Raw genomic sequence first — 137160 nt, forward strand, 5'->3', positions numbered from 1 at the left:
AAGAAATCTTTTAACAGGATAAAACGAATTGGGTGGCAATTTCAAGAACATGCAGATTAGCCTATATTTCAATTCAAAAGTACGACCTTGTTCTTATTGTAAATATCTCAACATTACAATACAAATTTAGTGTGTCTAACTTTCATTTTAAAGTGTCTGAGGACAGTCAGGACACAATGTTCTGTAACAAGCTTGGTGCCCAAATCACAGAATTAGAAGCACTTCCAGCAAAAATGTGTCCCGGTATTACAACAAAGCCGGTCATTGGCACTAATTGCATAGTAGGATACAATGTATTACAATGTTGACTGATTTTCAATAAATATTTTTTAAAAGTCAACTTGAAGTTAATCAAAAGAATTGTAAAACAAAATATCATCCTGAGATTATCCGATTTGCTCTCAGCCTGCAGTTAAAAAGTTCCTCTGCATATGATCAACTCGGATCAACTTCGTGGAGTTTTGCGCTTGCCATCAAAACGTACTTTATTTGATTATCGTCATGTGCATCAAAACCAAACCGGGACATTCAGCAATCATATTCTGGATGCATTAAAAAATCGAAGTGATTCATGCAAAGATTTTGAGAAATACCTTTATATAACGTTTGATGAAATGAAAGTAGCCTACGATCTAATTTAGTATTCAAATCGGAAACCGAAAAAAACATATTATTCAACTACTGATGCCAGACTTGAACAATTGCAAGGTGTATATTTGCCGTATCTTAATAATTGGCATGAACAGATAAATGCAGACACTCAAGTTTCCAGGGAAATTAGAAAAAAGAAATTCATATCTGACCAAACCTTTAAATGATTGAAATTATCAGTTAATGTCATGATTGGAATTATCGAATGCCTTTTCTTTTGTCAAACAACATGCCATTTGTTTGTACAAAACGTGTGAGCCAAGATTGATTGATTGATTGATTGAATCTTTATCCTCGGACTGGGAAAGCTTCTTGCAGAGCTTAATCCTGGCAGTTTCGCATACTTGTAGAGGCTTTGAATCACTGACGCAGGCCCGGTCACCGAGATTGACGGAGTGAAGTTTCCGATTGTTGAAGTCTTGTTGCCGGGGAATTATTCCATCCATTAGACGCCGCTGAATGGAGAGCAGTCCTTAACGTGCGTTGCTCAAGCGCACACCCCGAGAGTCGAACCAGCGCCGCTTGATCTTGAAGCTTCTTCGTTCCAGAAGTGACGCGCTAACCAATTGAGCTATCGGGGCGGACTTATTGGAACATATAAGACATATAACATATAACATATGACATATGACATAAGACATATGACATATAACATATAACATATAAGACGTATTGGAACATATAAAACTTCCATTTTCCTATAGCCTAAAATATATCGTATGCTTTTATAACCTTCGTTTTCAAAACGTGAACTAAGTGAACTCCGAAATCGAAAATACTGTACTGAATGCCTCGTAGCCTTTCCCTTATCGCTGTTGATCCATATCCACGCACCGTGACGGTGACGTCATCATTTTTCAACATCGATTTACGAATTGGCCACTTTGCCTATCTCTGTATTTATATCTCTGGTGGAAGTGATTCAGAACAAATTTATTAGAGCGTGTTTGTTTGGTGACAGGAAAACTACGACGACCTACATGTACAGCAAATTTCAGGTATTAAAAGTGAGTGACCTTGCAAAGCTGGCATATGCACAGTTCATGTTCAAGTACGAAAATAATTTTTTGCCAGCATGTTTCTCTGGCTACTTTGTTAAATTAGACGACATACATCAACATGATACAAGACATAAGGCTAAAACCAGATTTTTTCTTCCCAGGTTTGAAACAAACTTTGGCAAAAAAACACTCCATTTCTTGTGTGTGCAAGTGTGGAGTGAAATTTCACACGATATAAAAGATTTACCGTTCCATTGCTTTAAAAAAAATCTCAAAAACCAACTGTTACATGAATATACATGCGTACCTTAAGTCAGTGGCGTAGCCAAGGGGGGGGTTTTGGGGGTTACAACCCCCCCCTTTGGCACGCGTGTGACGTCACGATATTGAGAATGATGCTTTCAGTCTAAAAAAAAATTGCCTAGTTTTAAACAAAATTGCATTAAAAGAGCGAGTTTTGCCAATACCAAACATTCAAACATCTCAGCCAGGAATTAGCAACAAGAAAACACAGAGACTTAGCTTTATTTTCGAAAAATGCCGAAGAAAACATAATCTTATCCTTTTGCTATGCTACCAGACAGCACCATTTTACAGGAATATTCGTACCCACATTTTTGTTGAAAATGCTCTCAGAATGCACCAAATTCAAAGTAATTTTTCATAATTTTTTGGGGGAGGCCCCCCAGACCCCCCGCCGCTGGGTGGTCAAAACCCCCCCCTTTCAAAATTCCTGGCTACGCTACTGCCTTAAGTGCTCAATACAAAGGATAACTTACCTTTACAGTAGGCCTATATCATCATATCGTACTTATTAATATTTGTTCTCTACAGTTATTAGTATCAAATTGCCCTGTTTTTGTATGCTTCACATAAAAATTGTTGCAATTCGGTGGTGGTATCCACGTTTTTCCTCGTTATTTCAGGAAAACTTTCGCAAGTGCTGTAGCCTATTATAGCACACAATCACTAATTATTGGTGGTTGGTCAATTCTTGGTCGTTGGTTTGAATCTTCATCCTCAGCTTACTCAGTCTGAGAATGCAGATTCAAACCAACAGTAGTTGTTTTTCAATCTCAGTGGCGAACCCTTTTTATTCAATGAAGTAGTGTGCCTGCCTCTGCACACTAGTGTGTATGAATGTGTAGTTAGATTTACTGTGATGGGGTGGTGGCTGACTAGATGACTGCTTATGGTCTTTCGCTACCATCCTGATTGCGCCATAATCTAACCAACAGTTGTACAATGCATTGTTTTGACAATTACATTTTACTCTGATTATATGTTAATATATGGCGCTGTTAAAACAAAATAAATTGACTTGACTTGACTTGACTTGACTCTGTGTTTTCTTGTTGCTAATTCCTGGCTGAGACGTTTGAATGTTTGGTATTGGCAAAACTCGCTCTTTTAATGCAATTTTGTTTAAAACTAGGCAATTTTTTATTAGACTGAAAGCATCATTCTCAATATCGTGACGTCACACGCGTGCCAAAGGGGAGGTTGTAACCCCCAAAACCCCCCCTTGGCTACGCCACTGGCAGGGGGGCATCCGCCCCCCTACCCCCCGCTTCCGGCACCCCGGGGCATTTGCACAACAATCTATAACCTCTTAGCGTATTCAGGAATCGATTTCACTATAGGCCTAGGCTTAATAATGGCATGTTCAGCTAGCACACGTAAAAAAGAAAAAATGAAAAATATGTAGCCAAAGCTAAAACTAAGAAAATCTTTTGTAATGCTTAATCTTGTAACTTCACAATGTAGACGACCTGTTTTAGCCTAATGCTGCGAGTTCGCTGCGGTAATAGCGGTTTTCATCCTGAAAGTTTTGCATAGCCTACTTGTTCAGAGACTTTTAACTGCTGACATAAACACAGGCCCGGTCACCGAGATTCAGTGATGTAGGCTACGCGTATACAAAAAATATTGACGCCGTCAGCGTAATCGCAAACGTTCGAAAAACCATACGCCGTGCGCGGGAAGTGGCCGTGCGTCAATGTAACTTCAAAAAAAAAGTTGGCGGCGTCAGCGTCAGCGCATACACTAGCGTAAACTCATTTTATTTACTAGGTGCCAAACATTCACACGTTATAAAAACCACTCGAAACAAACAAGTCTTATTTTGAATTTCCACGAAGAAATACAAGTATCTGAAAGCGTTCATCTGACATTTTGCTGCGTTTTGGTTTCAATATGTCTTTGCCCATTGAAAACATTCTTTCAACTTATCCAAAATTTGGAAAGTTTGATAAAAAAAATGCAAACAACAGCTAAGACATTAAAAAGTATACGTTGACGCTATATGCTGAAAAACCGCAAAAACTTTACGGCGTAGCTTCAAGCGACAACTATCCAAAAAAATGTGGCCGTAAGCGTTAGCGTAAACAAAAAGTCTACGCCGCAAGTCTACGGCGTAGAATTTGCGGCGTAGGCTATACGTAGCCTACATCTCTGCCGAGATTGACAGAGTGAAGTATCCGTGTGTTGAAGATTTGTGGTCTGGAAATCATTTAATTCACTATAGGTGCCGCAGAATGGAGAGCAAGTTCTCAAAATGCGTTGCTAAAGGTTAAGCGATGCTTGCCCGAAAGGTGAACCAGCGCTGCTGCTGGACCTTGGGATAATTTAATTTGGTTTTGAATCTTTACTTTCGGAGTGAAAAAGCCTTGATAAGTTATTCCTGCTAGTTTCTCATCTACGGTACCGTAGCCTACTTAACTTAATTGTAGAGTCTTTTGACGCAGGGCCGGTTACCGAAATTGGCAGAGTAGGCTAAAGTTTACAGACAACAACAACGTACCGTAGACTAGCCTACCCTTCAAAATGAGGAAGCTTTATTCGGCCAATTGCGTCTGCGTCAGTGGTTCACTTTGAAGCCTTTGTCCGCCCGATAGCTCAGTTGGTTAGCGAACGACTTCGTGAACGAAGAAGCTTCAAGATTAAGCGGCGCTGGCTCGACTCTCGGGGTGTGCGCTTGAGCAACGCATTCTAAGGACTGCTCTCCATTCAGCGGCACCTAATGGATTGAATAATTTCCAGGCAACAACACTTCAACAATCGGAAATTTCACTCTGTCAATCTCGGTAACCGTCCCTGCGTCAAAAGCCTCTAAGTTACAAATATGCGAAACTACCAGGAATAATTAGCTTAGCCTACCTATCAAGGCTTTGTCAGTCCGAGGATAAAGATTCAAAATCAACCAACCAACCTTTACAAATAGCTTATTATGCGACACTGCTAGGATTTAAGTATGGTATCCAAAAACAGGGATGGAGGAACCACGTGGGCCTCGTGGGCCTGGGCCCACCTACTTTATTTTCTGGGTGGGCCTGGCCCACCCACTTTTGAAAACCAAATTTCTTTGAAAAGGTAGCGAAAACGGCAAATCAGAGAGGGAGTTCCAAAAAAAGGTCTTCACTCATTTTATACACACTATAGTTTGATTATCTTTTATAGCTCAATGATGAAATCCAATCTTCAAACTTTTCTGTTGAGTCCATAATTGATGTGCAGCACGTGCTGTGGGTGTGGTTGCGTGTAACTGGTGTTTTTTTGTTTGTTTGTTTATCTTTATCCTGCATTGCGGGAAAGCGGACTTGAGCGCTATGCATCGGTGTACGCCTTCCGACATACACCTGACCCACGCTGCAGCCGACGGCAATGTCTGTTTCCGGTTGTCTACTCTACTTATGACTTAAATTTGGTACTACCCATTACTCGAAATCGATCACTGAGTAGAGGCAATTATCGTAAAGTTTCTTGCCCAGAGAAACAACAGCAAGTGCGGGTGGCTGGAGTCGAACATGCAGGCTCTCGACTGCGAGCCCAACGCGCTAACCACTCGGCCACGGCTGCCGACACTCGGCCACGGCTGCCGAATAGCAATCTATCAATCAATATAATTATTCTCTATGCTCTCTATGGTTAGAACAGTGATATCATTACATACGCACGTACTGTATAATGCTGCATATTATTACTTCCAGGTGATATTATAGCTGTGTGTGTATTGTTACCTTTTTATTTGTGTGTTCATCGCCACATTTTGTATAGCCTACAGCGCTATAGAGCAATTCAACAATTTTGTAAATTTTTTGACCAAATCCGGCCCAAAAATGGAACATTTTGCCTGTTGGCACGAAAGGCAATTATGAAAACGCAATGTGTAAACCAGGGGTCGGCGACCTTTTTCTAACAGCGGGCCAAAGCCAAACTTTACATGGTCTTGGCGGGCCGTAGCCTATTAATACCAGTTTTGATAGATTCAGAGCATGATTCAGAGGCATGATTTCAAGGCGTTGACGTAGCCTAATGCCTTCAGAATATCGGCTAGTAATATCCTTGACGGGAATCAGCTGAACAAATTCTGAAACATCAAAATCTTGGTTTACTGCACGCACAAATACTGCCAGCTCAGCTGTAGGTTTATCTGTCGTGTTTGTGCTCTCATCTATTGCCATTGCGAAGAACTGTAGATATACAATAACTTCTTGCTAGATGTTACGTTCTCCGATATCACTTCTTTTCGTCGAGTTACGGTTCTTGTTGAAAGACTTAGGCCTATATCTGAAAAGTAGTTTTTTTTCTTTTCTGGACATATGTTTTCAATAACATCCACCTTACACCTTTTCCCAAATTCTCCATCACCAGGCCCGGATTAAGGTCAAATGGGGCCCCTGTGCTAATGAATTTTATGGGGGCCCTTACCATCTTACGTGGAGCGTAATGGAAGTAAGCTGGTTTCGCTTGCAGCGGAAACCGAGCCTTGCTTAGGTAAGTTAGATAACTTTGAAATAGCACGTGATCGATGATTAAATAAGCATGTGCAAATTAAGTCAACAATGTTTACGTTATAATTGATGCAAAATCACACATTAAATCAAGGAAACTGTGCAAGGGAAAACATTGTAGCAAGGGACCACTGTTAGTAGGCTACTGCACACTACACTGCAAATTGCAATGAAAGGCTATTCTGAATTTCTATTCTAAACTGCTCTTTCATTCACTACTAACTACCAATAGGATTTAGAAAACTAACATGAAATTCAGTCGAACGACTTTTTTCTGGCTTTCTTTGCTGCAAAGTCTGTAAGGATAGCATCAAAATTGAGAAGTCGCAGTTTATCACACTCTATGCTGAGAAGGCTCAGATTAGCCGGTGGCGGTATCTCTGCCCTCGTCCCTCACCTCTCTCTCTCTACCTCTGCGGCTCTATCTTATTCTTGTTCTCTGTGTAGGCTATCTAGCATTGACTTCCCACTACCTTGTCTACCCGAAAAGCTGTCACTCTCAAGCCCAAGTACATTATGCCGAATTGTGACGCAATAAGACATAATGCTACAAAACACTGGTACGCCTCTGTGTCTCATTCAGGGTTAAACTTCAGATTCAGCATTGCAATTATTTGCTGCGGTGTTGCCAAAGAAAAAATATATACAAGAACCATACTTTTTTTTCACGTGATCGGGGAGATATATTGATAAATGTGTAACTTTTTTTAGACAGATGGGCCCCACTTTTCTTAATTTTTTTTTCTTGAAAACTTTTTTCTGGAAAAATTTGTTATTATATTTATTTAATTTTTAGGAAAAGTGGGGCCCTCTGTCTGCGGGGCCCCTGTGCTTTAGCACACCCTAGCACAATGGTTAATCCAGGCCTGTCCATCACTATACGATTTCTTGTCTTTTGCTATTGATTGTGCTACCTTATAGGTAGCAAAAGCATTTTCCGATTCATTGGTTTTCCTTTCCTTTGTAACAGATAAATTTGCTGTCTTAAAGCTATTTTTGAGTAGATTAACTTTGCCGTTCCTTGTTTGACCCATTAACTTGGAAAAAACATTGTGTTTTGTATCATAATGACGCTTTATGTTGAGTTCTTTGTTTATACAAACAGAAACGCTGCAAATCAAAGACGTGGGCCTACGAAAATGATTAGTGAAAAGTAGCCTACCTGTTCTTCCATTCAATTATAGGCCTACTGTAATAAACTACTGGCCTGGCAATTTGTAAAGGAGCGGCGGGCCGGATGATTCTTCTTGGCGGGCCGTAGTTTGCCGACTCCTGGTGTAAACGATATAAATTCAACAATGTTATAGGGGGTCTGGGGGGCTTCGCCCCCCAGAAGTTGATTTGACTTTGACTGCTGCGCCTCTGGGCCCACCTACTTTTAAAATAGTTCCTCCATCCTTGTCCAAAAAGGCTTTCGCTACCCGAGAATAAAGCGAAAAACTTCAAAAAATAAGCAAAGATATCAACTGAACAATATATTTTTGTTGGAGATAGTTGCAAAATCATTTAGTGTTGATACGCTTGGTCACAGCGGTAAACCATAATCTCTTTGTGGGAAAATTGTAACATAAGATTCCCGAATCCGTTCGTCTGAATGTAATGACCGAACAAGAAACACTCCTTTGAAACGTCTATTCAAACTTGTATTTCTGTAAAATTAGCCCGCGGCTATCGAAATCGAGATGCAACGCCGTACACCTTTAAAAAACTGTCACTACAGAACAAACTACTTAGTTAAAAGACGGAAAATTTGTCCAGCTAGCAAGCACCAAGCAAACAGTTAAACTTGCGACTGAATTCCAACAAACAATTTATGAATGACTAGAATAATTTGCGATATCTCAAATGCACGTACACAGTAACTGTGACGCAATAATGCAAGACATTGTCACGCAATTCAAACCCGTGTTCAAAGCGGCTGATGCAATATTTCATCAGGTCTTACGACCGATGGTGCAATATTTGGACATTTTCTAGCAATTTCCATGACGTAAGATGCCAGCTAGGTTAAGTAGACCATAACGGTTTTTATATGACGTTTGATTTGGTGAAAATTGTCGGGAACATAGCGGCCCCTAGTTATGACAGTCTGACATGGCATAACTAAAAAAGAATTGACGACAATTGTGAGCCAATGAATAAAAACACACGATACACAAATTGTTTGAATCACTCACGTTTATGTTAACACGTAAATACAAAGGGCATGCAAAGAATGAACAACAATACGAATAATACACGACGATACATGAAATTGGTACCATAGGTACACGCTAAACTGACGTTATATACAATGGTTGCGATAATAACTGACTGTTCTGGGCTCAGACAAGTGTCGGCCACCGCAGACAAACCAGGCTCAAACCCTAACACTTAGGTGTTCTTTACGGGGGCGAGGCACGAAATATCCCTCAACACGTAGTCTACTTTCACTTTCCGCGTACTCTCATCATAGTTGCAGACGGCAACTTTGGCTCTACGAACCACAGGCTTCCCTTTCCTAATTTGTGGAACTACCTCATGCACCCTCCCAAGTTGATACTTCCCACGTTTACCAATGTCTTGGAGAGAACCTACCACTACAAGTTGACCAGGCTCCAAATTCTCGGCCATTTTTAACCATTGTTTCCGGCCCTGAAGCCCTGGCAAGTAAAAACCGATCCATTTACTCCAAAACTGCTGAGAAAGTGACAAATTGAACCGATAATCCCTTCTTAGTTGGTCACGATCATGTGGTTGCCCAACAACACAGTATGGGTCTAAGAATGGGGTCAAAAGTGAGGCAGGGGTGATGACAGTAAAATCCCTAGGGTCGTCACTCAAAGGTACCAAAGGGCGTTCGTTCACGATCCGAACGGCACTGCCTGTGTACGTAAGCAGTTCAATAAAATTGGGCTTACGAATTGAAGAGTCCAAAATGTGAAAAAAGTACTTGGTCATATCGGCCACGAAACCAAATCTACTCAGCCGAAATCTAGCCAAGAGATCTGCCAGAGGGTTCAAGTCAGGACCCGAAAACATTACATCATTAACGCAAGTTCCTCGAAATTCAGACTTGCCATCGTAAACAATGCGCTTTTTTAATTGTGACGTCACAAAGTATCGTAAATACCATTCAAATCCCTTGACATTTTCTGCTTCACCAGCACGCTCAATATAGCCATTAGCTTTAAGATCTTTCATGGTGTCAGTAAGGAAATCACGAAGTTCAGGTTGTTTTAAAGCCTTCTTTCTTAAAGCAGCAGCTCTATCTGACGCCAACACAAAATTGTTAGGTAGATCAATATCTTCCTTCAACGGTACAGGTATCTCAAATCGACCATCTTTCAACTCAATATTCGGTTCAACAAGTTCTCTAGCCAAATTATCATTGCGAGACAATTCACAGGTTTCATTTTGCAAGGTCAAATCCTGAATGACTTTATTCAGGTCTGCTATTTCCATATCACGAGACTCAATTTTACGCTGAAAGCCAGAGATGACATCCGACTCTGAAGACGTCTGCACTCTGCACACATTAGCAACGCTTTCATCTAAGGGTGACTTACCACCACAAGCCAACCAACCGAGAGGAGTGAGCAAAGCATGCGGTTCACTACGATTTTCACCAACACGCTCCTCTTTGGCCCACATCAAATAAGCGTTGTCGTTGCCAATCAGTACATCTACAGTACTACAATCATTCAAATGAAACATATTCACGTCATGAAAATGACGGAAACCATTTAAATCTTGTTTATGCGGTAAAGTTTTAACATCGTCAGCCCAAGCTGGGTTAACCACCGAAGTTATATCACAAAACAGTTCATCTGTCTAACGACTGGATGTTGAGTTTTACAAGGTTAGCACAAGTAGGTTTCTGACCAGCCAGAGTATCCATTTTAAACGACGCTTTATCGTACGGTTTAAGATCAAGTTCACACACCAAATCACTCGAAACAAACGTCAACTGCGAACCAGGATCATGCTGACAATACACCAACTTCGATTTGCCAGTCATTGGATTCAAAACACGAGCAGCAGTAACGTGGTTAAAAGCTGCTTTAACATTTCCAATCTTAACATTACGCACAGGAACTCTGGCACGAGCATCATCTTTCCCAACCGAATCCAGAGAATCACGTGACGTCACATAAAAATCATGCAGAAGAAAATAGTGTTTCCTATCGTTGTTAGGCCCACACTTACGACAGTTATTTGCATGAACGCAATCCCTAACCATATGCTGGCGCAAACAATTCAAGCATTTGCCAGCTTTCACAATGACATCTCTCCAATCTTTAGGTGTCAAGCGCAAAAATTCTTTACAATTAGACAAAAAATGATATTCAACTTGACCACGTGACGAACAATAAAAACATGCCGGTATGTCACTACGTCTAGCCACACCACCGCGCGGTGCGCCAACAGCAGTCAAGTACTACGAACTCCCTGAAATCACATTATGATGGGGTTTTACCGACGTCTGCCTAACCGGACATGAAGGCAATTTTCCTTTGCCAAACTTTTTAAAATGCTGCGACTCACCAGAATCGCCCATTAGCATAATGCTAAAATCAGTCGACTTGCGCGTTTCCTCCCGTACTACAAATTCAAACAAACTCTGAAAAGTAGGCTCATCAGTACCACCATACTGATCACCTAAAAAGTCAAGATAACGCTGCTTAGCGTCAAACGGGAGTCGCTTAGCCAAATCCAAAACAAAACGTCCTTCCAATTTGTCGCGCTGACCATAAGCTTGCGCGTAAAGTAAACACTGCGACAATTCATCTTTAAACTCTTTCAAATCACTGGAAGAGATTGAATTCAATTTGCTACCATAGCGATACTTTCTAATTTCCGGTTCGGCGAAAAGACCTCCACGAACCCCAAAGCGCTGGGACAAGCGAGCTAACGACATTTCTATCCTGTCTTCCTCTGACAAGCCAGGGGTGTCAGAAACCAAATTAGCAATCGTTTGCGCAGCTGTTCTAACACAAGCTGCTTGCAACAAAGTCAAACGAGTTCCTTTAAAGGGAGAAGCTGCCATCAAGGCCGTAACACGATTTTTAAAGAAGACAAATGGCATATTATTACCATCGTAACCAATCAAGGCCGCCTTATCGAAGAACGTCCTACTATTTTGGTATTCAAAAAAGCAATCCTGCTGTTGAGAACTCGATTTAGCGGGAGAAGACAAGCTATATCCCTTAATGGGCTGAGTGGGCTCAGTCACATGCACAGCCCGATCACGATCCTCACACACGTTAAAATCAGGAGACACGATACGCCTCTCACAACCACCCAAATTACGTGTAGCTGGGCGATTAAAAACTAGCGGCGCAGAAAACTGTTAAGGGGGCAAAGCATTACTGCTAATGGCGGCCCCGTGACCTGTACGCTCTGGGGGAGGAGTTCGGTTGTAATTTGCAGACCTTGGCTCTACAGCCTTCGGAAGACCCTTAGCCGCGGCCCCGAGACCTCCTGAAACAGCTGGAAAACATGTGGATTGTACAGGTCCACTTACAGATTGAACAGGCGTCTGGAAAAGGTTAGGTAAATTAAACTGCGATTGATGTTCACTTCTGGAATGCCTAGAAGAGCCCTTCCTAGAGCTACGCCGGGAGCCCAACTCAGAACGATATTCAGCTAAAACTACCTCTTTACGTTGTTCGGCCCTCAACTGAGCGTCTTTGAGTGCGAACTCAGCAGCTCTAGCTTCAGCTTTCGCGGCGGCCTCAGCAGCTCTCGCTTCGGCCTCGGCTTGGATCTGGAGCTCCTCTCGTCTTAGCTGTAGATTAATTTGTGCAATTATTCGAGACGAAGTCTTAGATATCCTAGTGCTTACATTTGAGGCACTATCCTCAGGATGTATGTCAGCATCCAACATATCTGAGAACTCATTTACTTTTTGTTCGAAGTTATTTTTTAACGAGTTAAATTCGGGATCTACCCTATCACGAAGTTCTGCCAAGATTGCAGAGTTAAAAATTTTAGTCAAAAGAGCATGGAAATGCCGTAATTCCTCTTCCAAAGTAGAGAACTTAGATCTAAAAATTAACAGTTCCTGCTTATCACTCAAAGAACCTAGGGCTACAGAAAGTTTCCCAATTTGAGTCAAAATATCCCGTCTAAGATGCCGGGCCTCTCGAACTGACTTAGCCTCATCGTTACTGGGTCCCTCCCCAGAATGGCCTGCCCGACCGCAAAGAACATCATCAGGCTTAAACTCAGTCGAGTCGACGGCGGTCGAGTCCCTGTCGCCACCGAGTGTAGACATATTAAATGTTGGGGCTCAATTTAACAATTAAAAAAATTAAGTTACACAAACACACAAAATTAAGTCATAAAAAACTTAACTTTAAAGACCGTAAAAATACAAAAAAGAATTTAAATGCACGATACCGTAGCTGTACGAGTATATGAAGTCCAAAAGTCCACAAAACTTGCTTGGATTCTTCGACTTGAATCTTCAAGCACAGATCGATTGTCTTTAATCTTCTTTCTTGCCAATGAATGTCAAAGTTATTTTTCGTCAGTACCAAACTGAGAAGAAATGTCTTTAATTTTCTTTTGCTTCTGTAGACTACCAACCAACAAGATCTTCTTTTATTATTTCTTTGCTTCTGTAGCCTACCAACCAACAACTTCGTCTTTTATTTTTTTATGTGCTTCTAGTGCTTCTTGGCCTACCAGCTAACAAGTCACGTCCTTTATTTTTTATGGTCACAGCGGTAAATCATAATCTCTTTGTGGGAAAATTGTAACATAAGATTCCCGAATCCGTTCGTCTGAATGTAATGACCGAACAAGAAACACTCCTTTGAAACGTCTATTCAAACTTGTATTTCTGTAAAATTAGCCCGCGGCTATCGAAATCGAGATGCAACGCCGTACACCTCTAAAAAACTGTCACTACAGAACAAACTACTTAGTTAAAAGACGGAAAATTTGTCCAGCTAGCAAGCACCAAGCAAACAGTTAAACTTGCGACTGACTTCCAACAAACAATTTTACGAATGACTAGAATAATTTGCGATATCTCAAATGCACGTACACAGTAACTGTGACGCAATAATGCAAGACATTGTCACGCAATTCAAACCCGTGTTCAAAGCGGCTGATGCAATATTTCATCAGGTCTTACGACCGATGGTGCAATATTTGGACATTTTCTAGCAATTTCCATGACGTACCCAGCTAGGTTAAGTAGACCATAACGGTTTTTATATGACGTTTGATTTGGTGAAAATTGTCGGGAACAACGCTAAATCACTGTTAACTATTTTTGTCAAATCAATTAAATGTAGGTTTCATAAACAATTTTGAAAATGGCCGTTGAATGGATGATTTAGGCCCGGGCCCATCAAACAATAAAAGTGTTGCGAGTTGCGACCGTGCCATATTTTAAACTGACTGTCCTGTTTTAGTGTCAAGCACGTGATGACGTTTGCGTTGTGTCGCTTCTACCTTTTTGGTTGGTTGGTTTTGAATCTTTATTCTCGGACCATAGCCGCAGGAGAGTAAAATCTTTTGGTGGGGCAAACAAAATTTGCTCAAATTTTTCAAAATTTGCCCAAATTTTGTCTTTGCAAAAATGCTTTCAGAAAAGTAACATTACTCAATTGCTGAGGTAGTGTAGTCTAATAGCCTAACTCCACAGGCATCAACTTGGCAATCTCATAAATTATAACAATTATGCAAAGTTCTTAAACTTGTAAAATGTCGAAATATGAAACGATTGATTTGCCCAAATAACTGGACATTTTTTGCCCAAATTAGCGATGTTTTTTTTTCAGCGGGGGGGGGGGTGGCGATCCCTTGCTCCCCCATCTCCTACGGCTATGCCTCGGACTGACAAAGCTTTGATACTGATAGGTTTATTCCTGGTAGTTTCGCATACTTGTAGAGCCAGTAGAGGCTCTTGACGCAGGGTCGGTTGCCGAGATTGGCAGAGTGAAGTTTTCCGATTGTTGAAGCTTAGCTTATTGTTGCCGGGGAATTATTTCATTCACTAGGTGCCGCTGAATGAAGAGCAGTCCTGAAAGTGCGTTGCTCACACGCGCACACCCCGAGAGTCGAACCATCTTGAGCCGGGCGCGTAACCACTGAGCTAACGGCGGCGGACAACGGTTGTAGACCTCTGCTATGTGTGGCATATATTGTTTTTCGTTGGGATGGTAAGAAATAAAAACAAACTTAACTAAATCAAACACTTCAAAGAAAAAACTATTCAAAGAATAGCTTACGCGGTGTTTCTTTTGTGGCCACCCCCCTGGAAAGATTTTCGGCGCCCAAAATGAATTCCCTTGAAACTTGAACCCTCCTGCCAATGCTACTGCTTGTCAATATAAAAATATGTCTTTTTTAGGCCAGCACTCTGCACGAGGTAGAAAGAGTGCCACCATAACTTTGAAAATTTGCCAACAATTGTTGAGTAAATTCACAATTGCGGGTTTGAATCTGTTACCTTGTTTAGCTGAGCATTCATTGACATGAAAACATTCATTTCTGATGATTGAAAAACAGCATCAGAAGAAATTCGCTCATAGTTGTTGAGTGTTCCTCAAAGCATGATTCAAGCATTCATTTGCGAATGTTTTTGTTGAAAGCATTTCTTCAAAAAGATTTGACACGTCATTCATACGTAATGTTGCGAAACGACTTCATGGCGAAAATTGAATGTTCTTTTTGCTCTGCGCACTGACCCGCTCTTTGTATCTTCAAACACATGCGCTCGATCCGATCAGCTATGACATCATCACGTGATCTAGTGAACACAATCGTCTGTGTTAGTGACGTCAGTCTTCAACAGTGAGCTCACGAGCCAGCAGGGCAAGCGTACGTTCTGAGACATTGAGTTTTAAGTTAGTCGTCAGAAACCAGCAAAAGTTCTGATGATATCCGGTAAGTATAGCTTGCTAGAGTGGTATTTGAGTAGTAACAACTAATTGCAATAAGTGATATTTTTTAACGCAAATCAAGCTTGTGATATCACTCTATGGTGGCCTAGCCATCGCGCAACCATTATGGTCGTCACAGTAAGGTTCTTTTTTACATTTAGTTTTCTGAGGAACTGTTTGAGAGAATGACGTCAGAGCTGTATCGTTGTTATGCGACGTCGGCAAGCGCGTATCAGCGCGTGTTTGCTAAGTTTAATAAAGGCGTGCTATCCACGAACCCGTGACGTGTTCTCTCGATGAGCCTGGAGGCGCTTTGTTTCTTGTATTTGGGCTCTTGAGTGTCTGACTTAAACAAAATTTCATCAATCGGCAATGGGTTACGCAAGCCTTCCATGGCGTAAGCTACAATTTTGGTACTTTTGGTTAACACGAAACCTTGTTAGCCTTAACGTTTGTAAATTAAGTCCAAACCTGCCTTCCTTGATAAAATCCTTCACACAATAATTTCATTTCTTATGAAAAACAGTGTGTGCAAGTGTGCAACCTTTGTGCAAAATATAAAACAAGCCAATGTTCACCTACACTTTTATGTATGCAAGACAACAGATCTTGAATTTTTGACAGCTATGATCTTAAATCCAGTCTATCCTTCATGCTGCAATATAATATAATACGTACAATATCCAAAATAACTTCTTGCTTTCAAGTATAAATAAGCCGCATTTTCATATGGTGGTATGATATAAATCCCTGACCGACTGTTTTATACCATGTTTTATCACTTTTCATGCAAATGTTATGTCATCTTTTTAACTTGTGTTTTTATAATTTGTCTTACATTTAGTGCTAATCACAATTCATTTCATTTATTGTACTGTATTCAACATTCTGTTACAGTAATGAATTTGCATGGGAATGAGATGGGTGCTCAGAAGCAGTCTAGCCACTACATGGCAAACATGCTATTGCCTGAAACGGTCAAAGCTACTAGAGAAAGTCCACTTGGACCAGACTGTATCATTTCCAATACTGAAATCACAGATCAAGCAATCTTGTAAGAAAATCCACATTGTCTCTATCCTAGTTTAAAGAATAAGCTGGTTGTTTTGATGTGCACATCGCTATATGCCATTTTACCTGCATCTGTAATATTTAAAAAAATATTTCAATACTACTCAGTATTTTAGACAATAAGTGAACATGATTGTGCCGGCACAGTGTACAACTGTATATACATGATTCGTTTTAGTTTTAAAAAATAATTGTTTTGTCAATATGCTACCAATGGTTAAACAATTACTAAAGTGCAAAGTCTCCCTAATGTTGTGGTATAGACACCAAGAGTATGGTACTTGACCCAGGGATTCATCAAGTATCTATGTATATTATTGCTGTCCAGTTTTTATAATTTATAATGTTTAACTATTTGAATAACCATAATTTTAACTAGTAATATAGCATGACTAAAGCTTGCTAACATGTTATTTTCATAAGTTAACCACTCAAAGGTCTTCATGACGTGTGTACTGGTTTTGTATTGGTTTTAAACAGGTTACCAGCTAGTCATTCCGGATAACCTCATGACTATGCCTCAACCAGATATCAAAAATTCGTAACACCATGACAAATAGACATGATCAAATTTTTTCCTTTTCATTAGCTGCATTTAACTTTTATCACTAAACTTCCCCCTTAATTAGAGGCTACCTTGTGTACCAAAAAGCTTGTTTAGTTTCTTTCAACTATATAGTTATTCTGACAAATTCTGTAAAAGAAAATATATTTAATATATGCAATGAGCATTTCCCTTACGAGGACTGGGTCCCCACTTTTACATGCAGTTTATGACACAGTTGTTTGTTTCATTTCAGAAAGACTATGCAATATTATTGGTACATTTCAAGAGAAAAGGGTTGTGTGGAATGTGTAGTGAAAAAAATCCGCTCACAAGAAATAGGTAAATTTTTCTCCACGATTCAATATTCTCATAGAATTGTGACAAGTAAAAAATTGATTAACGAAATCACTGATAGAAGTACAGTATATAATATTGATTAGGTTTTTGTACGTAAGTAAATGATGATGTTTGTTCATACTGCTATAAATGCCATGTCTGATACAGAGTTTTTGCAGCAAAGCAAACTAACATATCAAAGCATATGGTGCCTATTTTATTTGCCTTCCAAAACTTAATGTTTTATTTTCTTTGGTCAGCTATATTTAGAGAAAGAAGTAGAATGTTATTCTAATCTGGTATTGAAAATTCATACATGCATAAACAACTTCAAAAGTTACAGTTACTGAAGTATATGACTTTTTGCCTTTTTGTTTTAGTAAGCAGCATAACTGTTTTATGGAACAAGAAGGTTTTATTTTTTATGGTTTTGCAGCAACTACATGTGATCCAAAATGTGTAATCACAATAAAGCATCGTCGCTTTGAAGCATATTGTTGTATGCTATGTCGCTCCAACTTTGTCACTATTGTGCAGGCGTTGCTGCACCTGAAAGCCATTCATAGGTAAGAATGAAATATATAGTTTACTCTTACTTACAAAGTCTACCAGAGTCAGTCATTCATTGGGTCTTTGCATGCTGATTTTATTTAAAAAAAAAATTGAGTCAAAAGAGATGTAACAAAAAGCCTGCCGAGAAAAGGTATTGCCTGACTGCTTGTATCCTATCGAGCAAATGCTATTTACAGTCAATCATTTTTAGATGCACAACAATTTCATGTGTTTCTTACAAACAGATCTCAGTAATTTAAGTTTTGAAAGTTGTAAACGTTCAAAACTTAAGTAATAAGCATTGAAGAAGACAAAATCTTTAGCCTATTCTGCTGGTTTTACACTCAAGTTTGTACAGTATAATCAAGTGAGGAATGTTGCTGGCCACAAGTTGGGTTGACAACTAAGTTATGTGAAAACCATCATTAGCAGATGTTTGAGCATCAAATACTATTTTTCAGTTTGCGATAAGCTGACAACACGTGTGTTCTAATAGCAATGGTTTGAAAGCCTTGATAGAGCATTGCATAAGCACAAAACTACAAATATGTACTGGCTTGCAAGCGCGTTTTCTTGTACAATATTTTAGCCAAAAACGTATTTTTTTACATCAATTTAACTAGGATGCAAGCATGCTTAACGTATTCACTGTGCTACGTGTTTACATCGCAGGCCTAAAAGCCGGATACTTATTCACGACAAAGACATCTTCCAAAATCTTGACAAAGCCATGGAAGTCCCCCCTGTTCCCCTGCCTTGGCACATTGCAAAGAAAGTGGATGAAAGTCCATCAGCAACGCCAGTGCGTCATTGACCGTAAAGTTCACTGATGACGCGTTTATGACAAAAGCGTAGTTGGGTTTCCTCATTGAGATTTCAAATCTTACGTCATACAAATGATTTGTTTTTTTCGAAATAATGTATGTGCTCGGACGTACAGACAATTATGATGTAATTGATTACGAAACTATTGCCTCATACATTTTTTTCAGATTAAGTTTCAGTGCAACGTATAAATATCGGTCAGTATCACAATAACGGAAGGTTGCATTGTACTGTACCGTATTTCTGAAGTCCTTCTTTAAATCTATTCAGTATAATTTTTATTAAAACATAAGCTGCATTATACATAACGTCATGTGTGGTAAACGCAAAAAGTATTGTGAGAGTAATGCTGCTTATTTTATAATTCTTCTGGCTTTTTTCCCGCTTCAAATCAGGTCGCCGTTGCAGTCCTCCACTTCACTCTGTCAGCAGCATATTCCTCCTTCACTTCCACTAACCATACAGGAAATCAAGTGTGTTTTACATTAATTCAGCGTCGGCAGACGTTGAATTGATGCTAAAATCGCTTGCTTTTGCTGTTTGGGTATTTCCATTCGTTCTGCCACACAGTTATAATATTTTAATAAGTTCTCTATATCGAAAACATTTTCAATAAATGTTTGTTCTCTTTTACAGGATGACATGGGAAGCACTCCGACATATGTCATCCCGCCGGGATCATTTTTATCCACGCCGTTTGTGGTTCCTCCTAAATCCTCAAAGTCTTCTATTTCAAGCACCATCCCGCGCTCCTCTTCAGACGAAGAGACCTCTATTTCGACGTCAATTAAAAATCACTTTAGTCGTAAGTTATTTCACGTGTAAACCTTAGCTTAGATTGCACCTCCAACCACTTTCATAATAAATACTACAGAATTTAAATTTTAAACCAAACTTATTTCTATATGTTTTTATAAAGTCTTCAGCTAAGCTCATTCAAATAGATTGTGTTCGAAAATAAATCACAATATTCAACGTTCTCTGAGCAGATCTTTTGGTTGGAATAATAAAAGAACAATACGCTTAATTTACGTTTGATGATTAATTAGAGACTTTATAAAAACATATAGAAATAAGTTTGGTTTAAAATTTAGCTGAAGGCTGAAGCTGAATTAGCTGAAGACAACCTCATAGCTTAGTTGAAATCACTTTCTAACCGAATAGAACTTCAATCGACTTGAATGGGAATAATGCATCGTAGCGCAAATCCTGTAGCAGTGTTGTTCACATTGAGTATTGTTGTTGGTTGGACATCTGTCTGAAAATGGTGCTCTTTCTTAGCAGGAGAGACTGCAACCATTTTCTCGTCCGAGAGGATTGAATAATTAGAATTCGCATAAGGATCTGGTCTCGCCGACTGGAGTAGGGGTGGCACACGGAAGGACGAATATCTCTAACTTGATTTTATTTTTTAACAGTTCCAGTGCCCATCCAGAGAAAGTCTCCCTCTCCCAACCGAATAGGAGAGAAACTCGCCTCAAAAGAATCTACTGTCACTAAAGGTATTTAACTGCTTGATTTAAATCCAACATTACGCAGTGAATGTGTGCAAAGAATCCTAATTACATTAGTGACTAAAATGCTGCTCATTTCCGTACATTAGTAGTGGATTGCTGCATCAATTGTATATACTGCATAATGCACATAGTTATCATACTTTTTACGGCATTATTTTTATGGTTAAATTTTACCAGTTTTTGCTATTAAGTTGACATTGTTATTTTGATTTTGTTTTAAAAACATGAAAGACTATCTGCGATTTTTGCACTCTCACTTAACTTGTACAAATATGGACCACAAAACCTAATATTTCATCTGCGAAAATGGCCCTGCATTTAGAATACAGTGCAATAAGTTGAGACCAAAGTTTAATTTTTAAGGATTGGACTATTTACTAGTTTATTCATGTATGTTTGACTCATATCACGCAGCAAGAGTAAAAACATGTTTACGAATATTAATTTTTTGTTTATACTTTGTAGATTCAAATGAAGAAGCCGGCAATGACGTCATGGTGGGTATCATCAAAGCGATGACGTCTGAGTTCCAAAAACAAATCAAACACTTGGCTTTCAATGAAAATTGCTCTGAAGTCAACGCCACCTTCGTAGACGGTTCTCACGTCATTGCAAAGACCCCAGACCTTTCACAGTCGACGAGAGATAGCTGCAGTGATTCGATGACCGGTTAGTAGCGATGGTTTTGCGTTGTTTATTTGTTGTAAATTTGTGTTTTTTTTTGGTTCGGTTGTAATCAAGGTTACGTCTTCTATGTTTATCATTATCTGCTTGTCTCATCTTTCCAATGTAAGACGCAGCAATCAAGTCATAAAACTCTCCATCAATCGTTTTCATTTTTTAATATTGAAATTCAGAAAGCAGTCAGCCAATAACTACTTAATTTTTACATCTTACTTTTGTACCAACAGTTAAAAAAATGATCTGTATTTAATTCTTGTCGGCAGATACTGACATAAATGCTCCAATAAAGTTCTTCTCTGATCCCACGGACCCTCTCGGTAACACCAACAGCGATGATGAAACCCAATATATCACTCTCCGCACAAATCGTCCTGCGTTGGCTAGGAAATTATTTGCAAGCAACATAAATGTCGGTGAGTAAGACTCTACTATGTGTCGACATTTCCAGTAAGTAAATCAGTTTATATACATTGATTCAACATTTGCAGGCGTTGAATCCATGTAAAAAAAAGATTTGATTTGCTAACTAGACTATGTTTCTCTTAGACATTTTTTTAAATTAATTTTTTCCAATCACTCATCGTATTTTCCATGATGTTGCTTTTTATCAATATCCAACGCTTTTTGAGTGATCCGCATCTTGCTTTTCAAGGCTCCATACCTAGCAACGGGAGCAAGACGTCTTCTCATCAAGTCACGGAATCGGGAAGCGAGTCCGATGGTGGCAACAAGCATCCACAGGATGAGAAGCGCACCACAGGTGGGAACATGCTCGATGGCAGTATTGTTGGTTTGATTTTTAAGCGATTTCAAAATGTAAATACTCAAATGCAACATACTTTACTTTTAATTGACGCGGCGTCTCCTGCTACATCTATCTGGTAAGGGCTAATTAAAATAATAAATTAATTAAGCTAGTTAGAGTGTTAAACAAGTGTGGACGGTTCCCCATGTGTTTATATCATGTTAAAGCTGCAACCTAGACAGCAAATCAGTCGTTTTTTACATTACTTGTGTCTGATTCAACGTGTGCAGACGTTGAATCAATGTAAAAAGCGACTGATTTGCTGTCCGGGAAGATGTAAACACAATAGATTCCGTTACAATTTTTCACTTTTGATAATCAACTGTGCAACGTTAGATTATGACGTAACATCTGTGCGATCTCAATCTTGTCTCTTCCACAGGAGGTGATGTGGATGCGGATCTTAAACCTCCAACTAATCGTCCGATCAAGTCCGTACGCTTCATGCTGGGAGCTCCCGATTCCAGTGATGATGAAAGGCCAGAAACTCCTGAAAGATCCGGTGCGTGATCACTGATCATGTATTATATCAGGGTTTCCCAAACTGTGGTCCGCGGACCATTGGTGGTCCGCGACGACTGCACAGGTGGTCCGTGGCGATATGACAAGAAATTGAAAAGTCACACATATAGGCTACGTTGTAGGCTACAGTACGTACCCTGTCAAAGATAATTGCCACAAACAAACAAAATAACAGCATTCATAAAGAAACTCAACATATGGAAAACAAGGATAAATGATAATGTTGTGCATGTTATGTTTCCTGTTCTGTGTGACTACATTACCCTCATCATTCATCATTTTCAGCCTGTGAGAGCCCACTGCAGAGCGTAAGCCTTTCCCTTTTCATGCCAATTTACGTGATTATGTGCTGGTTGGTACCAATTGGTTGTATTGCATTGTTTGTCAATGTCGTCCCTCCATCTCACTTTTGGTTTTCCTTTCTTTCTTTTGGTTTCTCGTGGTGTCCATGTTGTTAATTTTTTAGTCCATCTATTGTCCTGATATCTTGCTATATGACCTGTCCAGGACCATTTTAGTTTCTTGATTGTGCTTAATATATCTCGTAATTTCGTTTGATTTCTGATCCATTCGGCAGTCTTTTTATCTCGCCATGTTAAACTCATCATGATTCGTTCATCTGCTCTCTGCATATTTCTTAGTTTAAATGTTAATTTCTTTGTAAGGTTCCAAGTTTCTGCACAGAGTTGATTTTCTCTGACCTTAAACAACATTTGGAATTGCTTTCTGCACATTTCAAGAAGTACTTTTTAAAAGAGACATATGAAAATTTTGACTGGATTTTAAACCCTTTTGTTGTTACAAAGACTGATCTGTCAGGACGCGAAGAAGAATTAGCCGAATTATCATCTGATCGAACTTTAATGCTTAGTTTCAATCAAACAGCTATTACATCTTTCTGGTTGAGTGTTGTGGAGGAATACACATTGCTATCGCAAAAGGCAACTAAAAGCTTCTTGCCTTTTGCTACGACCTACTTGTGTGAGACAGCATTTTCGATCAGCTCTTACCAACATGAAGACGAAATACAGGTCCAGACCTTCCGTGGACCCTGACTTACGAGTTTGCCTTTCACAAATAACTCCGAGAATTGATGACTTATGCAATAAGAAGCAATCCCATCCGTCCCATTGATGTTGTCAGTTTTTTAAATAAACAAAATTCGGTTTCATTCATTTTTACCTTTGTATTGGGGGTCCGCGAATAAACAGATTTACAAATAGTGGTCCGTGGCCCAAAAAAGTTTGGGAAACCCTGTATTATATAAACCATTTCTGTTGGGCTGTACTTCGATCTTTTAAATAGCGCAAAGTTACGCGTTCTGGAAACAATGTTAGTTAATGATTAAGCAATGAATGTTTCCACACTCTTCAATATTTGCTGTTGCTTCGTTTTTGAACTTGCTTAAAGTGAATAGAAACAATTGACAAATTGTTTTCGGCTTCCAGAACATCACGCTAAGAAGGCTGATAGAAGACTGAAGTCATTCAGCTCAACTGGAAAAGGTGCGTTCAAATTAATTCCTCTGTGTGACTTTCAATTTTTCTTCTGTCACAACCCATCACGTGTCTTAAACCACGACATCGAAGATTTTTGAGAATAAAAAGTTTTCGAACTAGCAAAGGAAGATGCAAAAATGTTAGTTTAGATCGTTATGATCATTTGACCAATTCAGAAAATATAAATTTCTTCTGTCGTCGTAAACGTTTTGCTTAAAATATTACGATTTTTAAACCTTTTTTTTGTATCTTCAGCAGACGGCTCTACTGGGCCACCAAATGAGGATCACCCAAACAAAGAGGCTTGTTCATTTGATGGTAAGGCTTACTAGTGTACAAAGCGATCATACATCAACCATCTCGCTCCTTTTGCAGTGATTAGTGTTCAGTGTACTATACTTCCATTGCACAACAGACTCTAAAAAAAATTCTCCGTTTTCTTAAGTTTCAACTTTTGAGTGAGTTTAATACCCTCGTATGCTTGCTGCTCAACAGACCAGCTAACAGAAGCCGTTTTTTGAAAAATCAATTCAATGTTTACCGGCGTTGAATCGATGCAAAATAAGCAACGTAGGAGGATATCTATCCCACAAAAAGCAACATTGCTATAGAATGAGGAGGTTGGCTGATGACAACTCGCTGGGTGCTTTGCTCGTAGCAGAAGATACAGGAACAAACACGACATAGATACATTTCTTGCTGAAACATAAAACGTATTTTGGTGTGGTGACAAAATGCTGGACCACTCTGCTATTCTGAAATAGATTTTCATTGCTTTTTGGCCGTTTCATCAACAAAATATGGCTGACGTCCGTTAAGGGCCAACTATCTCTAGTTGGATAGGTAGTTTTTTCAAGGTGGGATCACGCGCCTTATCGGTCACTTCATTGTTGGATTTTCATTTAAAAGACGTCGATAAAACACAATCGCCTCTCTTTTTCATTGGAACAAACTGCTGACCTATAAAATCGTCTTTCAACATGACGTCATGTGCCGTCATACTGAACGAAAGTTGTTATAAATAGAACAAGCAGACGCAAAGCTTTTCACTGAATGCGGAAGTAACTTAATAGCAGAGGCAAGCCATGCCCATCAGTGTATTGTTTCTATGCTGGCCGTTGTTATTTGCTTATTCCACGCGGTATTTCTCAGTCGCTAACTACACATCTATGCTGCTGGTAGTCTTGCACAAGTTCAACAACTACAGTATTCAGCGTTGCCATGTTGTGTGGGGTTCTTAGGAGAAGCAATTTTTTATCAGCTTTTAGCGTCTTTTCAACGTTCTAGCATCATTGTGTGAACGTTTTTCGAACACGATTTCAAGACGAACGGTGAAAATAAGATTTTAGTTTTCTTATTCCCAGACAGCAAATTAACCGTTTTTAGAAAGCGGTTGATTTTCTGGCTGGATTCTTATTGAGCAATTGCCTAATCGGCAAACCAGTCCTGTTTCACATTGATCCCAGATATGGCTGGGTGTCTTCATTTGGCTGGGTTCACCGCCTGCACCGTAATGCAACAAGGACTGATTTACTGGCTGGGTTGTTCCTTACCACCAACATTGTAGTGTTCTCATTTGTGCTTCCCATTGCTTTAGGTCTGAAAAACGTGGTTGAAGATTTGATGAGCACCGCATCGAAAGGAAGGTACGTGTTTTTTCAAAGTTTTGCAACATTTCTAGGCTAGGCCAAGTGTACATACGTCCTACAAGGCTACATGCCAAAGATTAATTTTAAGGGGGTAATGTGCCTTAATTTTGACATATTTTAATGGCATAATTTTGAGACTATAAGAAAATGGACATTCGTTTGCTATGCATATTATTATAACACAAGGTAAGTACATTTGAAAAATATTGTTCATAATCATTTGGTTGCCATGGTAACCAACGGGGGGGCCTTAGTAACAAAAAATAATAACAAGCTTAACTCAAAAACCAATTAAGCTACAGGCACCAAACTTGCAGAATATGTTCTAATGTTAATTGCGCACAAAACTATGTTTTTGTATTTATTTTTGGTTGCCATGGCAACTTAGCAACAGCCAATCAAATTATATTTTTAACAATATCTCCATTTTGCCTCAATAATATAAAAAACGCTCTCATGATTGTGTAGATATAGTTGTTCTTAATATATATTCCAAATTTCACACCAATGTTATGTTTGGTCATGGAGTTATGCTTGTTCCCGTGGGGCCACATGCACCAAAACACTAATTGGAGATAATGCCTTCCAAAGTTTACGATTCAAAATAACCAAAAGGTTAACACTTTTGAGAAACTATGTAAAGTATATACGACTGGAAATACATAACAAGTGAACATGCACAGTCAGCTTTTCTGTATAAACACATTCAGTGCATTATGGGAAATTTTATTAAACTTTATTCTTTTTGAAAGGGGACAAATAACGATAAAACAACATGCAAAGTTAGCAATAAAATGCTAACCAAACGCAATAAATCGGTTGTCAAAAATAAGAGTGGCCTTCGCAAAAATTGAATTTCAATGTCTTATAGGCCACATATTCCAAGTTTTATGGGTTTATTTTATAGAAGAAGACTTAAACTATCTAAAACCAACAAAAACACAAAATGGAAAAAAACATATTTTTTTTTAAATATTTGAGCACATTACCCCCTTAAATTAATTCCCATTCTTTGGGAATGAATGCAACATTTTGAAGTTGGGTATCTATTTTTATGATTATTGCAACAAAAATGAGCGTGGTCCATCTTTAGAATCTTATCCGTTTCCCCAACATCCATCACCACAACTTCCTCATTGAGACCTTTCATCCCATCATCCTCACTTCCCCTGGTCGGGTCCTCCCCCGCCCTCTCAGACATGGTCAGTTCATCCTCCAGACTGAAGACAAATGCTCTGACCCGAGTGCAGGTAGGCGCCCAACCAGCAAATCAGTTCTTTTTTACATTGATTTAACGTTTACAGACGTTGAATCATTGTAAAAAAGACAGATTTGCTGACTGGACGATAACATTGTTTAGTCTGACGACATTTTAGATCGTCACAGGAGTGGGTGCAAGGCGATCGTTTTGCTGTTACGAATTGATTATTTTCGATTTGTTGGCGTTCGTATACAATCCAGCCATCAAACGTTTTCCTTTTTTGCATCGCTGGACATTAAAACGATGTAAAGTTTGTAAACAGTCAACTTTGTTGTTTGCTTTTTCAAGTCTTAAATAACGTAATTACGCTTACAGTAGTTCTTTGTATAGTTTCAGTGCGTGATTATAATATGAGCATGAATATGAGCTATGAACAACAATACACAAAGTCTTGTTTGTTTGTTTCAAATCCCTTCCTCCCAATCAGCAAATTAGTTTTTAACATTGATTAAATGTCTGCTGACGCAACGTGAAGTCTCAATGTTAAGAAGGGCTGGGATGCGGCTAAAGTCCACATGTTGTGCATGAAAACAAATTGTGTTTACAGTCGTGGAGCCCCGCGGGAGGTGGGACGTCATTCTCGGTAGCATCCATGCGTCGTCCGTACACAGCCCGAGGCTTCACCTACGCTGAGAAGATTGAGCTGATGAAGCAACAGAATGATTACGACGCTGAGCTGATATCGAGGCATATTCGACCGAACGGTAAGCGGCCTTGCCATCAAATCAATCCCTTTTTACATTGATTCAACGTCTGCAGACGCAGATTTGCTGCAGATTTGATGGTTTGAGAAGCAAGAAACGTCTTGGCTCACTGGAATTGAAAGTTTTCGAAAACTGGCAACACTGTTTGCCTTAACATTGCGTTGGTCGTACTAAATGTTAGCCTACAGATGAATAAATATTCTTCACCCAAAGAGATAACTTTGAAGCTAGGAGTTCTAATTTCCGGTAATCTTTTACCCATACCAGCACAAGTTGATTAATTTACTTCTCCGGTAAATGTGAAGCATGTTATATTTTTTTACTGGCAACACCTTGATTATCAGCCAATCGCCTAACGACAACATTCATTCAATGCTCAGCGAATGCGTCAAAAGCGAGAGACAAACAACAAGAGGAACCGGGTTCAGATGGTGATGCCACAATGCTAACATCCCAAGAGAGTAAGAACACAGTGATATCATAGCCCAGACAGCAAATCTGTCGTTTTTCACATTGATTCAACGTTCGTAGTTTTTGAATCAATGTAAAAAAACGGTTGATTTGCTGTCTGGGAGCTTTAGTGGAGAGCCACAAACATTGTGAGCCACAAACATGCAAAACTAGTATCTGGCTCAACATATTTGTTTATATTTAAATGTGTTTCATGGATATCAATGATCAACATCATGAATTTTTCACTGAAATTAAATCGTTTTTTAAAATATTTTTCACAACTTGTTCTCTTTCCCCCAGCATCATCTTGTTAAACTTTCTAGATCGAAACAGCTGAAAGAGACAATTAAGTTTCGTTAAAGTTTGTCAATTATATCCACCTGATGTTTAAAGGCAGCTGTATGACCTCCGTCCACAGAACAAACCAAATTTATCGGTGACTTGGCTGAGTGGTGATTGTGTCTGCCCGACGTTCGGAAGGTCCTCGGTTCGACACCCATTGCAAGCACCCTCCTGTGTCATTGCAGGTCATAATGCTTGAAAGGCACACGAAGACTCGCTTCGTTGCCTTTTTGTGCATTGGATCTATCGAAACCGATCTATCGAATCCGAAACCGCAAGGCAAACGATCATTAGCCTGAACTAGGTGAAAAGAAATTCCACCCAACCAGTAAATCTGTACGGTACTTTTACATTGACTTTGTTGATTGCTTATAAACTATAGACTGGCTGGGTATTTCCAAGAACAAATCATAGAACCATAATACGGCCAGCTGATTGATGACGTGCTTTGTTTTTTTCACACGTCACAGAATACAACACCAAAGAGCAGGAAGAAAAGAAAGGCTTCAATAACAGCGACCGTGAAAGCAGTGACTCGGATGACTCGACCCCCTCCATGCTGAACAGTGTCAACGCTATGGTGAGTTGAACAGCGCGTCCATTCAACATTATGAAGTGACTCATAAGCGTATCAACCACACAACAAACTAAGTGATTGCACTGTATTTTCTGTGAGATAGGCCCCCAGCACATTCTGCCATCTGTAGCTGCCGTTTGACTTGTGAGAAAATTCTTCACCAAGCTCATTACTCTAAGTAAAGTCAAAGGTTGTACTTACCTTCGCTCAAACGCTCACCCCTACGACTTGTGGTAAAGGTAATTTCCATAATTAAATCCAAGCATTGGGGATATATAAAACAAGGTTCTAATTATACTAAGCCTTCGGCACTAACGAAAGTAGGGTGGCTAGTTCGTTTCTCTCAGCCGCCTTTCCTTCAGCAACTACGCTTTCTCAACTTGTTACATTCTGGGCAGAGAGGTGAGCGGTGTTTTTCAACAATTAGCTTCGGGAGACGAACCAGGGTTGCATGATTTTAAAGCTAGTGCCATATCCGTTGTACCATTCCACCTCCACGAGCTATGGTGGACAGATATTCACCATTAGTACATAAGTTTTATAGTTTTTACGTCTGTTACTTTATGGTCAATGTTGGATTGGCCAGCTGAAGGTGGTGCTGCGAGAAATTGCTCCTTCTGATGATAAAGCATCAGTTGTGAAAGTGGACATCTCAGGGCATAATGTTCGATATTGGTCATTTCAGCAAGCTGCTGCTTATACCAACTTGCTGATGAATTCTGGAATATTCCCTTCGGAGTATTACGGCTCGGGCGAATGGGCCGCTGCAGCCATGGAAGCTCTCAAGACTCTGCAATCGACTGTGCAATGTCAAGAGGTTGGCTACAAGTTTCAAACTCTTGCTTTAAGTGTAAAAATGTTTAGATACTTCTTGAAAGTTTCTGCTCTCTGAAGTTGTTTTTGCAATTGTAAAAATTGAGTTTTTTATGTAAATTTTTGTTCTATATTGATGGAAACTGATTATTTACACGTAGTTGTGGAAAGGTTTTTCGGTGTTGTGCGTCGAGATCACCTCGTATTTAATCAGCTGTTAAAAAAAACTGACAAGAGAAAAAATTCTTTCAAGCAATGATTGATTTTAAGATACTTGCAAAGTTAAAAAGAAAACATGGAAGTTTATGACGACAGAGCTTTGCATGATCGAAAGAACCAATGAAAGTAAATGTTGCTTTCAATAATCCTAAAATATTAATCACCCAAAATTCATAGCTAAATCTACTCTTCCAGGACTTCGATCGTCCACTTCCTTCGTCCATCTCCTCCGAAGCACCTTCTCGAGATATGATGGTGAAGACGGAAAATGTTCAGAATTCGGTTTTTGATGGCGGCCAAGATCCGTACATACCAAGACTACACGAGTCTTACAGTGATGGTGAGTCCAGATGTTCATATCAATCCATGTTTGTGGTATGCTTCAGTTTTTAAAACACTTTTGAAGAAATGTTTCGTTTAGAAATATTTTAATGATCCAATTTCGTTTCATAATTTTATCAAGTGCGGTTTGCAGAGATGGCTCATGAGTTTGACCGCAAAGCACATAACGCTGCATTCTCTCTATGACAACTTATCTATTTTGTCAAAAGTTTCATGCATAACGCGGTTGGTTCGGAAAGGCTTGACGAAGTTGTTGAAACCCCAGTGTCGTCCACTCAAGCCTAGCTAGCCGATTCGTTTTCTTCTGTATCAGTTCAATGTTTGCAGACGTTAAATCAATGTAAAAAGGCAATGAATGGATTAAAAATTTGCTGAAAGCAGCTAATTTTCTAGAAAGCATTGGAGAAAAACTACTGTATATTAACGTATGTGTTATGACTTTATCGGGGCATTAAATCAATAGACGATCTTAGGTTTATCTTGATACTGGCTGGATACATTTGTTGCTTTGTGGTTGTTGGTAGAATTTAGATCTGTCATTGTTTTGCAGACAATACGACCTCGGACTCAGCCAAGGACAAGCGGTTTAAAGTTAAAATGACAAGCTCAAGGAAGCGATGCAAATCCAACACTGAAGCGGCTTCTGAAGAGCCGAAAAGTCCTCCGAAAAGAAGAAAATATAAAAAGTATCTTTCAGAAATGGATCCAGCGTCTTTGCACTCCAAGCCTTTTGTCTCATCCCCTTTTGTCGAGAAAATGCCAAAACCTGAAACCTCAGAACCCACAAAGTTGAAGCCGGTAGATGGCGCAAACGCGCTACATGCTTCAAAACCAAAGCACGACAAGATTGTCAGCCACTCCTCCAAAGTGCCCTTGTCTCCGCTCCTTAATGACGAGGAGAAGAGTTTTATTCTTCATCACCAAACTTCACATAGATCAGCTACGAAAGACTCAGCTCCTCACAGTCATGAAGAGGAGCTAAAGGACCCTCCTTCCAATCCCATTGTCTCCCGGTTTACCTCGAAGAACATGGGAATGAAGTGTCCGTCTGACCCAGCGTTAAGTACAAGGTAAGAAGATCTATTTTCATTTATATTGCATGCATGGCGCTTTTGTGTTACCTTCACTTGCTGAAATACCTTTACCTGCTGAAATACCTTCACCTGCTGAAATACCTTCACCTGCTGAAATACATTCACCTGCTGAAATACATTCACTTGCTGAAATACCTTCACCATCACAATTCCGCTATTGTAAAGCGTAAATGTCTGCTTTGGAATGGTTAACCTTATTGATGTCAGCATGCTCTATTCTAACATTGTTAATATACTCTTGCACATGCGGATGTACTCACACAATAGACTTAATATTCTATCCACACCGACACGAGCATGGTCAGTGGTCACCGAGACCGACAGAGTGAAGTTTTCGCTTGTTGTTGTCGGAATCATTCCACTCATCAGGTTCCGCTGAATGGAGGGTTGTCCTTGATGTGCGTTGCTTGATATTACCATTTCTTCTTTTGCAAAGCCGCCGGCGTTCATCCAACTGAGCTGTATTTGTTAATTCACACACAACGGTGTTCTCATTCCAGCTAGCAAAACTTTTGCATTGTTTCAACGTCTGACTACGTTGAGGAACAGTGTAAAAATGACTCATTTCGCTACCTGAAAAGACAAAGCACAAGTTTAAAAATGCCTATCTAATATCTATGGTTGATTGCGATATTTCAGCACTGAACTCGTAATTTAATTCAGTGATCGTTACCTAATTCACTTCTTGAAATCACTTCTAATAATTTGCATGTTTTAGTCCCGCTACTGACAAGTGTGCCTCTCACCTCACTGCTCTGTCACCTGTGCACAGCTCAAGGTTAGCAGCTTGCTGAGTTTGAGAAACCTAAATCTGAGTCTGACTTGCTTAAACACTGTGAAATAGAAAAAAATGTGTTTTTAATTCGTGAACAGTAGGCTATTCAGACAGCTGAATCCGTCATTTATGTTGAATCAATGTGAAAATAACAGATTTTTGCTGTCGGGGTACCGCTACGTTAACGTTTGAGTTGCATGTTCGAGAAGTTGAATTGCTTCTACGCTGTTCAAATCACGAGACCATCTAGCAAATCAATCCAATTTTACATTTATTCAATGTGAAAATGATTTTCTGATTGGAAAAGCGACATTTGTTGCGTCGTTTTATGTTGAAGTAACGTTTTGGAAGTCAATTTCAAGAATCGTAATGGCGATTTGTAGTTGCCTCCTCATTGGCTACACCTGTAATCGTGCAGTTCGTCGTCAAGAACTTCCAAACGGCGTGAAACGAATCTAGATAAAGGACTTTTACAAAGTTTTCGAAATACAGTATTTTTGCTTTGAACACTAGTAACCCTGAAGCAAATTCTTCACTAAGAAACTGAGTCCTGTACGGAGATTCAAAATAAAAAACGAGGAATCATGTGTGGCTGCGTTGAAGCGACGTATTTCGAAATACTGTAGTTTACTTTGAATAGCTGTATCATATTGACACTTTGTGAATGGTGAATTCAAGTTCACTTTTTGTTGTTATTTCCCGCTATAGTGTCACACCAATGGTTGTCTTTTCAGATTTGTGGCATTGTTGATATCGTTCCATTGATTTTGCAGAGTCACCCGCATCAATTCCGAAGTCAGCGCAAAACCAGTGCGTTCTGCTGACCAAGATGACTCAGCGGTTTTGAAGGCGGGCGATTCTCTTCAATTTTCCAAAGACGTTTCATTGGCGGATTTTAACAGCAAAGAAATTATCACCACTAAGTTGATATCGTCTGGAAAAAGCGACTTGCCCACTCAAAGTGCCAAAATAGTAAGCTTTAAAATTTAACTCTATCCTAGCTGACTGGTTCAATTTTAATCCATTGCCTTGGCTAGTTATGGAGACTGTTTAAATATTGTATGACGCCTTCATAAAGAAGGGGTGTCAGAATCATTATGTTCCATTTTTAAACGTTACACATTGCCTACAGACAGGTGGACAAAGCTACGTAACTAATCTTCGAATATATACTCGGTTGCAGATGAACATGCCCGAGATGTTTCGTAACTGCATTGATACTTGCGTCAAGATCCAGTGCGTGCAGAAAATTCACGTTTGTAAGGTTTGTGGTTTCTCTGTTGACTCGACGAATGAAGGAAGGGACGGCGAGGGCAAGGCGCAGGTCGACATAGCAATCCAGGCACACGTTATGGAACATTCCTTGAAAGAACTGTATGCCACTGGTTACGAAATGCCAAATTGGTAGCAATGTCGTGTCGTTTTATCCAGTTCCAAGTCAACTATTAGTTCTTGTTGATTTCGCCTTTCTCACTCAGAAAAAGTTGCCTTTTTTACATCGTTTCAACGCTTTTCAAACGCAACTTTTTCTTAATTTAAGTTGATCTTCCACGTATTTTTGTCGTCAAAATCCCCACAGTTCCACGCTGGATTTTAACTCCACCATTTTTTAAATCCTTTTTCTCGACATATTTAGTCGGTCGGTTTTAACTAAAGGAGCAAAAATATTTATTTTAATTGCATTGTTTGAGTTTTCCTTTGTGCCCATGTATATTGAAATCCGTTCCAAAGTTTGGTTCACCTTATTACCGTCAGTAATCGGTGAGATTTAGTTATTTTGGTGCTTTATGTGTTTTTGCTCCGGTTATAAGTTATTTGCTTTGTGCAAAAACGTGAATTACGTCGAAGTCATTGTCTGTTTTGGTTTCAGTGTTAGGCTATTTAGAAAAGGAATTTTAAGGCGATCAAGGTATTGAAGATGGAGAAAATGAGCGACGTAAGCAATGACGTGCACTTCAAACTTAGTTATGAAGTCTGGCATCCCTGTATAAAGTTGAAAGGAAAGTCAGTAAAAAAGTATGATTCCGACTGCAATGAAAAAACGATGTCGGATAACGATAAAGCAATAAAAATTTTATCCCGTTTGTCTCAGTTCTACAAAAAACAAAACGAAGTAAATCGATGGGTTTAACATATTTTATCACAGAAAGAAAATAATATACAGTAACAAATCTTCTGGCTTTAGTTTTTGAATCTTTATCCTCGGACTAACAAAGCCTTGATAGGTTATATTCCTGGTAGTTTCGCATATTTGTAGAGGCTCTTGACGCAGGGCCGGTTACCGAGATTAGCAGAGTGAAGTTTTCCGATTGTTGAGATCATGGGCGCCGATCACTCTGTAAAATTGGTGGGGTCATTTACTAGGAAAGGTAGGAAGGGGCGACGAGCGAAGCGTGCTAGAAAGATTGGGGGTCTGTTCTGACAAACAAATACAGTAGGTACGGTACAAGTCTAATGCGATGTAGCCTATACTGTATTCAGGGGTGGCCAACTTCTCGTCGAATGGGATCGACTAAAAAATTTCTTATTTACTAGCGATCGACCGGTCGGTGATGGTCACTGAGCAATTTTGGTGACACCATAAGATGTGTGGGAAGAAAGTGTGTTGTATAAGTGTGTATGAGTATGACTGACAGGTATTCTGTTTTCATACTTAAAAAAAAACCTGATCGAATTTTGTCTAAGTTGATCGACAATATTTCTCACTTTGATTGAAAAATGTGCTTTTTAGGAATCTTGTAACTTCAACACAAAACCCGACGCGATCGACCAATTGAGACTTGGCGATCGACCGGTCGATCGCGATCGACGTATTGGCCACACCTGCTGTATTTGGTTGGTTGGTTTTGAATCTTTATCCTCGAACTGACAAAGCCTTGATTGGTTATTCCTGGTAGTTTCGCATACTTGTAGAGGCTCTTGACACAGGGCCAGTTGCCGAGATTGGCAAAGTGAAGTTTTCCGATTGCTGAAGTGTTGTTGCCGAGGAATTATTCCATTCAGTAGGTGCCGCGGAAACAAATGGAGAGCAGTCATGAAAATGCGTTGCTCAAGAGCACACCCCGGTAGTCGAACTTGAGCGGGCGCGTAACAACTGAGCTCGTCAGCCGGACAAATATATTTTAACTGTCAGTGTCAGCAGACGTCCAAACACTCGGCAACGAGTCTCCGACGAATTAAAAACGAAGTCCTCGAAGAGACCATGGATGTTGATCGAATTGAAAACTGTGTTGTGCACATGGCAGACCATTGCATGATTTAGCCGTTTCTGTGTGATGGTAGATCGTAACCAAGTTTTGACACGTTGCAAAGTTGAAAATGACCGTTCAGTTGAACACGAGCTGGCCGGTGAAATGAGCAAAAGTCGCGCAAAAAGTTCCACTTGCGGAAACATTTGTCGAACGGCGGATAAAAGAACTCAGGATAATCGTTTACCACATGTGATCGTAGCTTTCCACTAAAGGGAGATTTTTGTAGAATTCAGAAATATTGTACCGGTAGTGCTCAAGATTGGTTGACTTAAAATAGTCAGTAAGATTTTGCTGCGCGCTGTGAATGACTGCAAAATACTCTGACCGATATTTCGTCTCAGGTGTTTGAAGTTGAAGAGGTTGACCATGGGCATGCTGGAGACGATTTGGGATCTTTTTGGGACGTGACAGGTTCAATAACTCAAGCCTTTCAGCATTTACAAAGACACGATGAAATTCTTCTTCACTGCGTAGATGGCGGAATTTAGCACTACAAAGTTCAGCACCTTTAAGCATGCCAGCCACAATCATCGTGCAACCTTGCAAGGATTTTGTTAAAACGATCCAGACACTAAATGCAGACACTGCCGCTAATAACCTAATCACACTCGACCCACGAGAAAAATATTTCAAAAGCCAACTAGTAGCTGTTGCTACACATAAATGAAATTGACTCACGGCTACTTCCAATACTGACTTATAATTATCAAGCACTGCTTTTACAGCAGCTGCACGTGTGAGCCATCTTGTTGGGACTAATTGGTTTCAGTTTTGATGCCGCCTGAGGCAAAGACTCTTCAGAATAAAGATTCAGGTAGGCTACAGATGCTTGAATTTCAAAGAAACCATTACGTTATAAAAAATAATTTAAAAAGATGGTGAGGACATGTAAAAAGATGGTGGGGACATGTCCCCACTGTCCTATAGGGATCGGCGCCCATGGTTGAGATGTTGTTGCCGGAGATTTATTTTATTCACTTGATGCCGCTGAATGGAGAGCAGTCCTGAAGTGCGTTGCTCAAGCGCACACGCCGAGAGCCGAACCAGCGCAGCGTGATTTTGAGCCGGGCGTGTAACCACTGAGCCAATGGGGTGGCTTCATTCCCACCACAAGTGGGGTCGCCGTTGCAGATTGTCCTCTACAACACTATTGTCAAGTACATCTTCCTTCACTGCCACTATTTCCATATCTTCTGCCATCTTTTTGATTAATAGCCTAATACAACATAAGTAAAATAAACTTTCAAACGTTTCCGACACGTCCTCGTCAGGAATTACTTGTTAAAATGTGTGATAAAAACAAAAAAAGATTTGTTTTGTATGTCTGTGGTACAACAAAGCGAACTTTACCAAAGCTTTAGTAACAGATTAAAGTAAAAATGTGCAAACTAAGTTCTGCACATCGGATCGTCATGACTTTCGTTTAAAGCGTTTATTTACATACAAGCGAAGTCGATGCGGTAAATAGTGCAGCAAAGGTGTGACAAATCTCGGATATGGTGCGGCCCGTCTGCAAGATTTGATGCAGTTTGGGGAGTACTAGTTGCAAGGAATGGGGGGGATGATTTGGCAGCTTTTGAAAAGAATTTTTAACCCTAAAAAGGGGTTTGTACATGATGCGAAATGCTAAAAACAGATTTGAAAAACCTAAAAATCGCTGGCAGAAAATTAAAAAAAAACATAATTTATGGCCTTATAAATACACACATTCATGTACATACCTAAGGTGCAAATGGCTTACGAAATAAAATGGTCACATAAAAAGTACGAAACTCGATTAGCCAAGTAAAATTTCGCTTTTTTTTTAACCAAACTAAACATATCCAGGGTATCTGTTACGGCATGGTTACGGTAATACGAAAAACCGCCACATCACAAATGACATCACAGTGAAAACAGCATTTTGTTCACCTCGGTCAACAAAGTAAAAAAAAATCAATGCTTGGAATAGCGAGCTACGAATGAGGGAACTGAGATGCAAACAAAATACTTTTTGGAGAAACCACAGTGAAGTTTCACACAAATTCAACGTCCCGTAACGTTGTATCAACGAACAGAAGCGCTTGATATTCTCACTGAGATGCCAACTGTAAAGAGTTTCAGACAAAAAACGGCCAACATCAATTCCGTCAGCACGAACCCGCACAATGCACATACCATCGCTGCCCACCTTCACAACCCAACAAGCAAAAACTGTCTTTTTGCATTGATTCAGTGCAAAAAAGACGTTTTTTTACTCGCTTAGAATGACAATCTAGCCAGCAAAAGTTGACTTTTCACATTGTTTCAACGTTGAAATAACTTGTTGAAAACGCTGAAAGTCAACTTTTGTTGGCTAGGAAGTGAGTACAGAAAAGACAATACCCAGGCAGCAATTCAGTCGTTTTTTTTTACAATTCAATCAATGTAAAAAACAGCGGATTTACTGCCTTGGTAATAAACATCATCAGCGGCAACAAAATCGACCTTATTCATAAGATCTGTAAACATCTGTAGGTTGAAACGATGTAAAAAATATTCGCTGGCTGGGTAGAGATATCTAAATGCGTCCACTCCACCATGGCCAATTACAGACTTCGATACCTTGCGGGCATATCCGCAGTACAAGGGGTGAGAAGGTAAAATCATTTCTTGACGCAAAGTTGTTTCTCCGTTGTAAACCTCTATAGCAGGGGTTCCCGACCTGAGGGCCATGGCCCCTAGTGGGTCATGACCCTTTTTCAAAGGGGCAATAAAAAATTTGAAAAATAATAATTTTTTTAATTTATCATCTCTAAGTCCACTCCAACACTATATAACAAAATAAATAAATTAAAGTTGACAGTAATAAAAATACTAGTACATTTTGCCCAAATCTTCATGAAATGGTCTTTAATTCCCGGTTGTTATGACGTTTCTTAATTTTTTCAAAAGGTTGAAATAGGGGGGCCATTGATTTTTCAAAATTTTTGAAGGAGGCCACGGAGTAAAAAAAGGTTGGGAACCCCTGCTCTATAGCCTATGCTATCCAACTACGTTTTAATGTTTGACCTCAACCAGGTCACATGTTAAACCCTTCAAGCAACACTTAAAATAGCTGTCAACCACCTGATCATTTTTGGCATGAAAACAATTTTTAGTTACAACCGAGCTACGGTAGCACATGGCCACCTAAAGATACGGCCTGATTTGTCACATTTTGCAGAAATTTCCCAGTTTTTCTAACTTTGGGCAAACGTTTAAATAATATTTTCTAAAAATTAGATTTGTACGCTTTCTTTATTCTTTTCCCCAGATGACACAATAGGTTTTAACATCCTCACATGTTGAAAAACAAAGAAAATTTGATTTCGAAGATTTTAGTCAGACTGTTAATTTTCAATAACAGTCTGATTTTGCGTTTTTCAATTTACTTTTTCTCATTTGCTATTGCTTCCCCAAGGCAACAAAAAAGTTTTATGTCATTAGGAAACCGCAAAAAGTAAAAACATCTCAAAAAATGTCAGTCAAGCACTAGCAGTAGCTGTAATCAAAATCTGCAAAATGTGACAAATCAGGCCGGATCTCCAGGTGGCCATGGGTAGCAGAATAAGAAACTTTTCAAATTCCATCCACGCATTCTGACGTAGCTTGTTACGTCAGCAGATTCTGACAAACTGATGAAATAGGCGACTTTTTTCTACCATTGTTCCGCAAAGCGGAGGGCGCATCACGCAAGTTTTACAACTCAAGCATCTTTTGGTTAACAGGATTATCAAAATAAAAAATCGATGCATTTCAACAACAAAAAAAGTCATGGCACTGTTCACTAGGCTCATAATAAAGAGTCGTCACTGGGCGTTTAAAAGGAACTATTGTGACGCTAAAACAATTTAGAACAAACTAAAACGAGCAACAGCAGCTAACAATAAGTTTTGCCTTTTTCACTACAATTTGACAACAGTTGGATGACACAAAAGCGTACAACAGTTGAGGTAAAAGCAAATGGTCAAATATACAATTAATGTCAAATCGCTATTTACTGCATTAATATTTTGATATCGGAATCCTTACAAAACATATTCGAAAAAAGTATCACCATATCAAACAATCGTACGTGTGCTCTTGATTAGTAAAATCTGCCCAGAAGATTCCGTTCAAGACAATGTCGGAAACGTGTGAATGTGATGGTTTAGTTTTGGTGCGATGGAACCTCTCACACTGAGTGCTGACATCGCTTATCAACACATTTAAAGCTGCCAGAACAAGTATCTGGAGACAAAAGATAAGTATCTTATACAGTATCTTTAAAGAGGTAATAATCTCTGCAATCCTAGACAGAAAATCAGTCGTGTTTTACATTGATTCAACGTCTGTAGACGTTCAATCAATGTAAAACACAACTGATTTGCTGTATGGGATCAGATTTCAGAAGCTCATGGACTCGAAACGCGTTTGGCAAGTTGACTTAAAGTGTTGCCAATGTAAAAACGAGCTTTATGTGTTTCAGTTTTGAATCTCTCCTGATGATGAGACTACCATGGGAGTGTCTTTCACCTCTGCTAAACAGGATCCAGTAGCCCCGGAGTCCATGAGATGTCTTTGCATGGATTCTTTTTCGTTGCTATGACGAGGTAATGCGTCATTGAACAAGGTAGCGTCCTTGTACGATGTCTTGTCCGTTTGCGCATCTTCAGGGATATTGTTATTGCTATCAAAATTGACGGCTTCTTGGCATAAAGGTTTTAGTCCACTACATTCGTCATTAATAGATTTTAGCGTCGCTATTGGCGAAGCACATTTTGTGACTACAGTCGCTTCTTCCGTTTGCTGACATATTCGGTTTTCTAACGTTTCATTCTGGTCGCATTCACCCAACGATTGTTCTTCTGTGCTACTTTTGTTCTTCACGAGTACATCGCTTCCTTGCGGTTGGCGTACTCCTCCTGAATCTTGAATGTTGAATGCTTCTTCTTGCATCTCCTCTTGACTTAACTCTAGAGAAAATATATTGATCGAGAAACAATAGCGAGAGTTGAATTACTTTTTACGCTCCCTGTGTGTACGAGAGGACCTGAGATCAAGTGTTGCCAAAGGTAATTCTGATAAACAAAACACATCACTTCTGATTTCCAAGAGATCAAAAGATGTCGTTTTTATATCATTTTAACCACTGGCAATGTTGACAGTCGTTGAGATGGCGTAAAACTGACAACTTTCACTATCTGGGGATGTATGATAAAATAAACAAAAAATGGATGATGAGTCGAAGGCAAAAAGCTATACTGGCTCGCAGCCTGGCAACACTTGAACTAAGGTAAAGTTTAGGTTAAAGGAAAATACGTCACGTAAAATGTTGCGTCTGGTGACCATTTGTGTATTGTAATCTGTAGATCGCTGCAGCAAAAGGGATGTTTTGACTGGTAGACACTTTAAAATAGGACAATTTTCCCTATGAACCAGCTGGCTGCAGTCATTGTGACTTTTCCAGCACTCAGCCAAAGAGTTGATTCTTTCTTTGAACCCTGTTTGGTAGTTATAGAAGAAAAAAAATGATGGCAGGGGTGGGAACCTACGCCATCAAAATGATGACTTCCCTAAACCTCAATCGCTAGGCCACGCTGCCGACGGTGAAACGTTTACTTAATATACTTTCTAACGTGCTTGAGTCACATGACTGCTATCAGCTGATTTAAAATTTGCCTTTTGATTGGTTAATAAACCTCTTCTGCTGCAGCGACCTGCAGATTATAAATACGCGAACCATTCACAGCAACGTCATATGGCCACAGAAAGGTAACTGTGCAAGTGTGCATATGGTGAGCGTTGAAATGTGGTAATTCCTATAATCTATTTTGACTAGTATCGGGTCAAGCCAGTGCAGAAACAGACCCTTAGCCACTGGTGCAATGAAGTATGAATGTGAATAAAAAAGCAACTATACTTTAGAACAAAAACAAAATGACGTTGATGGTGATATTTGGGCAAACTGGCGTCGGGATGATCTCATTTTACGTCGTCAAAATTCGATTTACTTTTGCTCTTAGGACGCTGTACCTTGCTCTTCCATCAGAGCGTTGTCTTCTGCAGGTATATCCTCCCTTGGTGAATTGGACGCAAGAGAAATCCCTTGTAGACTTCCTGAGTCACTTTCGTCGCTATTTTTACATTCTTCTTCATAAGAAACTTCCTCCATCTCGTTATCTTCATACTCCTGCCGAAAGTTCTCCGCATCTCCGGAGTGATCCGGGAACCTAAAGTACATCACAAGCCTTATTTTCAACGTCTCCCAAACAGCAAATCAACCGCTTTTTTACATTGATTCAACGTCTGCAGACGTTGAATCAATGTAAAAGGTTGATTAGCTGTCTGGGTAGAACCATAGCCAAACCAGACAGAAATGAAAATTCACAGTCACTTCCAAGCGCACTGCGAACAGTTGGCAATATTCATAAGACAACACGTACCCAGCATTCTCGTTGTCACTGGTTGGAGCTTCGTACTCGCAATCGCTTGCTTGGTATATCTCACCGCCGTCCTGCTGAGCCATTGCATCTTCTCCATATCGCAAGCACACGTTTTCTCGCACCAGCCTGGCACATACAAAGTTTTAATTACTGTTTAGCTGACAAAAGCTGTTGTTATAACATCGCCAGATCTAAAAGCAACGTTTCCAGAATGAAATCCCTCGAGGAAACGACAGGACGGCTCAATGACTTAAGCTTAACCGTATCATGGAAGATTTATTACCACGGCCAATGACAAGATATTAAAATGAGACTTGTTTTATTAGCTTGATGGTATGAAAGTTTTAACCGGATTGCAATTTGGAGTTTCAATAACCCTTTAAATATAAGGTGTTTTAAGGTTTTTCAAGCAAAATTTTATCCGCAGTCGAAACAAAACTACAGAGCAATACATCCTTCCCGCCAGCTATGCATGTTAATTCGCGCATTGCACAAATCAATTCACACAATTTCAAGAAAGGCACAGCTAAGTTCATGACAGCATGGCAAGTCTTGGATGAAAACGACGCTATGAGACATGACGAGTTCAAGTTCTGACTGCCAGTCTGCAGTCGTCACCGTTCTGAAATTTCTAACTGGTTCTAAAACGGTATTGTGGAATGGAGACTAAAAGAAAACGTTAATTAAAACATAAACTCAAGATCAAAATTGTTTTAAAAGCTACCAAAGTAAAAAGATATTACATCGATTAGTTCAGCTGGCTACAGGATCTATTGACATGGAATAAGTCGAGTATTTTTTCTATTGTTTTGACCAAACTGAAGAATAAGTGCAATACTGTAGCGGTTGTTGCACAAAAATTAATAGTCTGCGCAAAACCGCAAACATTTTTTTATCACAAAGACGAGCAGCAAAAAATCTGACTTTCGATTTTCCCTTCTCAAGTTTTCCAACTCCTCTTCAAAACTTTCAACTCGCAGACTATAGGAGTTGTTGATGCTTTTCTCCCGAGCCAATTTATCCTGCAAAAGAAATTTGAGATCGATTAACCAAATTCAGAGCAAACGTTTTTTACAATCAAGAACTATGGTCTGAATCACGAATGGAAATATTGAACAAAAATCGACCATATGGCGGAGATATTATCGACGATCCAACGCTACTTCTCCCAGGTTTCTCGACATGAAACAGAAAGGAATGGATCAGTTATAATAAAATTTTATCCAGTCATGCCCGAACTGCTACCACTCTTCTTCGATGGGGTTATCAAAACACACCAATTTGTCCAAATTGCGAAAAAAGCAGGCAAATATGTTGATCATTTCATACTGTCCAAGTGTCCATGGACTGCACTACCCGGTGGTTACAACACAATTCACCAATGCGGAAATATATTTAAAAACTGGCTCGAAGACAACGAGCTTCACGTGTGAAAATGCCAAACGAAACTACTATTACTAGTTGCACATTGTGGTGCCGCATCAGACCATTCGTGAAGCCAACACGTACTCAGGGTTGCCAGGTTCCATTGTCATTATGTTCAGAAAAACTATAAAAAGTTACTTTTTTGATAATTTTGTTAAAAAAATTTCTACAATTTTGATCGTTTTCGGTTAAACTCAATAAATTTAACAGTAATACGATGGCAACCCTGCTCATAACCTCATTTGATTAGGTAGCCACGTTAACATACCAACTTTTGTAAGAGCTTGTCAGGCATGAACCAATCAGACGCTAAGTTTAAGTGACTACCGTCCAGAAAGTTGATCAGTGCTTTGAATGTTGTTTGGTAATTACAGAAGAAAAAAGAGTTATGACGGGGGTGGGAGTCGAACCCACGCCATCTAACTGTATTCCTTAGCCTTAACCTATTAGGACACGATGCCTACGAGGAAACATTTGCTTGATTGACTTTTTATCAGAACTGTTTACGTTTTTTCTTTGTTCTACCTATAACTTTCATTTACGCAATGGCGTCACAGACAATGCAGCTTCTGATTGGTTCATGCTTTACACGCGCTTACAAAAGTTGTTCTGTAAAAGTGGCTGCCATTAGAATCGAATATGTCCCTAGCCACAACAAGTTTAATAATTTGCAATGTATCCGGAAAGAACCAATACATAAACCATACAAATTTCCAAAGTGTAATCACTGAATCTCAAACTACTGGAAAAATGACAAATCATTCCTTGTTACCAGTGTTGCCGGATACTCTTCGGATTTTGTTTGCTTTGCGGATTTCCAGCAAAAGAGTCAAAATCAAATTCATTATTTGTGTAGTAACAATAGCAAAAAAGTAACTCGAAATCACACACAAAGACTATATTTATCAACTACTACTACTACTCAGAATACCAACCTAAACTAAGGATTCCGAGTGCTATTAAGTGTAGGAAATTGGCCTGCTCTCCAATCATATTTGTACGTTGGCATGGCCCACGCATGATATAAGTTTCCATGGTACGAATCATCAGTAAATCAGTTAAACACGCACCGTCGCTGAGTGTGCTGATGGGTTTCGTATCGAATGATTACTTAGCACCATCAAAATCATATAATGATAGAAAACACACTATTTACAGTAGGCCTCACTTGCAAATAACTGAGCGTCCTTTCAAGCGAGATATGTTCTTGGACGAGATCGTTTCTAGACATGGTTGACAGGCTTTCCTCTTGCACTCGTTCATAAGCCTCGCTGAAATCCTGAGCGAAAGATTAACACGTCACATAATGACAACCGGTCCTAACTAAGTAAACCAATTTGAACTGCAGTTGCACATTAAGGGTAGGCTACATTTAGCTTACTGGTGTATGGCAGTTAAGAGAACACAGCTGTCATTGTTTGAGCCTTTAGAGCAGATGGACTATCTTTATACCATGTCAAATTGCCCATGTTTCCTAAAACTACATCGAAAAGCTACTGGATTACACAGATGTGCAGACAGGAGACCGGTCACTTAAAATCTCAGTCTCAAACAGCCAGTGGAGGGGCGGAATGGCCCGTTTCGGTAAGTCCAATCCCTATTCGGTGATTTTTTCAATTTTTTTTTTAATTATCGGGTACCGTAGCCTAATTATCATTGCCGTTTTAGGGTTTGGGGTTAGGCGTTCGGGTTAGGGGTTAAAGGTTAGGAACTCACCGAATCGGACTCACCAAATCGGACTCACCGAATAGTAGCAGACCCGTGGAGGGGATTGCATAGAAATTACTTTATAAAATTGTACATTTTTAAACACTGAAGATGAAAACGTAGTTTTCGAAATCTTGTTTAGTTTTCCCAGTTCAACCAAACATACCAACAAGTAGGCCTACAGATCGTTGTTCTTCGAAATTTAACCGTAATCAAAACTCATTTCGGCACCTGCGATATGAACTCTGGGGCCATGTGCGGAGAGTCGTTGTATTCCGCTTCAATGACGTCATCTAAATTGCTCGGGGAATCACCGGTTGGCAAGGCAGCAGAGTAGGCTCCCGATGTGGAGGATTTGTTGCTCTCAGCTGAAAGGCAAGGTAATAAATATGTGATGGGTAGCTAAGACTACAAGTAAAAAACAGTGGAGCCGCAAAAATAGCATCATAAAGGTTGCTGGTGTTTTTAGGGACTTGTGGTGGAAATTAATTCTGCAGGTAACCTTTGTTGAGCACCGCAACGCCAGTCGTTCCAGTGGCATTTGTTAAATCATCACTGACAGAAAACAACAAATAATTTTCGTTTAAGTAGTGAGAAAAAATCCGCAATGTAGTGTTCAGGTTACGATAAATGGTCAACGTATAAACAATGCAACGGAGCTACAACAAACAAAGAACATGCAGTTCAACAAAATTACCCAAAAGAAACCCCAGCACTTGTGTAACAATGAAGTTACAAACATATGCTGTACGTTTACAGAAACACTGACGGGTGCCTACCATCATTCGATGCTTTCTCATTGGGCTTCCCGTGGGTCGTGTTGGAAGCTGGAAAATTGACAAAGCAAAAAAGTTAAAGAAATCCAATAATAACATGGTTTCGGAAGGAGGGTACAATGCAAAATAACTGTACATCGCGTGAGAGAATTGAAGACACAGAGCGTTTACTACTTTTAAAATCGGAATAAACGGTCTAAACAAGTAACGATTCGACATTTTGTGTATAATGTTGAAGTCAATCATAACAGACGTATGTTACAAAAACACCTCTCCTACCACAGTCATCTCAAGCACACAACCGTGATGTGTATATAATATATGTGGCTGAAAAACAACGTGATATGATTAGGACAATTTCATTTTCTGGCAACCCTTGATTGAGGATGTTTTGCACCGTGTTATTGCCAAAGTAACGCACAGATGATTTACGAACCTGCTTCCAAAACGGAATCCTCTTCGTAAGGGTCATGCTCGGCCATTATGAACTGTGTTGTATTGTAAGGAGCCACAGGACGGCCTATAAAAAGCATACACTGTTACATAGGGCAATTTGTCTTCTATTAAAAGCATGCATATACAAATTGTACGACGTTACAGATTTACGGATGCACAAGACGCCTGAAATTGCACAGATTTCGAAAACACGCGTTTTCAACCTGGTTGCTCCAATTGCAGCATGTCAAACAACACAAGCATTCCTACAAGTATATAACATTCTTAATTTTTAACGCACATCTTCCAGATGACAAAGCTATCGACAAAGCGTCTTTTCTCTGTTTAACGTTGAATGTCTGTCGTGTGTTAGTGATCTATGACTCCATGTCAATGGTGCATGACGTAGATATGCAAATCTATGCGTATTGCTCAATTTAAACTGGTGGACAAGCTAACAGAGATGATCACAAACCTCTGTCCATCATCTCTCCTCTGATACGGTGAGCTCTGATTTTTTCTCTTTCTTCAACTTCCTTTTTCTCCTAAAAGCAGAAAGTAGTCAATGAAACTTGGACAAAATTCTGCACCGTGTAATGGACAAAATATATAAATCTACTGCGGTATGTTTGAACTGGGCTATTAGCTTATCCAAAATCTGTTTGAACACAAATGCATTCACAGGTCATTCATCTTTTAACTTTTCACTAAATTAGTAAAAAGACAATCTGATACCTCAAAAGTACACTTCCGCCAATTAGGCAAGACTGAGAATACAGTTGAAATATCTTGCTATTACCCAGTCCAGCACGCAAAATTATTGTTCCTTACACAAAGAAGTATTTACTGCACTAACAAAAGAATGCAAGCTATTACTTGCTAATAATGAACTAACTCGAATTATTTCATTACAATCGGTGATGAACATTTGAAAAATGAAAAGGACTTCATGATTGGACTAAATTATCTATATACATATATATATAATAAAGAATGTTTGTGAATAAATAATATAGTTCAGGAACGTAATGATGTGCAAGACCAGAAATTAGTTTTCACAATGACATGACATCGGTTTTCCCAAAATTAAATTTATTTGAGTGATTTATGAGCACACTGTGTTGTTTTCGCATGTAATATTAAAGGATCTCAATACAAATGCAGATCTTAAGTGTCTCAAATGATGACGAATTGTAATTGGCCATAAAGGAGCGACGTCAGCAGAAGTTTGCGCTTAGGGCGGTATTGGCCACAAATGAAAGCATTCCGAGACAGCAAAACCTGTCATTTTTACATTGATTCAACGTCGCAGACGTAAAAATGACGAGTTTTGCTGTCTGGATTGGTTCTACAAAGCATGAGAAAAACACCATGGCAGGAAAATTTCTACAACATGTTATAAACAAAACGTGACATTTATTTTACAATATTGCGACCTACTCTTAATCAGAAATGAGCTAATTGCATGATTTTATTTGTAGTTAGAATTGACCAAGACAAATGCATACAGTATTATATCGATACAATTTTTTCAAATTGACTATGAGTTCTTTTTCATCATTTGACATGCAAAATAGTTGCCTGGGAAAGAGTAAATAAGTTACTAACAACTTCTCCGATTTTTTTAAAAAGAAGTGTAAACTTTTTATTGACAACATCAGCAGAAAACTATTGCACCATACAAGTCTGAAATCGCCTTTTCAATAACAAAATCCTTTAATGTTTTTGATCAAACAACAACAAATCATTATCAGCAAAGTCGACATCAGGAGATTTCGGTAAAACAAAACATAAGTAATAGGATTGCAACACAACAAGTCAGCAAAATTTTTGAAAATGCATCTATATAATAATGAATAGGCTACAGCCTATAAAAACTAGGAACATTCTATTCAGAACTTGAACATTTAAAACTACAGGTTTGAATATAGCAAATTTTGCAGTTGTCACCACAATTTTATGATAGTTTTGTATTTATATACTATATGAACTATGAAGTGTCGTCTTTTCAACCCGTTGTCACAATACAAACATAATTATAGCGCCGTATCCATCGCAGAATGCGTTGCTCCTCAGCGCTTTACAAAGCAGACATGGTCAATGCAGCCGTATAGAGGCGCAACTGAGTACATTATTACCTGAATCCATCGTTCAGTGCCAAGTAGGAATTAGGTTCTGTATAGTATATACCAGTTTTAAAAAGTCTTTGGTGTGACCCGACAGGGTATCGAACCTATGCCTATCGATTCAGAGGCAAACGCACTAACCACAAGCCGGTTAATGCGGTAAATCTAACACCATGCTGATGCTGTAGGCTACAAGTACATTGTGGTTAATATTCCATTAAAACAGAACAAAGCATTTAAAATGTAAAACAAAAACTATGTTGAAGTTTTGAGTAGTAAGATAAGATTATTCAACTTTCCAAACCTAGAAGTAGAACTGGTATATATAATTATATGAATAAAATTCTATTTCAATTTTAGAAAATTCAATGTTCTGAGTCTTGAAAACCAAAACAGTGTTAAGTTGTCAGTAGACTGAGTGTAGTGTTCTAGTACAGGACAGGGGTCCACAAATAGTGGGTCACAACCCAAATTTATGTGGGTCGCGAGACCATTCACTGTGGGTCTCAAAACGGTTTAAACTTGCGGTTTAAAATTGTTGCATTTTGTTTAAAACTATTCATTAAAAAATAAAAATGAATGCACTCGATAGCTCAGTTGGTTGAACTTTAATGAACAAAGAAACAACAAGCCCATGTGTGTTGCTGGTTCAACTCTTAGGATGTACCTTTGAGCAATGCATTTCAAGGACAGCTTTTCAAGAACAGCAACAACATTTTAACAAGGTGAAACTTCACTTTGTCAATCTAGTTGAGCGGCCTGAGTCAGAAGTTTAAGACCGTCTACAAATACCGTATGCAAAACTGTCATGAATATGCTTGCAAGGATGCCTTCTCAGTCTAAAAATAAAGAAAAAATAATCCCACAATCAATCAAGACAATTTATTCAAATATTTATATACGAAATATATTGAATGACGAGCAGAAATTTACAAATCTGAGAGCATTACGATAATTAAAAATTGTGTTCGAAAGAGACTACAAGGCTTAAAGCAGCCGGCGGCCATCACGGCCATGGCCGCTAAGTAGTGCTTGAATGAACGCCAGTGTTACCTTTTCAGCCGGCCAAGTTTGGCCGCCGGTTTCTTCCAGCCAATTATTTAATTTTGCAACAGAATAAGCGTGGATGAACTGTCGAAAAATTGTAGTAGTAAAGAGTGACGCAGAATTAGGTCAGCGCGTTACAATCACCACTGTTGTATTGTGCAGGAACATTTGCTATATATCCAGCTGCGATCACCAGCTGTAGCCTACTCGCAAATGCATGAGCGCATTCGGCCAACGCGCATTCATCCATTGTGCGCGAGTAATAGCGTTAATTACCGTGACACGAAACCTCAAGTCCCAGGTTTGCGATTTTTTGAATGATTATAGAGCAGTACCAGACGAACATAACTGAACAAAAACAAGACGAATTTTCCGCTTATTATATGATCTAGAATAAAGTTTTTAAAAAACCTTTGCGCATTTGCCTGTTTGACTAAGTCATGTTTGTAATTCCCGACGTTTATTTTAACAAAGTGTTAATCCGAAATGCTAATTTACAGCGGCTGGCAATATTGTCGTTTTTATGTCGAAGCAATGTTGTCGGACATTGAATTGTTGTTAAAAAGAAGAACTAGGTTAGTTGACATCCGAGGTTATGTGACTTATGGGTTAGTGACTTCACACCCTCAATGGTGACATCATAACGATATAAATGGTCAGATTTTATGAAAGGCGGTATTCGGTAATGCAGTTGAAACAATTTACTGAGCAGCTGAAACAATTTAGTGTCGTTAGATGGTCCCGCAATGCCGGATTACAATCCCGATAAAGCAGTTATTGCGTGGTATAACGATTCTATTGCAGGACGTCGCCCAGACTTCTACAACACTAAGTGATCATTTTAGCATTGTTGCAAGTTTAATTCTGTTTAGTTTACTTGTGCTATCGTTATTTGTATTTTGGCCTCCAAGCGTGCAGATTTGGCTGCTGAGAAGGAGCTCTCGGTAGGCCACGATGGCTGCCGGAAAAAAAATACGAGTTTTAAGGCCTGGACTAATTTTCTTCAAGCACTTATTAGGTATTGGTATGATTTCATAAAAATAAAGTGGCAGTATTGCACACCTTTTCACTATAAGTGTTGCCAGATAAGGAAGTCAATCCTAATTTGAAAAAACTTCAAAGTAGTTGAAGACAAAACCTTGTAATTTGGGTAATTTACGAGCCCTGAGCAAACCTAATGTGAGAGTTTTTCCAAATTTGAAAAATCTGGAAACACTGCCACAAATCCAAGCTCTTTGATTGAATACCATGGCAATGGGCGTCAAAAAATAGCCACTTCCTAATAACAATCTATTCTTAAACTTACCTCCCAAGTCATTTTGGAATAAGGTTTCCATTTTCGCTTCTTTTTTGATGGCTTACGACGATGATGTTGATGATTTTCCCGCTTTTTGCTACCATGGCCATCTGGATTTTTATTTTCTTGACTATTTTCTGCACAGTCTCTTAATTTTTCCGATTCATTGAAATCTCCTTCACTAGGCCTACTCAACAAATCTTTACATGCCACTTCACCATCCATTGTCTTTTGCACAGTATATATATATATTACTTCTTTAATCAAATTATGCTTCACTTCTAAAGTTAAAGTGGTACGGTATGGCCTGGTTTTTTTTTTTCGCTGAGACTTTTCGGTCATTTGTTCGAAATAACTGGAAAAAATTCGGTCATTTTGTATTTATTTCAGTCATTTTTAGTCATTTTTGGTCATATATAGTCAATTGACTAAAACAATGAAAACTATTAATACTACAAAAAGTGCTCAATGCCAAGCAAAAAGGCAAAGCAGAGCGAATTAAATCAAATGTAGTTATTACTATCTGAAGCCTATACAAATTGTTTCACCTAACGGATCATCAGAAGGTCTGCAAAAAACATGTAAACAGTAAAGAATCGATAATTCTGAAAAGATATTAAATATTACAACTGTAAATTAATCTGCCAAAAAAAATCTCTAAACCTGTACTTCCTGAGAAGATATTAAATATTACAGCTGTAATTTAATCTGCAAAAAAAACCTCTAAACCTGCATTCCTGAAAAGATATTAAATATTATAACCGTAATCCAATCTGCAGAAAAAAAACTCCAGAATTACTAAGGACAGCCTCCATCCGCCACGATAAAGTATCAATCAATTTGTCCCAATGGAAACCAAGCAACAATGATGGCAACATCTATGACATCACAAAGAAGCAAAATGCTTGTTATGATCGGCTCAACCTGTAGTAATCTGCACAGAATGAATAAAAATTGTTTTTAAACCTGTAAAAATTAAATGAGATTTATAACCTGTAAAAATCAAATGAAATTTAATTTTTTTCAAAATTATAACCTGTAAAAATCCCAAGGAATTGTGATGATGTAACCTGTAGTGTCCTGAACAAATGAAATAAAATCCGTTTATAAATCTGTAAAAATTAAATGCATTGACGTTTAGATGGAATAGCCAGACTCTGTGTTGTCCTGGTTTAAGGCTATTCCATCTAAACGTCAATGCACCTTTATGAAATTTGACATTGTTGATTTTTATCCATCCATTACGGAGGAACTTTTGTGTAAAGCAATTGAGTTTGCCAAACCATTTATGGATTTGGATGATTGTATCATACAAACAATTTTCCATGCTAGGAAATCGTTGCTTTTTGATGGTGGTGATACTTGGGCTAAGAAAGATGGTTTGTTTGACGTTACAATGGGCTCATTTGATGGTGCTGAGATTTGTGAGTTGGTCGGCTTGTTTCTTTTGAACGAACTTTCTGCTATTGTTGACAGAGACATGCTTGGCTTATATCGTGATGATGGTCTGGCTATTTTGCGTAATTTATCCGGCCCTAAGATTGATCGTTTGAGAAAGAATGTCATTCAATTATTTAAACAACATGGCTTAAATATTACTGTGGATACTGGTCTAATTGAAACTGATTTTCTTGACGTCACTTTGAATTTGCTATCTGGTAGATTCTGGCCTTATAGAAAACCCAATAATGATCCAATTTACATTCATGCCCAGTCCAATCACCCACCCAACATTAAGAGACAAATCCCGACTATGATTTCAAAGCGATTGTCCGCCACATCATTTGGCCAAAATGAATTTGATAAGACCGCATCTGTTTATAACGATGCCCTTTTGAAAAGTGGTTTTGCGGAGAGAGTTTGCTACAACCCTGCTAATAACTTACGAACATCTAGGAAAAGGAGCCGGAAAATTTTATGGTTTAACCCTCCTTTCAGCTTGCAGGTTGATAGCAATATTGGTAAGGAATTTTTCAAACTTGTTTCCACACACTTTCCACCCCATCATAGATTGCACAAAATATTCAACCGTAATACTATTAAGCTGAGCTACAGTTGTACTCCGAATGTTGCAAGCGTCATATCCTCCCACAATAAAGCAATATTGCAGGCTGATAATATACCATCGCAGCCTGGTTGCAATTGTAGGGTGAGGCCAGATTGTCCTTTGAATGGGCAATGCTTGCAGAAGGCCATTGTTTACAAAGCTACCATTGATAACAGCCCGAAGGTTCTTAATTACATTGGTTGTTGCGAAACTACTTTTAAAAAACGTTTTTCCAACCATAAATGTACTTTCATGGATAGGTCTAAACGAAACAGCACCGAGCTATCCAAGGCAGTTTGGGACCTTAAGGACAAGGGTGTTGACCCTAAAATAACTTGGTCCATCCACAGCTGTGCTCGGCCTTATAGTGGTGGTGGTCGTAACAATTGTGGCCTATGTTTGGCTGAAAAGCTGGCCATTCTGAAGGCTGATGGTGGCCACCTTTTGAACAAGCGTTCGGAACTGGTCGGCAAATGTCGTCATAGAAACAAATTTAAACTCAAGTATTTCAAAATAAAATAAATTCCTTTTGATTTTCACAGGTTTTTAAAATTTCATTTGATTTTTACAGGCTATAAATCTCATTTAATTTTTACAGATTTATAAACGGATTTTATTTCATTTGTTCAGGACACTACAGGTTACATCATCACAATTCCTTGGGATTTTTACAGGTTATAATTTTGAAAAAAATTAAATTTCATTTGATTTTTACAGGTTATAAATCTCATTTAATTTTTACAGGTTTAAAAACAATTTTTATTCATTCTGTGCAGATTACTACAGGTTGAGCCGATCATAACAAGCATTTTGCTTCTTTGTGATGTCATAGATGTTGCCATCATTGTTGCTTGGTTTCCATTGGGACAAATTGATTGATACTTTATCGTGGCGGATGGAGGCTGTCCTTAGTAATTCTGGAGTTTTTTTTCTGCAGATTGGATTACGGTTATAATATTTAATATCTTTTCAGGAATGCAGGTTTAGAGGTTTTTTTTGCAGATTAAATTACAGCTGTAATATTTAATATCTTCTCAGGAAGTACAGGTTTAGAGATTTTTTTTGGCAGATTAATTTACAGTTGTAATATTTAATATCTTTTCAGAATTATCGATTCTTTACTGTTTACATGTTTTTTGCAGACCTTCTGATGATCCGTTAGGTGAAACAATTTGTAAAGGCTTCAGATAGTAATAACTACATTTGATTTAGTCAATTGACTATATATTTTTTCGGACATTTTGGCCGGATTGACTATATTTTTTTCGGACATTTTTCATTTCAATGACCGATAAATGACCGAAAAAAAAAAAAACCCAGGGTATGGCACAATACCATTTCCACAACATTTCAACAACCGGAAACGTTATATACTAGGCAGTGGCTATTTGACCGGCTCCGGTCTTTGAATCTGAAACACTATTTGACCGGTCATGACGTCATTACATAAGTACTCTTTTCTTTTTCTCTTTTAAAGCAAAAGACGTGAAGCGCCGATATAAAGTTCTAAATTCAACACGTTGTCTTCAACTCAGTCCGTGGCGCATACGTTGCGTCTCGGGTTGCCATTCTAGAGGGGATGAGTTCGATACTATCCGGAAGCATTGACTTTTTTTCATTTTTTTTTTTTTTATTTAAACTTTGAACCGAAGCGCATTTTTGTGATCAATTTTTAATTTGAGTAGCCTACAGCCCATTTTTTTATGTCTTTTCAAATGTGAGAAATAAAGTTAGAGTTTGTTTAATTTGCTGGAATTTGAGAATTTCCCTGGGTAATTTTCCGATCGTGATAAGTGGTCCAATTTTCCAATCGTCCATTTTTTTTAAAAGAAAATTACATTTTTGCTTTCAAGTTAGTTATAGCCTATACAATACTTTTTTAAAAAATATAACTAACTTGAGAGCAAAAATGTAGGGTCGTTCAGCAAACACGGTCACTTATGACGATCGGAAAATTACCCAGGGAAATTCTCAAATTCCAGCAAATTAAAAAAACTCTAACTTTATTTCTCACATTTGAAAAGACATAAAAAAATGGGCTATAGGCTACTCAAATTAAAAATTGACCACAAAAATGCGCTTCGGTTCAAAGTTTAAATAAAAAAAAAAAAAATGAAAATAAAGTCAATGCTTCTGGATAGTATCGAACTCATCCCCTCTAGAATGGCAACCCGAGACGCAACGTATGCGCCACGGACTGAGTTGAAGACAACGTGTTGAATTTAGAACTTTATATCGGCGCTTCACGTCTTTTGCTTTGAAAGAGAAAAAGAAAAAAGTACTTATGTAATGACGTCATGACCGGTCAAATAGTGTTTCAGATTCAAAGACCGGAGCCGGTCAAATAGCCACTGCCTATATACTACGGTAACTAGTCATTAAAATGATGTAAAAATGGCAGCTTTGCTGTCTATAAAGCAAATACAATTGAGCCCCTAACACACTTATAAAGACACTACTACCCTATTTTGCTATCGGCTGCATAGTCGAGTAGTGAGAGCCCAGGTTTCAAAGGGCGCCGGCTATACACTGTTCAAGAGCTTGTGGCTACGTCTTCAGCAAGATACTCAAAACCATGCTGTCGATGGCAGAGTGGCATCTCTTCGATTACAGCCCTTAATTTCTCTTATGATTATGAACAGTATGCTGCTCTAGAGAGAAATGCCTATAGGCCTCCTGAGGAGCATGACATACTGAATTATACTTTATAAAAAAATGTTGTGATCTTTAATTCACATGTACATGTTGACATAATTATTCATACTAATGCATTAATAGTGAAAAAGCACTTGTACTGAATGTTTGTAAAGTCAATACTGATTATTATAAAAAAATTTCCTGCTGCATAATAGGCTGCCAGTCCAGCATTTATCAATGAATAAAGACTCAACAGCTCCACTTCTGGTCTGCAAAATGCAACCAGCAGTTTGGCAGTTGTTTATGCGGTTACGCTTGATTGGCGAAAAAAGTCATCTTTTTTATTTGCAAAATTGAGAGCAAGCAGTGACATCTGACATGTCATACGAACGAAAATTAAACTTTATGAAAAAATAATCATCTAAAAATATGATACAAGTAGTTTTTTCCAATAATAAGTAAAATTTGAACTCTCGTGTCTGTGCCGGAAACGTTGAGAGAATAACTCGTGCCAAAGTAACAACTAACAATGGGATTTTTAGAATTTTAAAACAATGAAAATTGACAAGTTCTACTTACAAAAATTTTATTTTATGAAAATGAAAAGAATAAATACCATCAATTGGTCACAGCGGTAAACCATAATCTCTTCGTGGGAAAATTGTAACATAAGATTCCGGATCCGTTCGTCTGTATGTAATGCCCAAAAAAGAAACACTCTTTTGAAACGTCTATTCAAAAAGTGTATTTTTGTAAAATTAGCCCACGGTATAAAAAATGAGGTGCAACGCGATACACCACCAAAAACTTGTCACTACAATACAAACTACTTAGATAAAGACGGAAATTTTATCCAGCTGGCAAGCACTAAGCAAACAGTTAAATATGCGGCCAACTTTCAAGCTACCATTTTACGAATGACTAGAATACATTGCAATATCTCAAACGCACGTAAGCAGGTACTGTGACGTAATAGTGAAACATTGTGAAACAATCCTCAATAGGTGTTCAAAGGTGATGATGCAATGTTTCGACAGGTGTGATACAAGTCTTACGAACGATGGTGCAATCTTGGCTCATTTTTTTTTTTGGAAAAATTCCATGACGTAATACGTTAAGATTCAGTAGACCTGAACGGTTTTATATGACGTTTGATTTGAAAATTGTCCGTAACATCAATAAATAAGATGCCTACAGGTAACTTGTTTTTAGTAATGTGCAAAGTTTAAAGTAGTGTTTGTGCCAGAAGCGTTGAAAAGATAATTTGGGCCGAGTAACAATGAGACTACTAGGACTTAAAAACAAAACACCTCTAAAAAGGAAATTTGAGACAATAAGACAATAACTTCAATAGAAGCAGAAAACTATTGAAAATTTATCGAGAAATTACTCTTCCCCATAAACCCAAAGCTGTCTGAAATGAAACAAAAAAAAGTTTTTCAAAGTGTTTCTCAAGTTTTCTGTTTGTATTTCCGTAAATTATCACACATGACTATAGAATTAAAAGAAAGAAATTTTTTTTTTTTTTTCGAAACCCACACCTTTTTCTTGCACTTTATGTTTCTCTTTCTTCACTGCTAATTGTGTGAAAGTATTCCTTTTTGAAACACACACTTTTTTCCTTGTAACTCATGCTTTTCTTTCTTCCTTGTCGATTCTATGGTAATGTGTAGGCTAATGGTTCAACCTACCCTCCATTCCGAGTTCCAGACCTTTAAAATTATCTTTGGCCCTAGATTAAACAGGCAGCCCCCGGGCTCATCTGTCAACGTTGCCGTCGTCCATTTGAGTTTTGTGCAGGCATTTTTTCTTTCTCAAAATTTGGCCATGCAGAGAGAGAGAGAAAGAGAAACCTTTTATTTTGTCTGTTGCGAGAATAGTACGGTACAATTATACACAATACGAATAAAACAGTACCATAGCTATGTAAATACCACAGCAGACAGGAAGCAGCACGTAATGCTCATTTAATAAAACATAAAATACCAAGTAGCTGACTCGATGACTGATATAGTCCTCCGCTGCTTCCTGTCTGTTGTGGTATCTACATTGCTATGCTGCTATTATATTCGAATTGTGTATAACTGTACCGTACTATTCTCGCAACAGAAGAAATAAAATTTTACTCTTTCTATCTCTCGTCCTAATTTTGTAAAAAAAAAAATCAACTCAGATATCCGCACTTGTCTCTAATATCCGCTAATTACTCCGTTATCAAAACGTATCCGGTTTAGGAGAATAGCCAGGAGGATATGCACTGCAGCGAGCAAACGCAAACTCTTGCACTAGACAAGCTCAACATTAGAAAACGTAGAAGACTTTGGGCAACTGTTGAACGTTTTGAGTTGTAAATCTATAGTTAGGTGGGTGCTAAGGTGTACAGGCAAGATAGAATGGCAGAGCTTCAAATGCTGTTAAGTGAAGAAATACCTAATGGCCGCAAATCCTTGCTTGACAGTCACAATAACTTACAAAAAGTAGCTTCCTACTGCACGCAAAAGTATTCTGAGGTAAGTTAAAATCTGACTTTTATAAGTTTTACCTGGAGTCACACTAATCAAGGATTTAGCCACAGGGGACAATTTCGCCTCGAACAATTGTAGTTTTAACATCAAATAGAATTCGTATCCATAAGGTTAAAGTTCCTATTTGATCACCTTCTGTTGTTTCGGTTCATTAAGTAAATACATTGTTGATGAAGTGAGTTGTGTTTGCATGCTTTATTTATGTGTTAGACTAAACTGACTGTGATTCAACACACTACACCATTTATGGACTTACGGTATGTTCATTTGTTTGAAACCGCCAAGAGGTCAGAAAACAAGCAAACTAGTTTAAGTTTGATTTTCATGTTTTTTACTGGTGCTTAATGCTGAATTTAACTCATTGTGCAAGGTGCTTATTAACTAGATTCACAACCATTGGAGAAGGTAAATTCTCTTTGGGGATTTTGCTTTACGTCGGTACCACAAACTTAAGTTTTTTTTCTGACAACATAAAGGTTGTCAGAAAAAACTTATCTTTGCTGAGCAACCCAACATCGAGAGCTCCCACTCTCGCATTTAGGTTAGGGTGTGAGGACTGGTGACCCCTGACGTTCAGAACAACACAGGGTATTTTACCTTTGCTTGTATCAGGCATACCCAGCAGTCTGACACTAAACAGATGTAAGGACTAGATGCCCTCTCCCACAAAGGCTCAGCAGTGCAAGTCATGTGATACTAAATAATGTTTTTGTTTTCACTGCAGTACATTCGCAACTTTAAAAAAATGTATTGCATGTCTTGTTTTAAAAATTTTGGAGTATCCTAGCGTGATTCAATCAAATAATTGTTTTTTTTTACCAAACACTGTAAATACATAAAATGCATTGATTTTAAAAAATAATTAGTTTTTTGAGTTACGGTACCTTTTCTTACCACCATTACAAAATTTAGGAAGCTGACAAGAAATCTGCGTTGGAAGAAACTAAGAACTATACCACGCAATCTCTTGCTTCTGTGGCATATCAAATTAACACTTTGGCTAGTAATATGCTGCAAATGTTGGATATACAAGCTGCCCAACTGTCAAATATGGATTCTGCAATCAACAATATATCGCAAGTAAGTTACTATTGTAGATTTTATGGATAGGTGAATAAGAAAAGTCAATTTCACAAGTTGCTTTGGCACAAAGTTGTTCTTACAAGAAATTTCTCTTTGAACAAGTCCAAATAGTCTGGTTAGAAGTTTTTGTTGAAGTTACTGTGTTGTGAAAAGTTTATTGTTCATTTTTATTTTAAATGGCATTTGTTAATTTTATTTTCATTGTTGCTGTGTGTAGTTAGGTTTTATCATGAACCGTATAGGCTACACACAGACGGTCTAAATATGTGAATTATTACCTGTGTGTGCTGTTATTTTTTTAGAACTTTAGACTGTTGACCATTGGTATTCTTTTAGACTGTTGATATTCACAAAGAAAAAATAGCTCGCCGTGAGATTGGATTACTTACAACCAGCAAAGTAACTACAAGAGCACATCAGATCGTTGCTCCAACTAATCCAGAAAGGTTACTTTTCACTTGATTTGCTGTTTAAGTATCAATGTATTAGGTTAGCTGATTTTCAATAGTTTGCAAGCTTGAAATATTATTGTAATTCCCACCAGTTTTTTCATGCATGATGGTTATATATTGAGTAATTTCTGCATCAAGTTGAACTGCAATAGAAACATCAAAAATTTGTATTTTTTTAAAGTTAATGCTGCACAGAATTTTTTCAATAACTTTTAGTTTACTCAGTATACTGTATTTTTGATTCATAACAAGCTTGGATGTATAAAATATAGGCATACGAAGCCGAGCAACGTTATCAAGTTTAACATATTAAAGATTATTATATTTACAAAAACACAAAACTACGCAACAATTAAATATCAATATCAAAACGATATTTAATTGTTGCGTAGTTTTGTGTTTTTGTAAATATAATAATCTTTAATATGTTAAACTTGATAACGTTGCTCGGCTTCGTATGCCTATGGTTCAACAAGACAAACTTTCTACCGAAGCTGTATAAAATATAATTGAAAAACGATGTGCTAGGTTTCAGTCATGTTAAGACAGTCTGTGTTGGCTGGTAATTTAATTACTTAAGGCATATATTTATGATCCAGGCCTGTAAAATATGTGAGAAAACCTGTTGATTTTTCTGAGTTGGATGACATCGGTCATGGAGTCAAAATCAATGCCCAGCCGAACACTGGAACAGCAAGACGATCTTCTGCTGCTGGTGTTAAAAAGTCACCAGCATCATCAACTGATGGGTATTATCATAAGCTGTTTTCATTGCACATTATTGTGGTGTAGCCTAGAGGTGTTTTTTTGTGTTATAATTTATGCCGGTGTTTTTTTTGGATTTAAATTTTGCAAGTAATTTAAAAAAGAAACATTTTGTTCAATTTTTTTGTAAACGTATGTTTTTGAAATAAAAAACTTTAGCGAGGTGTGCTTACAGCAAATTTGTGTTGTAGTGGGTCAAAGCGAGACAGTTTGAAGAGCACCGTTAGTGGATATGGCACACTACGAGCTGTGAAGGCGCCAACTGTGCCTCCTGATTACAGTCAGAGCAGTAAGACATACATACAAATTTGTTAATGGTTATTATATATTTTCATAAATCATTCTGTGGCTTGATTAAATGATTACATACTATAAAATTTGGTGTGTATTTATTAACATCTTTACTGTGCTTGCTGAAATGAAATATTTTGACTTGGGCTTGAGTTTCAGTATTCAAGGTAGTAATTTGCTATTGCTAAACTTTTTGTGTAAAAACATATTTTGTGAAATAACCCAAATGATGATTAAGGCATGCATGTTCTTTTTGTTGGAATTATGTTACAATATATAATCAAAAACAGTAGGCTACATTCACTAACAGCAACCGGCTTTCTTTTTGTTTGAAAGTGAATGGAGTCTTGTAAAATTGAAATTATGTTTGAAATTATCACTCATACAGAACCGAACCCCACTTATTAGTGTAATGCAGCAAATTATACTTTAATTTCATTCAAAATTGCTTTGAACCTTTACCTTTTTGCATCTCTGTTGCTATAGAGATTTATTTGGCGATGTCAATTGCTATAGCAAAGTATATCGATACTTACAATACAAGAGCTTACACTTTTACAATCATTTGTGAATATGTTTTAATTATGATTTAGGGTAGTAGAGATCACAAATTAATTTAGTCATAATTCATTTGAGTTCTTGATTTTAAGATTGATACTGTGAAAAGAGTCATGCACAAATATATATTTGCAAAAGAACTTTGTTGGTGCTCTGTTTGCTTGAAATAATTGACTAACTGCCTATCAAATTGATTAGTATCTGCATGGCTTTATTTTGGAGTGAAATTATGGTTTTAGATCGACGATTGCCCAACATGTTTCATGCACGTTCTAGCTCAAATGGCAGCTCTGATTCTGCCTACCAAGTTGCAAGCTTGCATTACAATAATAAAATGGGTAAGATCTAAATACAGCTTGATTCCAAAGTATATGAAACCAAAGATTCAGAAATTTTATTGAACTCTACAAGCACACTAGAAATCTTGAATGATCAATTGATCATACGCCCATCAAATCTGCTATATATTTTCATTAAAGTATAATATTATGGAAAGAGCTTATAGCCTTTGTGTGAGCTTGAAATCGTTTGTTGTGTTATAGATTACTGTACTAATCTGTGAATTTAATATTACTAAGGGTGTAAACTGCACAGAAATTTGTGTTCTTGAAATTTTGCTTCAATACAGCTTTCACGCACTAATCGTATGAAGAAGCTTTGCTATTAATAGCTGTGATAGACTGATGTACACCAAAACATGTGTATATTTTGACCCCAACAGTCACTACTTTTCAATGTCTTGTAATTGGTTTCATTTATTCTAGTAATCCCATCTGGTATGTATGTCAGATCATGTTTATAATTAATTCATCATGTAAATAATTCATTTCCATGTAATATATAATCTTGAAAAACCAAAATACCATCAGTCGCCATGACTCAGGCATAACCTTTTTCAGGCCCTGGAGTGCCACCACCTCCACCACCAGGTGTCGCTCCACCCCCATCACCTGGTAAGTATTTCTATGAGGTTCAAACCCATTCCTCTGGCTCTAAGTCTATTGCACCCCATATTCAATATACGTAGGCTACACAACTTTCTTCCTATCGTTGTGATGGTTGTGTTAAAACTCATACAGCCTTAACTATTCTCACAAAGAAAGTTAAAAACGTGGTTTATCCCAGTACATGTTCCATTCTATATAAGCGAATCATATGACTGTAATATAAAAAAACGTAAAAACACAGAAGTTTTATTATGCTGTGTATCATCAGTCAAAATGTTTCGGTTTGTCAAACCCAGACCGTCTCAGGTTTTAATGCAACTCATCATATGAAGCTTTGGGTTGAGTGGCTTTGCTGGCTGTGGATGTACTAACATTTTTAACCCTATAACGAAAATGCATGTTTGATCTCACAAAGTCATATCACGTTTTCATGATTGAGTGATACGCTGGCACATCACATATACTGTATTACGTGCTATTTTCTTGTCATCTTAAATCAGGGGTGCCCAACCCATTTTACACCGTGGCGCCCTTAGAAAATTTTGAAAAATTAATGGCCCCCTATTTTTTTCAACCTTTTGAAAAAACTAAGAAACGTCATTTTAATTAAAAAAAACTTGTTTATACAGTAACCGGTAAAGACCATTTCATGAAGATTTGGGAAAAATGTACTAACCTTTTTATTAAATTTTAATTTTTTTCTTTTGTTACTGTATATAGTGTTGGAGTGGACTTAGAGATGATAAATCAAAAAAATTACTATTTTTCAAATTTTTCCATGGCCCCCTTGAAAAGGGCTCATGGCCCCCAGGTTGGGAACCCCTCTCTTAAATGATAATTTCAACCGGGAAGTAGATCACTTCCACTATGACATTAAACTTCTTCATCTTTTAGGTTCTGGGATGCCACCACCTCCACCTATGGTTGCAGGTAGCTTATTTTGGATATGATATCATCTTTATACATAATTGGTTGAAAAAGTATTAATTGAAGTAAAAAGAATTTTTAGAATATGTTTTCTTGTAGTTGATTTGAACCGTGACCTTAGGCCAGCCGTCCTTATATTTATTTGTGCTCTCTGGAATTTAATAAATGATATCGTTTCGAATCATACATATACAATAGAAGTACCGTTGCTCAATTATACATAAGGTTACATCTACATTAGGATGGAGTTAAACTTTTTCATCCTTTTTCAGGTTCTGGGATGCCACCACCTCCGCCTGTAGTTTCTGGTAATGTGAGATATACAGTATATTAGATATGGATGATGTGATTAACTTGGATAATGGTCTTGTTCATTGTTTGTGTGATTGGCAACTGGCATCCATTGAATTGAAAAAATGTGATACTCTTTCTTGGCCTACTTGTAGAGGATTTGAAGCACTGACACAGACTCACACCACTAGTATCATTTCGAAATTCGAATTAAACATACGGTACAATTTTTCGGTATAATGATGTACTATTAGGTATATTACTAGTTTATTAAATTCTATTATGACAGATAATAACACTAACCTACAAAAACAAATTCATACAAATCATGTAAATAGGTGATCTTAGCTGAATTTCGGCCGCTGAACTCAAATCTGAAGTTAGATTTTCTCTATCGCGTTAAGTTTTCTGTAAGCACCGATTTAGTTATTTTCAGCGTACAACAAAAATTCAAAGGTCAAAAACAATAATAAAAAGTCAACAAAAATGTTAACAAAGCAAAACAATGTTCTCAACGATGTCACTAAACTGCTCATTCTCAAATTTTTCAAAAAGATTCTCAACTACTGCTTTTAATCCAGCCCATCCTTTTAGCATGGGAAGCTTAACGATTCTTTGAAGCCATCGTCAAGCAAAGGGTGCCCGATTCATGGTCCAATAAATATAAAAAACAGTTTGGCATTAGTTTTGCTAGCAGTACAAGTTTTCTTCCAGATAAACTAACCCATTTCCATCTAAAGCCATATCCAACCTCAATACATATCAAAGGCAGGTGTACTATTTCTGGAAGGCTAAATTGGACATGTACGGCTTGTACGCTTTCTCCCGATTGTAGGATCTTCCTTCGGTGGCCAAACTTTTACAGCATTGTAGGAAACTTGCAGGTTCATCAATCAGTAAGAAGTCTTCCTTTCTAGATGGAGGAAGCTCAATAGCTATCTCAGAACCATGGTAGGAGACGAAGAGTTAAAAGACAAGCTGAATATTGAACTTTAGATTTCTTTCTGCTAAAATATTTTTATATTTTTGTCGTACCAAACCAACTACATATTCCTATAGTGATAGTACTTACTCATGCCACACCATTGACATTGCAAGGCGTTGCCTTCATTTTACCATCAAGCCACAACACAAGCTATGTGTTACTACATCTATAGCATTATGTAATTGTAAAGTGTGGCTTTTGTTCTGATCCCCGACTTCATATCAAAGCATCGCTTTTAGGCAAGCTTGTGCCTGGTGAACAGCTTCACAGAATCAGAAGGTAAAGTGTAGGTCTACTCTCCGCAGAGGAAGCAAAAATTTGGTTGGATGTTCATTGTTCAATCAACCTCGTCTGCAGTTACTTGGTCTGGTACTCATCCTTCTAGGCTAGACCTTCAAGACCGCTTGACAATAAACGCTAAAGAGGGAAACAGAAAACAAGATGGCGAGACGAACTCTACCAATTCGACAAACACTGGACACAAACATGCAAAGGCAGACAAAATTATAAAGATAAGGGGAAGGCCTTCATCCTGCAGTGGAACAACAATGGCTGACAATGGTGATGATAACTACAGAAAAAGCAGGCAACAATCTCAAAAACAATGACATAGTCCCCAAATGATATACTGTAACACCCTGTAAGGAACATACATAACTAACAGTCAATTATGACATGTTGTAATGTCACAAAATCGAAACACCCAATGCATTACTTCAAACAATTACAACTCTTACATCATACTGCTAACACAATTGTTACGTCATAAATACAATGTTGGAAGCAATAAACTCTATAAAATATTTGTTTTTTGCTTGAAAAAAAAGAAAAAGTGGGTTATCATGAAATTCTGACGTGATAGTCAAGTTCTGATTTCAGATTCGAGTCCAGCGCACCAAATTTACTTGGAAACTATTGTTAGTTTGTCATACAAAAGTTTCTTGTAGACCAGTGTAATTATTGTCTACTGTGAGTTGTCGTAGGCAAACTAACGGCCAAACACACATAAAAAAAATAAATAAAAACCAGGTTTTTGTCAGTGATTCACTTCCTCGTTTAACTATAAAAGATAAGAGCTTTGTTTCCAAATAACGAAAATCCGCCGCGTCAAAGTCATATTACAGTTTTATCGAGCACTATTAGACTGTTACCACCCTAGAAATCAGTATCTGGTTGTTTAATGTTTGCTTTATGTGTTTTTTTTTTGCTTTCACAAGTTCACGAAAGCCGGCTTATTGCGTTATTTTCATATTTACATTTAACTCAACAAGTCAGTGGCCACATTTCGTGGTTTTCCATTAAGTCAGTGCATGATTGACTGGTTGTGCACTATTAAATATTTTTTGAACTCTTCTTCAGATGACTTCCCGCCTCCCATGAGTCCGGTGATCCCGCCACCTCCTCCACCTGTTGGATCGATGGGATTTCCACCTCCAGTGCTTCCTCCAAGCGATTCCAATGGAGGATATAGCATTCCAGTTGTGGGAGTAGACGGAAAGTATGTTTGCACAAAATTTTTACTTTGATGTTATAGAGATTGAGACCCGCACTTCCCAGCATGGCTGTAGAGAGGGTAATTTGGGCCCGGTACCAAAGTGATCCTCCGTCCCCGATTCAAAATATTTCTATAAACAAGGCATAAACAAAGAACATCCGGTAGATTCTTCAAGTTCTCGACCCCCTTCGCAAGTTTACTGGCCCCTAAAATCATCCCGGCTCGAAATCACCCTATGAACCCCCATGTCAACTCCACTGCTTGCCAGTCAAGAGGGTGCGATTACCTGATGACGGCTTCAATGTTGGACCGCTACGTTTTTTTCTCATTAGAGCAAAACGCTTGTAGAGATTACGTCGTAAAAACAAAGCCTCGAGCTCAAACTTCTATTGTGTTCAAACAAATTAGTTCAGCTGTCAAAAATTTGTGATGATAACCTGACACAGTATCAATTCCTGTCGTATTCATTTTATTTATCGTTGTTGTTTACCACGCACTTTCTTGTACGTTATTATTTTACCAAATTTTACAGGGCACCAACTGTTGGAGGTTCTGCACAAACTTATGCAACAACAGCAGGTACGGACGTTACTTTCAATATTGTTTGGATACGCTGCGCGTTTATTACGTGGAGAAATGCAAACATTCAAAGCACCTTCTTAGCATTGTTGCTAATTTTAACATGTATCAATCTAAAAATGTAATGTATGTGGTACAACCAGGGATATCTCTGGGTACAAGGTACTTAATCTTTCAAATATCAAAAACGACAAAAGTATTGTAACGATTTGCTAATATAACTTACATTTAGCAGCTCTCGTTATCTTCATTTTAGTGTTTTTTAGTAATGATTTTTGCATGCTTGTGTTGATATTCCAATTGCAACTGCTTTTCCTTGATTTAATTTGTCAGCAGACATGTTTTTTTTTACTCTTATGTTGTGTTCATTTGATGGTACTTAATGTCATTTTGATAACCCTCTCATCACGAATTTGGTTTGAGTTTTCTGATGAATCTTTTTTGATTTTGTTTCTCAATGATTAATCAGTGGCCGATTTACCGCCCCCTCCCCCATCCAATATGCTGTCCGCCCAATCGCACCCTTCTGGGGTTGCGAGCCGCAACCCAAGTCTCCCCATGACCGGGTTCACCGCTCGCATGACTGGAGCAGGTACGTGCTTAAATGATTTCTTCTTGATATTCTTCTTGATGTTATTAGAAATTTGGTTAGCTTTCATAGACAAAAATCAAAGTCTGCACATTGCACTTAAAAACGGTTGGTTTTTTGTCTGGGATTATGACCGTGATTTGATCGATTTTCGTAAAATTGCACCCCCAAAGAACCGAATTAATTAGCAAAAATTGTCATCTTTACATGGTTTCAACATCGTTTGAACGACGTAAACACGGCAACTTAGTCTCGTTGGAGAGTTAGCCTGTTCAAAAATAAATCATTATCAGAAAAATTACTTACTAGTTGTGATATTGTTACAACTCATACTTTGTAATGATTCTCAGCTGGAAAAATCCGTTCTTTTTACATTGGTTTAACCTCCGCAAACTGTGGAACCACATAAACGAGCGGATTTTGCTAGCTGGGTTATTGATGTGTTGATTTTTCATGCTGGCATGTTCAATTGTTCAATGTTCATTGGTTGGTAAGATATTGTTGCATTTGATAAGTTGTTTATTTTAAGGTTTGCATGATGCTTTTTCCATTTCATCAAAATATATAAATCTTTACAACAATAAAATTTCATTTCATTTGTGAAATTATTCAGATTTCAGTTAAAAAAATCTTGAAGTATGGGTGTTCTGAGATAGTAGGATATTTCACTTAGACTATCAGTCAACTTTTCAAACAATTTATTTCCTTTTTTGCCAAACTTCAGTTAAAGCCCAGTGCTTTTTACGTTGATTCAGCGTCTGTAGACTTTAAATCAATGTAAAAAGAAATAATCTAGTTGAGAAGCAGTCCAGCCAGTTGGAAACCATGACGTTTTTTGGTTGCAACCCTCAGTCATGGCATGGATATCCGTTTTCTGATGATTTGTTGGAAATCCAAGCCAACGTGGACACAAGTTGCATTTCCAGCAGCTTTAAACTCGCCAGCACCGCTGCATATGCATTGCGCAGCACAGCAGCTTTTCATTAAGGTTACACAAAGACTTCCGCGTTTCATGAAGGAAGTGGTTATTGCATTTGTGCATTGTTATTACAGTTCTATGAACCAATTCTATTATACACTGGTATCAAACGTATTATGACATCAGTTTTCTGATTATCGCCTTTTCTGATTTCACAATTTTGGTAGAGGTAACTTTGTGGAACCACAAGCGGGTAAAGCCAAGCAACGACACCGCATCTAACATAATATATGATAAAGAAACGTCTCTGTAAAGAAATATTGTAAAAATTGTTCGGCTATACAATCTAGCCGTTGTCAAGCATCTGAACAACCGATTTACACATAAGTGAATTAAAATAGGAAATGCGCAAGAGTGAACTTAACATGGCAAAGGAATTAACCTGCATCGTGTTCATGGTTTCTTACACGAGGAAAAACACGTCTCATGACGTTTTAATTACATGCATTGAGATGATTCGAGGCACCTTTTTTGATTTTCAAAGTAGCATCAGAAGCCGCTGCCTTTCACCATGTTAATGTAGTTTTGTAAACACGTCTCTTCATTCAGCCGACTGGGCAGGAATGACAAATTGTAATATGGATGTCACGCACATTATTGCAGCTTATTTTTCTTTACATTCTTTGCGTAAAATTATTATCAACAACCTCACTCTTGGTTTTTAAACTTTTCTGTACGACTAAATTTTAGATATGGGAATTCCCCCACTACCCCCTTCGCTGGGTGCGAATGTGTCTCCGAGCTCTCCCATGGGAAACGATGTTCTACCTCCGCCTCCTCCTTCAATGGGTTCCGGAGGATTGTCTCCGATGGATGGAGTTATCATGGAGCCGGATTGGGCTCCGAAAACTTATCTTGAAAAAAGTAAGTTCGTGATTTTCACTGGCTCGGCAATGTCCGGCTGTTTCCAAAATGAAATTTTGGTGAAAACCTTTTCTAGAAATGACACATTGCTTGAGCAAGTGAGCTTTTCTGGTTGTTTGATCATTTACAAACTAATTACAAGGAAACACTGTGTGTTCATTGTTCAAGCTTGCTCGAAACAACTAGGCCAGAACTTCTCAGTCTGATGTAAGTTTACCTTATAGTATGCTTGTCTATGGGATTCATTTCTTTTCACATAGAATGCATGGTTTAACATGCGATACATGCAAAACGTCTAACTCTAAAAATCTAGAAAAGCTAAAAACATTTCTGAATGTCGACCAGTTATGGACTATCAGAATAGGATTGGGAAATCCCCAAATGCGATTGCACGTTTGAGCTGTATTCACTTTATACAATCGATGATATATTTTATTGAGCTATTGTATTCTAATAACAGTCATCTCTTATTCATGGTTTCATGGTTGAAATTGATAACTTGCAGTTCATAGGACAGAACGTTGCCCACAGTTTCCGCTTTTTGTCCTTTAAGCAGTGAAACTTTTTCAACTGCATAATCAGTGTTTTTTTTGTTTTTTTTTGAAATAATAAGTGAAACACTTACTTATCGCAGTTATCGAGTTTTCTTGATAATTCAATTGGTCTTTTTATAACTACAATTGTGAAGAGCGACCCATTGAGGTGCATAGCTTTCCATCCCTTTGACCATAATTTTGTATAAAAGGAAAGCCCCGTTAGCTCAGTGGTTACGCGCCCGGCTCAAGATTACGCGGCGCTGGTTCGGCTCTCGGGGTGTGCGCTTGAGCAACGCATTTCAGGACTGCTCTCCATTCAGCGGCATCTAGTGAATAAAATAATTCTCCAGCAACAATCAGAAACTTCACTCTGTCAATCTCGGTGATCGACTCTGCGTCAAGAGTTTCTACAAGTATGCGAAACTACCAGGAATAACCAATCAAGGCTTTGTCAGTCCGATGATAAAGATTCAAAACCAACCATCCACAGTGAAGCCCTATATTTAAGCGTTTTCAAACTCATTCTTATATTAAGAACGTTGCTTAACCAACGATCAACATTTCACTTCTCTTAATACAACAAACTATATTTCATGACAGTGGTGATTATATACGATTATTCTGCTGAGAACGCGGATGAGCTAAACTTGAAGGAAGATCAAATGGTCTACGTAGTGAGAAAGAATGACGATGGGTGGTTCGAGGGCGTGGTTGATGGCGTCACTGGTCTGTTCCCAGGCAACTACGCTGAGTCAGTCTCTTCTTAAGCTTAGGTTCAGGTTGTTAAAGTTTTTGATTTGTGATTTTTTTCATGCCATTGAGGCGAGAGTTGACTCAGACTATAAATCAACCATTTTTACATTGATTCAACGTCTGCAGACGTTGAATCAATGTACATCACCTGACTCAACAACACCATTTGCCTCAAAATTTTGATGATGTTAAAAACACTTTTAACGTTATTGTTTGATAACGTCGATTTTAGTAGGTCCGTGTTAAGTGGTTTTTTTCTTTGTTAACTTATATTATTGGTAATATAAACTTTTTGCTAACAACGACATGTTTTATGGATTTATCGAGTTTGCGTTTTTGACGATTATGAGTTGCGCTGCTGTTTCACAAACTGAATCTTTAAGTGCTGGAGTTCATATTGATTGCTCATACCTTTCACATGCAATGGCTTCCCTTGAGTTTATCGAGGCTCGTTTTTGATTTTTTTTTTCATTTTTGAGTTGCATAATTCTATTCAATCCTTTATTACAGCAAAAAGTTTGCTTTAGACATCATTTCAACATCTGGTGACAATGAAACAATGTAAAAATTGCAGCTTGCAGCATCGGTTTTACATAGTTTGTTCTGTTATCCGTTTGTTAGCTTTGATTAGTTTCCGAAAACAAATATTATTTTTACATAATTAATTGAGCGTCTGCAGACGTAAAAACAATGTAAAAAACTGGTTTAGCAAGCTGAAATGGTAACTGTTGTGTTTTGATTGACAGCTTGTATCATATATTACTACAACTTTTCTTAATTTTGTAACAGTTGAGATTGTGTTTACTTCCCAGACGACAAAATCCGTCATTTTAACATTGATTCAACGTCTGCGGACGTTGAATTAATGTTAAAATGACGGATTTTGCTGTCTGGGTTGGACTTTTTCCAGCCATCCAAAGAGCGACTTTAGATGGCAGGAATAGGTCAAAGTAATAAAAAAGCAATTTTTGCTGGTTAGGTTGTTTCATGTGATATCTCTTCATTCCAAACATACGTTTTTGTAAAATACGAAAATTGTGACGTTCACTTGCGCCTTATACCTTTGTGTTATGCTCGTACGCTGTAGCTTGCTTTTCTCAATGTAATATTTTACGTGTAAATATCATTAATTTAACATGTAGCGAAATTTGGTTTATTATTAGGTGTTTTTATCTAGCTTGAATTTACTAAACTTCGTTGTTAGTTTAACGTAGAAAGAAATTTTCTAAACTACAGTTAGGGTCTGTTCAAACATCAGATCACCCTTTTCTTTACCCCATGTGACGTATTTTGTCAATGTGTGTGACGCGACAACGATTGTCATCGCCCCTTCCCCCCTACGAAGATGTTGTATGGTATTTGAACAGTCTCTTTCGTCGAGGTTTTGACGTCGTCTGCGATCGCTGTGAAGCAGACACGAGCATGAGGCCACTGCAGTTTGAGAATTGTCTGTTTCTTTTGTTATTTTCTTTTGTTTAATAATCCAGTTTTTTGAATTGTGATATCACTGATTTGCAGGGCCTGATTAACCATGAGGCACACGAGACACAGGCCTCAGGCCCCCTGCTTTTGGGGGCCCCCAATTTTTGGTGTTAAATGTTGTACAATGTAGGCTACATTGTACACAATATTTCTGTTAGGCCTACTTCACTTTTAATGTAGAATTTCATGCTAGCATACATTGAGATGCCTACCGAGGCATAATATTATATGGATGCAACCTATTTCGTCTCCTGAACACTTCGTCCCCCGATTTCGTACCCTGAAAGATCGAGAGAGAGAAATAGAAAAGCCGAAGTCGCTGATTGCAGTTTCCGCAAACATTTTAATACTGTCATTAGCCTATGTTGTGTTTGTTACCAATGCAACTACAGCTAGAGAATTTCAATGCAATTGCGCCCCACTGTCTTGTTTCTTTCCTGTTACGGTAGGCCACGTCACAATGAGCAAAAGTCATTCATAGGGGCCAGTGGCGTAGCCAGAAAATAATTTTGGGGTGGGCCAAATATTTGATGAATTGAAGAGAACGATAAAGTGTTTGATTGAAGACATCGCCACCTGATGTGCAGTGGCGTATCCTGGTGGATTAAGCAAGGGGACCAATAAAGCTGGTGGATTAGAGCGTGCCAAAGGCACGCGTATTCTATGGAGAGTCCGAGGGCATGCTCCCCCGAAAACTTTTTTGCAAAATTACACTCAAATAATGGATTATACGGTAACGCTTTCTGGAGACACTTTCAGGGTAATATTTGTATGAAATTTATTAGCAAATAAACAGCTATTAACTTATTAAAGGTAGCTGTTACACACGAACGGGCAAAAACTGCGACTAAAGATAGAGAACACAAAAAACTCAGCTACACAAAAACCCAACAGAGTAAGCGATTCTGAAATTGCTTTCACAGATTAGTTAAAAGAAGCGTAAATTGCGTAAAGTTTGCGCGATTTACGATTTGCAAAATTTATTGGTGTCTTTCTGTGTGTCTAAAACAAGTCCTGGGGGGTGTTAATAGCCAGATGTCTTGGAAAACGATATAAATTTATTATACAAATTATATTATATTTTCAACAAAGGGTTCAACTTCGGAATCCTAACTTTAAAAATTTGGGGGGCCCATGGCCCCTTTTGCCCCCCCCCCTGGTTACGCCTATGATAGGGGCTGTCATGCAATACGGCACACGATTCACGGTTTTATTGAAACAACGCATTTTCGAATAGCAAAAGAAGGAAAACATGGTTAGAGTAATCCAAACAATAATAATAAAACTGTAGTCTAGCATTGAGAGGAGGAAAGTGAAGTTCGGTTAATTTTGAAATGTTTGCGGCAAGTCTGACCAGCAACTTTGTCTTTTTGAAATGTTTGCGAAAACTCCTATCAGCGACTTGTCGGTGCTGATCGTTAACAATAAAAAAAGCTCAAAGAGTAAGGCTATCAGTCCACATTAGCAAATTGCATTGCAATCAACTCTTATAATTAGAGTTAATAATTAATTTAAGTAGATCTAGGCTAGTGGTAATAATAGGCTATAACTGCAGTCTAGCATTGAAAGGTGAAATGTTTGCGACAACTCCGACCAGCGACTTCCGCTGTTTGAAATGTTTGCGAAAACTCCGATCAGCGACTTCGGCTTTGTTCTATTTTTTTTTCTCGGTCTTTTCAGGGTACGAAGTGTTCAGGGTACGAAATAGGTTGCACCGGTGCACCCATATTATATCATTATTAATGCTTGCATGGTCTTGGGTACATTTGCTACATGGAAAGTTACTTGGTATGTTAGGCTTCGGTTGATCACTGCTGCTCTGCATCGAAAGCGATTGCCAATAGGGGCCCCTAAACTTAGCTGTGCCTCGGGCCCCCGTGAGCCTTAATCAGGCCCTGCTGATTTGTCCAAAGCACGATTTTATCTTTTTTAATCACGCTAACATTCCAAAAACGTATTTTGCTATCCGGTTTATGGTATAAAACACCGCAGATGTGCATGAATTTAGCTTCCAGTGTGAAAATACAACTTTCATGTAGGTTTGTGAGCAATTGAGCATTTCTCCTGGTCATATGATGATTTCACATGTTGATCTAGTCCAGAGTATGGTATGCATTAAAAGTGTTCATAAATTTCATAGCAAAACGTCATCTTGAAACCGATCGATATTTTACGTGTATGAGTTTATAACACTGTCTTGCCAGTCGCACCGGTGAGTTTCACTTTCTTATGAAATTCTTTTCTGTTGGTTGTAGCTCTAGATCGCTTCAGAAATTTGAAAACTCACCTGCTGAAAACATTTTAACTGTAAATTTTAATCATAAAGCAATTGTATGTTGTGATCTACCCTAACTGTGCACTTGCAAACCACGCGGCTAAACTTGCCTTTATTACATTTACATTGCTTCAACGTCAAGTGAGGTTGCTAGACGTAGTAGCACTGTGATAAAGGCAACTTTTGCTTACTGGTGCTTTCTTTTATTTAAACCAATGACATGTTTATGTAGAATCGTTGTACAAAGACATTTTTAATTCAGATTTGTGCTGCTTCCACTACACTCTCGCTGTAACTGTTTTTTAACTCAGCTAGAAAAATCCGACCCTTTTTCCATTAATTGAAGGTTTGCAGGCCGAGAATTAATGTATGAGGGCGGATTTTTTCAGCTGGAATACTGCTATTCTTACTAATAATAAGATCACAGGTGATATAGGTGTGGTACAAAATAAACCCAACTTTAAAGTTCTTAGCTGTTTTGTCGACTTAACGTCTCTACCGTTTGCTCGATGAGATAGTGGTAGATTTTTCTTGTTGGATTTTTGTTTAATGATTGTATTTGTATAAATTCACCTGAAACATTTGTAAATTTAAATTATAGCTTTAGCATAAACTGTTTTCTTCATCCTGTGGCTTATATGCTATGGGACTTTTCAAATATCTTATGATGCTGCTTTTCTATTTTTCATCCCACCATAGTTGACGTTTTGGCCAACTTAGGCTGGGCTATAAGCCTGTTACATTTTGACCCTCTTTCCAGCGCATAATATGGTAGTTGAAGAGCCCCTTTACTTCGCATGTGAAAAATTATGTACAGACTGCAGATGTGATGTACCTAGGATAAATACGAGCAAAATGCCACTATCTTGTTTGTTTCGGTTTTACGGAACCGATCAAGATAGTAGTTTCGTGTGAGATAGCTTATTTAGATAGGCTATGTTTTGGGCTTTCTATATCTTGTTGCCGTTTGGCTTTGCCGCATAGGTTACTTGTATGTATTGTATAAATATAAAATTATAGGCAAGCGAAAATTTGTTGCGACTAAACCTTGTAGGCCAATGTTTGTGTGTTTTCAGCCTCGGACTGAAAAATCTTATCGGAAACTTGAAAGGGCGTTAGCTATTGACCCAGGCTAAGGCACTGCGATTGGCACGCTTCTACAGTATACTCAGTTACTCACTGTATTTTATCAAACTTTTGGCACAATGATGAAAATCACCTTTTACGAGTTACGACTAAAATATTAAACTCAGATTCACTCAAAGTTTGTTTTGCTTCGGCCTAGTCTACTGATCTACCTTATTGAAATTTTACATGGAATCCGATTAAAATAATTAAGCCTAATAGCCCAAAGTAATGGCCATTCCGGTTCGTTTCGAAACGGAGTTGTTTGATGGCTGATGGCAAGATTGGCTGGTTTCGCTGCAATTATGTTTCCAATTCTCCAACGTTGCGTATGGCCCAAGCTGAAATGAATCTTGTTTGACCAATGACTAAAATGCAGTGGCATTGTTGTCGATTTTGACGTATCTACAGTAACAATAAAAGCCATTTCATCGATAAAGGCTAAGAGACGTCCGTAGTAGGTTACTGTCATTTAAACTTGAAATTGAGAAAATTTTAGATTCTTGAAAGAAAAAGAGGCTTGAGGCATGTTGAAACCAGCGCTTACGAAAATAATGCTAGAATTGTTTTTGTAATCATGCTAGAATCGGAGAAAAAAAAATCTTCAACACAAAGTGAAGGCTGTCATGAAGAAATAAGATTATAATAAGAAATAAAACTTGTGGAATAAGATTGTAATTGGAGAAGTTATAGGCCTAGCCTACTGGAGAAATTGAGCATTTTTCCACCTACGGTACCGGAGGGATTTTGAGAATCTGTAGGGAGTCCCTAAGGGATTTTTTACAGTGAGCTAATCAAAGCTGTTGGTTTGGTTTTGAATCTTTATCCTCGGACTGACAAAGCCTTAAGTTATTCTTGGTGGTTTCGCATACTTGTAGAGGCTTTTGACGCAGGGCCGGTTCCGAGATGCACAAAGTGAAATTTTCCGATTGTTGAAGTCTTGTTGCCTGGAAATCATTTCATCCATTAAGTGCCGCTGAATGGAGAGCAGTCCTAAGAATGCGTTGCTCAAACGCACACCCCGAGAGTCGAACCAGTGCCGCTTGATCTTGAAGCTTCTTCGTTCACGAAGTCACGCGCAACCAACTGAGCTATCTGTTGCGCTTTTCATCTCACACTCACCAAAGCAAAAATATGTTAAAAAATGATCACACCTCCTCTAATTCTATATTAGACGAAACCAATGCACTGATTTGCACTCAGTTGTAGTCTATTGGGGTAGGTGGTGCTGGTGCTTACTAGATGACCATTTGTGGTCGTTCGCTGCCACCCTGATTGCGCCATAATCTACTTAACAGTTGTACAATGCATTTGATCTGCTTGTTTGTTTATTCATGGCGCTATTAAAACAAAATAATTTGACTTAACCATTGGACTTTATCAAATTACTTGTAACGTAAATATTGCTTTCCTTGTTGTGCAAATCGGGTCCAATTAAACCTAGGCCGATATAGCGAGGGTAATTGTGGCCTATCAATCAAGCTACAGTATGCCTTTGGTATGTTCTGACGTTTTCTACCTAAAAATAAAAACATATTGTATTAGAAAAATCTCTATATTTAGAGGATATTACGGACTGATCAGTGCCAAAGTTTGCTCTGGGACATAGACTACAGAGATTTTTGAATGACGCTCGTGGGGATTTGGCAATTTTTTCCGTGGAAACACTTTTCAGGGTTTCTCTATTTGTCTGCATCATAAAATCAGCGCTTCCACTTTTGTGGTAATTACCACAATTGTGGAATTTTCATCATGCTTGTGGTAAAAATGTGGTAATGAAAAATTTGTGGTAAAAATGTGGTAATATGGTAATTTTGTGTGGAAATGTTGCCAAAATGTGGAAATTATAAATTTTGAAAATTTGACATAAAATACTATCAATAAATAAGAGCATTTAAACTGTTGTCCTCCAAAATCGAACAGATATGCAAAAAACTACTTACAACAGCATGTGACTAGCATGTTCCGCTGTTTTCGGTTTGATTTTGGAATGCGTCCTGACTTTTGACTTTAAAGGTAGGGTGACCATGTGAACATATTCATAGTCAAGATGTCTTTCAGATTCTAGCTGCGGTGTCAAGTACAGTACTTTGCAGTGGCGTAGCCCAGGAGGGGGTTTGGGGGATACAACCCCCCCTTTGGCACGCGTGTGACGTCACGATATTGAGAATGATGCTTTCAGTCTCTACAAAGTTTGCCTAATTTTAAACGAAACTGCATTAAAAGAGCGAGTTTTGCGAATACTAAACATTCAAATATCTCAGCCAAGAATTAGCAACAAGAAAACATAGAGACTTAGCTTTATTACCGAAAAATGCCCAAGAAAACATGATCTTATTCTTTTGTTATGCCACCAGACAGCACCATTTTACAGGAATATTTATACCCACATTTTTATTGAAAATGCTCTTAGAATGCACCAAATTTAAAGTAATTTTTCAAAAATTTCTGGGGAGGCCCCCCAGACCCCCCGCCGCTGGGTGTCGCCTTTGGCGAAGAGGCCGGTGGGCTAAGCCCGGCGGCCGTCAAAAAACCCCCTTTCAAAATTCCTGGCTAAGCTAATGGTACTTTGCTTTCTTATTTCGGACGTTCTGTTAATAAACTGAGTAGCCTAGTTGTTTTAGGCCTTATTTTACACTATATAGTGTAAATATAACCAAATAATAGCGTTGCCAGATAAGGAATTCTGTCGTAATTTGAGAAAAGTTTAAAGCTGTTGAAAACAAAAACTTGCATTTTAGAAAAAATTTTAGTTCTGGGTAAAGATCAAAACCCTAACCTTATTCCTAAGTCTTACCTTAACCCTTACTAACTTTAATCCTAACTCTGACAACACCTGATAGTAACTATGGCAACAAGTGGGTAAAAATAGCCACTGTGTTAATGTAAAAGTAAGTCGAAATACGGTTAAGATCGGGTAAAAAATCACAGTAAAAAATGTGGTAATCTGAGGACAAATGTGGCAATACAAGTGGTAATCTAGCTTTGTAAAAGTGGAAGCACTGCATAAAATACCAAATAAATAGGACTTGTTCAATTTGGCTTGGAGATTGGAGAAAGTGTGTGGTCGACTCACTGACTATCCAACCAAGCAGTGTTTGGCAAGATTAAGCAGAAAATAGTATCCTAGGATAAGTTTTTTTGCCATGTGATTGGCCGTCAAACAGCTTGCTGCAGTCGGACATGTTTGGCCGCCGAAAAAAATTGTTTCGAGGCCTGGCTGTATATGTAGTGACATGCATACCTTTTTCCTTAAGTTAAACCTTGTTTAACGTTTTCTGCAATAGATTGAGTTTCGCTTTTAGCAGCATGAACTGTTGCTTACTTCACAATGTAGATACTAATGATCTGTTAGCCTGATGCTGCGACTTTGCTGTAACAGTTTGCACTAGCTTTCAGAACACAGTTCCCTAGTCATTTACTATGACAAATGGTGTTCAGAGTCAGTGTATTGTTGTTTTGTGTGGTTATCAAAATCAATTTATCAAATCAGTTGGTCTAATGATTAGGTCTAATGATTAGCAACCTAATCTATTAATCAACTGGTTCGATAAAAAATATGGCATTTCCTGACAACACATAAACTCAACAGACACCAGCCTCAAGCCAAAGAAAAGACCGCATAAAACAACAATACACTGACTGTAGTACCATCATAGCACATGACTAGGGAACTGTGTTTCGAAGGCTAGTGCAAACAGCTATTACGGTAGTACTACAGCAAACTTGCAGCATCAGGCTAAAACAGGTTGTTAATATCGGGTGCAACCTAATTCGTACCATGAACAATTCGTACCGTCAGTTCGTACCTTGAAAATATCGAAAGAAAAAATTAAAAAAAAAGCTGAAGTCGCTGATCACAGTTTTTGCAAACATTTTAAAAGAGTTAGGGTATCGGTAATCGGTATCCGCCAACAAACAAACTGAAAAAATCGAGAGAAAAAAATGGAACATCGCTGATCGCAGTTTCCGTTTTTCCACAGTTTCCACAAACATTTTAAAATTTTCGGTAATGCAAACATTTTAAAATTTCCGGTAATAATCCTAAAAATTTGCCGAAGTCGCTAATTGCAGTTTCCGCAAATATTTTAAAAGGGTTAGGGTTGATCGGAGTTTCCGCAAATATTTTAAAAGGGTTTGGGTGTTTCCGCAAACAAACAAACTGAAAAGATCGAGAGAAAAGAATAGAACAAAGCCAAAGTCGCTTATCGCAGTTTCCGTTTTTCCACAAACACTTTAAAATTTCCGATAATGATCCTTGAGAGTTTGCCGAAGTCGCTGATCGCAGTTTACGCAAACATTTTAAAAGGATTAGGGTTGACCGGAGTTTCCGCAAACATTTTAAAAGGATTAGGGGTTAAGGTTAGGGTTGATCGGAGTTTCCGCAAACATTTTAAAAATTCTGGTAATGATCCTAAGAGTTTTTGTTTGTTTGTGGAAAATTTTAAAATGTTTGCGGAAACTGAAATCAGCAACATCGGCATTTTTTAATTTTTTTTTCTCGATCTTTTCAAGGTACGAACTGACGATACGAATTGTTCAATGTTCATGGTACGTACGAATTAGGTTACATCCGTTAATATCTATCATACATTGTAAAGTGTTTTATTCTGATAGTTACAAATATCGTGTTTATATTTTCAGCTGATAGCTTTTCTACAGATTCAATAACTTTGCTTTGGACCAAAGTCTTTTCATAAAACTATCCACCAAAATGGTAAGTTGATCACACAAGCATAATTTATTATTTGTAAATTTCCTTCAGCTGTTATAAGCTTATCATACTTCACAGTCACACGTTTAATTTTTACAGGTTTAAAAACAATTTTTATTCATTCTGTGCAGATTACTACAGGTTGAGCCGATCATAACAAGCATTTTGCTTCTTTGTGATGTCATAGATGTTGCCATCATTGTTACTTGGTTTCCATTGGGACAAATTGATTGATACTTTATCGTGGCGGATGGAGGCTGTCCTTAGTAATTCTGGAGTTTTTTCTGCAGATTGGATTACGGTTATAATATTTAATATCTTTTCAGGAATGCAGGTTTAGAGGTTTTTTTTGCAGATTAAATTACAGCTGTAATATTTAATATCTTCTCAGGAAGTACAGGTTTAGAGATTTTTTTTGGCAGATTAATTTACAGTTGTAATATTTAATATCTTTTCAGAATTATCGATTCTTTGCTGTTTACATGTTTTTTGCAGACCTTCTGATGATCCGTTAGGTGAAACAATTTGTAAAGGCTTCAGATAGTAATAACTACATTTGATTTAATTCGCTCTGCTTTGCCTTTTTGCTTGGCATTGAGCACTTTTTGTAGTATTAATAGTTTTCATTGTTTTAGCCTCTGAGGCTATATGCACAGTTGCACAATGCACGTGTTCATTTGAGCATGACGTTTGACCTCAATATGCACCCAGGCGTGTTGTATGATACCTCAGCTTTGTATAATTTTGCAAATGGTCAAGTTGCACATGCATAATAAATGTATGAGTAAGGCGGCAGCACTAAAACAAAAAAATTGCTAAACCAAAACCCTTAAATTATACTTAAAGGCAAACGCTATCTGCAATATATTATGAATATAGCCTCTGAGGCTATATTCATAATATATGGTAAGAATAGGCACTGTTTTTTAAAAATAAATTTTGTTAATTTTACAGCCACCAAACTTATGTGTTTTTAACAAAAATGTGGTGCGTCGAAACAGTCATTTCCCCAAACCAGGCCAGTAAGTTTGAAGATCAAATTGACTCTGTAATACGGAACAAACGTTTCAATTCAATTTTACTTATTGTGGTAGAGATCACATGCAAGTTTGTTTGACAAATGTGGTCACATTTCCTTTTGACAAATGAAAATTTACAGAGAGAACTTCTTAAATTCTAGCAAAATCAAAAAAACTGAAAATATAAACTGTTATACCGGTACTCATATTTAAAAAGGCATAAAAAATTGGGTTGTGCTCAACTTAAAAACATCACAATAAAGCATTGACATCGATTGAGTCACCTCGAATTTAAATCAAGATAAAATAAAAAAATTTGTGCAGCGTCAAACCTTTATAATAATTTCCTTGACAAAAGTCTTAAATTTAGAAGTAATATACTCACATAAATAATCTTCACATAAAAATAAAGGTAATATGTGTAATTGTGCAAGGTTGTTTGATTTTGTACCTTGATTGACTTGATGAAAACATGTGCTAGGCGTTTTGATACAATTATTTATTTATTTGATACATTTAACTGAATGGCACAAGGAAAAAGGCTTATCGTAAATGAGCTTTATTGTTCAGAATAAGTATGTTAACTCAGGTGCAATGGGCAAGTTAATCATTGCAATTGTGTGATACAATCTCACAATCGTTTGCAACTCTGATTAAACTTGATAAATGTAATCATTGTTCTGTTTTTTGTTTTTTTTGTCTTAACAAAGTCCAGGTGTGTGAAGTTTGGTTGTTTGCAGCGAGATATCTTGTCGATGACATTACATCGCAGGCAATTATTCAAAACAAAGAATGGAATTCTCCTTAAATTGTTTATCCTTACCGACTACCGTAATTGTTACTCATACTACTCATTTCCTTTGCTTCCAAGTATCTGGCTGAAGAAATGATCATATAAGATTAAGTGAATGCAATAATCAATCAAGAAGCAAAAAATCTATTTTTTCTTTGTGGAGTAAACCTATACGATTAACTAATTGTTTTACTTAACATTAGGTGTTCTTTTGAATTTTGATGCAATGAAACAATTGATACAAAGCAGTACTGTATGCAATTATCCGATTTCATCTATATTTGAGGAAAACAGTTAGTTTGTATTTGTCTTTTCCATGTTATGTTTTTGTTTGTATTTATTGAAAGTAGCAACTGACTGACTTGAGCAACTCTTATGGTCTTTTTGCTGTCTGATTTGCATTCCATAGGAATTGTTGGTATTCCTTTCCATATGAATTGTTGGTATTATTGTAGAATTGTAGGAATTGTAGCATATATTGGAAAGTAAACTTGATTGCTTAGCTATATCCAAACAATGCTTCCAACTAGCTCCATATCCTTATGAGAGCCTCAAGAAGAGATGGGATTGTGAGAAGGTTGCTATTCAAACAGCAGAATTTGTAAAAATTCTATTTGATCAAGAACCTTCTGGCAATCCCAGCAAAGATGAACTGGACTGCTGATGTTTTTAGAAGAGTAGGCTAGTAACTATATTTGATTTAATTCGCTCTGCTTGGCATTGAGCACTCTTTGCAGCTTGTTAAACAATCTTTATTTTTATAATTATTTTTTATATAGCAGTAGTTCCATTGTAAACATAACTTTGCATTGCTCTCAAAACCATGCAAAGCAACAGCGTCAACACAGCTATGTACCGTAGTAGCACAAATGAGTACTTTATTATCTTTATCTACATAACATATAAATAATAATAATAATAATGTTAGTTTTTATATAGCGCTGTATCCATCGCAGAATGCGTTGCTCCTCAGCGCTTTACAAAGCAGACAGTGTCAATGCAGCCGTATAGAGGCGCAACTGAGTACATTATTACCCGAATCAACTCCATTACTCAGTGCCAAGCAGAAATTAGATTCAGTACCATTTTTAAAAAGTCTTTGGTATGACCCGACAAGGTATCGAACCCATGCCTACCGATTCAGAGGCGGGCGCACTAACCACTAAGCCACCGAGCCGGTAAATATTTATATTGATACAAATGTTATTTCATTTTTATATTTTCAGACTGATTTCACAGATGATCAACTTTCAGGTGAGTCTTTGTTAGATAAAATTATGCCATGATAGCTAATAGGTTATCAGTAACACTCTGTTTAGCAAACCAATTGCAAAATATAATAGCCATCAAATGATATCTTTGTCCCTGTATTTGTCATTCTACTCATTTCCTTTGCTTCCAAGTGTTGTACCCAAAAAAACCACAGCAATACCTCTATTATGGAATTGCATACTGTTAAGACTTAGGAGCATGCAGAATTCTTCAGTTTTTAATCAATAAACTGCTGGCAGTCCCATTCAAAACCACAACGTATTACAAGTGCATACCATAAACTGAATGAGGGTTCTAATGAGGTTTTTTTTATCCAAAGCAAATGTATTACACAGTCAAGCTGTGTCATTATCACAATGTTATGTTTTGGAACACTTAAGGGCATATGTTGTTTGGTATCATAGGCTTGCTATTGTGAGGTCATTGTTTAATAACAAATTAGTTTAATTCGATCCAGGAAATAAGGGTCACCACTATGTAGCCATCACAAACAGTTGTCTAACACACTACAAGTCATACACACACTTTTGCATCACAAGCACTGTTTTCTTTAACGGTTTCTTGTAGAATTCATACTCCATTGTGCTTGTTTATTTGATTTGAGCAAGCACTGTAAGGCAATGTGAAACAACAATTCAGGTATAAAATGTAATCAAAAGGACATGCTTTTAGTTGCGGTTTTGGTCGTTTTAAATTTTTCTCATGTTAAAAATGAAATCGGTTGGTTTTGCGTGAAGTTCAACAAGGCGTAGTTCTTTCATTGCACCGTTATGACGTAATAACTCTCAAGCTTGCGCGCCGTGTGTGTGCGGTGTCGCGCATTCCTAATATGGAGTCGGCCGGTCGGTTTGCGTTTTTCTGGGCGGTTGCCGAAGCGTAACTGATAAAAGATTCTGTTTGGTTTGATCAGAGATGGCTTAACGTTTGTCACAAGATGTCACCGAAAACAGCTCTGGATAACCATAACAAATGCTTTGAATTGACGTCAACATGAAAGTGGTAGCGTTTTTACACGAACGATTCAGTTGTTTTTAAATTTGGTTTTCATGTACCTTATTTTTTGCTGATAAAGCTATCACAGATAACGCCTGAGTTTAACAAAATACCTTCTGAAACGTATGTGTCACTGACATAAGTTCAAAAGAATTCGCAGTTACATCCAAAAGTTGCTGTCATAACCTTACAATCGCCAAGAGCCGGAGCAGCTGTGTGTGTGTGTGCTGACGCGCCGTACCTACTGGCGTTTCCTGTTTCAAACACGTTTATTGACATTTTGTCAATGCACATCAAAGACACTGCTACTTACTGAGTATAGTTTTTAAACAACTTGTCACATCAGTTTCTTAATTGCTCCTAAAATTACTTTAACAGCGTATGGCACCATAAAACGTATTTGATATAATAGTTTTGCAGCAGTAAAGAATCTACCAGCAAATGACACCGTTTTCCACCTTTGATTAGGTATAGAGTTTATAGACTAACTTATTGACTAACATTCGTACACCAATGTTTTAGGACACTTTTAATTTGCTTACTTAGTTTATGCTTACTTATAAATGTAAGATTAATTGGTTTCTTGTACAAAGTTATCAACAGTATTTGTGGTCTCAAACATACTCTTGGCGAAGACTCTACTAATTTAGTAGTTTCCAAAGTAACGAGAAACCGGCTGTGAAGTGTCAACGAACTGTGTAGGCTACATAACATTGTTTTCTTGCAAACGTTTCCTACATTCTGTGTTCAACCTTGTGATCTTTCATTGGAATGTCCCACATCATTTTATCGTCGATATTGACACCACGAAATCATCATGCCGTACTTTCATGAATATACTTTTACATCCAATGAAGTTTTGTAAGAAAGATAATGAGCTGTAAGGTCGGCTTTACTGTATGAAAAGACTGGGTTTGCTGAAAGTTTCTGGCTTTGTTTCAGTGCAGGCCACTGAAATGAAAATGAATGTTTATAAGTTATCTCTTTTATTCATTGCACTCCCCTGTTCTTTCCAATCTTCATTTTCTTATGTTCGCTTACTCCATATCCTGCTGTGAATCTGCTACCCCGTTTTCTTTTTTATATGAAACATAACCTATCGTCACAACCAACAGAGTACCGGGATTGCTTTTCCTTGTTCGACAAGACCGGTGATGACAAGATTTGCTACTATGAAGTTGGTGAATGCCTTCGTGCTTTTGGCCAAAATCCAACCAATGCTGACGTGGCCAAGGTTTTAAACAATCCGACTCAAGAAGGTTAGCAGAAAGTGTTTTATATTTATTGTGGAATTGAATGTTATAAATCATTGGACAAAATCGATTTCAATAAACAATATTGAGATTGGATTGTCGTGCAAATATCAGTATGTGCAACAAAATTGATTAGCGCGAATTATACAAATTACAACGTCCATTCAGTTTTTCAAAAAAGGGTCTACTGTTCCGATATACTACAATTTTCACTGGAATTGATTTTTTTTTGTAAGAGCTTAAAGTGTTTATAATAGTTTGAACGTGCAAGAACACATTGACATTTACTTTGATTTATAGTACACACTAGTGATGCAAGCCGCGCCGCGTACGCGGCCGCTTTTGACTTTTTCGCCGCGTGCCGCGCCGCGCCGCGTGGAAGGTTGAAATGACAAAGCCGCGCCGCGCCGCTTGCCGCGTAAACTTTCAAGAAATTAATTTTTCGTAAACGTAAACTTTCAAGAAATTAAACTTTCGTAAACGTAAACTTTCAACTTTTCAAGAATCAGCTATGAAACTTCAAATTTAAATTGGAAACACGGATCAGTTATTTTTCCCTTCGGAAACCCTAAGATGGAAAGCTATGCAAATGCAAATTGCAAATGGCTTGCAGTTGACAGGGTTTTAGGGCTTGCTTGTCAGGGAAGCTGTACGAATGTTTTTGGTTAGTAGCCTAGCTGATAAGCTCAGTTACCAGGCTATAGGCCTAGCGCAACTACCGCATTATTTACTATATCAGTTAGCCCAGTGAGTTCAGGCTATAAGTTTTACTCTTGTGTGTGTAGTTCATATAGCCACTGGCATTATAATTGCATTATTGCTTACAAAAAGTGTTCAAAAGTCCTGATACTGGATCCAGGAACATTCTATTTGTCTTAGTTTGTATTATGTCTTAGAACTTAGATGCATTGCTGATAAGAGAATATGATCTGGTTAGCCTGGCCAATTAGTGCACAACTGTATTGGTACTAGGTTACCAGTTATATGCCATGGATGCTTTTTCCTACAATTGACTTTCTAAACAATAACTCGTTAAAATATTTTTTTTTAATTTTGTAATTTGCGGTGTGCGGTGCGGTGCAGTGTCAAAGTTCCAGATAAATTGCGGTGTGCGGTGCGGTGCGCGGATAGATGAGTCAGTTGCGGTGCGGTGTGCGGATAAAAATTTTGGGTTCGCTGCATCTCTAGTACACACTACACAGGCGTGTTTTGAAGTCGTTGTAACTTTCACGTTTTCTTGAGAATTGTAAAAAAGAACCCGACTGGTACAAAGTATATTGCTGACTGACATTGAGTAAGAGTAGACTTTTTAACCGGTTTTACCAAATTGACAATTCGCCTTTGAGTTTCCCGGTTTCACAATAGTCACACGAAAAAGAACGGTTCAATTTTTCGATACTGTTGTTACTTTAAATGTTTTTGATGCTGATTGAATTTTCAAATTTCGCTTCTGTTCTTGATATTGTTGATTTTTGCTATTAACCGTACTCTAAGCTGCCTAACACTTATCGAATCTAGTTAGTCATTGTTCAAATTATCAACTCCATTTGCAGAATTGAACTCAAAGCAAGTGACCTTCGATGAGTTTCTCCCCATGTTGGCCCAGATCAAAAGACAAGCTGTGCCAAGCAACATCGACGACTATATTGAGGGACTCAAAGTATTCGACAAAGAAAATAACGGCACAGTTATGGGTGCCGAACTCCGACACGTTCTTGTATCTCTTGGTAAGAAAACTAACAATGTTATAGAAGAAATTTAAGCTTGACATCACGGTAGCAAAGGCAGAAAGTCTTTGTTTTTCAGATTAGTCCTTTGTTTGATTTTTTATTGCGAAGAAAATGTATAGAATTGGGTAAAGCCATATCATATAAAGTAGGTTTGCGTTGTAGTATCGTTAAGTGACAGCTTTGTAGATAACTTGGCCGCTAAATTTCTTTAACCGTTATAAAAATTTAGGTCTAGGACATAGTTTACTTCCAGTTAAACGGTTCTTAAATCTTTTATGAAAACGACACTTTCCATATTGTGGCATCCAATACAAAAAGAAACAACTCCCTCAGTAAAAACTAGCAACAATTCATCCAATATGAACTAGCTGATTCAGAACAAAGAACGTTTCAACCGTTTACTTCCCTCAGGTGAGAAGTTGACTGAGGAAGAAGTTGAGCAGCTCCTGGTGGGGCAGGAAGACACCAATGGATGCGTCAATTATGAAGGTTCGGTTTCGCATTTCACTTGACATGGCGTTCTTTAAATAATAAAATCAGTTTACAAGTAATACCACCTCAGCTTTCGCTACGTCAAATTTACAAAAAACAAACATTTGTTTTGAAGCAGTATTTTATTTGATGTCTCTGTCTGTTTCATAAAATTGGCATGTTATTGTTTACTGAACGAAACTTATTTTTTAAATTGGTTTGATTTAGTATATATTTTGTGTTTTATCTGTTTTTTTTAATCAAGCCCTTTCTATGCTACAATCATGGCTACAATACACCACGAAATTACTGAGGTCTACGACTACGAGCTTGCCTTAATAACATAACTGGGATGAAATGTAATGTTCGACAAATTTTTAAGTTGAAGCATGTTATTGTAATATTTAATGTACGTTTGGCCAAGATTGAAAGTGAAACGAAACTCCTTCTTTTAGCATTCATTAAAACTGTATTGGATGACAAGTAGCCAGATTGGACAGCTAAAGACCTCTCTACGGTAAATGTGTTCAGAAGCACGTTTCATATGCAGAGGTGGCTGTGCCGGTTGTGGTGGCACATCCCCTGCCGCTTTCTTTTCATTTTCGACAAAGAAAAGCTTTGAAAGCTGGGCATTTTCAGATACGTCATTCATATATGAACGTTAATTTGGGCGACTTTCCGCTTTCAACAGCAGCTTTGGCAGCAGCATGATAAAACTGGTATTGGTTCAATATCTGCTATTGTTGAATTAATGTAACTGCATTAAGGTGTCACGACCCAACTCGTAAAGTTGTTGCATTTTTACATTGATTCAATTTTTTTTGCTGAGGTGTTCGTGTCATCTTTTAGAATCTAGATCAAGCGTTTAATCAGCAAATTGGTCTTTTTTGCATTGATAAAACGTCTAAAAACGTTGAATCAATGCTAAATATGGAAAAAGTTGCTGGCAAAAATAGAGCTAGGTTTTCTACTCGCGCGCATTCAGTTTGAGCAATGACTTTAATCTTCAATTTATTTTCTCTTTCTCAAATATTTTCTCACCAACGAATTGTTCTTTTCTTTGAAAAACATCTTTTAAAAAAAAAGATTACTTGAGTATACCATAAAACCAGTGAGACACAGCCAGTGTTAGTGTAATCTCTAAATGCATAATTACCAGCTGGTTTACTCTATAGGGCCAATGCATTTCCCCCAAGGTCTATCTACAGCATACATACAGATCTTTTCTAGTAAAAACAAAAATCGAGTTAAAGTTAGCTTGGAAGACCTTGTAATGTACACTCTCAACATTCTTGATAATTCCCCAAACATAATGAATGTTCCGATCACTCAATCTGAAATTTCGAAGCGAGTTTCGTTTGAAGATCAACTGTTCCGTAGTGTTGGCTTCACTCTTCAATCTTCATGTTCCACAATGTCAGCATTTACTTATTCAAAGATGTGATGGTTTCTTATTGGTAGCTTGTTAGTTCTTAGTTGCCTTGGTCAACTGAAAGTGTAAATTCTATCTCTTCTCCAACAACTCAGTTTCTTTTGTCTTGTAGAATTTAGCAAGTTCTTGAGGAACGAATAATTCTCTCTTTGGCTGATGAACCTTTTCTTTCCGCTTATTTCCATCTCTTGACCGACTCACCGCACTGTACATTTCTTTCCATGAAAGTCACGTATCTTGTCTTTTCATCCAATGTCTTGAGGTATAGTTTAAACGTAAATAGAATGCTTTCCAGGTTTCAGCTTTTCAGTTGACTTCAATGTCGAACATGTAACTGTTTCACACCTAGTCCTTTGCCGCATGGTTCGCCCACTGCATGAAGTGCAAGCACTTTGACTGCCGGCCAGCAAGACAAAACTTGCCATATTTTTTGTTTGCGATACTTCACTGTTATGGCATGTGGACTGTCGACGCCTGCATCGGCCTTCAGCTTTTTTGAACATGTCAAACATGATGCAGCAAGGGATGTTGCTTGTCTGTCTGCAATTAACCTTAGGCTACGATTTTTTGCGCCTGCTGCTACTGTAAAAAAAGCTCCATGATCCCACCATGCGGATGATAATCTCGCATTTCAAGCACCTCGTATGGCGCTACCTGCTGATCTCCTGAAGCTAACGGATTGTATTATTTGGTCTAGCTTTCGTCAAAATGGTTTGTAGCGAGTGAAGAGGAAGCCACAACAACCTTCATCTTTATGTAATAAAGATGTACGTAGCATTCATTTGTAGCTGTTGTAGTGGTCTGTCCATCATTTTGATTGACGTATTGTAGCAATGATGATATGCTGCTGTGAGAGAAATAAATTGCTCGTTAATTTGCGACTAACAGGTTGACTTGCAATGTAGTAGTTGGTTTTATGATTTAGCTTACGGTTAGACATGATTCCCGTTTTATGGAATATATCGTTTTGCTTCATTAATCAATTTAAAGTGTCCCACAAAGTTATTTACGATAATCTCCCAGCTAAAAAACTTTCACTTTAACTCAACATATTAGACAATACATTAATGAGAAAAAAGCTGATTACGTCATTTAAGACTATACGTTTTTCCGTTGCGGAATCTACCCACATTGATTTAATTGCAAGTTTCAACAAAGAACTTAAGTTTCTTACGAATTTCAGACCAACAGTGGAACATTTCTGCTATTAATTCCATTGATTTTGGCTTTAATTTTTACCTGCTCAATATAATTGCATGCGGTGCGTCGCGTTTGCTTGCGCGGCTCCATTTACGTTTCTCTCCAAAGCAGCTTCCCTGACAGCAAATCAGTCATTTTTTACATTGAACGTCTGTAAACGTTGAATCAATGTAAAAAAATGACTGATTTGTTGTCTGGGTTGTCGCCGCATGTCATTAGCGACCATTGCGGTACATTTTATTGCATGTTTTTCTTTGATATGAGTAACCAATTCATAGCTGCATGAAAAATAATTGTGTTTGAAACACTGTGGCTTGAGCATAATGATGATACTTATTTAGCGTTTGCTGTTGAAATGTATGATATTTAGGCCTGTTCTGTTTTACAATTCTAAAACCGTAGGATTTTTACTAAAATTCTGATTTATTGAGGTTGCTGATTTATCGCTAGTTACAGATATACTAAACACTTTTGCGCTGCGACGAACAATGCAAATATATAATATAGTATCAAGAATTATCTGCACTGCTCTTCGTAAGACATGCACTTTACGTAATTATAAGTTCTTATGACGTAATTATTTCTTACCAACTTGCGGCTTGGGCTCGAGTCTGGTGTCCGTTGTAAAAACTGCATTGATTTTTGTTTCAGAATTTGCTCGAGCCATTGTCAATGAATAGCGACCTCAACATCAACAAAGCAAAAATACTTGCAACATCAAGCACTAAATTTCTATTTGACGCAGATAGCAACTTTCAACTGATGTACTTGTTTCCATTTTTGCGTTTATTATGCCCTTTTTGATGGTACATTTCGGTATGAGTTTGGACAAGTTCAAATTGGAAGTATTCGCTTGTATCATAATTATACAGAGTGTATGTTTGAAGATTTGCAAAACACATTGTTTCATGTAAAAAAAAAATTATTGAATTCCTCTGAAATCTTCTTTCATCAGCTGGTCGCCAACTGAACCCAGACAGCAAAATTCGTCATTTTTACATTGATTCAACGTCTGCAGACGTTGAATCGATTGAATCGACGTTGAATCGTCTGCAGACGTTGGATCAATGTAAAAATGACGGATTTTGCTGCTTAATGAACGGTTTGTTGCGTTTGACATTTGTAAATTTTTTCAGCAAATTTGCGTTTTTTGTACATAGGCCACTTCAAAATAAAACAAGGCATTTGGCCGCGTGGTCATGGCGGAAGCACTTACAACGCACCCGAAGCCTACTATACCCATTATATTCTGACGCGTAATTTGCGAATCATATTAATAAATATCCTTATGATTTCACTGAAGCTTATTGTGAATTTGTGTGCCTTTCGATCTCCGCTGTATGAAACGCATAGAATATGGAAGTGCTCTAATACTTTGACCAAACATGAGTTTTTCGAAAAAAAAGTTTCTCAGGAAACTATTGAAGAACTATACAGCTTGTAAGTGCAAGTACTTTGCTCAATTAAGTTGTCTGAATGAGTCTTGTATTTCTAAGTTTTATTTGTCAGGCCGCAATCTATTTCCATGTGAAGAGGTCATATTATTTTTCAACAAGATTATAGCAGAAGACTTTCTCAACTCAAGTTAACCAATAAATATCCCGGTATGTTACATTTATGTTAAGCAGCGTAATATCTACATAATTTCATTGTCAATTTATTTCAGAGGTGGTTGAATTTTTCCCGCAAGACCTCAATTATTATGATGCAGATTTTCGACAAATTTAAACGTGATAAATTTATTAAATCGATCTAGACTAATTGCTGCCCACACTGCAGTGGGTGTCTAAGAACTAATTTTTACCCGTGATAGCTTTGAGTGAGGTAACGTTTAATTATAAACTCCAGATTGTGTTTGGTTAAATTCACCATCGACAAGTTTTTGCTGAAATAGTAAGGTACAATTAAATGTTTGTTTTATTATCTTTATCCTGCATTTCGGGAAAGCGGACTTGAGCGCTATGCATCGGTGTACGCCTTCCGACGTACACCTGACCCACGCTGCAGCCGACGGCAATGTCTGTTTCCGATTGTCTACTCTACTTATGACTTAAATTTGGTACTACTCATTACTCGAAATCGATCACTGGGTAGAGGCAATTATCGTAAAGTTTCTTGCCCAGAGAAACAACAGCAAGTGCGGGTGGCTGGAGTCGAACATGCAGGCTCTCGACTGCGAGCCCAACGCTTACCAAAAAAAAAAAATCCAATTCGGCATGTTAGAAAAATAGATAAACAATCAGACAATAACATGACGATTCAGTCCAAGATATTGATATAAAACAACTGGTTGGAGCACATGGCCACCGCTTCACCGAAAGATGGCGATTGGTCGAAGAGGATGGAAAAACTTCTGCAGACTCTGCAGAACTTCTGTGGACAAAAAAACACAAGAACCAGAAGGCCAGTAGGAGTACTTACAACCTTACTATTTCGCTAATAAATCTACACACATTGGCCTATCATTTCTGGGCAAAAAAAAATATATATATATGTAGCCTATTAGTAAGTTTGGTGCATGTAATACTTAGATAGGATTATTTCAAGGAAGATTTAGCTTGTTCATTTTTGATTTAAAGCCTTTTACAGTTTTGCATTCTTTTCTTATAGTAGGGGGAAGCTTGTTTCAAACTGTTGGCCCCATGTTTCGTATTGATTGTTTGCAAGTGTTAATTCTGCAATATATCGGAATATAAAGAGAATTACAGTAGCCTACTTCTTGTTGTTAGGCTACTTGATTGTTTACACATGATTATATCATTGAATGTTGTGGGAAGTAGCTTTTTTGAATATTTAAACATGAAAGTTGCAATCACTGTATTTTTCATGTGGTTAATTGATTTTAAATTATTGAGTTCCATTACACCTTTTATGCTTTCTCTGCGGTCAATGTCAAATACAATACGACGAAAGTTATTGCATGTAGCCTACGTTGCAGCTTTTGCAATGTAGTTTTGTTTTCATGACACCATGTTGAGATACAATATAATATCTGACTCTCAACTAGAGATAGGTAAATGGAGAGAAGTGCTTGTTTGTTTAGGAAAGGCTTAATTTTTTTTGTTACGCAGAGTGTTGATCTTATTTTTTGAAGCAAGATTTCCATATGAGATTTCTGTATCGCCGGCAATCCTTGATAATGTGTGCTGCCGTCTGCATTTCACCACACTCACAAGCAGCACTCTCTGCCGACGAAAGCAAGTACCTCCACGTGGCCGCCCCCGCAAGTACCGACTTTGGGAAACTAAACTTGCTACAACTGTCGCTATAAAGTTATGCGGAAGAACAATCATCAGAATGGCACCCCCAGACCAAGCACAGCGCCCTTGTCAGGGCGAATAGCACCAGCTGTTGTAGGTCAAGGAGTGACCATTCTGCAACTAAATGTTGAAGGCACCACCAACGCTAAACTAGACATCATCACGACAGGTAGACTACCATGAAACAAACGCTTGTGAAAATCACCGAAACATCGTAATTTAAGAACAGTCTTCCCTCTAAAAAAGCAATGAGTTGGTTTTTCATCCTTTTTGTGAGAATCTATAAAACCATCTTTCTTTTATTATAGACAACTGTCACTTGCGGTGCTCATCAGCGTGGCAAGAATTTGTTGATTAACAACATTTTGCAGTACTTGCTTCGGCAGTAGCCTACATATACTATAATTGGAACGATACAGATTAGCATAGCTCCTGCGCAAGGATGACACGCAAAATCGTGAAGCGTTCCATATTTCTTAAAAAAAAAAACGTTTTGCAGTAGGCCTACTAAGCTAAATATTTTCATAATACAATCAGAAAAAGTCTCTAAATTTATATGTAATAGCCTATATTGCCAATTTATTATAAATTGAGTTGGCACACCGACCCATTTTGCCAACAAAAACTTGCACAAAGAGAACACTGCTCGTGAAACACAATAACGGTGAAACTCGCACTAGTGTTTACATGACATTTACAAACTTAAAATAAGCAACCCTATGCTCACAGACAATTTCAAAATTCGAAAACAGACGTTTTAATCAACCACTGGGACAGTGTGGCTGGACATCGCATTGGAATAACTTTAAGCAACCCCCACCTAGAACTATAATCTGATTGGTCGGTCGGTGGAATCGTATGCAATGAGAAAATATGCTTCCAGGAAAGTATTTTTTGCCTTCGTGCTCTTTAACTCCCTCAATAAAAGTATTTTTGGTTATACTTGTACGCTGATACCTTCCGCGGGCCGCATGCGGCCCGCGGGCCGCCATTTGGTGACCCGATCTACAGGATAGTGGCACTTTTGGCGCCTCGTGATAAAGTCAATTTAACCCCCTTTGATACCTTGTACGGCGACAGATAAGCTTTGCTTCACAGCTCATCCTCAGCTGATGTTCGCCCTTCGTTTCCGAAGATGGCCAATGAGACTGAGATCAAGCTTTTGTTTAGTGTGGGCTTTGGTCAGTGTAGGCCAGTGGTTTTCAACCAGGGTTCCGCGGAACCCTAAGGTTCCGCCAGTAAGTCTAGGGGTTCCGCAAGTTGCATTCAAATCCGAGAGTCTATTTTAGTATTATATGCATATTGTTTAAATATAATCAAATATTGAATAGCTTTGCCACTATTAATGAATTTGCTACACTTTAACACGTTCACTGCGATCCTGAATTTTCGTTGTTTTCAAACACCAGGCTCAAGTTTCTCATTGAATTTTTTATGAGAATAAATGTAATTTTTTACAGTTTGTATTTTTATTGTACATAAATAAATCTGAACATGAGTATTTTAATTTTATTAATCAAACGATGTTTTTTGCATAAGGCAATTAAATTATTGAACAGGGGTTCCTCGAGCTTTTGGAATGTTTCATTGGGTTCCGTTCCACCAAAAATGTTGAAAACCACTGGTGTAGGCTTCATGAGTGCGGAGATGGCTGGTGAGGCCTATCTGTGCGGTGAAGCTTCCACTGCAGGATGGACATTGGAAGGATGGTTGGCTAGGGCCATGGGTTGTTTGAGGCTCGGGCCTTGCGATGTTCTCGTTTTTTGACAGCAGATAGCGTACGATGTTTCTCAGCTGATTCTGCGCGTTTGTAAATAAGACTGCGCCATGTTGGTCGTTCTGCGGCTAAGTCTTCCCACGAAGACACTCGTGGGAAGACATTCTCAGCTACGTCACTGACAGTAACGGCAAAGGGAACGTTAAACACTTAACTTTGCCCACGCTCTTGTGTGGTGGTTGAAAATTCGCGTTCAGTGTAGCCTAGTGGAAGAAGGTTGTCACGTTTTATCTATTGTTTTTAATTCTAGGGAGGGTTTGATCACATTACGACCACCGACAACATACGTTTTGTTACTTTCAACCTAAAAGAACAGTAAGTCGCCGACAATCGTATTCTTGAGCCACTCTGACGTTTGTCGTAAATCTCAATACTCATCCAATCCTCATTCCAAAGCTGGCTAATAAAATTGGATCGTGCGATAGGTTTGTAAAGAATTCCTCCACTGAAGTGAATTAAACTTTTCTTCCTGACTGAACTTTGCATATAAACTGCCATTGTGTGGGGTCTCAATCTTTCTGCAGAAAGCGCACGCTACGAATAAGAGCGCAAAAGTTTGTATTGAATGAATTAATTCATCACTTGACAAAGCAGTAAATGATAAAAACAAAAGAAAAAAGAAAATTGAAAACGCAAGGACTCCATCGCAAGCACACAATGTAAAGCCGAGAAATTATAAAATGTAACCAAACTAATTTAAGAAGTAAAACAGAAATATCAAAATCAACACCCCACAACCTCCCAAGCACAAAAATTAACCCTTCAACTTTATTGCACCAAATCTAAACAAACAATTACAGATTACAATGCGTGAGTGGGTCAACTTGGAAGAGTTAGATGCTACTATTTGAAAGCTTGATTTATACGCCTAAAGTTTTGCACCAAAGTAAATACTTGTTTCCAAACTATTAAGCTAATCACTTTGAAGTTCCTTGTTGGCTAAAAATCTTCTAACTGCCCAAACAGTAGATCTGCGCCACCGATACGCAGCATAGCTTGTCAATTGTTAGCAACGATCGAATGCGATAAAAGCAGTTCTGTCAAAATTTTCGAAAAATTTTAAGGATAAGACTTGACAGTGTCAAAAACAAACCAAATATCAGAGAGTAGCAGAACTTTGTGAGGAGATTTTGATCAGTGTGGTCAATTCTAATAAACTGGACTTTCACAAGCACGTTAAATCATAATGTGGTTCTATTATTTTGCAACTGCAGCTTCACAAATGATGATGATATAATCATATGCCAACATCTAATGTATTTTTCAGGAAATATTGTAGATTTAAATCTCAACTCGAGTAAACCATTACTTGAAAATGGTGGCTTAGCGAAATCTTCCTTCGCTGAGAAAGTTATAATAGGCCTACAGTAGATGTGGCAAAGTTCTGAAACTATGCACAAAAATACTGGCAACTGCATAAGCATTTAAGCAAACATAATAAAAGCGTTGAAAAAAACAACAACAACAAGTTCAATTAAACAACAGATATATAAAAAAAATCAAGAAATTGGAAGTCATTCCAACCAGGCTGCTTGCCTACTACTTACCAAGTTTCTTATTGCAAGATTACAAAAAGCAACGCAAATAAAACGACCGCCACCGTAAAGCATCGTTTTATGCGCATAGTATTTTAAGAAATGTTGAAATATTGTTGACCAAATTACAAAAGGGCATAGCCTACACATTCTTGTTAGGATGATTTTGAAAAGCAAAAATTCGTGACGATAGGTTTTCTGAGTTGATTACGTTGACATGTTACTCAAAAGAAGTTTTGATAAAAATTAAACTTTTTACAATAATTTAACTCGTGCCAAACCGGTGCGAGCTGACCGTAGATAAGCGATCCCTTGGTTATAGCTATTTCATTGCCGTTCTTTTCTGTTCACCAAAAACTTAATAACAAATAGCTAAATGAACTATTGAAATGCGACAAAGGCAACAACGCCAGGCATGACCGAGGCCACAGATTTGCGAGAGCATGGACACTGGAGTGACGGTGGTGGCTTTACCCTCTGTAGCGTCATCATGCGGCTAACTAAAATGTGCGAAAACGTAGAAAATTCTTCCCTGCTCCATCCAACACCCACGGCGTGATTTAAACCGTGGCACACATCTTTGATTATTACTTGGGGCTCTATTAACCATTTTCACCCCATCACACCGCGACAACTGGGCCCCCATTGTCTAAAAATGTCTCGTTATACGAGGGTGGTGGTAGCAGATCGGTATGGGAAGACAGGGTGGTTGACCTGAGTCGCTCGCGGTTCGATTGCAATCTCCCACGATGAAGATGATTGTGATGAGCTGGAGGAGTGATCGGGACAAGAGTAACTTGCTGCACAGGGGCATTCCCTCGGTTCGGGGGCATCGGTGGGGACTGATATTTCTTGAGCACTCTGCGGCGGCGCTTGTGTAACTTGTAGCCTAAAAAAATCAGCAAGACCACAAATGCAACTGCGCATGCGCCGAGGACGATACCGATGATGACTCCAGTGCTGCTCATCTCTTGATCAGAGTCAACTTTTGTCGATGGCGTTTTACCGTTTTCAAATTCGTGAACTTTTCCATCTGCAAACAATTGCAATCGATGAAATTAAACGATGCAACACGCATAACTTTACTTTAAGTGAATGAAACCACTGCTACCAATGCAACCTTAAAAGCCTGTTTCACACTCAGTGATATCTTCAGAAGGCTCTTATTCCAGTTAATACTAAAGTGTATCCATTTTTACAAAAATCAAATTTCTGCTTAACCAATGAGTTAGTAGTCTACTTGATATCTACGTAGGCATAGATTGTTATTGGCCAAAGGTAACAATGATAACTGGTATTTTCTTTGAAAAGCAACAAAAAGTTGCAGACAACACTGTGTTTCTGTATTAACAAAATCAACACACAGGACTGAGGTTCAAACAACGTTAAAGTTAGTTTTTCCCAGAGAAACATAACCGTGTTTCTTTATATGCTGAGTCCCAAATCTCGATTAAGTGGAATCCTACGCACAAAGCTCACCGAGTTTGTTATCAAATCAGAAATCACTACTAGACTAGTCCAACAAATCAAGAAAGAACACTTTCATAAAAACATGAAGGCTTGTGCTAAGTGGGCTTCTTTTCACAAACGGGAAACTTTTTCCTAACTTTCTTTCAGCGGTTTAGTCACTGAAACAAACATTGAAGAGAAACAAAACACTGGGATGTGGATTGTAAAAATATTCTTCGTTGCGCAATGAATTGAAAAGGTTTAGGTGACTAGACCCCGCCATCACATGAAACGTGACTTCAAGACCAACCCTGACATCCAATCAATGTAAAAAACGGTTGATTTTTTGCCTGGGAAATTGCGATCTATGTCACTTTAGATATTTGTTGTTTGCGACACACGCGGCAAAAGTGCCTCAGCAGTTTTTTTTCACAATTTTCAATTAAACTTGACTTTGAAAGAAATGAGATAGAAGTCCAACTGCTCTTACGATTATAAGCCGACAACGTATTTATATGTCACTCTGTCTATTTATAAATTTCAGATGAGACTTTCTCACTAAAAATGACTTTACTATTGTCCAGAAAGGGTTTTAGCACTTTCATGCTTCTATTTACTTTACGCTGTGAAGTATTTAGTTGGACAATGGCATCATAGGCTAATTTGTGAAAAGTATGCGCAAAATTTACTGCAACCAATGCGTTAGAATGAGGGTGTCGTCGCTTGCAACAAGGCTATGAAATATTTCATTGACCAATTCGTTCTCTTGCGTGCATTGTACGTTTCTTGTAGGTAGCTCTAACATTACAATATAAGCGCAGAAAAAAGAATTTCTTTATCTTGCTCAAAAGAAAAATCACAGCATCATGTTTACAAACTCAAGAAGAAATGTAAAAAATTTTGGCCAAAACCACATTTTTCAAAGTAAATTTCCTCGGGCAGGTGGTAAAGCCGATTAAGTGAGTTGGATTGAAAATCTACAGCGTGGCAATGAAAAGAAGCCAATCATCAACAACTACAATAAGCTGTTGTACACATTTGTCAAGCACAATCCAATATTTTTATATCTGTGGTGATCTCGCTATAGCAGCCATACTTCTCATGGTGGTGCTTTTGTATGTTCCACATGTCTATGACCACTCTTGCAAAAACAACAAACAAGCTGCAGCGTAGAAGCCAAGTCATAAATAATTGCCCCAGTCAGCAAATGTAAAATTTTTAGCATTAGTTTAATATCTAATTACGTTGGATTAATATAAAACAAGATTGATTTTCTGGCTGAGGTATTTTCTGCACAAGCAACAAACTTACCGTCGCTGAACGGGATTCTAACTGAGTCGTTTTCATCTTTCTTGTTTCCTTCATTTTTATCGTTGTCCTCTTTTTTCGGGTCATTGTCAGACGGGTAGTCCGGCACAGGTGGAGATACCAGGTCGGGCTCTAAAACAAAATGAGGAAATCAATCTTACGATTTCAACTTTTCAAAAATCGAAGGTTTAAAGTTATTTCGTTTTTTTCAAGTGCATGCATATCTTTTCTGGTGATAAAAATTTCGATGCGGCATCACCATACTATGCCGCTATTTTTCACCGACATTGTACCGACAAAGTTCCTTATCATCTTCGTTATTGTTCTACGTAATTTTCACATCGTTTGCTACAAAGTCTAAATATTGCCTCAAGGAATTCAAAACCAGGATCGTACATTTAGCCAAAGAAAAAAAATGATGATGAACTCGTCGGAAGGCGGCCACCCATTTTACACTTTAAACAAGGTTTGAATGCGCAGAGATGAACCAATACTAAGCAGCTTAACTTGAAGTATTTATTTTTATCACGGCAGCGAACAAGGTAGAATCCTGTACTTAATACATCAGTGATTGATGGCATTATATTAATTTTCAAACAACTTTACTTGATGAGGAAACCTCAGCAGCAGAAATCTCAGACTTATTGAAAAACTTTTATGACGTAACGTGACGTATGCTAAGAACATTTGTAGAAAGATATCCTTTCCTTAGTTGCAAAATACATCAAGAGTGGTTTAAAATACGTGATATTTAATACTTGACACGCACTGTGCTTCTCTTACTCAGGTAAAAGTCTATCATTTGTATCAGCAATAAATTTGAAAATAACTTGAGTGTTTATACTGTACTTACAATTCTAATAATTTTTTATTTACCTTGCTTAATATCGGTAACTTCAAAGAAAACGAGTTTCTGCCATTTTAAAATAGAGTCTTTGACAAGTTTTTAACTAAAACTGTTTTTTAATATTTGCAAGCATCAAACATCAAGTGATGGTAAATGAACCAGATTTGACACAAAGTCTTCACATTCACTGGTTTTCATACATGACGTTCAGTTAATCCGCATTTCCTTCGGTCATTCGTCACATTCCGTCACAAAAACAGTGTCACACTGAATCATTAATGTCTAATTCACCAGCATAACTCTGTTTTATCATCCTCAAAGTTAATTAAGACCACATAGCTTTTGTGCCACTGTAATCTTTAAAAAAATCATGGCAATTGGTATCGCATCGTTTTAAACGATAAGGCCATAATACAGGGAAGATGATATTCAATTAAGGAATTACCCTAAAAACACAAAAGACAAGATTACGTATCACAGAGGTGATTTTCAATTTTGTTTGCTTAAGGTCTGGGCATGCGTCTGAGTTGCTACATGTTGTCCGGCTGAACCTTTAGGGGAGAAGATGGGCTCGGAATTGGATAAACAAGTTTCAATTACAAATATCTCAGCAAAGGTGACTTCAACAATCAATGAAGTGTGAAAAAAGTCGTCACTGCAGCGCTGATTCATAGGAACGAATAGAATGTAACTTATTTTCAACCCAAGACCTGATACCAGGCGATAACGGACCCAAATTAGTATTCTCGTACATTTCGTCGCAAGTTGACCATTACAAAGAACATTCTGCCTCCTATCTAACACACAAACAGCATTTCGCACAAATGAATAATCAAATGAAGTTACGATTGACGACCGAGTAGACCTTTCATAAAATAAATAAAAAATATAAACATTACGACTCTGCTATGTTCCATACAAGGAATGGCGCAAACAGGTAAAAAAGTGCAATGGTAACAGAACAACAATTCATCTGTAAAAGCCATGATTTCACGTCACCTGACCTCGAAGGGCCCTCTGAAGCTAGTTTAAATCAACAAGGTGTTACCGTTTAACTTTTGAATCATCGTTTCGCGTCTAATAATATTTCACAGCTCATCAATCAAATTCAGAATGGCAATTCCACAAACGTTGCGCAACGGCCATACGCAGACAACAAACCAACCGTTTTTTACATTGATTCAACGTCTGCAGACGTGTTGGTTTACTGTCTGGGTATTGGTTTCACACAGGTTCACAATCAGTGGGAGAATGAAGGCATACGACGTCTAGTAACATTTAAACGACGTAAGATATTGTTTTTATTGCAATAAATAGGATAAGTGAATAGATAAGCTAATCAGTGATTTTCTCTTGTTATTGTTTTTTTAATACTAAATTAACGTAGACACAAGTTCCACGTCAAACCAGCCCTCAGTGATGAGATTAATTTACCAAACTAGATGGGCTAACTCCTCCATGTATCGCCTATTGTTTGAGAAAATATTTTTGAGTTGAACTCATATCATCTCTACGCCATGTTTTTGTGAGAATCAATGAAAATCTTACTTCGTTTTCGTCGAAAGATTTTCTGCGTCATGTTTTCCAAGGATTTTGAAAAAATACAAATTTACCTACCCGAATCGATTTGGTTCGGTTCAAGAATGGAAACAGTCCGGTATCGACTATCACATCAAAGATGCAATTTCCTTATATTTGAAGCCGTAAAAGTACATTTTACAAAATATGTCAAGCAATTTCATGCTGCACACAGAAGATATCATTTGCTTAAAATAATCAAAAGCAACAAAATTTCAAAGTACTGTCGAAACGAACGTAACTGATTCTATTAATTTGATATCTTCAATCGCTTGATTGAACCTTAGTTGATAGATCTTGTATAACTTACAACATCGAGACCGGAACAGAGGTTAAGATACCAGCGTCTACTTTGTAGCTAACAATTTCGAAAAGTTTTTAAAATACCACACTGATGATCGTTTTAACAAAAACCATAAGAATCTTTTTTAAAACAAGCTTAGTTGTAATATTGTTTCAGAAGAGTTTGAACTTATAAAAAAAAAATAGAATAACAAATTTGGAGACAATGCTTCATTTTGACACTTGACAACGCGTGATTCTACTCTAGCGTGCTGGTATTTATGACATCACAACTGGGGCCAAGTATGTCGCCATTAAACTACCTAAGCCTAAGGCATTTAATAGGGAGTTAATATTTTGTTATTTTTAACATCTCACAGCATGCATTTAACAACAAAAACATTACCGACTACGTATCTCAAAAGATAAAAACAATAGCTTCAGACAGAAAATCCGATTATGCAAAAGGCAGACAAATATTATTGTAGTTTTGAAAATGCACTCACAGCAGCTCGCGACAAGTTTTATTTTAAATTACTTTCAAATCACGGACTGGCTCCAGCCCTAGTTATCTTGAAGATATCACAGCCATAAAAAGCATGGTTAGCAAATTACAGGTGAATAATAAGGTCTAGTTCTTGTTCCTAGTAGATATACATCAAAGACAACAAAACGGTTAGGGTAGAGAGCCGAGCAAAACATACACAATGATGTAAAATTCATATTTGTTTTATGATTATATGAATATAAGGAACAGTCCACGCACAGCAATGCAACAGAGTCGACATGATCTAAGCTGCTCATGGCTAATCAGATTGAATTGTTGAAATCGAGCGCACTTAAGCGTTTCTCTATGTTAGTGCATTGGATGTTATTATGTAGACTAACCTTAGTGTGTACTATTATGGAATCTGATTGGCAAATAAAGTTATTTCTCTTTTAACAACTGAATTTTCAGTCCAAAAATTGTTGAATGGTCACGTCACAACCCCGCGCTCAGTGATGCAACTCAAGTCACCTGCGTTACGCTTCATTGGTTTTCATCGGACCGTGACCTTGCATCTTCGGTAAAAATTTACGCTGAAATTGTCAAGGTCGTACGATAGGAAAAATTTTGTATCAAATATCCGGATAAATGTATGTTGACGGTCATTAGGCTTGTGTGGCAAACATTATGAGTTCGCGACAAGCAATACGGCAAAATATTAGTTTCTGCGTTAGTCGAATAAAATGTAACGTAAAATTAATGCATAATTTTTTTTTCTGGGAAAACTTTAGGGTTAATCTCTTCACCTAGCAAATTAACGCTTTCAGTTGCCAAAACAGTCTATGTAACTTTTTGTGGGAAAAAAATTGGAAAAGAGTTAGTCATGTGCTGAGAGAACCAAAAACGCTTTGCAAATTTTCTAAAGGAAACCGAACAGCCAAGCTTCAACCATAGACTGCTTGTGCCTCAACACAACCAAACATATGCTATGCAATATGCATGGTTGAAAAAGATACATCACACTCCCCAGGTGACAAAGTTAATTTTCCCTTTACTTCAACTGCACCAAAGTTGAAGTTTTGCAAAGAGAGATAAAACTTTTTACTTGGAAGGAGTGTGAACTTCAGGAAAATATGAAAAAGGCAAATACAATTGGTGTAATAACCAAAAAACGAAATTTTATGTTACTTTTCGTCGTATTAGTTTTCGCCAACTTATTTGTATAGCTTTCAATGTGATTTGACCAAACATTGGCATTGATTCTGGCCATCTGAGATCTCTCATTTGGCTCATCAACAGTTAACTTTCAAACAAATCTTGAACTTATTTTGCTTAATTTTTAAATTGATTTACGATTTCGTGTCGTATAGCTTTGAAATCGGTGTTGTTCTTTTTGTGCGTCATATGACGGATTAATTATGGTACTCATAAAAGCGATTACAAGAGGCGGTATTATAAATAAATGAAGATATTGTTGCCCAAGGCAAGTACAAAAACATAGTTTTTTCTTAAGTCCAAACTTTAAAATCGCTGGGCTATTTGTGTAAATAGAGCGTTAACCTTACCGTCCGTGTTTACAGCGGTTGCTCAAGCAAAGAAAACACAGTGGGTATCTGTAGAACCAGGGCCGCTGAGAGGACAATTTGGGCCCGGTACCAACGAGACCTGTGAGCCCCAAATTAAGACACTTTTAAGAAAACACACTAAGCAAAGGCCTATACCGAAAGAACATGCGGTAGTTTCTTAGTTTTCTGGTCCCTTGAAAAGGTTACGGCCCAGGTCCAAAACTACCCCCTGAACCTCTTGTCAATGGTACAGTGTAAATAAAACAACTTCTGTTCAAGGATGCATATCATTAAAAAATACTGCCAACAGAAGGCTTGTGTTTCTTGGATGATAAAGCCAAGAATTGGTTGCTCTCTAGTAGTGCCTCAGTGAAGACCGAGCAATGATCGGCATCACGGGCTGGTGAAAGAATAGAACCACGATCGTAAGACTCAAATGAATAACAACTGGCAAGTTACTGTAAAATTTCACAACCTCGTTTAAAACACGGGCAAACATGTCAAACTGTATTGCTGAATATTCATAAGGAAACAGCTACAAGGAATAACCTTTAATGCAGAACAGTGAACATCTATCAAACAAAAGCTGTCATATTTATGTCGGTGCAACATGTGCCTGCGTTGAAGCAATGTAAAATATCAATTCTGTTGGTTAAGTCTTAAACTTCAGCTAATTCAACCTTGCAAAAATTGTAGAGGCAAAAGTGAGATCATGTTACCACTAACTCTAAATTTACCGTTTTTCAGCAAACATAAGCCAAAATCACACAAGCATGAATCCCATGTGCAGGATATTGAAGTGGATTGTTAACATGAAACCTCCACCAAACCCGACCTCTAAGGGTGCGCTTAGAAATTTTGTTTGCTGTTAAACGTTTAGTGTACAAGCCCACTTCATTATTTTGACAAAAATGCAACAAAAATTTTAAATTTTGAAGAAAGTTTGAGACGGAAGCTTTTGCATAGTGCAGTTTACGCATGAATAGAGAACAATCTCTGTTGTGCTATTATTGATCTCATATTTCGGGTGTAGCCTCAAGCAAGCTGGTGGCAAATCACATTTTTCGATGCTGGCCTTTCTTAAGTTTCATAACTCTCGGTCATTCGTAACCGTCATTGTCACGTGACGACAGAAGTTTCAAAACAAGGCCAATGCACAGTTGCACACGTAGTGCAAATAAGACTAAAAATTCGTTTTTCTCAAGCCAGTTATAAGGATGAAGAATGCTTTGCAGTTTCGTTTTCACGACATTTTCATTTTTGATACATGATGAGTATCAAGATAGACCATAGAGTAACCTACTTCTAACAATTGGTTTTAAGTGGCCAACATAAAATTACTGCACTCTTAATGTTTTTTGATATTTTGCAATGTTAAAGGAATGACAGAAAACTTTTGAAATTGTGCTAACAAACAAATGATCAATAATTTATAGCAAAGCAATTTCTTTTCCGAGATTGCGTTTGCATCAGAATGCCTGAGGACAGCAATCTCTTGTGGCAAAGTTAGAAGAAAAGTCACTATCATGTCATCATGTAGGATGATTGACATCGATGTTTACGAGTTTATTGTGAAAACTCTTCGTTGTCGAATTTAAGCATTTATTTCCATTGATCTAACGTCATGTGACGTGCTTTGTTATCAAGACATTCCCAGAAATTGTCAGTTGTTATAGACGACAGCTTTTGTAAAACCGTAGGTGTCAAAGTAAGCATAGCTTTTTTGTCATAGTGCATAACCTATACTTAAAGTGGTTCATTATATCTTACGGATATAAGTACCTACTGGCAGTGTCATAGGATAAGATGAGGTTGATTGGTAATACGAAGTATTATTATAATTGGATGAGCTGTTGGGCTCAACCATTTTTGTCTATTCTACTGTAGTAATTGATGCTAAATAAAAATAAATTCACTAATTTTGCTACTACTTAAACATTTCAAGCCCCTAAAACAAAAGTTCAGACAACACTGCATTAAAGCTAATGGGGGAAAAATGAAAAGCATTCGCTTTTCCTGAAGTCTTGGAAGACAAATTGACAAAAAAATTGAAAATTTGCGGTTGATTGATAGCTAATGAGTAACATCTATTCAGGTGCAACAGGTCCAGCACAAATTATGTTGTCAATAACTTTGTCAACTCTTTCTGAAGCACCAATTTTACACACAGTAAAAAGCAACCAAACCGTGCTGTACAGGTGCCAGTTTCCAATAACGACATGGACTTAAAAAAAGGCCCGTCAGCCAGCTGCTGACCATTCAAGCCAACAGGCGTTTACAAGGAGAGAACAAGGGCACACAAAATATTTGCAGTGCTTTTTGCCAGATCTGGTGCAGTGGGTTGAAACAATGCAAACGAAACAAACGAAGACGAGTTTTTGGACCCAGTCAGGGTTCTCTCAGCGCAATTATCTCATTTATCAAGGAATTGCTGTAGATTAAAGCGCAAACAAACCCACTAAACTATCATCTACATTGAATGACGAACGAATTTATAGTTTTCTTCAGTAATATGACTTCAAATTCATAATTTAGTCATTTACGGCTTGCAGCAAGCGTGTGTGTTAGGTTGCTGTAGTTTTGACATCAGATGTTAAAAAGATGTAAAACGGAAACTTTATGCCCGGAAAGTGATCAACCTACTTGCTTGGGTAATTAGAAAATTGGGTTTAAACAACGTTATATAAAAGAGACTGCAGATTTACAAGTGACTGCAATATTTAATTTTTTCAAAAATCGTTGTTGATCACGTACCATTGTTTCCTTTACAATATCATTTATCAGAGTATCTTTAGTTGCATTTTCGTGGAAAGTCTTTTCATCTAAAGCTAGATGTCAAATATTAGCTGAGGAAACTCGACTTTACGTGAAATAAAACGATACATCAAACGAAGGTAAACAAACTAATAATCTGGATTTTTACCGTGGCAGATCGTGACTACTCGACAAAGATTCTCAAAATGTGAGCCTCCTACTCATGGTCTCCACCCGGACAACAAAACTCGTCATTTTTACATTGATTAAAGGTCTGCAGACGTTGAATCAATGTAAAAATGACAATTTTTTGCTGTCTGGATAATTTGAGATAAAACTATGCACAGTTGGAAAAAGGCGGGTTGCAATAGCATTGCATTACGATGGGAGGTAAGCTCGTACTTGTTACACTGGAGACAAGTTGTTACAAAAATACACTGAATTCAAAATAAGAAGAAAAGCGCATTAAAATGTTCGTAGCAAATTTACTCATATTAGGATGAATTTTATTTACGTCAACCATAAAGGAAACAATGAACGCACAATCACTTTTTTCTATCGAAGTGTTTGTAGGCTAAAAGGAAAGTTTTGTCTGAAAGAATGGAGACCGCGAATAATGCATCTAGGCGGAAACATTGACAAACTGATGAAATTTCACTCTTAAAAAAAGACTTCGCACACAATCTTCAAAAACGTTTCGAAATTGAGTAGCCTTCACCATAGTGGTATGCTAATATACCAAGTTTCATAAAACCACCGTTTTCGTCATGCGATGGCAGTTTGAAAAAAAGTTAGACATTTAAAACTTCCAAACACTTTCACAAAGCTGTCTACCAAAATATTTCTTTTAAGATGTAGGGAAGCTGTCATTTAGTAAATATTAAAGTTTTCTTCGAGGGAAGCATGCGCCAGAGAGCAAACAAATTCAATCGTGTTTACCCAGCTAGAGAAATCCTTTTTTATAACTAATTTAATCGTCTGTAGACGTTAAATCAACGTGAAAACGACGTTTTTTGTTGGATAGGGGCCAACTGATTTTCAAAATGAGTGAATTGTGTAAGTTATTGCCATTTCTGCGATGAAATTAGGGACACATGTACCCCACACCCACACTAATCTACCTAAATGTCCACGCAATAAACTGTACCCATATGCCTGATATAAAAATGCCCAAAGTCATTTTGCCAAAATAAATGTTCTTAGCGTCTTTACAAGTATTCAATAGAACATAATTAAACCACCCTGAAGAGTTGCGCTAAAGGAAAAAGGAAAATAAAAAGCAAGTGTAGCGCCACCTCAGGCTCAGAGTTCCTTGCCATAGAATTTAATTTGCACTTTCAGCATCGCTTCCGCTGCTTTCACCTTTTGTGCAGCAGTAATCCCATAGCCTAAGGTGAATACTAAGCTTGAAGCGAAGCGAAAAACGTGGAGAAATGCCTGGTTATTTCTGGGTTGTAAATACAAAGTCAAATAACCTAAATCCGTTCAGGGCAAGCTTTACTGTACATTTCTAAATAGTTTAGCGTTGCAAAACACAATCAAAAATATTTGAAATTTAAAAATGATGTTTGTGAAAATTGTTTTATTTTCAATGCGTCGTGTACAACATGCGCGGACGTTTTGGTGACAATAAATTAAATTGTTCAGCTTACTTTCTGCGACGTGGATTTTCATTTCAAGCTTCATGTTGAATCTTGTGCAGACACCGCCCTTCTCGATATTCATACCGGATTTCGTACCATCGGACGTTGCTGCAAAACAAAAACATATATGACGATAAAACACACAAGCTGTACTTTGTTTGATTTCAATATGGAACTGAGTGAACGTCTCGCCCACAGACTGATCGCTTTGTCAGTGATAGAAAAAAAATGTGAGTTTTACAAGGGAAAAAGAAACTTTCTTTAGGAATGGTCAAAGAGTATTTTTTTCTATTCAATCCATTTCGTTTTGATTTGATCGAAATTCAGTAAAAGAATATATATAAAAAATCTTTCCGAAGAACATAACAACCTTCATTTGGACTGTTATTTTCATCAGTAAGTGGGTGCAAAGACTACAGCCCAAACCTGTCGCATTGAAATGGTTCGTTGACCATCGAAAGGCGGTTGGCCACTGTTTCAGAGTGTCACATTGTTCTCACGGTCCCCTTACCCATCAGCCATATCTCTCTTGCAATGAAGAAGGCCAACCCATTCGAAGACTTTAGAGTTTGCTAGTTTTTAAAGAGTTTGGGTGTCTTGCTTTTAGATTTTGTACGCTAGTTTTAAATAGAGCAACAGTTTTAAATGAAGCATTTACATTAACCATCAAATGATAGACGTCGCTTTTATGGCAAAAGAACATGGATAATTTATCATGAAAACCAACAAAGCAAATTGAACAGTGAACCATCACGGTGGAGACAATACAACTAAAGTTCGAGAGTTCAGCACATTTCAAAAAAGATTTGGTTTCAGCAAAGGTGCTTGAATGTGCTAATTTATAGCCCGCCAGCTTGATCGATTGGCCAAGGACAATCAACTGGTCTAGTTTTCGCTATCTCACGACCGAAAAAAGTGAAGAAATGTAAAAATGAACTGTGTTGAACGACCCACTAAATGAAGACTGAAGACGTACAATCAAAAGAAACTTACGAATTCTCGACTTCTTTCAGCCGTGACAACTGATGGCCATTGAAGGTAATGTGCAAAAACGTGTTGAGGTGCAGTGTTTCGACAATCACTCTTTTCACAGAATGAAACGCGGTTTCAAATTATTCCCGTTCTGTCCAAGACAGCAAAATCCGTCATTTTTATATTGATACAACAACTGCAGACGTTGAATCAATGCAAAATTTAGAACTTTACTGTCTGGGCAGAGTTTTTCAATGCAATTATTTTCAAGTCTTGAACTTTCTGTTGGTAGGCTACGTACTACAATATTTTATGGTAAGGAGGCTTTTAGTCAGTCGAAGATGTTTTGAAAACAAAGAATGTTCACAGCTAGTTCAAGGTTAGCTGATTACTTGGGCTAACATTCAGAAAAACATAAATTACTCTTGTAGACATAAAAGTACTTTTTGAATCTCGTAGAAATATCAATTTAAAAAGATACTAAATCAACCAAAACATTCCTACAGTGACTTTGTACAGGCTGATAAGTCTTCTATGCAATGAGTTGTGTTGGACTTACAAACTCAGCTATCTTGACTGACGTTCAGTTTATTGAGATCTGTCGCCTGCGGTCGAAAATACAGTGATGCGATTTTCTTTGAAATTGCTATTGCCACCTGGCAAGATTGAAGTACTGTAGCACTTGAATTGCAGCATGTTAAGGCTTTTCACACACTTCATGTTAGTCAACATGCCAAATATGTCTCTTTCACTGCAAGTATTCGCTTAAAAATGTTAAGCTGGTGGTTTTGATCACACGAGTCAAAATCTTGCGAGTGTGATCTAAAACCCTCTATCAAATAGTTGAATGATATAACAGGTCGTCATGGCTGATTTAAAACTAATCCATACAGTGAAAAAATATGCAAGCTCAGAAACTCTTTTAAACATTGTTTTTAAGATGTTTGTTTTTACAAGTGGTTGTCAGTGACAGGCAGCCAATGGCAGAGTGGGAGCTCGAGAACACAGATGGTCAGAAAAACTTTGCAAGAGGCGAACTTTGCGTGATGTTCTGTCAATGTGTGTTATTACAGTTGCATACTACAGAAGCAGGCTACTGGAAAATAATCACCAGAAAACTGTTCAAACGTTACGAGAGGCATAATATTTTCTCGTTCTATGTTGAAAATATGTCCCTGGGGCAGCCAACGACAAAAGTAACCTGACTCCCAAAAGTGATGCGATGGCGTGTTTGCCAAACAAGAACTGTTTGCCTTGAACCTAATTTAACTGACTATTAATCTTCACAGCTTTTTTCATCAAGACCACAGGCGTTAAGCCGGTCTGTAAAGTGATGTAAATTTCTCACTGAACCTAAATGGTGATTTTCTAATGATGATGTATGAGGATTTCATTCACGCGTAATGGATCATCTTTGTCTGAATGGAGGGAGGCACGACATTGTCCAGTCAAAGGACTTCTTTGTCATGTTGATTTTTGCGTAGAACTGATGTCATGGATGTCTGTTGACGTCAAATAGATATTGTTTTAAAGCTAAGTAAAAGTTTTATTGTACGAGCAGCGTAATTAATAATACATAGAATACGTATCAACGAAGAAAAGGGACTAAGGGGAAATTAGTAACGCACTTGTATTTGCTGCCACCCTTGAGTAATCGGCTTATCCGGGTTCAGTTACCCACCCTGTAGTTACTGTACTTGTTGATAACATATGTCGGTCTATTATTTGTTCACTCGCTGGAAACAGATGGCTGCTATTTGAGAGAACAAAACTCGTACTTTGAAGTCATGAAATCATTTGTGGTGTTGCTGGTGAATATCATTTGCGTGTGAAGGTTCGTAACACAATTGCTGAGTCATGGAGTAGGCCTACTAGCATACTTTTTTTTATGCTTTTCTGAAGAAAAAATTTGGAAATCAAAGCAAAGATTTTAAAGTTCCACATCACTAAAGTTTAACAAAAATATTGTAACGATAAAAGTTGCAATCACCCGTAAGCAAAGTGTAACCAAGGGGTTGACAGTACTGGAGGAAATCGTGCAATTTTTGATAAATCTGCGATCCACAGAAGAGATAATACAGAGATAATAATTCGATGTCGTAAGCAAGTAATAAGACAACCTTAATCAACAATTTTGTATGACGATGCCCGTCAGATACATAAACCGTGTGCTGAAAACGCGATGCAACAGAAGATAGACAAAAGCTTATTTGTTACCCAACAAAGACATTCCTTCCGTTTGCTAAGGCCACCTACAGCAGCCTACAAAAGTGGTGTTCTGCAAGGAGCAATAACAAAGACAAGCAATACTCAAAGCCAACTAAACTGAGATGAGGCAAGATAATGTGGCAGACAAACTGGTTGGCGCACCCTAAACATATCATGCATCAATTTAACGCTTTCATATCTGATTACAACGGTGTTTGGAAGTATGAAGCATCAGGCTGAAACGGAAAAACCGCAAATAAGTTTGCAAGCTCAGTGTTCAGTAAAAGATTGTTAGATGCTGCACAAATGTCACGCGACCTGTTTGAACTGCAAAGTAGTTGATATATGGCAATACAGCGTACTAAAATGCATCAATACGAGACAGACCTTTTTTGGACGATTTTGCATCTTTTAGACCAGTTTAAAAAACAGTTTGTCACGGAGAAAATTTCAAGGTTTACTCAATACGGCTTCATTTGGCTATAAATTTTCTGAAATTTCTTTGGATACGTTGCACTTAACATACCACAAGTTATCGGTGATTTTAATCAAGACATTATCGCTGTACTATTATAATGTTGTTGTTTGCTTGTTTGTGTGTCATGTTGGATGATAACTATTCCATAACAGATGACCTTCAACAAATTATGGGTTTTTCAAAATAAACATAACACTGATCCTATTTGTGCATTAAAAGCATCTAGTTGACGAAATAGCGATACGCTCGGTGACCTTCCAATGGCAATGGCTCGATAGCTGACACTAGCAAGGGTTTTATACTTTTCTAGTTGTCAATTGCTTTTTGCAAAAATTATGAGAAAAATTTGGCTTTCTGAGGGCATAATAGGGTTAAGGAGCAGCATTAAGTGCATTTTGGCGTTTTTCCATGTATATCAATTTTAGCATCGATGAACCACTTAGACTGACATGTCGTTGTTTTTTGTAAACACACAAACACTCACTACATTTATACAAGGATAAAAATCGCATATTTTTTGCTTTTTTTAAAACAATTTGTCAATGAGTTTTAACAAAACTTTTAAGCCAAACTAGTGTTATAGTTTCATCTTTAAATATTTTCCCGATTCCAACCAGACTCATGTTTAGCTAAAACTTAACAAGGAAAATATTTGATGCTAATGAAACTTCTCTGAAGTTCTTTGGAGTTGGAATGGAGTTCTTTTACATGAAAAAAAACTCTAGTCTATCAGAGAACTGCTTTTCATCAACAGGTGTCGTTTGACTCGACCAGGGACATACTGTATCAAGCTTGTTCATTTGTTTAACTTCTCTGAATTTGACACCTAATGAACTGTCAGTGACGTCATGAATTTTAAAGCGACGTTCTGTGTGAGTCACGATGCTCGTGGAATGTTGCGTTTCAGTTTTTAACTGTTTTAGAAACAGATTTCGTAACGTTGGATAAGTTGAAAAAAATTTAAAAACTAAAACGGAGTTTTATGTTATTTTAAAATGGCCGTTACTCTCGTTAAAAAGCTAACTTTTCCTTCGGTCATTCTGATGTAGCTCGTGATTTCTGCTGCCTTAATAATCGCTGATTAAAAATTATCATAGCGAGAAAAACAGGAAAAAGTATTGTTCTTGGCGATGGACCTAATCCGCCACGACACGCCAGACCTAAAAAACTGACACAAAAAAAGTTCAACCAACAACGGACTTGGAAAGTGGTCAAAGAGATTGTTTTTTGAGGATTCTTTCAAGCTGACTCATTTTGTTAAGAATACCATCATGGTCAAACGGGTGATTAACTTTTGCCCTTGCAAGACAAGAAAGAAGTAAAGCTTGAAATGGAACATACACAACTTCTGTGTTATCAGCGTCAAAGCAACAGCAGCAGTATCGCTGTAACCAAACAAGTAAAAATTTGCTAAACCAACAATCGAACTTGTGGAATATCAGAATACTGGAAAGGTTTCCTATGCGACAATTCGATTGGGTGAAAGAGACGACCTTGAAGACCTATGGCGACCAGCTGAAGTGGACGCTACTTGCACCGACATTTTCTGCACAAATTTAAGGTTTCTTTAGAAAGGGATCAAAAACTTATAAAAACAACGCTTTTAAACAGAGCTTGGCCTTTTAACCTGCTAGCCATGGGAGCAGATCAAGTTAACTGCCACTAAAAATACAAAAAGAGCTGCAAAAAATAACTATGGATTTAAGAAAAAGTTGACTTAGTGTCAGGAATAGTTTAAAAGAGAAATTGTTTTCATTTTCAAGTCGCAATGTTATTTGCCACAAATAAAGATTAATGAGAGAAGATTGCGAAACTGTGTACTACCATTTTCAACTCTGCCTGAGCTATTTATGTTTGAGGTTTTAACACAAGTGAATAAAGAGATAGCCTTTTAAAGCGAAGCCTAAAAGAATTTAAAGTTGCAGTAATTGGTAAAGTACACGAAATTTACGTTGGCCTCAAGACAGTTGAAATCGATTTCGAATCCTCTTCCGAGTTGGTTATTAAATTTGGAAATTGTCTGCTAAATGGCCCAGGGATTGTAAAAAAACCTGCCTGGGCACTTTGGAAAAACGCTTCTGCAGCCTCTTTCACGGAATTAAATTTCTAAAATTTATGTTTTGCTGTTTGATAAAAAAAAACTAACTTGCCGCAATTTCAGTAAAAACAACAAAGCCAAACTACACAGAAAAGTACATTGGGAATGGGGAAGGAATTGCGTGCGAAGAGATAAGCCTTGTTCTGTATTACGCATTTATCAATGAGGTGTTAGGGTGCAATTCGGCATGGTTGTCTCGTGGCTTGCCACAGCCGATTTAGCCTTGTATCAGTTTCGCAATCAACTTCAAGTAATCCAAGCTATGACGTGCATAGTGCATCAGAAAATCCTTTCCACCTGTGGCCTAAGCAAACGGTTTTACTTTGCAATTTACACACAAATTCTGGTTTTAAGTTGCACAGTTACACAATGGTTTTAATATTCGATGAACACGTAAGCTGAACTAAGTCTAGTTCAAATCTAAGAATCACTGCGCCTAGGCAGAAAATCAGTCCTTGTTTACCATTAATTACATGTCCTTAAATGTTAAATCAATGTCAAAAAAGATTGATATGCTGACAGGTAGTAGACCGTTCAATTAAGTTATGTGAATGGAAGCTGGCAAAGACTGTATGGTTCACCAAAAATGACAAAGATTTTGCGGCTTTTGCATGGGAACACATATTAGAAGGATTAGCGGAAGTAGTTTTTAATTATGATCAGATAGCAATTACGAAGCCTAATATTTAACCTCTTCTTGAACTGCAGACAAGATGGCGTCTCTTGATGTTGGCGCATGCTGAATTTACTCCTGGCTGCTTTCTTGCAATGCGTACCCAACGTGATTATTCTTCGTACGGTTTCACGAATTATTATTTTACGTTTTCAAAAACTGTTTGAAAGCATACAGACTTTTAATTATTCATGCACGACCGACGAACACAGGAATATTTGGTTACAGTCTTAAATGCGCAAGGTCAAAAAAGAAGCACGAAGTTAAGTTGGCCATCTTTTAATGTTTTCTTGGATTATAAATTCGCGTTTTCAAACACTTTTTAAGGCATTGAAAAATTCAGCACGAACATTAATTATATTTTTTGTCTTAGTGTTCTACAGTGTTTTCTTACCAGTCTAAGCCGATTAAAATGAAAAGTAAGAAAAAACCGCCTCTGCAAAAAGATCACAAATGGATTTTTGTTTTTTGTTTGTCGTATCCAGGCTTACACCCGGTAGTTGAAGATTTAGATTAAGTGGACGGGAAGGCAAGGAAGCCAATCTTCGTGTCCACCTTCAGGCATGCCTTTAAGTGTCCTGCCAAAGACACAGCCACATGCTCTTGAGCGGTGTCGAACCGGCGACCTTTCGATTACCGTTCCAGGGCTCTCACCACTCGGCTATGCAGCCGACTGGTGGATCGACAACCGACAAATGGATCATACAAGCCAATAGATTTTCTAGAAAAAAGGCGATGAAGAAAATAAAAAGAAACAAGTGGTTTACTATTCCAGCATTTTGTGTAACGGATCCCTGACAGTTTTCTTGTATCACATTTCTTTGACCTACAGCACAAGATGCATATGATCAGAGTATCAGACGGAAATATTTTCACCAAATCATATGACCTGATAAAACTAGTTTGAACTGGTTTAAAAGTTATGTTCAAGTTAGTTTCAATGGAGAAAACGTACCTCATGCAGGAAGAAGTCGCAATGCGTTCATTGACCCGAAAAAAAATTTTAACTTGCATTTTTAACCGAAACTGGAAAGTTAAAAATTCAAGGATCACAATACAGAGAGAAAGGGGATCATTATGTTGAATTTCTCTTAAAGAAATTATATTGTACTAAGTAATTCATCAGCAAACCAAACCAAGACAACAATGGTTTGATGGAGCTCCATCTTATTCCGAGGTTAATCATAAGTTAAACACATATGTCAGCCATTCTCTTTACTTTTGCATAGAATTTTTTAAATCAATCTAAGCGCGTTAAGTGACCTTAGAGCTATGTGAAAGAAAAATTAAAATTTTTGGCATTATTAGCTGAGCTAAGGAAGCAAGGTATGCAATGGTAGCCTACAGTCTGGCACCAAGCCTACAAATCAGTCAGTTTTTATGTGGATTCAACGTCTACAAACGTTTAATCAATGTTAATATGACCGATTTTCTGATGGAGGTTAAACCATCAGACTCGCCTATTGTTATTCGCAAGGCAGCCTACGCACTGCATCAGAAAATCAGTTACTTTGTGCTAAATTGAGATTTAAAAAACGACCTTTTATGCAAAAAAAATCCAAAAATGTGTCGAAAAACGTTCCAAATTCTTGTTTTTGAGCACAATCTATCGATCTAAATGCCTAATTAATATAAAATAAATAAATGCAATAGACATGCGAAAACAACATGGACACGGTATTCCGCATTCAATGTTAATACCAAGGCATAGAAAATGCGATGTGTCATCATATGAGAAAATCCCATTCCAACTGGGAATAGATCATTATGGTCACAATCAATCTTTTCAAAATGAAATATCGAAAAATAATTGAATTTTGTTTAACGCGATTATTATCAGCGGAAAAGCGAATCAATATATGAAATAGAAGCCTCAAGACGACTGTAGGAATACACAAGAACACCTAGCTGTTTGGTTCATATTTCGCCACTATGGGCTCCGCTCCAGTGCTATAAAGCGAGTAAGAACTGCAATGTTAGCAAGTTTGATTTGAAATCTTATATTAAAAAAACTGCAAGATGTAATACATATTTTTTAAAACTTCATTTGAATGTTTTTGTATGAGATCATTGTGACAGCCATGTTTTGTCCATCAAAAACACTGCGTTTGGCTAAAACCTCAAAGGCTCACTTAAAATCGATTTTGTAAATCCAGCAGTGCGTTAAAAACATAAAAAAATATGTCCAAGACTTACAGACAACGTAGTATGATTTGTTGGGATCGAACTCAAGGCCCCAGGGAGAGGGGGAAATCTCTTGAAAGTAGAAAGTATATTTCTTCTCTTGTTGTGGGACATTACAAGTGATGAGCCTCTTTCCTCCAGCGACGCTGCATTTTCTATAGTTTTCCTCGCTGACTAGGTAGAGCTTAAAGTAAAATAATTTTTCCCCGTCGTCTCGGCCCTTTCTGGGGCAGATTATATCCAACCTGTCGTTAATGGCTGCGTGGATGCCCGCTTGGCCCTGGTTTTTGAATCTGAAAAAAAGCACATATAAAGTCTAAAAATAGCAACACATTTAATGTTAGCATACGTTTTTTTAACATACCAGTGTTGTTAAGATACCTGCAGCTCAAACTAAGATGAGCAATTAAAAAATAAATAAATCTGAAAACAAAATACAGTTTTATGAAAAAATATTATTCCTATCGTTTATCCATCCTGTCTCGGCAGGGAGACCTAATTTTACAGCATTCCCTGGTCAGTTTGTACCAGATTCTAAAAATACAATTCTCGTGGTCTATTCTGAAGCAAATTACTGTAGCAAAAAATTTAACCCAACAAAGAAGCATGGATGAAAAGGCTGCAAAAGCTGACAGACTCTTGCTAGCGGGGGTAAACGTCAGGTCTCGTCTAGTAAAGATGGCACACACGGATGATGAAGTTAGCAAAACATTAAAAATCTGTCGAGTCTGATGACAAAACATATCTATGAAGACATTGAATTGGTGTACAGTAGAAAAGTTAGGTGTTTCTGCGCAGGTAAATCTCCTTATTGCAGTAATATCAACCTTTCAAAGTAATTGTCAAAATAAATTTGCTTGCGAGTAAAACTCGAATTAGATGTTTTGTTTGCATAGCATCAAACCAATGACGAAGCAACTTTGAATGTAGAAAGGAAGCAAAGAAAACTCAACAATAAACAATCCAAACAAGGCAGTGACTTATTGTTTACAAGTTTGTAAATTTACATATCATTGTTTGCATAGACTACCAAGCAAGTCTTTAAACGCTTCGTTGTTAACTGTACCGAAAAGTCCAACAAACAGGACTTTTTTTCTTCTCACTTCTGCGGAGCCATCTATATTTTATTTGTCTTCGAGCGGTGTAAAGCATGACACAACAATGTTGAAAGACTCGTAAGTTCATTAAATATTACGTTACGTACTTGAAACGTCCTTTTTTTCAACTTGGAAACGTGTTTGTATTGGTGAAACGGTTTTATTGAAAACAAAAAATGAACTTTTTTTTTAATTCTTCAGCGCCCTATTTAGCTTCGACAGAGACTATAAACATGACAGCAACCACAAATACGCGAAGTCGTTTTGTTACAATGTTTCTTCGAGGTTAAACGTTTGGGACACAACCAACTGCTGGATGCTACGTTTTGGCAACTGCGTCGTCAGCGACAACCCTGGTTTTTAGAGCACAAGTTCAGTTTAAGAAATTTGTTACAAGTTGCTTTTTGATCAGTATTACGTAAAGTGACGTTAGACTGATATTGAAGTAAAAACAACTTCTATTTAAAATTAACAATAAACTTTAGGTACCAGCTTAACTCTTTGAGCCATTAGCAAGATTAAAGGAAGCATGTTATCAGTTGTTTTATTAATAAACTATAGAACCGCAACGGAGTTGACAAAACACAACTCGAAAGTTCATTAAAAACTTCCCTAAGTTTTAGCCACTTGCTTGACTTCAGCGTAATCTTTTTCGTGGATAGCATAGGCGGAAAAGGCTTAGCTGGTGTGTTTTGTGAACGGAGAAAGACAAAGGACTAATGACGATGTTAATTTGCAAGCTGGTCAAAAACAGTTCATAATTGTATTGCGTCGGTTAATGCGCGTCTGGAGTTATTTTTTCATTTTTTTGAATTGATGGCAGAATAGATTTAGCAAAAACCAAAAGGCTAAGTTTTCATGGCTATACCGAAAAAACGTTTCTCACCACAGCATTGCCATTCAAGTTTTCCTTATAACACCACTCCACCAGTCAAAGTACACAGTCAAACCAGAATCGACCTATCTGTTTTGCAGAACCAGCAAAGCCACTTTGAGTACGGAATGCCATGCAAAACCACCATCGCAGTCATTTTGCATATGACCTGACATAGTATCAGTTACAAAGAACGCAACTGAAATACTTGTGTAATCGCCACAATTATCAACATAAATCCTACAGGCGCCTGGTGGCCTGAAGTATGGCAACAGTGGTGTTTCTGTTTAGCATCACTGTCCAGATGAAACAAGAGCAGTATTGTCTAATTACCCTAAAACAACGTAATATGGCGACAATCGAAAACAAAGTCTTGATAGTTTTACGTTGTGAAATCGCAGTGTGGCCAAGTTTCTTACACTGCCTAACGTTGTCTTTATTTAGTCTTGTTGGCTTAACCAGCCTTCAAAAGTGCGAGATCGATAAAACATTGAAGTTGTCATAGGTATGGAGTAATTGGAAGAGACACACCAGACGTTGTCAACGGTGTACAACTTAGGTTTATGCTCTCACGTTTGATAAAAATTAAAAACACTGGATAGGCCTGGACAATAAGTTAAATCCATCAAGAGTGTTCAGCAAGACAAATGTAAGAAATATTGTGAGAAAATAACATGAAAGTAAATAAAACAACAGTGCAAGATATCAAAGAAATTGTGTTAGAAAACGTTGGAATAAGACCGTTTTAAACAGAAATAGCAGTTTTCACGCTTTGCAAGTCATACATAATTGATTTCGAATCAATTATAAAAGAGCTTAAAAAGAAATTTCTTGCTTTTGCTCTATCAACAGAGCAATTACACCAACTGTTGAAATGCTTAGTTTTGCATCAACTGATATATCGGACTAACAAAAAAATTGCGTTTGCCTAATAATACGTCTGAGACTCAATTTTCTGCAACTGCTGTTCAAGGCGTGAAATAATAAGTAGTCTGCGACTTTCGACCACCTCAAGACACGTCGTGTTTGGCAGGCTAATCGTCAGAATCTAGCAGGTTGCAATTATGGCATGCAACTAAAACTTTGATGGACCAAAGGTGAAGTGCTGCTTCCATAGTATCCGTTTTGCATCGTATTAACGAACATAAACGTTAAAATGATGGCCAAAGACCGCTCGAGGTCAGAAGACTTTTCTGTCTTTTCGTTGTCATAAATCATACAAAAGAAACCTTTTTGACGCATTTACAAGAGGGTTAAGTAGAGATTAAAGAAACAGTCCGCAAATTGTCACAAAATGCTAATACGGTTGAAGAGATGATACGAAAGCCTACAATCGGTGAGCAATTACAGTCAGTTGCCTGCATTGTTGAAACCAAAGAAAAATACACCGTTTCTCTGAAACCACGTGTAAGCTGCCATAGAAATCTTACGAGCGATTAATCTCCAGACTGTAAACTACCGTATTGAAAGATATTTCCGAAAAAAATTACGAGCTGCTACCGAGCTAGCAAAATTCGTCCGTCTGCGGACATATAATCGGTGTAAAACGGATCAATTTTTCACAACGCAATCATTAAAACCACCTAAGCAAATTTCCACAGAAAATGTGCTGCCTTGAAAACGTTTCATGTGCAACTGGAGTTTCGATCAGTGGCGAAAGGCCTGGGTTTTCGAACCGATCATGCTATGTTGAGTATAATTTTTCATTTGAGCCCGTCAAAACTTTTGATCATCGAATCGATTGTATTTTTTGTATCAGCAGTGAGTGAAGATTGCTAATGGTTATGTGTGAATGCATTGTAAATAATTATAAATATGTGCAAATAAATGCAAAAAAATTTGCATTTGCTAATTTAAGGAGAAACGACGAGTGATACTGTTCTTATTCTGTGCAACGAGATACACATTGCACCGAAATGTTGTAACAACACTGTTTGACTGACTGGTCTTATCAGTGTCGCCTTTAAGTATTTTGTTGGTATCACCATTTTGCTAAATATGCGACAGGAGTCCCACCACTGAAGTTGCTTTGCAAATATTTGTCATAATGGTCAAGTGGTTTCAGTGACAAAAGTATGCTCCGATCTTGGTACAACATCCCGCCATGATGGAATATGTAAATGAAGAATAGCATTCGATTGGCAAAATGTGCAATTTTGCAAAAACGTAAAATCGCAAACCAAGACAGGCTGCAGACAAAAGAACTGGCTTTGTTGTGGCATAGAATGATTTTCGCTAGATTCTAGCCAGAAATGAAAAGTAGGTCTGTTGAAATTGAGACATAATTTTGAAAATTTGCATGCTTGCAAAGAAAAGTATGACACAGACTCACAATGAAACTAAAAAGTAAATTTGATTATTACCAACTGATTGACATACTCGAAGATGGGTTTTTACACATAGCTTGAAACAAACCTTATAATTAACTGATTAGTATAAAATGTTAGAAGCTGTAAATCAGCTGACAAAATGATGAATGAAAACGAAGAAATATGACAATGATTACGAAGTCGGCTTGCAAACTAAAAATATATATCCATTTGTACAGCGTTTCATTCAAAATTGTTAAACAGGAAACAATTTCAGGCTCCAGCAATTAGTGGTTTTAAATCGCCGTAACTTGACAAGAATCTTTCGGAATGTTACAGACCAAAGCAACAAAAACAAAATCCATTTGCCATCGCTTCAGTTAACCACCAAAATACATTCATTCACTTTAAAAACAAAAGCAAAAACAACAACATTTTTTACTTGCTGCGAGGTAGGCCTTATCAACGCTGGATGTCTTTATTGTAACGGAATAGATTAAATGGGATCAGTGGCGGTAAACCCGAAACAGGAACAAACTCGGAAGGATAAACCAATTACAAACATGCCAGTGAACAAACTTAATCCAATCTAAAAACCAAGCAAAGAAAATGACTTTGTCAAGTCGACAGCCTATCACTTTACTGATACAACACAATAATTATTCAACGAAGCATGTGCGAACATGTATACAGTAGATAGGTTATTCAAAAGTTAAAGATTGTCAGTTTACAATTTGTATACTTTCCTTTATCGTTGACCTTACGAGCTTAGTCTGAGCCCAAAAATGGCCGATTCGCGTGCAAGACGAACATATTTTTGTGGCCTGCTGTCATGCGTGGCTGCGGGTCACGCGATTTTAATATCAAGACAATGCCGACGCCATCTTTTTACTTCATTTTTAGAAATGCAAGATTTTCCTTGGTCGTTATCCTTTAATGACCATGTTAGAAAGTGTGAATAGATCAATAATTCGGATATCCAGCGGCATATGGCTTGCAGGAGATGAGAGCAAAAACGATGATCTTGCAGAAAACATTTGCTTCGCATTCTATTGATCTCATTTGAATGAAAGCCTCAATTTTTTACTTTCTTGTTTCTTCCGCAAACTTAGTTATTTTAGTACCGTTTTGGCTGAGCTCAAATATACATCATTTCCACGTTATTATGACTCGGCTAGGCCCACTACACAAGAAAGCAACATAAGTTAAAAGTAAAATTGTATCCTCAAATAGGGGCACTCATCGATCTGTCGGACAAGGTTAATGTAACTAAACTATCTGATCGATACATATTAAGTGACGATATTACAAGTTTAAAATTCCACCACTGAACCTTACGCCATGATTTAAGGCTGAATTTGTCCCAAGAGCTTTCTTTCTTTTAGATTTTACAATGAAAACAAGATGAATCAAAACAATTGCCTTTGGAGCATGATTCGTAATTGGTGCTTTGAATTTTATGTTTGCTTTTTTCAATACTTTGTAAATTTTACTTGAATACTGGAAAGCTTGGGTGTTCATCAGGACAATTATCGTTTCTAGCACTAGTTGCAACGTTCATCTGATGAAAGTAAAAGTAAAAGCACAAAATAAACAGGATGATTTATATTCGCTTTTACTTTCACTTTCATCAGATGAACGTTGCAACTAGTGCTAGAAACGAATTTTACTTGAGTCAATGAAAGCAAAAATAACCACGCCTTCTGAAGGACCCGGTCTGAATGTTGCTTTGTTGATAAAATACTAAATGTGATTATTATAACAAGAATAGGATGAAGAACTAGTAAAACTGCATCTGGTTGTTTGATTAGTAAAAATCAGAATAGCCCAAATTAATCAATTACCCTTCTCGAACCAAACAGCAAATCAGTCGTTTTTTTACATCAATCAAACGTCTGCAGAAGCGAAATCAATGTAAAAACGACTGATTTGCTGTCTGGGGAAGGGGATGCAAAAATTGATTAAAATAAAATCGAAAAAAAAATTCGTTAATTTTTTGTTGCTCGTTGGAAGTGCTTCTTCTCACACAGCTAAATTCGTCATTTTTACATTGATTTAACGTCAGTTGACGTTGAATCAATGTGAAAGTGACAGATTTTGCTATCTGGGTTCAGCTAACAAAAGAGGTTTTCAAAATCAACGTGATGTCAAACAACCTTTGCAAGCAGGTAAAGAAAAATATGCTCAACTCTGCGGAAATGTCAAAATATGAAACATATTTGCCATTACAAAGGTAATTGCGTGGACGTTTAAGGCTTTAAATAGGAAAATGGAAGCCAAGACTATGTGAAATCAATTATAATTAATAGTTCTCGAACCAACCAGCTGTTCAATGTTCCAAGTTCGGTAATTACCGACTTGTCAGAAGACGATGTTTAAAATTCCCAGCAAATTAATTAATTTTAATATTAAGATTTTATAACACAATCAAGTTCATTGAAATAACTCTGATGTAATAAATAAACGGACATATTTGTGACGGAGGCAAAACATGTTTTGAAGTATAGAAGATGATGAGAATACTTAGAGAAACCATGCGTAAAATATCGCTGAGAATACAAATTTTTTGTACGTTTGAGCTTTCATACGAATTTTTCTGGTTTTTATGTTAGTATTTTTATATATCACTGAAATTCTTAAAGCCAACATTCTACTTTGCTTTTGCTGTATAAACTGTGGTGCATAGGCTCTGTGCAGAGCCACTTTACAAAAGTCTCTTCAATCTAGATTCTAGAAGCACCAGAAAAGAGCACAATTTAACTTTATAATTTTTTTCTTTCGTCCGAAATATGTATTTTACAATCTACCGAGCAAAAGTCAATCCAATCAAAATAAGCTTCGAAGCAAAACTTATCGACCCTGCTTTTTTATGTAACAGTTGATTGAAATTTGAACCAAACTTTGGATTGTTGCACAAAGAAAAAACACAGCAAAGCAAGTTGAAAATCATGTTCACAAACGCATTAACCGAAAGGCGACGTGTTTCTCCAACAAAGTTTCGTGGTTCAATGGCAACTGAAAATAACGTTTTTATCCACGTCTAATAAAATGAGCTATTTTTGTTTGTAGTTAATAGGGTAGAAAAACCTTACAATGGAATGTTTTCAATAGAACAAGGTTTTTCTCATAACGGCAACTAACAGCTTTTATCGTGATTGGAAAAACGGGAGAAACAAGAACCTTGCGGGATGTACCTACTCCAATACTGCTCACAAAAAGGATGAACTGAAGTTTTGTGTTTGATCTATTTCCCAGGTATTCAAATCAGTTCTCTCCATAGCACGGATTTTTCTAGCTGGGTAGAGACAGAATAGAAACGGTGAACTTCATTGTGGCAAACTAATCACACAACTGCAAAGTAAAAACTTAAAACCAGTTTTGCATTAATTCAACACAGTGGGGGGCCTTCATGAACTGGAGTGGCAAAGTAAACAGAATACTATTCTACTGACATTCACCAGACAAAACATTGTAGTCGCCTGCAAAGTATTTAGAGTTTAAAAGGTCGAGAGATATGTTCACTTGCTAATAATCCCAGCTAGCAAAAATTGCAAGTTTTACGTGGTTTCAACGTCCGACGACAATAAATGTGAAAAGGATTTCGGTCGTGGAAAACAACAAAAAGCTGTTTTGCTGAAAACTGTTGTTTGTAAAGCAGGATTATGTACGCTTATAGTAAAGTTGACCTGATTTGAAAAGCGAAAAAAGAAAAACACTAGCCTACAATCTTTTGCAAAAAATTGTATTCTTTGTTTTTCACAACGCATTAGAAGAGAATTGTCAAAAAGTTTTTCCATTCTAACTTTTATACGGGTATTTCAAACAGAAATACTACATTTTAAATCACTTGAAATTTTACTTTGCATCATCACCGAATTGCTGCTGGTTATGTTTTCATTTCCCAGTTTGTTTCGAAGTTCAGATTTCGTTTCATGCGAATGGAGTTTCTGCCAACACCGTTTCACCCCAAGAGCATGGTTTTTATACAGAACTAAACACATTGATTACTCATCGAAGCTACACCCGTTGGACAACATTGAGCTGGCTTGGTTTGTACGCTTAGCTGGCAAAAGTTGCCTTTTGAACATCGTTTCAATGTTTGGCGGCGTTGAAACGATGTAAAAAGAGGAACACTTGCTCGTTGGCACTTTCTTTGAAGATTTAAACGTTTGTCAACTTCCGGGCAAACCAGTATGTTAACGGTGAGGTTCTTGGCAGGATAATGCAAGAATGATTGCATTATAAACGCTTTTCGCCACAGGGCTTAGCAAAATTGGTTATTGAATTTATTTTCTTGTTTCAAACAAAGAAACCTTCCTTTATTTGACGATGATTGTCAAGAGTGAAATGTGCACTGAACCGTTACGCCTGTGATGAGCGCTGAACCTGCTTTTGAAGAAACGTTTTGATGACAGGACTTGTAACGAGACATCAATTTGAACTTTTTTCATTTGTCTTCTACTCAGCATCTCATAAAATTGTCTTGTGACTAAATAAACTAACAAAAATGTCGAAGCGACTAAGATGAATGTCATGCTGTGTTTCAAAATTGAACGATTACAGAAGCAATATGTTTGGAATTTTGAAATAAAAAAATTGTGACAAACAGATCTCCTGCTGTGAAAGCGTATTAGTCTTTTCAAGCTAGAGTTTCAAGGGGATGATTGTTTAACTCACTTTGACATTAAGAAAGTGAATGCATAATGCATAACTTTTGGCGTTTGTCGAAAGGGCTCGACCTAGGGCATGCAAAAGGAAAAAATAAATTATTGGTCTGTTCACAGACTGACAGTTGTTAGTCTCTGTCCTTTAAAGGACATTTTGCACTTTGCAAGCACAGTGCTGTAAAAACGCCACAAGAAATTGCACTCTTATTCGATTTTCAGCACATACTAGGACCATCAATGTCTTACCCAAGAAAACATTTCCCCAACATTGCTGGAAAGCTAAAAACACAAGAAGCCACTTAGCTAAGTTGTGATACAGGCAGCGATCCGATACACACATACTAAGATCACTTCCAACAAACTTTGCCGGAGAAAGTAGAGCAACACAAAGAATTGAAACTGATCATTAGAAGTGCCGAGATAAGAGCAGAAGAGTGCTCTCTGCAGCCCAACTTGCGTTTGATGTTTCAATTGTAGCGATTGGCTTATAGCACTTGTAGAGAAAAGTCCAATTAGAAGGCTGTGAAATCAGGGAGAAACAAAACACTTTGGGAAGCACAAGACAATGGAAATACTTTGTGACGTAGAATTTGCTAACAGACAAGAAAGCCCATGTTTGGAGTGGTTTGTACAAGCTGTTCCAGCGGGAATCTCATTTCATATTCATTATTCATCTCACAAAACAGTTACATGTTATATAAAACACCGCACAAGAAAAAAAAACATGCAATCAATTTTTTTAAATTTATTGAACAATTATTCCAAGAGGTTCCTGAAATGCTTTTCAAATTCTACATGTTTATTGTTTTGAAGTTAATTTGTGCGTTCGGGCCTCTGGCAGATATTACAACAAAACCTTGCAATTTTTAAATCGCTATATCTGGTAACGTAAAAAATTGCGAGATTGGTGTTTGAAAGTAATCTTCATTTTCTTGTTGTAAAAAATGTTTTCAAAAGCTTGGACTATTCTATTATATATACTAAAACTTTCTTAAACACTACTTGTACATAAAGATATCTTAAAAAGTGTAATTTTATTGTATTTGCCCCATTTCGAGAACAGTCTTTGGGAAAAAGAAACAGATTTTGCGGATAATTAGAAGCTCAGCCAAGCGAATAGGCCTAAGAAAACTGTCTACATTTTACTTAAGTGAATAAAAAGTGACTCATAAAATTTCAACAGGGCCCAGGACTCTCAGAGCAGTATCAATTTGTCAAGGGCCGATTAGTTTTGATAGGATTTCACATCACGTCTGTGAAGAAAGGGTTTAAATGTTAATATAAGCTTTCTGAAAACGTTCAACTTGGATAAAATCAATTCATGAATAGGACTGACTGTGGACAGCCCCCCCAGCTATCAAAAGCTGTCTGCAGACGTTGAATCAATGTACAAAAAAGGTTTTTGCTAGCTTGAACAAAGCGCGGTCATGGTGATTAGTAACGCAATGTGGTAGCCTAAGGTTCGTTTCTTTTGCCAATTTCTGGCACAAAAGCGTGGTTGTAAGTTATTTATAAACAACCAACCATTTAACGTCCCATTGGCCCACGCAAAGTTTCTCGAAGAGCTGTTGTGGCTTTAAAATTGAAAGGATTAAGCTTTACGATTTGACTAATTGCCCTGAGATATAGAGGTGGTAAAGCGGCAGATTTGGTATGTGTATTAGAAAAGAACCAATTACATTGTGTTGAAATCAATTTTTGGTCAATGCTTATCACAAATACGTCATAAACTCACTAAATTGATTTTAGTCTGATATTAATTTGTAGTTTGGAATAACATAACGAATGATTAATGGCAAGGTTGTTTGAAACATGAAAATTCTGTGTCTTGGTCATCTTTCAACACAAACGCAATTTTGTTTCGTTATCAGCTCAAAAAAAGCCCAAACATACATTTAAAAAAACCTCACTTAACAGTTGAATAAAATACACACCAATACTTTGTAAAGATAAGAACATTCTTTCGACTTGCAAAGATCTATCGATTCCCTCGAACTCATTTTAACATCCAGCTAAAGTAATCTCAAAAAACTTCAAACTCGCAAGAAAACTACAGCATAAAAATATCTCAATATAAACCATAGACTTGCATTTTTTCGGCAGCCGATAACAACAAGAATTGACAGCGATGGACACGTGCTCTCTGGCTGTTCTAGCAAGTGCTGACTGCCAGGAAGAACACTCCTTTCTACATAAACCATAGCCCATAGTTAAATTGATATTCGTAACTATTTTTGTTATGAAAATATGTCTCGAAGTGTACGCTTTCAGCATGCACATGTTGGATTTTAACGTTTTTGACAGATATTCTTTCATACAAATATAAATATTTGGTGTCATGCAGACATTGGTAGGGTCACAAGAATAATGCGTCGTTTGACTTTCGTAAAACATCAAATTTTCTCCGATTTATTGTCGACGTATCAATAAAAATAGCAATTAGATAAGACGATTTTTTACATTACTCGTTGAAGTTTTGAATGCCATGTTCACTTTATAGCCTAAGTGTTCCACTATGAGGCTTCGAACAGAAAAACAAATATTTGCCTTTTGTTGGAAGAAAATTATTTTCTCTGGGCTAAGAATGGAATGTCTCATTTTGTAAATTTGCAACCAGCTTTCCAAAGAAAGGTCTCAGGAGGCTTTAGAAAATCAATGCAAATGCAATGCGTGTGACCTTGATAATTGCGAAAAGACTGACAACAGATTTTGACAGCATTATTACAATTATGAGAACAAATATCATGTTGTTTGAAGTGTATGCCGAGTCCGGGCAAGCTCAAACTTACAAGAGAAGACATTGTTAATTTCGACAAATTCAAACAAAAACTGTTTCCTAAACAGTCATAAACGGGCACTGACGCAATAAAGCTTTTCTAAGATGTTCGAAAGCAAATGAGAAAAGTAGGCTATGCTTAATTCTGCATAATATGTTCAATCTACAAAACTATACTCCGTAGGCTATATGGCTATTGGCTATTTGTGTGTTACCTAGCCACAATCAAACTTGAAAAATACGACCACACCTGCAAGGTCTGTATTCCGCATTGTTGCATGTTGGAAAATAGATTTACTGAACAAGTTAAAACTTACTGAGAATGCTTTAAACAACTACGATTCAAGATTTGTGCGACTGACGCGACAGCAATGCTGTGTGACAGTATGAGGCTTTGGTTTGGTCTGAAGCAACTGCAGCTTTGTGGCGTTGTTTAAACGTTTTAAGTTGTCAACACAATAACCGAAGGCGGGCACTCTGTGGGTCACGCTTCAAGGCTTGTGAAAAAATCAGTCGAAAAGAAGGAACGGCTTTGCAACTCCTAAACATTCTCTATCAGTTACAACAGATTTGTGCTAAATATAATAATGCTTCCATTTCATTTGGCCAAGTCCTACCTTAAAAGAAATGATTGCTAGTTATGTACTTTAAGTACATTTTAAAACGAGTATTCTGGCAACGTTAAATTATTGAAACAAAATACCCTCCTTGAACAGATAAGACAAAAGCAGGTTGGATAGCAACACACGTAACACAAACAGGTGATTTTTCTCTCGTGAGGGCCTTTTGTCGCCACTGTGAACTGTAGGTGCTATTATATCTCCAGCTAATTCAGCGCCGAAGATACAGTTGATTTTGAAACAAAAGGCTAATTGAAACAAAACGCACCCGCCAAAGCATTCAAGTCGGTCTTCTCAAACCGACAACCGGACGAAAAGAAAACAAGTTGTTAAACTGGAAGCTAACAATAGGACTGAACGAGGGTACATAAAAATTGAAGGACTACATGCTGTTGCTACACATGTTCAAGTGACAAATCTTTAGTTTTAATCAATAAGCCACCATATGTGTTGTTTAGGTGCAAACAAAACACTGGCTGCACATAAGTTTGTACAAAACCACAAGTGCCTTTGTACAAGTATTCAAACAGCTGTATTTGAATTTATAAAATATGACTACAATAACAATGATATCATTTTGTTGTTTTATGCAATTGTAACAAATATAAATGTCGATATAGTAAAACACATTTTCCATGAATCCAAGTAAAGTATATCAAAATTAATTAGGTGCTAAATTTCATAAAATAAGCCTTTGGAGTATTGAAAAAGAATGACTGGCCATGACGTCATTTCTATTTATTTATGAACACAAAAAATGTAACAGGCAGCGCGCAAGAAATGTATGAAACCCACAACACTTACAGCGGATTTGAAGAATTCCAGTAAATGGGATCTAAAGTCTTTCCTTCCACAATGGCACATTCGAGAAAATGTGTGACAATACTCAACAGGACGGAAGCAATTGTAAGGGTTTCCATTCTCAATCTCCACATTATAAACAAAAACAAAATGCTAGCTACAGCTAGACTACTGAGTCAAAAGTTACGGTGATAACAGCAGACTACGTGATATAGGCGTCTGATAATCACAAGATTGTTAAAAGAAAAGACTGAGTTTTACCTGAATGGTTTTTGATCAAATTGATTTGATCAAAAGAAAAACAACAGCACAAAAACTTAAAAAGTTTATCTTGATGCATCAATAGTTCAATACGGCACTAAATATAGGTCTTGCAGGTTTTAAGCCTCTCTCCACGTTGCAGAATGGGAAATAGGTCGCGTCTTAAATTTGGACGATTTAAAACTTGCGTAACCCATAATTATGCCACAAAAGCCTGCACAACACAGTTTTCCATTACCTTCTCCTTACAATTCATTTCTATACGTTTATTGATTCTGCAGGCCTACTTGTCATCTTATTTCTGTGAGATGGAAAGAAAACTTAGTCTTTATAGACTACTGCCCATTTATTGATAGCCTACCAATACAGTGTACGTGGAAATATTTAACTTTTTTCCAGAAGCTGCTCCTTGTCTATCACTGATATTCTTCACATTGAGGCTGTTTTACAAGAATCATTTCAGGTAGGCTGCAAGTTTAGTACAGACATCGCTTTTTAGGATATCTTTCAACTATCAGGAAGATTGTGAAAAATGAACCAGCGTCTTTACTCTTCACCTATATTTCTTATGAATGAAAAATGTTGCCTTTTTTACCCCTGTTTGTAATCTACAGCTTTGTAATAAGCGGTTCTGGAAAAAAAAAATCGAAAAAATGTTAATTAGTTTTTAATTAAAAACTTAAGTTTAACTGTTTTGTGTCAATAATGATGTAAAATAATATTGGGCTTTAATGTCTTTGTCTGGACAACAGTAGCCGCTGTAGGTTCAATACTGCGTTAAGTAAAGTTGTAAACAGTCTTGCTAAAAATATGCTACAAAAATTGTTTACACAAGTGCTTTAATTGAAATACCAACTATCATCCAATGTAATTTATGTTTGTAAACACTCAACGACTTCAGTTGACTTAACTCCTGATAAAACAAACTGTCACAGCACTGCTTGAGAAATCAACAACTGTAGCCTATTGTCACCACTGCGTTCTTTCTCAATTTGCGACCGCGCCAAGTCAAGAACAACCTGTGAGTAAATAGCCCTTTTTTCTTTTCTCAAGTTTTTAAAAGAAGTAAGATTACACGAACCGAGCTCTGCCAAAGAATGAACTCAAAAGCCAGAACGACAGGGGTTTGCCCCGTGCTTTGTGTGATTTGTTTCACACAGCATTTCTTACTTTTGACTTGTCGTTCTTTTGTGAACGCTAAGTGTCAAATGCCAACACTATTACTTGATGCTTTGCAATATTTTAAACTATCAAATGTTGCAAAAGTAAGAACGCTTTGGTAATAAAATTATAAAAAAATACAAAATAACCGGAGAATTGCAACTCTTTGGCAATTGCAGTAGTATCAATGGAGACAGAACTTGTGAGTTTAATCACACTGACAGAAATTTGGTTGTTGAACCGAATTTATTTGGCGGTAACTGAACAAGTGTTTTTGTGCTCAATACTCGTAAATGTCGCTTTGTTTCGAATATTGTTTCGTTTCGAATGCACAACCAAACAAAATCACTTCTTGTTCTTAAATAAAACGAAGCCAATTCAAACATTTTTAAGTCAAAAGGAATCAAAGCCAGTAGAAGTTTTGAAATATTGTCGCATCAAACAGCTCCACCTGTTTTGTGTGTATTGTATTAAATATGAAGTGGATATATCAATAAGACTATGTTATGAAGGGCCAAGGTCACTTTTCTGTAAGTGGAACATTTGGTTTGTGCAAGTAAACTGTCAAAAATAGTTTAAGAAAGAAATTTTATAAGCTTGTCAACAATTTTTATGATTTGTTGTACAAGCTGAAGTACAGTATTTTGAAGCGGCCGATTTTCAATTTCTTAAACAAAACCAAATTCACAGTCAACTTTCAGTCACTCTGAAAAGCGAGATGCCGTAGGCTATATTCAATTAAACCGTACCCAGTGGCGGATCTAGTTGGGGGGCGATGGGGCGATTGCCTCGTCCAAAAATTAGAAAAGTAACTGTATCCACTATCCATGGTGTTTTTGCTAAGTCAGATTAATGTAGGCCTACATTCCATATCATTGTGGATTGCTGAACTCGCTCACTCCCTAAAACTACCTTGCAGATCCGCCCCTGAAGGTACCAAATGCATGTTACAAAGTTGAATTATAGAGTAGCCTACACTGAGATAACATTGGCTCTGTTTGTTTTATTTATGATATGAGAAGCTTTGGTGGTTTCAAGTGCGGAAGCAGGAAACAAGCAGCAAACATAAAAGATTTGTCATTATTTGTTGATTGTTGTATGTTTTCTTGATTGAAACTGGCTGATTTATTGTTAGACAGTAGAACCATTGGAAACAGAACTTGTGTATTTAACCACACTGAAAAGCACTTGGTTTTTGTTTGCATATCCCAGCCTAATTTTTTTTTGACAAAAATTTTATTTTGAAGAAAATGAAACTTAAACCATGTGTCAAATATTAGTTTTTATCTTTTCCTTGAAACTACTGGGACGTGTTAAAAAATCCACTTTTTACTTTCGAGTCCAACTCATTTTCTCTATTAGGCTACTTGCACAACACCACTAAGACCTGTTGAGGACTTCAAGAATTGAAAGGCCCAAGCAATTGTTTTAAAGAGAACCTGCCCTTTTTCTCAAAACATTAGCAACACGAAGATTGTGTGTAATATACATCGCGTTGAGCTGAACATTGAAAATACATCAATGATTTCAAGAGGAATTCTATTAGTTTTTGCCAGTGGCGTAACTCAATATCATGACTAGTAGTGGTAGACAGTGTAGTTGAAAACAAATACTGGCAACAAATTTCGTGCAAATGCCGTATTTTGACGTACAATTAAGTAACCTGTCAGCCTTGTGTAGTGGCATTCAACTTGGAAGAGGGCAAAGAGGCAATGGCAGGTTCCTTTTTGCTCTTTAATTGATTTTTTATGTTGTTATTATGGACTTGTGCTTCCTTATCTTTAGTTTTTGCGATAGCTGTAATGTGAGATCGTATGGTGTGCAGCAAAAGATTTTTATTGGGGTCATACTGCTGCTGCTGCCTGCTCATCCTGAACAGGTTTGAAGCAAACGTGCTTTAAAGCGCCATCTTGTGAATAACTGAAATGCTGCTCAAGTTCACCCTTGCACAAAAAGTATGATTGCGGAAGAAACGAAGATCTTAACAACATCAAGAAGCTTGTTAATGTAATCGATGACTTCGTAATGGGCAATAATGCTAATCTTATACCTATTCTGTGTCGTTCTTGGACAGCTAAGTTTGTTTACCAATTGCTATATCCATGCAAAAGCTACGTTTATCATGCTTCACGTCCTCCAACTGGTTGCATAAGAAAATCAACCTCTGTGCAATGTTTCATTTTTTGGTATGCATAATGCGTCCTGGAATTGAACCAAGCTACCCCAGAAGGGAGTAGATTTTAACAAGCCCACCAACTCGTGAGTTGGTATTTTGATTCAGAGCAAAGCGTGTGAATTGCTTCAATTGCTTGATCGAAATTGGCAAAGCATTTCAACAAAAGGCAAGAAGTGATTTGTAAGTTTTGGAAAACACTTTGCGCAACTGTAATCTTCTTTCTATGCAATCTACCGTGAGCAGTCTCGCAAATGCAGGTTAATTGCTAGAATGGGAGGGCAATTGCGATTAATACAGAAACAACCTTTGTTTTTGAAGCTTTCTAAAATCGTTAGTTACAGACTGCAAAAAGGCGACTGAAACTTTACCAAACAATAAAAACAAGTAGGTTGTTTTTGAATCCTGTTTCAATTGAAAAACAATTTGTGACAGTAAACAAAACAGATACGTAGCCTATTTGTCAGCACCAATTTGGGAAATGAATTGCCCTGATGTCATCCCTGTAAAAGGTAATCACCACACAGGCTACCAACAAAAAAGAATTTCATAAAGAAATCCTGTACTGTTGTTCATGCAATTGCAGTACAATGCAAAATTACTGCAAAGCTTGAAGTATCAGAAATACCATTAAAAAATGCTTGAACGAACAGATATTGTAGATATTGGTAACTGGTAATTTTTTTTCTTTCAGAACGATTGAAACAATACATTTTTTACGATATTGTCTTTTGTATCACGATATTGCGACTAAAGATTGATTCGAAAATTATTTTTTCTCGGATTGAAAAGGTTTGTTTAGTTGGCAACTGCTGGGATGATCTCTTGGGCCTGTAATCTTTCCAAGGTGCCGGAAACGTGACGAAGCCACCGCGTATTCTTTCGATATGGTGCGTTTTTATTAAACGTGTCTTGATGTGTAGATAGAAGGTTATCTTTTCAACTGCCCTGACCAGAGTAGTTTCTCATGGATGAGACTTTGCACCATTGGTACATGACCATTGACCACTCTTGGTGAATAACATTGAGACAATTTATTCCTCTGTTAACACATTGGGCTTTTCTTCGAATGTTTACTAGCTGAGATGAAATCGAACTTTTACAAGAGCCTGTGTTTCAAAAGGAGCAATACCAAACGCCCACAAACACAATTGGAACATCGTTAACATAGAGTGGTGAAAGGGGTAACCTTCAACTTCAAACCAGCCAGTTAACTAGTCCTTTTTGCATTGATTCAACGTTTGCAGGTATTGGAATCAATGAGTGCTGACAAATTTAAAATTTACTAACTGGGAAACCCAGGCCCGGTCGCCAAGATTGACAAAGTGAAGTTTCCGATTGTTGAAGTCTTGTTGCCGGGGAATTACCATGTTCCATCCATTAGGTGCCGCTGAATGGAGAGCAGTCCTTAACGTGCGCTACTCAAGCGCACACCCCGAGAGCCGAACTGGCACTACTTCATCTTGAAATTTTTTCGCTAAAGAAGTTACAAGTTAACCAACTGAGCTGTCGGGGTGGTTTGGAGCTCGTGGTAAATTTATTTTGATCCACATAACCTATCGTATGCACGCCCAAACCTTTACGATTTTGTTGCTTTTATCTTTTGTTGATTTTTTCTTGTGCCTTATTTCAACAACGCTGTTTCTTTTGCATTGTGATAAAGAGAAATAAATTTGAATTGAAAACAACTTTTTTGCAAGACTTTATCTTTCGTCATATTTGGTTACTTTCAATACCCGACCCAGATTGAAACGTTTTAACGGATTAGGCTATACTGTAGCGTTCAACATTGCAAGAAAACAAGTTTTACAGAGGACAATATTGTACTGTGTATGGAAAGTGTCTAGACAAGTGTTCGTCAATTATCTAAACATTGCATCAACAGTATCCTCTCATTAAAAGCACGTAAAATAATGACTGAAATTAAACAATCTTTTTACGGCAGCTCACCAATAGTCAATAGCCTGTAGTAATTCGTTCATTAGTTTAACATTGTAAAATATCGGTTTGATGTCTTTCTCTGACAAGAGAGATGTTCTCTGTGTTTTTGATTTCCAGAGGAGTGTATTAAACTAAAACATAACTGATTCAGAAAGTTACATATTTACCTGTATGACATGTAGGTTTACAACTCTGACTAAGCTTGGTACACATTTTCGGACATTAATGCTATTACTTTGTCTATAAATTTATGAGAAGTCACAAAAAAGTCAATATATATGTTGACTTTTTTGTAATATCACCAGTGGTGTCTACAGACACGACTGGTGGTAATACAGAACGAGAAGTCTTTCAAGCGAATGAGTTACGTTTGTCGTTTTGACTAGGAACATACTTTCGCCATCTAGTTTATTTGATCAAACCCAATTGACTTGTGTAGGATCCGACCAAATGACTAGATATATTTACATGGTTTATAACAGTCAAATAAAGTATAGAACGAACAAAGTGTATTTCTTTCCAAACTGTAGCTGCTATATGCTTGGTGCAGTTTTTGTATCGGACATCATCAATGTCATAGTGAATCAACATTGAAACAAAAATGAACGGACCGAGAGTGCACCGCCAAACAACCCTCGCAAAGTACGGATCTAAAACAGTGCACGTTTGCTGCATTTACGCTTTCCAGCAGAAAGTTACAAAGAATTATCTACGAAGGTCTGTATATAATCTACATCCATACTGAATCATGTTGGTGCAGAGATGTAGACGTAGTCTTTGCACGTGTTCATATATTGTGTTGTGGAAAGGGCCGTTGAAAAGGGACTTTGGGCTCAGTACCAATCCAATCTTAGGGCCTTAAATCAAGACATTTAAAAAAGCGCAGTATATTTAGAGAATACGAGGTAATTTCTTCAAGTTTCCAGACCCTTGGAAAGGTTCAGGGTTCCTAAAATCATTCCTGGGCCGGGTTGAAAAGTATCCCCTAGACCCCCCTGTCAACGCTACTGGTTGTGGATGGCACCTTTCAAAACCGTCTTTTGCAGTATCGTATGGATGTTGGACTGTTACGACAATTTGATTGTTGTAATTTTTAAAACCGAAATAGGCTAAAACAAAGTAGGACATGTCAATGAAAACAATTACTGTACAACTGAGATATTTAAACTCATTTTCAAGTATTTTTCTTTTTTTAGTTTATAGAGATTTCCTTGCAAAACAAGTTTGTTTTCAAATTACCCCACGTTTCGATCAAGGAAACTGCACCAACATAAAGAAGCAGTTTACATTTTTTTACTCATTATCACAAAAATTACCTTATCAGGTAACTTTTGATTTTCTAATCCAAAACGTTTATGTCTTGATTGAGAAGCGGGGATTTTATACAGCAGTGGATAAGCTGAAACAGACCGCAGCAGTCGTAAAGCAGAGCATTACTCGAGATTAAAATACCTCTACGCATCACATTGAGTCTCTACAGCAGATCTTCAAAATGGCGAAAAGGTGGCTCAAAGTTTGACGTTCTTTTCGTTTGAGTCTCTTCAGAAGCTTGTCTTCAGAAAATTCAACCTACTGGAGGACCAATATAGTGGATATTTTAGTAATTCAAACATTCAAAATATTTTTTTCTGATCCCGTCTAAGCAGGGCCGTGTGAGCACCATTTTAAGCTCCCACAGAATCCGTTAATAGGTTCTGAAATCTATCCGAATCTGAAATAAAATCCTGCAATCCTCGCTTCAATACGCAGTTGTTTGCCACAGGTGCTTCCTGTTTCCTAAACGCTTATCCATAATTTGTTGTGTGATGCGGTTTTAGTTTGATGGAGACGAGACCAAATGGCTCTTTCAATGTTAAATGTTGCCGACCCGTGTTATAGACAGATAATTGATAGCAACTTCATAGGATTAAATTGCAT

General features: G+C 37.6%; 5 protein-coding genes and 1 pseudogene across 13 annotated transcripts; 4 read left to right on the forward strand and 2 right to left on the reverse strand.

Moving 5' to 3' along the window:
- The first annotated feature begins 15240 nt into the window (after positions 1–15240).
- On the forward strand, positions 15241–33761 carry LOC145787680 (uncharacterized). Of its 6 annotated transcripts, none has more exons than XM_082599478.1 (24): positions 15241–15331; positions 16225–16381; positions 17199–17284; positions 17718–17847; positions 18506–18635; positions 19295–19463; positions 20077–20160; positions 20641–20844; positions 21123–21272; positions 21512–21619; positions 22047–22166; positions 23635–23691; positions 23941–24003; positions 25283–25331; positions 26428–26584; positions 27143–27299; positions 27680–27760; positions 28565–28674; positions 29357–29488; positions 29899–30043; positions 30596–31115; positions 31858–31917; positions 32688–32886; positions 33098–33761. In XM_082599478.1, exons 1-24 carry the CDS (start codon positions 15322–15324, stop codon positions 33320–33322), a joined length of 3303 nt encoding a protein of 1100 aa, XP_082455604.1. In that variant the 5' UTR covers positions 15241–15321; the 3' UTR covers positions 33323–33761. The 6 variants fall into 6 exon arrangements, with proteins under 6 accessions (XP_082455604.1, XP_082455603.1, XP_082455600.1 ...); XM_082599477.1 differs by lacking the exon at positions 15241–15331 and adding an exon at positions 15686–15724; XM_082599474.1 differs by lacking the exon at positions 15241–15331 and having other exon boundaries at positions 15773–16381.
- A 2264-nt stretch (positions 33762–36025) lies between these two features.
- Positions 36026–50663, reverse strand: LOC145787895 (uncharacterized). The gene is made up of 10 exons (XM_082599733.1): positions 50413–50663; positions 46409–46478; positions 45935–46018; positions 45502–45549; positions 44954–45090; positions 44184–44294; positions 42515–42612; positions 41591–41716; positions 41181–41377; positions 36026–40120 (listed from the first exon to the last, which is right to left on the reverse strand). Exons 1-10 carry the CDS (start codon positions 50626–50628, stop codon positions 39630–39632), a joined length of 1578 nt encoding a protein of 525 aa, XP_082455859.1. The 5' UTR covers positions 50629–50663; the 3' UTR covers positions 36026–39629.
- A 6675-nt stretch (positions 50664–57338) lies between these two features.
- On the forward strand, positions 57339–75015 carry LOC145787282 (abl interactor 1-like). 2 transcript variants are annotated; one of them, XM_082598992.1, is made up of 13 exons: positions 57339–57597; positions 58525–58692; positions 59032–59141; positions 59747–59896; positions 60104–60201; positions 61661–61714; positions 62603–62638; positions 62908–62943; positions 65271–65409; positions 65939–65985; positions 66455–66577; positions 68244–68417; positions 69554–75015. In XM_082598992.1, exons 1-13 carry the CDS (start codon positions 57481–57483, stop codon positions 69718–69720), a joined length of 1419 nt encoding a protein of 472 aa, XP_082455118.1. In that variant the 5' UTR covers positions 57339–57480; the 3' UTR covers positions 69721–75015. The 2 variants fall into 2 exon arrangements, with proteins under 2 accessions (XP_082455118.1, XP_082455119.1); XM_082598993.1 differs by lacking the exon at positions 61661–61714.
- A 4217-nt stretch (positions 75016–79232) lies between these two features.
- LOC145787101 (myosin light chain 3, skeletal muscle isoform-like) lies at positions 79233–90767 on the forward strand. Of its 3 annotated transcripts, none has more exons than XM_082598824.1 (7): positions 79233–79305; positions 82341–82368; positions 84495–84638; positions 86186–86359; positions 86774–86851; positions 87289–87350; positions 90117–90767. In XM_082598824.1, the coding sequence occupies exons 1-6, from the start codon at positions 79303–79305 to the stop codon at positions 87318–87320; spliced, it is 459 nt and encodes a 152-aa protein (XP_082454950.1). In that variant the 5' UTR covers positions 79233–79302; the 3' UTR covers positions 87321–87350; positions 90117–90767. The 3 variants fall into 3 exon arrangements, with proteins under 3 accessions (XP_082454950.1, XP_082454951.1, XP_082454952.1); XM_082598825.1 differs by lacking the exon at positions 87289–87350 and adding an exon at positions 88963–89032; XM_082598826.1 differs by lacking the exon at positions 87289–87350.
- A 2343-nt stretch (positions 90768–93110) lies between these two features.
- On the forward strand, positions 93111–93202 carry LOC145788025 (U6 spliceosomal RNA; annotated as a pseudogene).
- Positions 93203–95043: 1841 nt separating this feature from the next.
- On the reverse strand, positions 95044–129919 carry LOC145787459 (uncharacterized). The gene is made up of 5 exons (XM_082599207.1): positions 129711–129919; positions 116576–116856; positions 107960–108058; positions 98798–98926; positions 95044–97070 (listed from the first exon to the last, which is right to left on the reverse strand). The coding sequence occupies exons 1-5, from the start codon at positions 129839–129841 to the stop codon at positions 96658–96660; spliced, it is 1053 nt and encodes a 350-aa protein (XP_082455333.1). The 5' UTR covers positions 129842–129919; the 3' UTR covers positions 95044–96657.
- Positions 129920–137160: the final 7241 nt, after the last annotated feature.

This window comes from Aplidium turbinatum, chromosome 18 (assembly GCF_918807975.1).
Source record: "Aplidium turbinatum chromosome 18, kaAplTurb1.1, whole genome shotgun sequence".
NCBI lineage: Eukaryota > Metazoa > Chordata > Ascidiacea > Aplousobranchia > Polyclinidae > Aplidium > Aplidium turbinatum.

Coding starts and splice junctions, on each gene's coding strand:
- LOC145787680 (XM_082599474.1), top strand. CDS start 16,098: ATGTTTTATCACTTTTCATGCAAATGTTATGTCATCTTTTTAACTTGT. Junction 17,848..18,505: donor CACCTGAAAGCCATTCATAG/GTAAGAATGAAA, acceptor TTTACATCGCAG/GCCTAAAAGCCGGATACTTA. Junction 32,887..33,097: donor CCACTCAAAGTGCCAAAATA/GTAAGCTTTAAA, acceptor ACTCGGTTGCAG/ATGAACATGCCCGAGATGTT.
- LOC145787895 (XM_082599733.1), bottom strand. CDS start 50,628: ATGGATGGTGAAGTGGCATGTAAAGATTTGTTGAGTAGGCCTAGTGAA. Junction 45,091..45,501: donor TGAGAAAGCATCGAATGATG/GTAGGCACCCGT, acceptor CTTGCCTTTCAG/CTGAGAGCAACAAATCCTCC. Junction 41,717..42,514: donor TTGAGAAGGGAAAATCGAAA/GTCAGATTTTTT, acceptor TGTATGTGCCAG/GCTGGTGCGAGAAAACGTGT.
- LOC145787459 (XM_082599207.1), bottom strand. CDS start 129,841: ATGTGGAGATTGAGAATGGAAACCCTTACAATTGCTTCCGTCCTGTTG. Junction 98,927..107,959: donor GAAAATCCACGTCGCAGAAA/GTAAGCTGAACA, acceptor ATTTTGTTTTAG/AGCCCGACCTGGTATCTCCA. Junction 97,071..98,797: donor TAGAATCCCGTTCAGCGACG/GTAAGTTTGTTG, acceptor AATTGTTTGCAG/ATGGAAAAGTTCACGAATTT.
- LOC145787101 (XM_082598824.1), top strand. Junction 84,639..86,185: donor AAACAATCCGACTCAAGAAG/GTTAGCAGAAAG, acceptor CTCCATTTGCAG/AATTGAACTCAAAGCAAGTG. Junction 86,852..87,288: donor TGGATGCGTCAATTATGAAG/GTTCGGTTTCGC, acceptor TCCTTCTTTTAG/CATTCATTAAAACTGTATTG.
- LOC145787282 (XM_082598992.1), top strand. CDS start 57,481: ATGGCAGAGCTTCAAATGCTGTTAAGTGAAGAAATACCTAATGGCCGC. Junction 62,639..62,907: donor ACCTCCACCTATGGTTGCAG/GTAGCTTATTTT, acceptor ATCCTTTTTCAG/GTTCTGGGATGCCACCACCT. Junction 68,418..69,553: donor GAAAACTTATCTTGAAAAAA/GTAAGTTCGTGA, acceptor ATTTCATGACAG/TGGTGATTATATACGATTAT.